The 144,179-nt window shown below is 36.7% G+C and overlaps 2 protein-coding genes and 1 pseudogene across 3 annotated transcripts; 2 read left to right on the top strand and 1 right to left on the bottom strand.

Annotated features, from left to right (window-relative positions):
• The first annotated feature begins 22,474 nt into the window (after positions 1 to 22,474).
• On the top strand, positions 22,475 to 23,675 carry LOC141511893 (5-aminolevulinate synthase, non-specific, mitochondrial pseudogene; annotated as a pseudogene).
• A 19,119-nt stretch (positions 23,676 to 42,794) lies between these two features.
• Positions 42,795 to 90,999, top strand: SHCBP1L (SHC binding and spindle associated 1 like). The gene is made up of 10 exons (XM_074222200.1): positions 42,795 to 43,402; positions 45,173 to 45,322; positions 55,242 to 55,456; positions 56,730 to 56,816; positions 57,250 to 57,468; positions 70,323 to 70,428; positions 81,867 to 82,020; positions 86,801 to 87,051; positions 88,614 to 88,736; positions 90,655 to 90,999. The coding sequence occupies exons 1-10, from the start codon at positions 42,986 to 42,988 to the stop codon at positions 90,904 to 90,906; spliced, it is 1,974 nt and encodes a 657-aa protein (XP_074078301.1). The 5' UTR covers positions 42,795 to 42,985; the 3' UTR covers positions 90,907 to 90,999.
• A 4,762-nt stretch (positions 91,000 to 95,761) lies between these two features.
• DHX9 (DExH-box helicase 9) lies at positions 95,762 to 139,356 on the bottom strand. 2 transcript variants are annotated; one of them, XM_074222198.1, is made up of 28 exons: positions 139,219 to 139,356; positions 137,449 to 137,580; positions 136,696 to 136,836; positions 135,318 to 135,420; positions 131,869 to 131,996; positions 131,102 to 131,250; positions 128,393 to 128,439; positions 123,710 to 123,846; positions 123,238 to 123,327; positions 122,973 to 123,134; positions 122,756 to 122,833; positions 122,227 to 122,418; positions 119,353 to 119,494; positions 118,015 to 118,097; positions 115,942 to 116,098; positions 113,321 to 113,421; positions 111,153 to 111,366; positions 110,870 to 110,964; positions 109,382 to 109,455; positions 108,823 to 108,975; positions 107,204 to 107,364; positions 106,914 to 107,025; positions 105,973 to 106,134; positions 105,719 to 105,846; positions 104,030 to 104,259; positions 103,794 to 103,909; positions 102,818 to 103,018; positions 95,769 to 100,474 (listed from the first exon to the last, which is right to left on the bottom strand). In XM_074222198.1, the coding sequence occupies exons 2-28, from the start codon at positions 137,557 to 137,559 to the stop codon at positions 100,168 to 100,170; spliced, it is 3,774 nt and encodes a 1,257-aa protein (XP_074078299.1). In that variant the 5' UTR covers positions 137,560 to 137,580; positions 139,219 to 139,356; the 3' UTR covers positions 95,769 to 100,167. The 2 variants fall into 2 exon arrangements, with proteins under 2 accessions (XP_074078300.1, XP_074078299.1); XM_074222199.1 differs by lacking the exons at positions 131,102 to 131,250; positions 131,869 to 131,996; positions 135,318 to 135,420; ... (1 more) ...; positions 137,449 to 137,580; positions 139,219 to 139,356 and adding an exon at positions 129,262 to 129,355 and having other exon boundaries at positions 95,762 to 100,474.
• Between the last annotated feature and the right edge of the window lie 4,823 nt (positions 139,357 to 144,179).

Raw genomic sequence — 144,179 nt, 5'->3', positions numbered from 1 at the left:
TTACCTAGCTGTGTGGCCTTGAGCAAGCCACTTAACCCCATTGCCTTGCAAAAACTTAAAAAAAAAGAAAGTGAGTAATCTGATATGTCATGCTGTAAAATAACAATCAGAACTAAAGGGGAAAAATGACAAAGGAAAAAAAATCATAAAGCAAGTTTTAAGAATTGAAAATAGGGTGGAGCCAAGATGGTGGTGAGAGCCAGAATTCCCAGAAACTCTTTCCCCCAAAACCTCAAAAAAGTTGTCAAATTAAGCTCTAGCCAAAATTTCAATGGGACCAGGGATGTTGGAAAGAGCCATAGCACAGCCATAGCACAGCAGTAGCACAGCCAGGCTGGAGCAAACCTGCTCCAGTCTTTGAGGAACAGTCCGCAGGGCACCTGGGTCCCAGGGGACACCTGAATCTTGGCAGGAGGGGTAGTTTCCAGACCTCCTGGCTCTGGGATCACAGGGGACAGCTTGAAGGGGCAATGAGAAAACTGTTGCACCAAAGTGAGTGTGGGTTGATGGCCTCAGAGCAGCCCTGTGATGAGAACCTACATTAGGAATCAGCGAGCCACCCAGCACTTCCAGAGCACCCAGCTCACAGATGGTAAGAGGTTTGGGGGAGATTGCGGAGGTCTCTATGCTCTCCCTTGAGCAGGTCTCTGCTATTTGCCCACACTCAGATCCAGGTTGCAGTCTGGGCCTCCATAATACCATAGCAGAGCAGGGACCCTCCTCACAGCTCCAGGGCAGAGGGCCTGTGGTTGTCCACATAGCAGAGCACAAGCAAGAGAGCAGTCAGAGACTCTCATAAGAACTTGGAGGAATTAAGCTTCCTGTGTAGTATCCAAAAAGTCCCCCAAAGTCTTGGAAGTGCAGTAAATCAGTCATAGACTAAGGAAATGAGCAAACAAAAAAAGAAGAATCTGATCATAGGAAATTAATTTGGTCTCATGGAGGATCAAAATACACACTCAAAAGATGACAGAGTAGAAGCTTTTGTATCCAAAGCCTCCCACAGAAATAGGAAATAGGCTTAGGCAATAGAAGAGATCAAAAAAGACTTTGAAAAACAAATAAGGGAAGTAGAGGAAAAATTGGAAAGAGAAATGAGAGTAATGCAGGTAAATCATGAAAACCAAGTCAGCAGTTTGGTGAAAGAAATACAAAAAAAAATGCTGAAGAAAATAACATAATTGAAAATCAGTTTAGGCCAAATGGAAAAAGCAACCCAAAAAGCAAATGAGGGGGAAGAATGCCTTAAAAAGCAGAATTGACCAGTTGGAAAAGGAGATAAAAAAAAAGGCCTTTCTGAAGAAAATAACTCCTTCAAATGTAGGAGCTAGAGGAGCTGATAACTTTGTGTGAAATCAAGAAACAATATAAGAAAATGTGAAATATCTCATTGGAAAAAACAACTTACCTAGAAACAGAACCAGTAGAGATAATGTAAAAATTATTGGGCTACCTGAAACTCATAACCAGGAAAAGAATCTAGGCTTCATTTTTCAAGAAATAATCCAGAAAAATTGCCCTGAGATCCTAGAAGCAAAGAATAAAATAGAAATTGAAGGAATCTACCAATCACCTCCGAATGGGATCCCAAAAGAAAAACTCTCAGGAATAATATATCCAAATTCCCAAACTCCAAAGTCAAAGGGAAAATACTTCAAGTTGCCAGAAAAAATTCAACTACCATGGCTATATAGTCAGGATTACACAGGATTTAGAAGCATCTAAAGGGCTCAAAGGGCTTGGAATGATGTTCTGGAAGGCAAAAGAGCTTGATTTACAACCAAGAATCAACTACCCAGCAAAACTGAATGTCCTTCTTCAGGGGAAAAGGTGGACTTTCAATGATACAGGGGACTTTCAAACTTTCCTATTGAAACAACCAAAGCTGAACTGAAAGTTTGATCTCCAAGTACAGGACTCAGATGAAGCATAAAGAGTGTGAACAAGAAGGACTAACTATGAGGAAATTAGTGATGTTTTCCTGCATGGGAAGAAGATACTGATAATGCATATGAATCTTCTCAATTATAAGAGCAGTTAGAAGAGCATTTATAAGGCATAGGCAGGAATTGAATATAATGGTATAATATAGTATAAAGATAGAGTTAATGGGTGATAAAGGAAATTCTGGGAGGAAAGGAAAGGAAAGGATGATTGGGCTGATATTTTACATAAGAGTCAAGAAAAAGCTCTTGCAATGGAACAGGGGAAGGCAAGGGGGAATGAGTGAACCTTCATTTCCATCTGAAATGACTCAGAGAGGAAATAACATATACACTTAATAAGGTATAGAAATCTATCTTACCCTAGAGAAAAATAAGAGGAAAGGGATGGGATAAGGATGATGGGTGATGGGAGGTGATAGAAGATGATAGAAGGTGATAGAAGAGAGGAAAGATTGTGGAAGAGGATACTCAGATACAACACACTTCTGAACAGAGAGGGGGTGAAAGGAGAGAGTGAATAGAATAAATGAGAGTGGAGAGGAACAGAATGGAAGGGAAATACAGCTAGTAAAAGCAACTGTGGGAAAAGACAATGAAACAACTTCTCTGGTGGACTTATGATAAAGAAAGCAACTCATCCTAGAGACAGAGATGATGGAATCTGAACACAGACTGAAGTACACTTTTTTCTCTCTCTCACTTTTCTTGAGTTTTCTCTATCTTTTGGGGGGAACGGGGTTTATATTTCCTTTCACAACAAGATTATTGTAACAATAATAATAATATAAAATAAATAAACCATAAAAAAAGAAATTAAAAAGAAGTGAAATAATATACTTTGGTCTATATTCAGACTCCACAGTTCTTTCTCTTGATGTGGATGGCATTTTCTATCACAAATCTCTTAGAATTGTCCTTAATTACTGAACTGCTGAGAGGAGTTAAGTCTATCATAATTGAACATAGTGCAATGTTGCTGTTAATGTGTACAATGTTCTCCTGCTTCTCCTCACTTCATCAACACTGTATTCCATCATATTCATATAATCCAATTTGTTTAGCCATTCCACAATTAATGGACATCTCCTCAATTTCCAATTCTTTGTCACTACAAAAAGAGCTGCTATATATATTTTTTAACATAAGAATCTTTTCCCCTTTTTGGATGTTTTTGGGATACAGACCTAGTAGTGGTATTTCTGGATCAAAGGGTATGTATAGTTTTATTGTCCTTTGAGCATAGTTACAAATTGTTCTCCAGAAAGGTTGGATCAGTTCACAACTTTACCAACAATGCATTAGGTGTCCCAGTTTTCCCACATCCCCTCCAACAGTGATAATTTTCCTTTTTTGTCATGTTAAACAAAAATATTGTTTTGATTATACTAAGACTCCAAACACTGTAGAGATGCCTGGAAGAGTTATGCAATCATCAAAGGAGATTGCTTTACTTATCCACACAGGAAAAACCAAGTGGATGAAGAATGTAGATTTCATCAAGAATGTGGGCAAACACCTGATAGAGCTTGCCCCACAATATGTACAACTGGCCTAGATAGTACAGATGAACAATGAACTGGGTTTAGCATCGTAAAGGATAAGGAAAACAGGCTGGATTGCTTTCAGGATATTGTAGCCAGATAGCACCAATGAAAATTTCTTCATGAATTGGCCCTAACTCCATCAATTATTCCATCTTCTCTCTCTCTCTCTCTCTCTCTCTCTCTCTATCTATCTATCTATCTTTCTCTCTGTCTCTCTGTCTCTCTGTCCCTCCATCTCTCTCTGTCTGTTTCCTGTCTTTCTCTCTCTCCAATGTCTCTGTCTATATCTCTCTTTGTCTCTGTTTCTGTCTCTTTGTGTCTTTGTCTCTCTCTAGTATGGGACTTTTAGAAGAACATGGACAGGAGTCCCAGATGGGCAGGAGATTTGAATCATCAGATTGAATTCCTATCAGACTCACCTAAATACTTAAAGTGTATTTGTAAGAATTTTCTTCCACTTCCAAAACTATGAGCTCCTTGAGAATAGAGGTTACTTCTTGTTTCCTGTTTGTATCCCCAGTTCCTAGTACAATGCCTAAATACATAGTAGGTACTTAATAAATTCTTATTATTTGATAAGAGGTAAAATTAGGATTTGAACCCAGACACCTTACCTTTTCAGCATTCTTTCCACTTTACTACACAATCACTTAATACATTACCCTCTAAAAGGGGAGATGGGGAGAAGTCACTAATAAAAATAGCAACATTTATATAGCACCTTTTTTTTACAGGTTTGAGAAGAATATTTTATACCAACTCTTCTTACCATGTAATCCTATTAAACACTCTTTTCTAATAGCAAATTGAAATTTGACTGTCCCTGGGAAGCATACTGGTGTGGGCTTACAAACAATTTACAAGCATAATCTCATTTGATCCTTATAACAACCCTTGGAGGCAGGTGCTATGATTATTCCCATTTTATAGATGAGGTAACTGAAACAAACAGAGGTTAAATACCTTGCCAAGTGTCATTCAGATAGTCAGTGTTAGAGGCCCTATTTGAACTCAATTCTTTCTGACTCCAGGCTCAGTGTTCTATCCTTTGGATCACCTGGTTGTGCCCAGCAGCACTTTTGAATACTTACATTTTGTTGATGTAATAGCATATCAAAATATGTGAACACTCCCTTTTGGTTATATTTTGATTACCCAACTTTAGTCTCTCCATCTCCCCTCAATTCTGGCCAAGTTAAGGTGAGCCCCTGGTAATTATGACACATTTCTAATAGCAAGAGGATTATTACTTACCAATCCTGCTTTTTCCTGAAAAACAAAAACAGATTTGTCACAAGAAGAATGATGGCCTTGCAATCAGGCGACCTAGATTCAAGCACTAGCTTTGCCATTTACTCATTCTTATGACCTTGGTTAAGTCATTTCACTTCTATAGGATTGAATTTCTTTGTTTGAAAACAAAGAGGCTTGACTATATGATCACAAAGGTTTCATCTAGTTTTAAATTTAGGACTCTGATCTACATCTAAGGCTTTTGAAAACAATAGTGATAAAACTTTGTTCTTTTTTTTTTCTTTACAGCAATCATGCACATTACCATATCTTAAAGATAGCAATTTCAGCAGTGTGGAAGGAAAGGAAAGCAGATTGCAAATAGTTTGGAAAGTGAGTAGGATGAGAGGAAGTAGAGGTAGCTGATTTATACTGTTTCATCAAGAAGTTTGGAGGTGAAAAGGAAATAAGATAGAGGCAGGATGATTTAAATTTTTTCTTAATATGAAAGACAAATCTATGTTTTGGACAGAGAGGAAAGAGCTAAGGGAGAGGGAGAGACAGAGACAGAAAAAGAGGAGAGAGAGAGAGAGAGACAGAGAGAGAGAGACGGAGAGACAGAGAGACAGAGATAGAGTGAAGATGGAATAATTGATGGAGTCAGGGACAAGGGGACCATTTTTGCAATCGCTAGGAATTTTCTGCCCTTTGAAAGTACATTGATTAACTATTTGGCTTTAATGGAATCATTAAATAAGATTATGAGGGATAATGGATAAGAAGAATGTAAAAGGTTTTAGATTTTTATTTTATACTATATAGATCTCATATTCTATAATAAATTACAAGTGGTTCAATGATTGTAATTTGTAATAAATCACTTTTAAATAAAAAGAAAATGGAATACTGTATCGTATATTGAAAACAAGGATAATTTTTTATGGGCATATGATCCTTGTATGAGCCTGCCTTGGTATATTATTTAATATCAGTTAACTAATAATATCTTACTAATATAAATTAATAAATTAATATCAATTAACTTTAACAAAATAATATTTACTGAGAAAATAGCACACTCAGTTAGGGCTCAGTAGCCAATTAACAATTAACAACTAATTGGACAGAAAATAGTCAATTAGAATATACCTGCAAGTTATGTAAAGTGCACGCGCACGTGTGTGTGTGTGTGTGTGTGTGTGTGTGTGTGTGTGTGTGTGTGTAGGAAGGAGAAAGAGAGGAAGAAAGCATGAAGAATAATAGGGAGGAAAATATACAATTAACTATCAAAACTGGGAATAGGATGAACTCACCCATAAAATAAAGGGTGATAACAAAACTGATTACAGAGCAGAATCAAATAATTTGTACTTAACATATATGTTTTTAAAATCAGAACATCCAATAATTAAAGGAAAAGCTAATTGAATTACAGGGAGCAATAGACAATAAACTATATTAATAGGACCTACAGGCCTAGACAAATTTAACCAAAAAAGAGATAGAAATAAGGGATTTGAATATAATGTTAGAAAATTTAAGGATTTTCTCATGGCACCTGCACAAAAATTAACCATCTATCAAGGCATTAAAACCTCACAAACAAATGCAGAAAAGCAGGAATATGACCACAATGTGATAAAAATTATATTCAATGAAGAGCCACTAAAAAAAATTAAAATAAATGGGAAACTTCATAAGAATCCTAAGTAATTAGTTGTTCAAAAAACAGTAAGACAACATACCAGAATTTGTGAAATGAGGCCAGAACAATTCTTGGGTGAAAGATATAACTATAAATATTTTCACTAATAAAAGAGAAAGAGGGGCAGCTAGGTAGCGTAGTGGATAAAGCACTGGCCTTGGAGTCAGGAGTACCTGGATTCAGATCCGGTCTCAGGCACTTAGTAATTGCCTAGCTGCGTGGCCTTGGGCAAGCCACTTAACCCCATTTGCCTTGCAAAAACCTAAAAAAAAAAAGAGAAAGAACAGAGCAATGAACTGGACATGCAACTAGAAAAAAACAATTGATAGTAATAAAGGAAATTGAGACAATAAGTATATGGTGCTTTGCAAACTTCAAAACATTCTAAAATGCCTATTTCATTATAATTATAATAGTTATTATTGCTATTGTAGCACCTTCTCTGAGATTACTCAAGTTGGAACTTTTGCCCCTCAGTTGGGGTCAACAGATTAATGGTTGCTACTCCCATCAATGCAGTCCTGAGGTTCACTTGATTTCTATTCCTGTTGGTTGTAAGTCTACACCAGTATGCTTCCCAGGGACAGTCAAATTTCAATTTGCTATTAGAAAAGAGTATTTACTAGGATTGCATGGTAAGAAGAGTTGGTATAAAATATTCTTCCTAAACCTGAGTGCATTCTTCCCTTGCATACCATGGTCTCTGAAGAAAGGAAGTTACAATGGTAATGAGAGACATGCAGAATCTATAGAGGTAACAGCTTCTTGTTACTATTTTAAGTCCATTTTTTGAGTCCATAACCAGCATTCTTTCTGGTACAAACAGTCACACATCTTGAAGCCGTTTCCTCTTGCATGGGTCTATCTTTCTATATCCATCTATATCTGTGTTTATCTATGTTTGTCCTCAGGATTCTTTGAATATATTGTCTGCTACTGGTCTGGAGTCTCTGGTGATGAGGCAGAGTTGAGCTCCAATTGCTCTGGATTCATTCCTCCTCCTCCTCTTCTCCCTCCCCCACTCCTACCTCAGATGTAAAGTTCTATCTCTTCAAAACCCTCCATCTCTAGAGTCCTTCCCACTTTTCCACTTTAAGCTGGACTGCTGAAATTCCTCCATTTTTTAAAGCCCCCAGAGTAGGTTTAATTATTTGGTTAACCATTCACATTTTTCTCCTTGACCAGATTAAGAAAGAGCTCATAGGGTTAAAACTTCTTTATGCATTTAAAATTTCATCATATTTGACCACACTTGGGCTTAATAGATTATAATTTCATTAATTGAGGTGGGATAAGGAACTCTACCCTTATATTACTTTTATTATTATTTCACCACTAACAAAATTAGAAATCCTTGAAGTATTAATGAATCAAAACATTTTAATAGTCATAAAGACTAGTTTCTACTTCTATGCCACATATGGATGGTACCAGTTGGCAATATCAGGTGAAAACAAAGGGGTTTTGATAAACCCACTGTGTAAAATTAGCTACCTAGAATGTCATCTTTGAGTTTCCTAATGTAGACTGTTACTTGAGTCCCTGGACTAACCCTTTATTCTTTTTTAAAATTTTTTTATTTATTAAGGCAATGGGGTTAAGTGACTTGCCTAAGGTCACACAGCTAGGTAATTATTAAGTGTCTCAGGTTGGATTGGTGCTCTATCCACTATGCCACCTACTTTCCCCCCAACCCTTTATTCTTTTTTTTTAATTTAAATTTATTTTTATTAAAGACATTATTTTAGTTTTACATTTTTCCCCCAGTCTTGCTTCCCTCCCCCCCCCCCAGAATGCACTCTGTCAGTCTTTACTTTGTTTCCATGTTGTACCTTGATCCAAATTGCGTGTGATGAGAGAGAAATCATATCCTTAAAGAGAAATCTAAGAGGTAACAAGATCAGACAATAAGCTATCTGGTTTTTTTTTCCTAAATTAAAGGGAATAGTCCTTGTACTTTGTTCAAACTCCACAGCTCCTGATCTGGATACAGATGGCACTCTCCTTTGCAGACAGCCAAAAATTGTTCCTGATTGTTGCACTGATGGAATGAGCAAGTCCTTCAAGGTTGAACATCACTCCCATGTTGCTGTTAGGGGGTATGGTGTTGTTCTGGTTCTGCTCATCTCACTCAGCATCAGTTCATGCAAATCCCTCCAAGCTTCCCTGAATTCCCATCCCTCCTGGTTTCTAATAGAACAATAGTGTTCCATGACATACACATACCACAGTTTGCTAAGCCATTCCCCAATTGAAGGACTTTTACTGGATTTCCAATTCTTTGCCACCACAAACAGGGCTGCTATAAATATTTTTGTACAAGTAATGTTTTTTACCCTTTTTCCTCATCTCTTCAGGGTATAGATCCAGTAGTGGTATTGCTGGGTCAAAGGGTATGTACATTTTTGTTGCCCTTTGGGCATAGATCCAAATAGCTCTCCAGAAGGGTTGGATGAGTTCACAGCTCCACCAATAGTGGAATAGTGTCCCAGATTTCCCACATCCCTTCCAACAATGATCATTATCCTTCCTGATCATACTGGCCAATCTGAGAGGTGTGAGGTGGTACCTCAGGGAAGCTTTAATTTGCATTTCTCTAATAATTAATGATTTAGAGCATTTTTTCATATGGCTATGGATTACTTTGATCTCCTCATCTGTAAATTGCCTTTGCATATCCTTTGACCACTTGTCAATTGGGGAATGGCTTTTTGTTTTAAAAATATGACTCAGTTCTCTGTATATTTTAGAAATGAGTCCTTTGTCAGAATCATTACCCAACCCTTTATTCTTGAAGTAATGGTTAAAGCTATGGTGATTCTGCTCATGGGGATTTTTGTATCATAGTGATATATGAAAATTTCCTCTTTCAAGTGGGGTGCACTGGCACAGCCCCTTCTACAAACACACATACCTTTCATGCCTCCATGCCACCAGGCTGTGTATGAGCTATCAATATAAGGAGTATATCTGATAATTACAGACAGACTCATGTCTACATTTACTTTGCCTTGTTCTGACCTGATTCATATACTTGTGAGCCTTCTAGAAAGATCCAGCATGGCATAATATACTAATTCTCAAACCATGAGAGTGGGAGGGAGTCTCCAATCATTTTTAAGAGTGTAAAAGTGTCCTGAGACTACAAGATTTGAGAATTACTGATATAATAGCAAGAACACAGGAATCAAAGTTGGAACACCCAGGTGCAAATCTCAGCTCTGCTATTTACTACCTATGTAACTATGCACCATTCATTTAATCTCTGAGTCTGTGTCCTCATCTGTAAAATGAGGATAATAATATTGAAAACAAAGAATAATATATGGACAAACTTTGTGTTGCATTAGATTATCCACAATATGAAAAGATCTAGAGGAAGGCATCAGTATGTTGAAACTTTATAGAGGATTTATGGAAAGACATGAAAAAGATTCTCACAAGATTGGAAGACATGGATAACTGCTATCTGTCCCAGAGGAGAAAGTATCTACTTTGATGAGTTCAAAGGCCCCTTGAATAAGGAAGCTTAACTCTGTTTTCCAAATCATCCTAGAAGTGATTAAGATAAAAGCTTAGAAAGGCTTTGAGCAAGCTAAGAAATTTGTAAGGGGTATACATTTTCCAAGTCCTCATTTTCTGATTTCCTTAAGAGTTCTGACAAATGAGTTTTGAGAAGAAAAGAGAAATCCTGGTCTAAACTCCAATCTAAAATTTCCTTCCAAGTTCTAAAACAAGGAGATGCTCTATACCCCAATACCTCTGGTGCAGTCGGAAAAAAGAGGAGTGAGATAAGAATGCAGAATCATCCTGGGACTACTCTGGGACCCCACTGGGAAAGCTGATAGGGCAACAGGGAGAAACCAAGGTAGGGCTAGGGTTTGGGATTTCCTGGGCATGACAATATAGCCTTAGTGATAAGGTTAAGTGGACTTTTTTCTTCCTTAATCCTCTCAGGGGCTCACTAAGAAAATTTACCCAATGGTTTCTTTTTTATCTTTCATTTTTATCATTTAAAAAGACAGGAAGGGACAAGGAGCAAAGAACTGGATCTGAACTAAACAGATCTTGTGACTTGTTACATGCTAATTGTTTCAATAAATCCCTGTGTTCATTAAGATTGAAGTATAAAATCCTATAAATTAGGGATCATAAAAGAGGAGGGAGGAAGAAGTCAAACACAACATGGGAATTCAGAGTGAAGACAAGCAGGGTTTCCTATTTGGGTAATTTCTAGGCATATTCCAAATCATAACTATGGGTCTCAATTGACTCAGGGAATAAGTCCAGTCACACAAGGGGTTTAGGAGAGAGCATAGATGTCTAACAAGCAAGCTATTCAAGGGATATCAGATTTCCAAGCAATATATTATATCCCTTCAGTCAATTATTTAATTAATCATGTGACAGTCTCCTGCATGAGGAGTGAGAAAAGTATGAATGGATACTGTTTAGGGGGGCACTATCATTATTATGCACATCTCTAGCACCCACCAACCATACTCAATTTTCACAGGAGTATTGGTATGATTCGTGATTATTAATGGCAGTCAGTTTGCTAAGTTACTCAGCTCATAAGAATGCTATGAATTGAGAAACCAATCTATCACAGGCCACTCTGAAACTAAACAACTTTTTGGGTTGTTTCTGTCTCCTCTGATATTCAGTGGAAAGGGATGCTCCAGGTGGTCTCCTTTAAGAAAGAGAACCTGGGTATAAAAGGATAGTGTGATTTCAGAGAAATTGCTACCAATCTTTTGTGAAGGTTCCTGTAGGGATTGATTAAGATTCTCCTGATAACCACCTAAAGAAAGTTTTCATCTCTTTTTCATCTCTCATTACTTAGTCCACAGAAACCATTTTTCATCATGGAGAACAATCCATCAAGTACTTGCAGGAAGGTCATCCTCTCACAGGTTACCCCATCCTTCTCTGAGCCCCAGACATGCATACTTATCCCTTAAGTGGCAGATAGAGAGAATCATATAATGTAAGAGAAGAATCTGCTACCAGAAGAACATTATACACATTGACAACAATGTGGGGTGATGATGATCAACCAAGGTGGAACTGTTCATTTTAGCAGCATGCTAATCAAAGACAATTTTAAAAGACTTGTGATGGAAAATACATTCATATCCAGAGAAGTAACTGTGGTGTTTGAATGAAGACCAAAATTTATTACCTTCAATTTTCAAAAGTTATCTTATGGATTATCTCTTTTTTTTCTCTCTAATGTTTTCTTTCTTCCATTTGGATCTGATTCTTTTCTCACATGTTCAATATCGACTTATGTTTAGGATGGTTTTAAATATAGAGCTTATTATCAGATTACTTTTTGTCAAGGGGAGAGGGGAAGGAAGGGAGGGAAGGAGAAAAATTGTAAAACTCAAAACCTTGGAAAAAAATGATTGGTAAAAACTACCATTGCATGTAGTTGGAAAAATAAACAAATAAAATTTTAAAAAAAAGAAAAGGATCTGCTAGTAGTTCAAACCACTTTTATAGGAAAATCATTTTGGAGAGGAGTAATCTCCTTGATCATTGTCTACACCATCTAAGAACTGAGTATATTTTTGGTATCTAAGAACCAAGAATATTTTCTAACTACTTTGTAGCTAAAATATCACCAGATGCTTAGGACTTTGTTTTTCAAATTCATTATCACCTAGAGTCCCCATGTGTCCAAATGGCATGCAGATGTACTATTGTAAAAAATTAAATTTGGATTCCCAATGAAATTGATCCCATCCAAAGGCAGGATCAATATTACAGAATTTAACCAGAATTATTAGAATTATTCTTCCAGTAGTATGTATGGGTTTTTCTTCCCTTTAAGAAGATAGAAGATAAACATTTATTTAGTACCAACTGTGGACCAGTCACTGTGTTAAGTGCTTTAAAATATTATGCCATTTAATCCTTAAAACAATTCTGATAGGTACTTTTATTACCTCCATTTTACAATTGAGGAAATAGAGGCAGACAGAGGTTAAGTAACTTCTCCAAGGTCACCTAACTTTATTAGTTATCTAATGCTGGATTTGAACTTAGATCTTTTTGATGCCAGTCCTGGTGCACCTCCACTTCACCTATCTGGAATGATATTCATGCTAGAGCTAGAGTAAGTCTCCTATGGATTCTTCTACATTTTATAACCATGTCCACACATCTCTGTGTGTGAAGTCTAATGAGCAGGGCTTGGAACTATACAAGAATTTTCAGTCAGCATAGCTTCTAGTGATTATGACTATGACTGTGTAGTAACCTATATGTAGTCATGTGAAGTAAATGTGTGGGTCAAGGTTGCAGTAGGCTCACTGCAACTCCTTACAACTTCCCTCTGCCCCTGAGCAACAGTACCATTGGATTTCATTGCATACCTGCCAACTTCTCTGGAGAATGATGCCAGTTTGATGGTACCAGAACCCTAGTTCTAAAATGACTACCTTCCTTTGTTGAGGTATCCAACCTCAATCAAAGGAAATATTGACCCTGAAGAACAGATGTTTTCCAGGTCTGTGGCTGCCCTTCTCATATGACCCTTGACTGGGATCCTTTACAAAGCTTATTCTTTTGGACTGCATTATTCACAAATCTTCAGGTAAAGATTTATCCTGCCTTTCTTTGCATGTCACTCCTAGTAAAGAAGTAACAAAGTAGACTGAACCTGGTTGGCTATTTATCTTGAGTTTGTCCTTCTATATCCTACTATGGAGTAGGGTTGAAAGAAAGGAAGCCAAAACCCAAAGGAGAGAGGGATTTTTTTTAACCAGCAAAGGCTGGGAAGAGGACAGACCCAATGTGAAAGATGTTTGTTATTTTTCATATATGTATGTATTTTCAGATCTTAAAGTCTTTCTTTTGAATCCAAGTGAGAAACAGAGTCAGAAAGAGACAAAGAAACAACAGACAGAGAAAGATAAAAAGAGCAAGAGGGCACGAGAGAGAAATGAGTTAAAAAGTGAGTATAGTGTGGGGACTGTGCAGTTTTCTCCAAAGGGCATCTCGAGTTTGCTGAAGTGTCTGATGTCTGCTGCTGCTGCTTCCAAGCCTTGGCTGGCAGTGGGGTCTTTTGGCTTTGGAGCATACACACACACACACACACACACACACACACACACAAACTCAAATATTCACATACACACACATGGCCCCCATTTCTCAAGGGCTCCACCCCACTTGGAGCTTACATTGTTAAAATAATTCAGTCCACTTAACCACCCCAAACACTCCCTTTTTTTAAAAAAAAATCAATTTAATTCAGCCAACATTTATTGAGCTGGAATAGAATCAGCTCCAGGTGCTTGTCCAAAAAATGACTGAAATTTTCCAGCTTATATGACATGAAGATGTTATCCCCCAGGAATTCAAGGACACCTCCATTATCCATCTCTATAAAGAAAAAGGAAATAGATTGTCCTATGGCAATCACAGGGGTATTTTTCTTTTAGTCATTGCTGGTAAAATTCTTGTCAGAGTCCTCCTCAATAGACTGATCCTTCACCTGGAAGTTGGTCACCTCCCTGAGAGCCAGTGTGACTTCAGAAGGGGTTGAGGAATAATTGATATGGTGTTTTCTGCCTGACAACTCCAGGAAAAATGACAGGAACAGAACAGAGGTCTGTATACAATGTTTATAGATCTGACCAAGGTCTTTTATACCATTAATGAGGGTTTATGAAAAATATTCAAAATTTGATTGCCTTGTAGAAGTTCATCAGTATTGTACATCAGTTTTAGCATGATGTTTTCAGCCATGTTATCAAACACTTTCACTGAGGATGATCATGGCCTCAAGGTCAGCTCTAGCACTGAAGGCAAATTCTTCAACTTGAAAAGGCTACAAGCCAAGACCAAAGTGGAGGGAGGGTTGGTGCATGATCTTCTGTTTGTAGATGACTGTATCCTCAATGCAACCCCTGAAGCTGAGATGCAGCAAAGATTCTCTGCTGTCTGTGGTAATTTTGATCTAATAATTAACAACAAGAAAACACAGGTGCTCCATCAGCCAGCACCACACCATCAATATGTGGAACATTGATTACCACAAATGGAGAAGTTTTGAGCACTATGGACAAGTTCACCTACCTTGGCCGTGTCCTTTCCAAGGAGATGCACATTGACAGTGAGGCTGACACCTGCATTGCCAGAGATAGCTCAGTATTTGGGAGGCTCTGAAAGAAAGTATGGGAAAGAAGAGGTATTAGACTGACTACCAAATTGAATGTCTACAGAGTTGTTGTGCTGATCTCATTGCTCTATGTCTGTGAAACCTGGACAGTCTACCAGGACCATGTCAGGAAAGTGAATCGCTTCCATTTAAATTGTCTTAGGAAGATTCTGAAGGTCACCTGGCAGGACAAGATCCCAGACACTGAGGTTCTTTCTCAAGTTAAACTGCCTAGCATTCCAACATGACTACAAAGAGTGCAACTATGATGGGCTGGACACGTTGTTAGAATGCCAGATGTATACTTGCCAAAAAACCATTTTATGGAGAACTCATCCAGGGCAAGCACTCACAGGGAGTCAGAAGAAGCAATACCAGGACACCCTGAAGGTCTCATTGAAGAACTGGGCTGGGCAGGTATAGGGATGCTCCATGATAACTTCTCTTATTCATTAAATGACTTGACTTTGAAAAAAAAAATACAACTTTTGACAGTCTTCCAGAAAAGTAAATCCATCAGAAATACCTCATTGGAGTGTTGTGAGCGAAGGTCTAGAGAGGTTGTGAAGCCACAGACAACCTTAAACCTGAGGTAGTTATTCTGGGGACCATGTGTATCCTGGGGACGGGGGGAAGGGTTTCTCTAAGTACTATAAATATTTTCTAGCTTTCAGAGTCTACTAGTTTTTCAAAAAAGGAAATATGATTAATTTGCCATATTTAAAAGGAAACAGGTTTGTTTTTACATACCCTTAAAGTTTAAAACTATTGTGGACACTTGTAGCAGAAAAACATTTAAAATATCATTTCCTTCCTTTAGTACCAATTTTATTTGTTACTATTCTACAAACATTTATTGGTAGGTTTCCTGATTGAGAGAATGATATAAACACTTTGCAAAAATCAGAGCACTATGTATATGTCAGCTATCTTTTTTTCAATTTGACTAAGAACTATTTTAATAATTCAGTATTTATAACAAGATCCTAATTAATCAAACAACTAAGCAAAATGTAAGGTAAAGCTCTAATCCTAAAATTTGATTCATTTCTACCATAATTAGACATAGGAGGAGGAAATAATGTGCTGTCTATAGTTAAAGGTTATCAAATAGTTGAAATACAAACAAAATGTTTCCTGTGTATCCTATCTTTGTTTGTCTGAATCTCTTTGACGTCACCTTTTTTTATCGACTTGTCATTATGATCTCCATTCTTCTTTTGATCTTGTTTCACATCATTGCATCTGTCTTTTCATAGTTCCTTGTATTCTTCATACTTAGCATTTTTATAGTACCATAATGTTCCATTATACTAAATGACTGCAATTTAACTTATTCAGCTGTAGTCAAAATCCACTGATATAAAAGTTATTTCAAAACCCTTTCTATTATGAATAAAGCAAGTTCTGAGTAGTTTTGTAATTATGCTCTTTCCCTTTCTTTTTAGTTTTTTTTTTTTGGCAAGGCAATGGGGTTAAGTGGCTTGCCCAAGGCCACACAGCTAGGTAACTATTAAGTGTCTGAGGCTGGATTTGAACTCAGGTACTCCTGACTCCAGGGCTGATGCTCTGTCTACTGCACCACCTAGCCACCCCTTCTTTCCCTTTTTAATAGTTCTTTCTTGTTTTTTTTGTTAGGTGTTTTTTTTTTGTTTGTTTGTTTTTTTAGGGGGTTTTTTGCAAGGCAAATGGAGTTAAGTGGCTTGCCCAAGGCCACACAGCTAGGTAATTATTAAGCGTCTGTGACCGGATTTGAACCCAGGTACTCCTGACTCCAGGGCCAGTGCTTTATCCACTATGCCACCTAGCCGCCCCTTAATAGTCTTTTCTTATCCATGTTGATATATTTATTTCACTAGGGTAAAGTTCCAGCAAAGGGATTGCTGAGTCAAAGGGTATTTATGACAACAATAACGATATAAATGATGAACCAAGTGTCTTTCCTCAGCCCCATTGACATTGATTTGATCATTTTCTGCCATACACAAATTTTTTGCCAATTTAATGGGGGAAAAGTGGTGTCTTAAAGTTTTCTTTATAGTTCTCTGACTAGCAGAGTATCTCTGATCATCTTTGGGAATATATATTGTGGAGGGAAAAGGTTTTTGAAAAATTAATTCTGGGTAGCTTTTGTTCAAAATATTTATTACATATATTTACCCAGTTTGTATCTTTTTATTTTATTCTGCCATTCAAAATCTTTTTATATTTGTATGTAAACATGAGAAAGTTCTTGTATATGTATCTTGTATGTACAAAGTTATTTGCCTGTTGTCTCTCCCATTAAAATGTAAATTCCTTGAGAGTAGGAACTTTTTTGTCTTTTTCTTAGTATTCTTACAATAACTGGCAACAACAAGGTATTTAATAAATGTTTGTTGATTGATTTTATGTGATGATAGACTAATGCATAAATAATTGATTTTTTTTTACTCCTTGTAAATGGTACTTCTCTATTTCTTACAATTGATTTTTGTGGTAGTTTAGAGCAACTTGGAAGATTTTTGTGAGTTTATCTTATTTTTATTTACTTTGCTAAAATAAATCACTTTGGTTTCTCTTTTTGAGTATATTTATTCTCTAGATAAATAATTATGTAATTTACAAATAAAATTTTATTTCTCAGATTTTATCCCTTAAATTAAAGGAGTATTTAATTCCTTTAACTTCTTTTTTCATGGAATTCTAGGAGGATGACAAATAGAGTATGATTGGAATAGATGGTATTGTAACTTTTAAATTTAGGAATCCTTTTAATGTTTCTCTGTTGGATATTACATTATCTTATGTAAATTCCATTTTATGAAATTGAAGACAGTTCCTATTAGTCTTATATGTTTAGTATATTTAACATGAATAAACATTTTTAATAAAAACTTTCTTTGCATCCAGTAATATGATATACTATTTTTTTTCTTTGGTTTATATGATTCATTATTTTAGTACATTCTCTGGGCTACTTTCCAAACTTGAACTCCAAATTAAAGAGTTGACTTAGCCAATGGATGACTTCTCTAGAGTTCAAAGTTTCTCTACTACTAAAATATAGCTCACAATTACCCACCAAAGAGGTAACCTTTAATGGTTGGTCAATAGTCACTTCCTGAAATGACATATTATGAATAATAGCTACGAAATTCCTCTACTCCCAAAACTTGAGCTATGCCCTCCCTCAATTGCACATAGTGCCTATAGGGAAAATGGAAACACACGTAAGATTGCAATGTTAGAGAGGTACAGTAAAATGAGTAAAATGAGGCCAAGGCAATGAATGCCTTCAATGTTGAAGGTCCCCATGTCCTTTCTCTTTTCTGGGTATTCATTGCTAAACTGCTTTAGTTATAACATTTCTACTAACTAAGTTGTGTTTCTTGGGTCTACTCCTCTTGACTCTGAACAGAAGAGTTAATTCTCTTGAATCCATAGTCAGAAAGGAGTCTCACTACTTGAAATTAGCCAGGAAGGCTGCTTCTCTCTGAGAACATGTTTCTCATAGAGAGTGTGTATCTCTGCTCCCTACAGGTTATGTTATGCATCAAACTCCAACTGATTAACTCTCAAAGTCACCCCTATTGGATGTAGTTGTCTTTTTTTAAATTTATTTTTTATTCTCACTTCGTACAAATGTTTTTTTTTACATTAATAAAATATACTTATTTACAAGTAAACAAAATACCCCTCCCCCCATGAATACAGATAGACTTGCTTGGGCAAAAAAGTAAAGGGGAGAGAAAAAAAATTAAAATTAATACAAATAATAGTAATAATTGTAGGTATGGCCAAGTGGTGCAATGGACAAAGCACCAGCCCTGGAGCCACGAGCACCCAAGTCCATATCCAGCATTGTAAACCCAATAATCACCCAGCCATGTGACATGTAAGCCACCCCCCCCACTGCCCTGCAAAAACCAAAAAGAAGAAAAAAAAAAGACCCAAAATAAAATAAAATAGTAATAATAGTAAGGGTGGCTGGGTGGCAGACAGAGCATTGGCCCTTGAGCCAGGAGCACCTGCGTCTGAATCCGGCCCCAGACACCCAAAGGTCACCCTGCTATGTGGCCCCAGGAAGGCCACTCAACCCCACTTGCCCTGCACCGTCCCCAAATAATAATAAAAAACGTGCTTCAGTCTTTGTTCCAACACCATCAACTCTGTCGTGAGTGGATCACATTCTTTATAAGTCCATCACAAAAGTTACTCCCATATTTTTCCAATGTTGCCATTGCTGGTCGCAACTCCCTCCTTTCTTATTTCTCCACTACCATGTACTATATTTTCTCTCTCCTTTCACTCTGACTCTGCTGTAGGGTCGCTGAGTGGCGCAGCAGACAGATCCCTGGTCCTAGGGCCAAGCAGCCCTGAGCCCCCATACCACCCCTTAGGCCCAGAATCCACCAGGCCCTATGGTCCTGGGCAGGCCATCCAATCCCAGCCCCTTACAAGAAGTAAAAAAGAAAATGTGTTATATCTGAACACTGTCCCTCCATGGTCCATCCTCTCCTCCTTTATTCACATCCCCACCTCTTCCCCCTGCTCCCCCCTCCTTCTAACTCCAGATGTCTATACCCCATTGAGTATATTTGCTGTTTCCTCTCCTAGCCATCTCTGATGAGAGCAAAGGTTCCCTCATTCCCCCTTGCCTCCCCCCTTCCATATCATTGCAGTAGCTCATTGTAATAAAAAAAATCTTATTATGTGAAATATCTTGGACTATTCCCCCTCTCCTTTTTCTTTCTCCCTTTCCATTTCCCTTTTTTTTCCTATTGACTCCACTTTTACACCATATTTTATCATCAAATTCAGCTTTCTCCTGTGCTACAAGTATAAAAGCTCCCTCTACCTGCTCTATTAACTGAGATGCTTCATATGAATATTATCAGTATCATTTTTCTATACATGCAGTTCATCCTCATTAAGTCCCTCATATTTCCCCCCTCTCCTCCAATCTCCATGCTTCACCTGAGTCCTGTATCTGAAGATCAAACATTCTGTTCAGCTCTGGCCATTCCGAAAGGAACCTTTGAAATTCCCCTGGTTCACTGAAAGTCCATCTTTTTCCCTGGAAGAGGATATTCAGCCTTGCTGGGTAGTTCGTTCTTGGCTGCATTCTAAACTCTTCTGCCTTCTGGTATATTGTATTCCAAGCCCTATGAGCTTCCAGTGTGGTTGCTGCTAAGTCCTGTGTGATCCTGACTGCAGCTCCACGATATTTGAACTGTGTCCTTCTGGCTGCTTGTAATATTTTCTCTTTGACTTGGGAGTTCTGGAACTTGGCTATAATATTCCTGGGGGTTGGTTTTTTGGGATCTCTTTCTCGAGGGATTGGTGGATTCTCTCCATTTCTATTTTGCCCTCTGCTTCTAGAATATCAGGGCAATTTTTCTGTAGTAATTCTTTGAAAATGATGTCAAGGCTCTTTTCCTGATCATGACTTTCAGGTATTCCAATAATTTTTCAAATTATCTTTCCTAAGTCTGTTTTCCATATCAGTTGTTTTTTCAATGAGATATTTCACATTTTCTTCTAATTTTTCATTTTTTTGGTTTTGAAGTATTGATTCCTGATTTCTGGTAAATTCATCAATCCCCCTGAATTCTATTCTTTGTCTGAAGGATTTGTTCTCCTCAGAGAGTTTTCTTATCTCTTTTTCCATCTGGCCAATTTTGCTTTTTAAAGCATTCTTCTCCTCAATAACTTTTTGAACTGTTTTATCCATTTGACCTAAGCTGGTTTTTAGCATGCTATTTTCTTCAGCATTTTTTTGGATTTCCTTGACTAAGCTGCTGACTTCATTTTCATGTTTTTCCTGCATCTCTCTCCTTTCTTTTCCCAGTTTTTCTTCCAACTCCCTCATTTGATTTTCAAAGTCTTTTTTGAGCTCTATCATAGCCTGAGCCCAATTTCTGTTTTTCTTGGAGTCTTTAGATGCAGGAGCTTGTGCTTCCTCATCTTCAGACTGAGTATTTTGATCCTTCTTGGGCTCATTTGCAAAATATTTCTCAATGGTCTTCCTCTTGTTTCTTTGCTTGCTCATTTTCCCAGCCTAAGCCTGTTTTTTGGGGTGCTTCCTGAGCTTTTGGGACACTCCCACAAGGGTCTCAGTGTGTGAGGCTCTGTCCTCCCTGCTGGTCTGTGAATGAACATAAGCGCCCCTCTCTGCCATGGGGCTGAGGTGGGGGGGGCCCTGTTGTTCTATGGGGGGGCCTAGACTGGGATCAGGATCTGAATGTGGCCAGAGCCCCAGAGTCCTGTTCCAGGGGCAGAGGACAGAGCTCTGCAGTCTCTCTCTTCACTCCCCTCCCTCAGTTCAATGGGCTCATGCCCTGGGGCTCCTGCTTACTGGCTCCACCTGCTTCTGTTTCTGGGTCTGGGCTGCCGAAAGATCAAGCTGCTCTCTGTGTGCCCTGAGGGCTGGGCTCCACATGTTCGCTCTGGCAGAGGTCCCCTGCTGTTCCCCCACTTCGTGCTGGTACTCCCCGGGGTGCAGCTCAGGAGACTCCCCCGCTGCTATGAGCCACGGCTCCCAGCGCCCTGGGGCTGCCTCCAGGAGGCTGAAGTTCTTTGGCTCTGGCAGGCCGCCCCTCTGACCCCGGGGAGCAGAGCCTTTCTGCGCTTTTCCAGGTTACCTTGAGTAGGAGAACTGCCTCACTGGGTCCCTTTATGGGTTCTGTCTCTCGAAAGTTTAGTTACAGTCCTTAGTTTATGAGTTTTTTATCAGAGAGCACCTAAGACTCGATCCCTTCATGTCACCATCTTGGCTCTGCCCCCCTCTGCAACAATGAACACTTTCTGTAGTTGTCTTTTACTGCAGCTCCAATATCTAACATTTTCCTTTCTTTTTATATTAGCCAATCTGATAAGTATGAAGTAGTATCCGAGATGTTTTCATCATTGCAATGTCATTTTGTAGCTCTTCTCATAGCAGGAAAAAGTCACATCCATCAGGGAATGAAAGAGATTGTCATTGGAGCCAGCATTGAAGATTGTGGCCAACCCCTTCTCCTCCTTTCCCCTCTCTTCCAGCTAGGCCAGTACCTAAAAGAGTTCAAAATAAAGAGAGAGAGGTCTTTTATATACAAACATTTATAGCTTTTTTGTGGTGGCAAAAAATCCGAATAAACCTAGAAACTAAGAGGAATAAGTTGTAGGATATGAATATGTTAGAGTTTGATTATGCTATAAGCTATAGGAAAATGAATGATTCCAAAAAAAAAAAGACATAGGATGTATCCTATGAAGTAAAATAGAGTGAAGTGAGTGGACCCAGAAGAATTTATCCTATAACATTGATATCAATAAAATGAACAGAATATTTTATACAATGACAAGACCATTAAAATAAATAACTTTGAACAGTGTAAGAAATCTGATCAACTCAATAACCATTTATGATTCCAGGATGAAGCATGATATGGACATGATGGATTTGGGGTACAGAATAAAATATTTAAATGTCTATACATGTATATGTACATATATTTATATTGTGTGTATGTCATTGAGGGAGTTTCTTTTGTATGACTGAGACATATTTGTTACAAGAAGTTTGTTTTATTTTTAAACCTAATTTAAATAAAATTTTAAATTCAATAAATGCTTGTTGACTGAGGCCAATGTTTGATGATACCCATTCCTGTCAAGAATACCCCAAATGGGGGCAGCTAGGTGGCACAGTGGATAGAGCACTGACCCTGGAATCAGGAGTACCTGAGTTCAAATCTGACCTTAGACACCTAATAATTACCTAGCTGTGTGGCCCTGGGCAAGCCACATAATCCCATTTGTGTTGCAAAAACCTGAAGAAAAAAAAGAATATCCCAAATGTTTCTCCAAAAGACCGGCAACACTACTCTTCTAGACATAGTACTGACCAAAAATGATGAAAGTTGTTTCTCAAGCATTGGTCTACTTCAGCAGCTCACTACTAGCAAGGAAAAGAAACACCTTCAGCCAATGAAAATGATAAAATTTTCAAAAGTAGTCTGGCAGACCACTAATGGATTCCAATTTCCTTATGAATATCCTTCTTAATAGCTCAGAAGGACCAAGGAACAGCAGTTTTCCATAAAGTTAGTTTAGAATTTCAAGCAGGAAATGCATCCTGTGAGGAAAGCAATTGCTCAAGTTCCAATTATCTTCAAGGTGATTAGTTTCAAGACTGGAAGAGACTAGAATGGCTTGTTAAAGAATTCTCAGGATTTGTTGCCAAATCAAAGCCCAGAAAGGGATCCCACATCCTTTAGGACAACTTGCCAAAAATCTGTTTCCATTTTCTAGTATGATGATTGTTCCTTTGAGAAAAAAAAATTGATGAAAAAAAAGATCAAATTTATTAAATGCTTAAAGCAGTGAATTAGAGGGCACCTATCTTCCCAATGTCAGATGACTACATGGGTTCTTGTTACTAAAAAAGCACATAGCTTTTTAGTCTATCATAGCAACTAGTACCCAAGGATGACTCATCACCCTTTAGTATGGGAGGGGGCAGTCACCAATACATTAAAACAACATGATGTTGAGAGAGGTAGGACTAAAATTAGCAAGTGTCATGTAGGTCTGGAATAAGAATTGGCCAGTCTTCTCAGGAAAGATGCAGCATAATTGTTTTCATCTTGCTTTGTTGCTGACAACTCCATTCTCTTCACTTTGACTAAGACGATGCCAGTCTGTGACATTTATTCTAATTCTGGGAACCATGCCTCCATGATCCAAGGAATTTGTAGCAAGATAAATATTTCATCATAATGATGTAAGCCATCTCAAAGAGTTGCTAAAGAAATCAGACCCATCAGTCCCCAAGGTCATTGCATTTGAAGCTATTCACTCCTTGGATGGAGCAATGTATCCATTTGTGTGGAAGAGATGTGAGATTTGACCTATGAATATTGGGCAATTATCTCTGTAGATGAAGTCCATGTTGTAGAATTCAGTATGTCAAGACCAGTAATCAGGATTGAGTCATCCACAAACTGAGCATCATTATTGCAGCATTTGGAAAAGCCTATGGTTGCATTGGCGGCTTTATTGTCGGCATAAGTCCTTTAATAAACACTAAATGGGCCTATGGCAGCTAGGATAATGGTCTAGGATAATGAATAGAGCACTGGGTTTAGAATCAGGAAGATTCATCTTCCTGAGTTCAAATCCAGTCTCAGACACTTCCCAACTGTGACACCCTGAGCAAGTCACTTAACTCTTGTTTACCTCTTTTTCCACATCTGTAAAATAAGCTGAAGAAGAAAATGTCAAACCACTTGCCAAGAAAACCCCAAATGGGATTATGAAGAGTTGAAGATATCTGAAATGGGACTATGGGACTATGTTGCTGGCTTTAGTTTTACAATTTTCCTTCCCATTCATGCTTTGGGTTGACTGGAGCTCTTCAATATGTCCAGATTTTAAAGAGTGTAGAAGGACAAGGCCTTCACCATCCATGTCAGCATAATGTCAAACACATGAGACAGATGCTAATAGACACAAACTTCCCTGTGGATCACTATCTCAGTCAAATCTTTCTATTTTGAGTTGAAGATGCAACTAAAGTGTAGAGATCTATGCTGAACTAATGAGGGAATATAATATTTACTGCTAAACAATTAATTGCCCCCACAGTTTCCCATAGTTCCTTTGTATTGCTTCATCTCCTCCTCATTGCCCTCAGATGAGGAGAAACTGCTGAATTCTTGCTAAGGCTGGACCTGAAGCCTCACTCCTTAGCAGTTTCTGTAGGATATCTTTACATTTTGAAGTCAGGAGTGAAATCTTCCTTTTTATTCGTTTGTTCTTCCCCCTAACTCCTACTTCACTAATTCTTAAATAACAAAACAAACAAAGCCCTTGATACATACACAAATAGTGTGGCCAAACAGATTCTCACATTGGTCATGTTTGTAAATATATTTCTCTGCATTTTAAGTTCATTACCTCTCTGGAGAAGGAAGTGGCAATCAGCTTCAGTATCTTTGCCAAGAAAACCTCAAATGGGGGGTCACGAAGAGTTGGACACAACTGGAATGACTGAACAACAACAAAACCTCTCTGGCAAGAGGTGAGTGTCATATTTCAGCTTCATTCTTTTGGACTTCATTCATTTCTCTTCATAATCATTTCATTGATCACACATCTAATCTTTTGAAGTTGTTTTTCTATATAATGTTGTTGTCCTTGTATATAACATTTCTTGTATTTCTTCTCATTTCACGCTACCTCAGTTCACAAAAATCTTTCTTATGAAATTGCATATTTTTTCATTCCATTATATTCACATCCTATATTTTGTTTAGGTATTCCACAACAGGAAGACAATACCCTGGCTTTCTGATTTTTGACTATCACAAAAAAGAGCTATTTTTGTACATGTAGATCACTTTCCTCTTTTTTTAAATTTCTTTGAGTTCTAGGCCTAGTAGAGGTATAACTGATTCAGAGTGTGGTTTTATTACAAATTGCTTTCCAGAATGCCTAGACAAATGGACTAATAGTGTACCGATGTGCATCTTTTCTCATAGCCCCTTTAACATTTGTCTTTTTTTTGCCTTTTGTTATCTTTGTTATCAATCTAATGGGTGTGAGGTAAAACTCCAGAGTTGCTTTAATTTGTATTTTTCTACTTATTAATGATTTGAATTTCTTCTTTTGAAAACAGCATTATCGTATTCTCTAATTATTTATCTATTGAAGAATGGTCCTTAGTTTTATATATTTGAATCTTCATTATATATCTTGGGCATATGCGCAGCTAGATGGTGCAGACAGGACCTGCACCAGAAATCAGAAGGATCTGAGTTCAAATTTGACTTCAGAAACTTGACACTTACTAGACCTTGGGCAGATAATTTAACCCAGATTGCCTCACATTCAGGACGCCCTCCTGACTCATATCTAGTCATTGGATCCAGATGACTCTGGAGAAGAAAGTGGGGCTGGTGATTTAAGCACAGCACTGCCTCACTCAAATCTAATTCATGTGCATATCATGGCATCACCTCCCTGATGTTATAATCTTCTTTGAGAACAAAAGACAAGTATCATCATATATCTTACATACAATATCTTTATCAGTTAAACTTGCTACAAAGCTTTTCCCCAGTTATCTGTTTCCCTTCAGATTTTAACTCCATTAGATTTGTTTTATAAAACGTTTTTAAATATAATAATCAAAATTGTCCATTTTATCTATCATTTGTTTAGCCATGAACTCTTAGGCTTCCCTTAAAATTCCTCTAATTTATTTATGATGCAACCCACTATATCTCAGATCTATATATATATATATATATATATATATATATATATATATATATATATATATATATATGTTCAGGTGGAGATTATTGTAGTATATGGTATGAGATATTGATCCAGACCTGATTTCTTCCAGATCTCTTCTCTCTTCTCTCCTTTCCTGCTGCCTACCAACATGTTCATTTCTTCCCCATTATTAAAATTTGACCCTTTCTTCTTTTTACTCTCCTACATGTCTCATCCATTTTCCAAAAATACTAGGAAAAAAATCCCAACAGTTTTGTCTCTAGATCCTTACCTCCTAATCACTACTTAGTCCTCTGTATTTATTCCACCTCAGATTTGAAAATGTGCACTCCAGGGTTACCAATGATTTCCAGCTTTTTTAAGTTTTTGCAAGGCAGTGGGGTTAAGTGGCTTGCCTAAGGCCACACAGCTAGGTGTGTCTGAGGTCAGATTTGAACTCTGGTACTCCTGACTCCAGGGCCCGTGATCTTTCCACTACACCACCTAGCTGCCCCACCAATGATTTCTTAATTAAATCAAGTTAAGAAGTTCCTATCAGACACTAGGGAGACTAAGAAAAGCAAAAATATCAGTCCCAGCTCTCAAGTTCACAATCTAATGGAGAAATAACATGTGACTCTTGGCACAGTTGACTCCTTTCTGCCTGGACACTCTCTCCTTCCAGCACTTTTCAGTCTCCTTTGCTACATCACTATCAATCACCTACTCATAAATCTTGTCCTAGGACCTTTCTCTTCTTTCCTCTTTCACTCATAGTCATGTAGTCAGCTTTGTTGTCAACCTCTACAACATATCTCATATCTCTTATTCTCTGATTTCACAAGGCTACCATCCTAGTTTAAATCCTCATCACCTCTCACCAGGACTATTAAATTATAATAGCCTCCTCATTGGTTCACTTGTTTCCAGTCTGTGTCTCCTTTCCCCAACCCATCCTCTACACAGCTGCCAAAACAGCCTTCCAACCCTGCAAGTCTGAGCCTCATCAATAATCTTAAGTGGCTCTCTACTTCTCCTAGGAAAAATTGCAAACTCTCTCTTTGATATTTTTCAACACTTTATTTTCTGGCTCCAGTCTACCTTAAAAGATTTATTTCAAAGCACATGACTTTCCACAACATCTTTTCCAACCAAACTTTCCTACTTATTGTTCCATAATTTTGACAATTTATTTCCTAACTCTTTGCCCTTTCATAGGCATATCTGCTTGCTACGGACTTTTTATCCACACCTCTTGATCATCAGTTTTCCTCAAAGTTCATCTCAGGCACCCTCTCCTTGGGATACCTTTCTCAATTTCCTTGATTGTCAGTTCTCCTTCCCTTCTCAAATAATCATATGCTATTCTATTTGTGTAAAGTAGTTGATGATCCCACCAACAGAAATGCAAGCTCCTTGAGGATAGGTCTGGTGTTGTTTTTTTTAATCTTTGTACACCCAGGTCCTAGAATAGTGTTTCACAAAAGTTTTGTTGTTCAAGTCGTGTCCCCATTTGGACTTTTCTTGGCAAAGATATTGGGATGATTTGCCATTTCAAAGAGGGTTAAGTAACTTGCCCAGAGTCTCAAAACTGGTGTTGAGGCTAGATTTGAACTCATTAAGATAAGCTTTCTGACTACAGAGCTAGCATTTTATCTGCTGCACCACCTTGCCCCCCAAAGAAGAACAAATTTATGGGACAGCTAGGTGGTGCAATGGATAAAGCACCAGCCCTGGAGTCAGGAGTACCTGGGTTCAAATCCGGTCTCAGACACTTAATAATTAGCTAGCTGTGTGGCCTTGGGCAAGCCACTTAATTCCATTTGCTTTGCAAAAAAAAACTAAAAAAAAAAAAAAAAGAACAAATTTAATAAATACTTGATGAATTAAGTTACTGCTTTTCTGGTTAATCAGGTTCAAATACCTGTTTTATAATTAGTTCTATAATTTTATTAGGGATTGATGTTAAATTCGTTAGTCTGTAGTTTCTAGAATCCACTTAATGTGATCTTGACCAAGTAGAGAAACAGTTCTCTACCCGAAATTTATTGAAGGCTGTCACAACTTTTGTGCTTTCTGTGTGAAAACGGGTAAGTTCCTAAAGTTCTCTGGGCTCTGCTTCCTCTTCTGTAAAATGGGATTTACAGTAGCACCTACCTCACAGGGTGGATAACAGAATCAAATGAGATGATGTATGTAAAATGGTTTGTAACCCTCTAACTGCTATATAAATGTCAGCCATTCTTATTAAAGCCCCAGCCCAAGGGCACCTGCCCTTTTTTGCTTTGATGCCTATGGAAAATGGAGGTAGCTTTGGTGCCTGATTCTGAAACTCTCTCATTATTATCCTTATTTAAAATTCCATTCGAACTTTCTAGCTTGACTACACAGCAATGTTCAGCCATGAGGAAATGAGTCAATCTTTTCTCTTGGCTCAGAGTTCACCTGAGCATGCACCAAGGTCCCTTTGTTTGGTTGGGTGGGTTCAGCTTTATGAATGAATAGCCCCTTTAACAACAAACAATTGGGTAGAGCTAAGCCCAGTGGAGAGGTGTTAATCTCCATTCAGGTAATTATTTCCAAAGAGTCCCTATTGAACTGAACTTGCCCGAATTTCTACTGTGTTCTGGAAAATTAAGAGGCTACAAAAGGTGTAACATTAAACTTCTCTTTAATTGGACAGATTTTTCCTGCCTGATGTGTTGTTGTTCTTGATGTGTGTATTAACCTCAAAATCACTATATTCTACAGAAAGATGAAGCAGAAGAATTCTTCTCACTTGTTCATTATTAATTTGGAGTTCAGAGATTGGATGATTCATTCTATTAGAGAGTTCAATTCCTATGATATCTTTCAATTAAAGAAGATATAACAGGAACAATAACTAAAGAGGTAGTTTACTATTAAAGTTCAACTTTATCTTACTCTCTGAAGCTATGTTTTAAACTCCTGATGTGTGACACTGGTGACCTGCAAATGTTTGCTGTCAAGAAGTTAAACATCATACTTTAGGAGCAGTTTATAACAATCTGTTCTGATTGCAGTTCCACTCCTCCCCACACCCATCCCCCTTTAAATTTTCGCTACCGAAACAACTCCAGCTTCACAAGGAAGTCAAAGCTGATCCCAAAGCACTTAAAAAACTGAAGGAAAACTTGAGTAATGGAAAAATAGCTCTATAGCTTTATTCTCTAAATGTAAACCTTGTTAGATACCAGTGATATCCTTTCCTTGATTTGTGTTAATGAGAGAAGAGGTTATCATAGTATTCCCTACAAAAATGGTGAAGAAGAGAACACAAACTGAATTCAATAGGGAAAATTTATCCAAGGCTTTAAAATTTGGGTCACTTGTTTGGTTTTGTTGGATTCTGGTTAGAGGGGGCTTTTGAAAGGTATCACTCTTTTTCCATCCATCTTTCCTGACTGTTTGACCAGAAGTGTACTCTACAAACAGAATTCCTGTTGAGGCTGCAGTGTTTTTAAGTATGCATGATTGGATACAACTTAAAAAATGTGGTTTGGAACCATGTTTGTGCCTTGGTCTGCAAGGATTCCATTCCAACAATTTTTATGTGTCTTGGCTCTCAACTAATTTACTATTCTCTAAAAGCCTCAGACTTCTTTAAAAGCATATTGTTATGTCTTGATTTAGTTTTGCTACCACTTGTATGCTGGGTATCTCATATGGGGAGGGACTATTCCCTCAAGCATATCTATCAGCTTTCAAGTAAAGGCAAGAGTTTACATCTGAGCAAAATACCTCAGACTCCTGAGATGGCAAGCCTCTCTGATGATGATAACCAGGCTTCCATCCGTATAGGGTTGTCCTAGTCTCCAAGTCTGACATAAGTGAACTTCCTAATTATCTCATCATGAGTTGTGCAATATGATAATATCATGCTTTGTCATATTTATAACTGGAATCATAGTATACTTTCAAGAAATTAATTCCCTTTTATGTAATAACATTTCCACACAAACTTCTGGGCCAAAATGCTGTGCTAGAACAGATTACACGAAAACAAGGTTGAGATAAACTAGGTGCAGATTAGTCATTCTACTGTGGATGCCATTTTGAAAAGGCCTATGTCATTTCATAATTATGAGTGTTCTCTCAGCAGCCTCTTGAAATGAACAGATACGTGATATATTTTTCCATTTAGAGAGTGTTACAGTGGAGAAACAACCAAGTCCTATTCTGATGCCTCATCTTGGTCTGAAGGTGACCCTGGTTTCCAATGGTTATTCCAGCAGAGCAAGAGCTAGAAAACCTCTGAGAGTGAGCTCTAAGGGGACTATGAATGTCTGTCATCTGAGGCTCAGTCTAGCTATGTTTGAAAATGCTTGTCACTATAGAGTTAGCCATGGGGCAAGGAAGTTTTGTTTTTCAACCACAAGAACTCATAGGATCTTAGAGTTGGAATCCCAGAGGACAGCTAGTTCGTGCAAACAAAAAATACTCTCCACGGTATCTGAACAACTGATAATCTAGCTTTCATACGAAGACCTCTGCTAAGGGGTAATCCTTCCTTTTGGTCCTTCCCACTCTCTCCCATTCCTTTCTATCTTTTCCCCTCTCTTTTCCTTTCTCTTCCTTTCCTTATTACCTCCCAGGCAATTTCTTTTGAGCAGCCTTAATTATTAGGAAGTTTTTCTTTATATAGTTCCTAAATCTACTGCTCTGCAATTTTAACTGTTTCTCACTCGAGAATCAAGCAGAACAGAATCATTCCTTTTTCTATATGATAACTTTTTTTATATGATAACTTTTAAAGTATTTAATGATAGCCAACTTGCATTCTCATCTCCAGGCTAAACATACAAGATACGGTCAATTAATCCTCAAACGGTATAAGTTCTAGGTCCTTCCCTACCATGGTCACTCTTCTCTAGACATTCTCTAGCTCATCATTGGCTTGCCTAAAATGTCCTGTCCAGAACTGAACAATGTAATGCAGTGGGAAAAAAAAATGTTAAATCCAGAGTTGGGAAAAAAAAATCTTAGGATTCAGACCCTAGCTCTTCCACTTATAACCCATGTGACTTTAGGCAAGTCACTTAACTTGTCAGGATCTCAGTTTCCTCCTTTGGAAAAGAAGATATGGCAGTGTCTAAGTACCTTTTTCATCTGTACATCTCTGAGTAATTCAATATTCCAAATTTGTTCCAGAGTCAAGGAGAGTGGGCCTTGGAGTCCTAGACATAATGACTCCCATAGTACTGACTGGGATCACATTAGCTTTGACTGGATTGGAATAAAATTGGTACCCTGTTGACTGGTATTGAACTTGCAGACCATTGAAACCCCCAAGATCTTTTTCAGAGAAAACTACACTTCCCTAATCTTATACTTATGAGGTTGATGCTTTGAACCAAATGTAAGACTATACTTTAGGGGCTGCTAGGTGGCGTAGTGGAGAAAGCACTGGCCCTGGAGTCAGGAGTATATGGATTCAAATCTGGTCTCAGACATTTAATAATTGCCTAGCTGTGTGGCCTTGGGCAAGCCACTTAACCCCATTTGCCTTACAAAAAAACCTAAAAAAAAAAAAGACTATACTTTGAACCCTACTAAATTCCATCATATCAGATGTATTCCAGACTGTTGAGATGAAAATAATAATAATTAATAATAATAATAATAATAGCTTTGAGATTTACAAAGCTTTTTGCAAATATTAACTCATTTGATCCTCACAACAATCTTGGGAGGTAGATGCTGTAATTATCTTCTACTTCTTATAAATTAAAAAACCAGGGCTCAGAGACCTTAAGTAATGTATTAAGGATTCACAGCTAAGCTAGTTCCTGAGGTAGAATTCAAATTCAGGTCTTCCTGATTCCAGGTCTTAACATAAATCCACTATGCCATTCTTAGCCAACTACCTGGCCCCTTTTCAGGATTTTGACTCTGTCACTAACTAACTGGATTTGTGTCACAATCAAATTTTATAATCATTCCATCTATGCCTTCATCTATATCATTTATGAAAATATTAAATGGCAAAGGATTAAGCCAAAATCCCTATGAAGTGCCACACTATAGCCCACCCACCAAGTTGATATGAAATTACTTCATGTTGAGTCTGATCATTTTGACAGTACTAAATTAGCTAATTTTATTGTTGTCTATCCCTTTTTTCTCCATCTTATCCAGAAGAATAGCATGAGAGGCTATGTCAGATGCTTTGTATTTTATCTAGGTAATGGACTGATGCAAAGTGAAATAATCAGAACCTTCATAATTTACTCAGAAATAGCAATACTGTAAAAAAAAAAGATCAATTGTGAAAATTTTAGTAAGACTGATCAATACAATGGCCCACTACATTTCCAAAGGACTCAGAATGAAAACTGCTCTCCACCTCCAGATAAAGAACTGATAGGATCAGAGTACAGATTATTTGCAAGCTGCCCTCTCTTTCTTCTTTTGAAAATTGGGACAGCATTTGTCCTCCTTTCTCATCCTCCATGACCTTTCAAAGGCCTTGGAGCAGTCACCATCTTTCAGTGTCCTGGAATGCTGGGCCTATTGATTTGAACTCATGGAGAGGGCCTAGGTGTTCTCTCATCCTCTATTTATTCTGAGTTTCAGGTTTTTATTTGCTATTTTTGTTTGTCCTTTTCAGGTCAAAGATCATTCTCCAAGATAGGGAAAACAGTAGGAAAAACAAGATTTGGGCATCTTTACTTATATCTGTTGTCAGTCAGTTATCATCATCCCACATAACCCAAATAGCTGTTCTATCTCTCTTTTGGATTTTCTTCTTTTTCCTAATATAGCTTTCAAAAAACCCTTTTGATTGTCTTTGGTGGTCCTTGTCAGTCTCATTATGAACTTCATAATGACTGGTTCTCTTAAAAGTTCATATTGTGGGGGGGGTTGCATCTTCTTTTCCCTTGTTTATTTCTTACATTTATTTTTTCCACATTTAAGGCAATAGATGAATTCCCTGTGAATCTCCATGATTCTCTTCATAGAGAATTCTCATTTTTGCTCTTCATTGCAATTTTTCTTCTTTATGTCTCCAGAACTTCATTTTGGAGAGATCTTTAATCCCTCCTGGGCTGATTTCCCCAGTAAGGTCATGGGATCCAATCTTTTCTTTCCCTAAACTTTTTGAAATGTGCTCTCATAAAAACTATGATGAATGTCAAATGACCCCTAAACATTTCTCTTTGTCCCTATCAGAGATTCTAAGATTCAGGAGATATTTGTCCCCAAGGTTCCCATAATTTTCTTCTTCAGTCGCTCCTTGCGGGTGAGAACCGGATCAAGAGAACAGTTCATTCAATAGTGCTATCATTAAGACAATCCAACTTCAAAGGGTGAAATCTAAATGAAATTCTGAATTTGGTCAGATATTCTTAGGAACAAACCATTTCAATCTGATACACTGAGAGGATTTATCTTTGTTAGGACTTCATTAGCAAGAAGTTTCACAATACCCTAGCTCTAATCACATTTAATTTGGCAGATTTTTGATACTCAAATCTTTTAAAACATGTAATCAGTCATAAACAATAGATACAGATAAAAGTTTACTAAAATTCAGACCAATGGGACAGCAGTGTTGCCATAGGAATGTACCTAAGAGTTCTGGTCTCATTCAGCATTCAACAAATATTTAAGTTCAGGAATGTAAAAATAGGAGATATTTGTAAAAGGGTTTTAAAGTTTGTAAAATCCTTTACATACTTTATCACAACAACCCTGTGAGTTAAGTACTAGGTATGATTTCCCTCATTTTGCATCTGAGAAACTGAGGTTCAGAGAACATTTGTGACTTGTCCATTTTCCCACAGCTAATGTGTCAGAGGTGAGATCTGCATGCAGGTCTTCCGGACTCAAGGGCCAGCAAGCAAATCTATCCAAGCACCAGGAACATAAACATGAATAAGCCCACAAGATAAACAAATCACTGTCTTTGAAATTTTTAAATCTGGTTGGGAAGATATGGAACAACATCTGTAAAAAGTAAAAAAAGACAAGAAGTCGCTTCCATACAAATTCCATTTAAAGGATTCACAGCTGGGAAGGAAAGGTGCCAGGAAACATTTTTTTAACTAGAAAGTCTTAGAAAGACTCCAATCAAATATGTTTGGCAACCACTTAACTGAGACATTGTTTTAATTAGCCTAAGTTATTGAGTTATTTTTATTTGATAAAAAAATAGATAGATTATAACAAAGTGTGTCAAAGGAGTCTCCACTTTGGGGAAATGATCAACAATTTCTCAACACAAATCACTCTTATAATAAAAAAACATTTTTAAGCCCTACTATTTGTAATTCATTTTACTAGGAGCTAGGGGATTCAAAGTCAAATTGAAAAACCAACATTTAATGTCGAGAGTCTTCCATTCTATTTGCAAGGAGCCTATAATTCTGGAAGATTAGTCAACAAACTCTGGCTGAAGGTCCAAATCCAGGCTATTGTCAGTTGTTGTATGATCTGCAATATAAGCATATTTTTTACATTTTTAAATACAACTTTATTTTAAAATGTAAAAACCATTCTTAAAGAAAGACCTAGAAAAACAAAGGAGAGCTAGATTGGCCGTTAAGTCATTGTTTGTTGATCCCTGTTTTAGAACATTGCTGAAGAAGATGCCATACTATTTTATATTTATAGATAACTTTTCATCTACAACTGCCTATATTCATTCAATTGAATTTTCCTACTATAAAGTATGACTTCTTTAAGACTATAATTTCTGCACTAGAATATTATATGATCATATATTATATATTAATATTAATATTAATAGACTAGACTCAGCCCTTGAACACAATAATCATATGGTTCTTTGGTTGATTAATAGTGATTGAAATGATGACTCTAGAATCTTCTCACTATCAATTATACTGATTTAGTCCATTGGTTACACTTCAAATTGGATCCAGAAATAAGGACAGCTGGAAAAGATATGGGGCCAGCTTTTTGACTAGATGATTTTTCATTATTCTTTTTCTGCTTTCTTGTCTGAGAAGTTAGATGGTAATTTCAGTGACTTTGATAAATGAGAAAGTAATAGCTAGAATGCTTCTAAAGAGTTCTAGATTTGAAGTCAAATGAACTTGGTTTGAGTGCCAGTCTGCCACTTGCTTCCTGTGTGATCTCAGGGCAAATCATTTAACTTCTCTGAAGTTCAGCTTCCTTATAATACAGTTATTGAACTAGATGTCCTCTAACTAGTTTTTAAAAAATCTGTAATATTATCTACTGTTTGTCAGACATTTTTATGAGACAAAGATAAGGTTCTCTTCCTCCTCCTAACTCCCATGTGTTTTCCTACTTCCCCTTCTCCTAACTCTCACCCTACCCCCATACTTTGGCTGCAAGTACAAGTTCCTCTTAATCACACCCTCCAAGATCAAAGACATAGATAGATAGATAGATAGATAGATAGATAGATAGATAGATAGATAGATAGATATAGATATATAGATATATATGGGAGCAATGTTTAAGTCAAACTATTTCTTATCTAAATTTTAGCCCATTTCCCTTTTTTCTCAGTCTTAGATATGTTAACCCCCCAGCAATATATCCAATGAGGAGAGATGGGTGAGTGGCTGCCTTGAACAGGTGCCTATTCACCTCAGGTCCCCCAGGGCCTGAGTACCTTTGGCTAACCCTTCATTGGCAGGAGGCCCAGAATCATCAGTAGAGTACTTCTGGATCTCTCAGCCAACAGTAATTGCTTAACTTTGTGAAACTTAAAGACTGCAATCAATGAGTTGACTTTTGAAGTAATGCTTATGGCTAAGATTTTGAAACATCTGAAATAAATCTTTTGCTGAAGATGAATTTTTAAGAAAGGTTTTGAGTTCTTGGTGTTAAGGAACAAATATACTTTTGATAAAAATTTGATTTAACTATACAAAGTATGTGAGTTTTATGGATTTTATGAATCAGTAACTCAATTAGCTTTCCAAAATCCCCAAATGGATAAGAATAAGTTGGCTCTCAAAATTCTCCATTGTTTCATTAGGATATGTAACAAGAATCATTACTGGCTACTTTTCAAAAGACAAAAAAATGATTGGTAAAATAAAAGAGAAATATAATGTCTATTACACATAGGTACTAGCAGATCTGAAGATACCTGTTACCAATTCCATGGGTAAGAGATCTGGTACTAGAAAGTTCTTCTGTACTCATTTGTAGATACCCTCACTTGCTGAGGGTACAGAATTAGCCTTGTTTAATAGTTTTGACATAGCTGGAAGAAATGTGTTCTTGGGGACGACTAAGTGGTGCAATGGATAGAGCACCAGCCCTGGAGTCAGGAGTACCTGAATTCAAATCTGACCTCAGACACTTAATAATTACCTAGTTGTGTGGCCTTGGGCAAGCCATTTAACCCCATTGCCTTGCAAAAACCTAAAAAAAAAGTGTGCTCTCTGAGCTGTGATTTAGACCTTATTGAGTCTTGTAATTGATTGTTCATATAGGGACAAATATCACATTGGCCAGGAGAGGAATGGTATAATTCTCCAATAACTTTGACATAAGGAACTAAAGAACTTGTTATTTCTATCATCTCTTCTTTCAGTGATTGGTCATGCCTGTGGATGAAGAAGGAGGATGTGAAGAAATGAACAGTTCACTACATGGATAAGATTAAAAATCATAACATATAGTTCTGGAAAATAGGCTCCTGATGAGGGACATAGAACCTTGCCAAAAGATTGAAAATAATAAGTTTTCAATAGAAGTGACTAGATAAAATAGAAAAGTAGATAGAGTTATGGAAGGAAACATGATTATTTAATACAATAAGAGTGGAAGAAGCATCTTATTCCAAGAAACTTGGAAACAACAGATGCTGTTTAGAACATAGGCAAGAATAGAATATACATCATATATCTAAGATTTGGTTCTCCAGAAGGTCCTTGCTACCTTGGGTTCTAGGGCCAACCTTGTGAGCTTGTACTCCTAACTCTAACCCCTATCATTATATTTCCCATTAATTATCAGCTAGTAGGCAGAATTAGTTCTTAGAAAAGGCATTTGCTAATATGGCACAATAAAAAATAGTGGTTATAAAATGTTTCCTCCACCCCCTCAATGCACCCAGCATCTTTGGGAAGAGTAAACTCAGACTTGGGGTTCACTGGTAATAAGGTACACATGTAGGATACATTTGTAACAAAAGCAGCTCACAACTCCTAGGACCTCCTTTTTTTGTAAAATCTTTATACAGCTCCTCCTGGGTTCAACATCTGTACTGTATTAGTTGTTTGCTGGGCTCCCACAGTCTATTCTTCTTAATAGCTCACCTCTCAATCACTGGAACTAGCCCAGTCAGCTTTCTTCTCTGCTGCAAGCCATCCCATTCCTTGGAGCTACTTCTTTTTTTCAAGTGACTGCTGTATTGTTAATCACATTCATCTAAAATATCTAACTATTGTTCCTTCAATTGTACATAAAACACTCTAAAACTGACAAAATTGAATAGTTGGATAGGCTGCCTTCTTCTGGAAAAGTCACTGCTAGACACTGTAATCCATGGGAAAGAGGAGAGAGGAATTTTCTCCTGTTCCCATCTTCCTATAGAAGTCTACTCTAAAATAAAAAAACATAAGAAAATCACACATTAATATTATCTATGTTCTATTGTATCCTTAAAAAAAGAAGTCTCCTCTACAAAGCTCTGTCAAATCCACACTTTTCAGGATTTAGCTTTTGAAAATCTGTAGGGATGTGGATAATTTCTTTTCTCAGAAAGTGATGCTGTGCCCTACCAATTCATTCAAGAGATTTGTCTGTATCTCATCAAGGCAGGGTCATGATTTTTGTTAGTTAAATGCCTTGTTACCACATTAAAAACCTTAACAAAACACTCAACTGAGTTGGAAAAGGGAATTACATTGTCCTACCCTTATATTAGGGTTCTAAAGCTCACATGTATCAGTTGACTTTGCAACACAGTTATTAACTTCTTAACTACTTTGCAGATATGGTGTCCAGAACCAAATACTATATTTCAGATTATAATTCTTCTCTGGGTATCACATTTTAGAAAAGACTAAAAAGCTGGAGAGTGCCCAGAGCATGGCAACAATTATGGCAAAGGACCTCTAGTTCTTGCCATGTGAGGATGGGTGGAAAGTACTAAGAATGTTTAACTTGTAAACATGATTGTACATGTGTAACCTTTATCAGATTACTCATTGGCATGGGGGAAGGGAAGGAAGTAGAAAAATGTGGACCTCAAAAGTTTTCAAAAATAAAAAACAAAATAAAATAACATTTAAAAAGAAATTTTAACTTGAAGAAAAAAATTAGTAGAGATAGAATAAAGGTTTTCAAGAATTTTAAGAGTTGTTTTGTAAAAAATAACAGTCTATAAACACTACAAAGTATCAGGCATGATGCTGAAGTGATGGGGATACAAAAAGAGGCAAAAGATAGTCTCTGACCTTAAAGAGTTCACAGTCTAAGGAGTGAGACAAATTGCAAACACATATGCATCCATAAGATACATTCAGAATAAATAGGGGAAAAATGAACAGAGAAAGGTTATTAGAATTAAGTGGGGTTGGAAAAGGCTTCTTTGGGTAGCTTAGATACGTGGTCAGGAGGACCTTAGTTCAAATCCAGCCTCAGACATTTGACACTTACTAGCTGTATTGACCTTGGACAAATTACTCATTCCCATTGCTTCACAAAAACAAAAAACAAAAGAAGATGGGCATTTTATTGGGGACTTAAAGGAAGCCAGGGATGACAATAAATAGAGATGAGGAAAGGGAATCTTTTAGGCAGAGGGGAGAGTCAGAGAAAATTCCCAGGGTTGACAGATGGAGCGACTTGTTTGCAGAACAGCCAGGAGGCCAGTGTCACTGGATCAAAGAGTACATGTTGGGGAGTAAGATAAGAAGACTGGAAAAGGTGAAGGGGGGGGTGGGGCGGGAGACAAGATGATGGAGGGCTTTGAATACCAGACAGAGGAATCTGCATCTGATCCTGGAGGCCATAGGGAGCCCAATGCTTAAGAGTGACTATCCTAGAGAATGTAAAAATAAACATAGAAGGAACTCAGATTCAGGTAAGAGATCCTTCAGAGTAAGATATTACTTCATCTAAGTCTGTGTTGAGAGAGAAATCTTATCCTTGAGGAGAAAAAAATTATTAGAGATAGCAAAATTGTGTGGTAAATAAGACACTTAAAAAATTTTAAGATAATAGACTTTGGTCTTTGTTTAAACTCCACAGTTCTCTCTGATGGTATTCTCCATCACAGATACTTTAAAATTGTTCCTGATTATTACATTGAAGAAATGAACAAATCCATTAAGGTTGATCATCACCCCCTTGTTAGGGGGTACAATGTTGTTCTGGTTCTGTTCATCTTGCTCAGCCTCAATTCATGCAAGTCTTTTCAGGCTCCTCTGAAATCCCATCCCTCTTAGTTTCTAATAGAACAATAGTGTTCCAAAACATACATATACCAATTGAAGGACACTGACTCAATTTCCAATTCTTTGCTATCACAAACAGGACTGCCATAAATATTTTTGTACAAGTGATGTTTTTATCTTTTTTTCCCATGATTACTACAGGGTATAGACCCATTAAGTGGTATTGCTGGATCAAAGGATATGCACATTTTTATTGCCCTTTGGACATAATTCCAGATTGTTCTCCAGAAAGGTTAAATCAGTTCACAGCTCTATCAACAATGTATTAGTGTCTTAGATTTTCCCACACCCCTTCCAACATTGAACATTATTCTTTCTGTTCATATTGGCCATTCTGATAGGTGTGAGATAGTACCTCAGAGACACTTTAATTTGCAGTTTTCTAATCAGTAATGATTTAGAGCAATTTTTCATATGATTATGGATTGCCTTGATTTTCTCATCTGTAAATTGCTTTTGCATATCCTTTGACCATTTGTCAATTGGGGAATGGCTTGGGTTTTTTTTTATAAATTTGACTCAGTTCTCTATATATTTTAGAAATGAGTCCTTTGTAAGGAATACTAGTTGTTGATGCTGAGCAAGATGAGCAGAACCAGAAAAACATTGTATACCCTAAAAGCAATATTGGGTTGCTGCTCAACCTTGACGGACTTGCTCATTCCATCAGTACAATAATCAGGGACAATTTAGGGCTATCTTTGAATACCATCTGTATCCAGAGAAAGAACTGTGGAGTTTGAACAAAGATCAAAGACTATTACCTTTAATTTAAAAAAAAACCTGTTATCTTATTATGTAATCTTGCTATCTCTTATACTGTATTTTTCTTCCTTAAGGATATTATTTGTCTCTCATCACATTCAATTTGGATCAATGTATACCATGGCAACAATGTAAAGACTGGCAAATTGCCTTCTGTGGGGGGGTTGGGGGGAGGGAAGCAAGATTAGGGGAAAAATTGTAAAATTCGAAATAAATAAAATCTTTAAAATGGAAAAAAAGAAATACTAGTTGTAAAAATTGTTTCCCTATTTACTACATCTTTTTTATCTTGTTTACAGTGGTTTTGTTTGTGCAAAAGCTTTTTAATTGAATATAATCAAAGTATCTAGTTTATCTTTAATGATATTCACCATTTCTTCCTTGGTCATAAACTGCTTCCCTTTCCACAGACCTGGATCTTGATCTCCTAGTTTGCTTATAATATTGGTTTTTTACATCTAAATCCTCTACCTATTTTGATCTTATCTTGGTATAGGGTATAAAATGTTGGTCTAATCCAAGCTTCTGCCATACTAACTTCCAATTTTCCCAACAGTTTTTATCCAAGAGAGAGGTTCTTATCCCAGAAGCTGGACTCTTTGGGTTTATCAAACAGCAGATCACTATAATCATTTCCTGCTGTCTCTTGCAAAACACTTTAGAGGAGGGACTGGGGGAAAGGAGAGAGAGAATAGGGTGGTGGTGGGGAACAGGATGGAGGGGAATACAAAGTTAGCAAAAGTAGGGGAAAATATTGAAACAAGTTTCTCTGATAAAGACCTTATTTCTCAATCTAGAGAACTGAGTCAATTTTATTTTTAAAAAAAGAGCCATTCCCCAATTGATGAATGATCAAGAAATATGAACGGTTTTCAGATGAGGTTATCAATGTAATCTATCTAAATCTTTTTTTAAAATGTCTTCACAAATGATAGGGAAATGCAAGTTGGAACAATTCTAGGGTGCTACTTTACATCTATTGGGATTGGCTAATAGGACAGAAGGAGAAAATGACAAATGTTGGAAGGGATATAGGGAAATTGAGATATTGATGCATTGTTGGAGGAGTTGGGAAGTAATTCAACAATTTTGTAGAGCTATTTGGAACTATGACCAAAGGACCATAAACCATGCCTACCCTTTGGCCTACAGGTGCTGATAGTTGAGATGAAATTCCAAAAGAGGTGAAATATGGGAAGAAAAGAACCTACATGTATAGGGATATTTATAGTAGCTCGTTTTTGGTGGTGAGGAGCTGGAAGTTGAGGGATGCTCATTGGTTGGGGAAAGGATGAACAAAATGTTGTATGTGACTAAGATGAAATGCTGTTCTGTTATGGGCATTGATGAATGGGATACTCTCAGAAAAAAACAAGAGCAGATGCAATAATAAATGTGCTGTATACAAAATAACAACATTACAGGATGATCTGCTGTGAATAACCTCCCTTTTCTCATCTATACTGTGATCCAAAAGAACTCTAAAGGACTTGTGATAATGCTATCCATCCTAAAGTCAGAGGTGATGGTGTCTGAATGCAGATTGAAGCATGCTTTTTTAAATTTTATTTTTCTTGAATGTTCTGGGGGGGGTGTTTCATGTTTACTTTTACAGCAAGACTGTTACAGTAATGTTTTTCATGGCTACATCTTTTTAACCTATATTAAGTAACTTGCTTTTTCAAAGAAGGGAAGTGTGGTGGGAGGACAGGAGAGAATTTGGAACTCAAGGTTTTGGAACTGAATGTTGAAACTTGTTTTTGCATGGGGCAGGGGGGAACCAAAAAAACCTCCGAAAAGATCTTTCTCACCACATCATCTATCTCAGACCTTTTGTCATATTGCTACCTCTCTACTGACCTCAGTTTCTGAGAGGAAAAGAAGGAAGAAGCCAAATGTTTGTGTCCAAGTTTGTTAATCTTGTAAAATCTCTCTTTGAGCTGTAATTCTATTGTTTTATCTCCATGACAGAAATAGTTGCCGGATCTTACCCAGATAGTATTTAACAATAAATATAGATGAGCTTGAATTATTCTGAATCCCAAACCAAGTCCACAAGATCACATGCTTGCAATTTGCATATTCTTATAGGTATATCTACATGTACACTTTCACAGATATAGATATTAAAATATATATAAATGCCCATACTCTTAGAGTATGGGGATAAACACGTGTCTATACACATGATGTATGGACAACATATCAATACACACGTATACATGTATACATACCTGGATACAGATAAGCCTCTACTCAGGTATGTAGATGCAGATGTGTAGGGACATACACATGGCCACATGGGCATACGCACAAAGACCTGCACCTGCGAGCTTCCACGCGGAGGACCCACTCTCCATCTGTGAGTTCCTGAAAGTCACTTAAGTAGAAGTCTATGCCCACGCCGCTGTGTTGCACGTGCAGGGGCTGCAGATGGCACACAGGTCTCTCTGCTCTTCGTGTTCATCCCTTCGGTGGTGTTGGACTCTTCATGATCCCCCCCCTTTTGGGGGGTCCTGAAGCGGAGGATTGACAGATGATGGGAACCTGCGCCCCTGGAGGGCCGTTCTTGGGCCGCAGGACAGATGCTTCCCGGGAGGACTTGGTGGCCCTTCCTCCCGAGCGCGTGTGGGGAGCTGGGGAGCCCGAGCTAGCTTAGGGGCGCGCAACATTGTTGCAGGCTTGGCACGCGCGGCCGAGGTCGTCCCTCTGTGCGTGCCCTTGAGCTTGGCTGCGTGGAGAAGGCTCCGGGGGCCGAGGCGCGTCGCCCCAGGGACGGAGCCCGGGGGGCCCCACGCGGCCGCCCCCCTTTGTCCGCGGTGCTGAGCGGCCGCTCGTTGCGGCCCGGCCGCGCGCCTCGTGTCCATTGGCCGGCCTTGGCCGGGCGGGAAAAGTGACTAACGGTTGCACCCCGAGGCCAGGCTGCCGGAGAGATGGCGTCGGGGCCCGACGGTACCGAGACGGGGGACTCGGCTGTGGGGATCAGCCCCGGGAGGCGCGGGGACAAGGCCGCCGTGGACGAGGCGGGCGCCAAAAGCAACGCGTCCCCGGTGCGGTCGGTAGTGGCCTCGCCGAGGCCGGTGAAGGGCAGAGCGGGCCGGGAGGCGGCCCGGCGGCGGCTGCAGCTCCTGCCCATGCCCCGGGCCGAGGGCCCGGGCGGAGGGGGCGAGGAGGAGGAGGAGGGGGAGGAAGAGGAGGAGGAGGAGGAAGAGGAGGGCCTGCTGTCGGTGCACGAGGAGGACGAGGAGGAGGCGCAGCCGCTGCCCCCGGTCTGCACGTCCCCCATGAGGGGCATGTGGCGGGACGAGAAGGTGGCGCTCTACTGCGACCAGGTGTTGCAGGGCTGCAAGGTGAGGCCGGGCCGGGGCGGCCCTGGCGGGGGGTGCCCCATCCTACGTCTGGGGAAACCGAGGCACGCCGGCGAGAGCCGAGTGCGGCAGGGGGCCATAGCGCTCCCGAGGGGTCCCCGGCTGAATGTTGAGGGGTGGCCGGGCAGGCTGGGCTGGGGCCCCCTGGGCCTGAGTCGGGAGCCCAGTGAAGGGAGGCCCCCCTGGCCCCTCACCCCGCCCCCCCCCCGGGATTCCTATAAGGATAAAACGGGGCCAAGGGCCGGCTGCTGTTACTGGTGTTTTTTCTTTAAACGTTTTTTGTCACGTCTTGGATTTGGAACTGCTTTCTCCCTCCTCCCCCACCAGAGCGGGCCGCGCCTCTCCCGCACGCGTGTGTGTCACGCTAGTCTGTCAGTTCTTTCTCCGGAGGTAGATCCCTATTCCTTCTCAGGGCCTTGGTCTTTAACTTGAGAATGTATAATACTCAGAATAACTTGGCATCCTCCGCGTCGTTCTTCGAACAATATTGCAGTTACCGCATGCAGGGTTCCCGTAGTTCTGCTCGTTTTACTCTTATTGTAATGGAGGAACTGATGGATTTTACTATTCCTATTGCCGTATAAATAAAGTTCTGTTACATTATTTTCCACAGATGTGGAAGTTTATGTTGACGAATAAAGGGCAGCCTTGCTTAGGGTTTTTTTCCTAATTAGCAGATCCCTAAAAGTTGAAGGCTTATGCCTCTGCCATTGTGGTTTTGCTACTTTAGAATTTTTATTTCATTTTTATAGATTAGAATGGAGATTGGACCTTTATTGTCATAAGTTCAATTTTGATTTGTGTGCAACAGGGCCAGAATTCTTGTTTTTGGAAAATTTAATTCTCAAATGATAAATATTTGTAGTGTATGTTTCTAGAAAATTACTTTGCCTGTTCTCATAGATGTTATATGTTGATTGTAGGTGGGAGCACCAGATAACATTTTTAAGATATTCTTTTTTTTTAATGAACCACATGCATTTGATACTGAGGTAAATCTAAATGATATTAAAACAAAATTGGGGTGGCTAGGTGGCATAGTGGATAGAGCACCAGCCAGTCAGGAGTACCTGAGTTCAAATCCAGGCTCAAACACTTAATAATTACCTAGCTATGTGGCCTTGGGCAAGCCACTTAACCCCATTTTCTTTGCAAAAAAAAAAGATAAGTAATTGGTAAAGCATCAGTATGTAAGTTATTATATCATTTTTACAATGACTTGTTTTCAAGTTTTAAAAAATTAAGTCAATTAATTTAATTAAATTACTTTCGAATTTAAGCCCATGGAAATCACATCAAAGCAAAATAATTTGGCTATTGATGTTTCCTTTTATAAAATGAAAGGACACTAGATTTTCATAGACTAAAAAATTTCTGCAAAGTTTTCTCAATATTAAACAATAGCTTGTTGCATAAATTAGGGTCAAAATATTTTTTACTTTGTGTTTATGTGTTTTTTTACTTCAAGAATTAAAATTACATTATTTTGCTTCTGGATAAATATATTCTAGTTCTGAGTGAAAGGCATATCTACAAAATACTATATTAATGCTTATACATTTCATTTCAGTTTGTTTTAATTCTAATGAAAAATGCTCAAGTGGTATTTTACTTTGATTTATTACATATTTCCTTTTTCTTTAAAAGGAGTGCCCCTTTCCACCTTCAATAATTGATATTTAAATGGAAATCAGCAAGAAAGTTTAGTCATAAATACCATGTTATTAATATTTCCCATTATGCTTGTGCTAGGCAGAGGATGCTGATGAAGCAATGAGCAAATATCTATCAGACAAATTAAAGATGAAAGACAAATGGCTTGGTGTCTGGAAGACAAATCCAGAATTATTCTTTATCAAATATGAAGAAGCTTCCATACCTTTTGTTGGAGTCCTTGTTGAGGTAAATTTTTTAATTTACTTTTTTAAAATAAAATTATCAGGTCCTTTTAATACTCTTAAGTAAAACTCATTGATTTGGACATTATTATTTTGATATTAGGGTTTGATAATAGAATTTACATAAGGTTTGGATGACATTACCTTTTCACAAAATTTTTTAACTTGTTGCTAAGCCTAAACTAATGTAAGTGAAACCTTACTTTGGAAAACAAACTATTAATAATATTTATTTAAGTGCTGCAATAATTTTTGATATTGCTCAGAAAGGATTTTCAAAATCAGAGAGGTAGAGGATAGATCGGTAAAAGAAATAAATGAGATGTAAGAAAATTTTAAAAAGAGAAAAAAAACAAAGGCCCCAAAATACTAAAGAAAACAACTTCTCTAAAAGTAAAATTGGCCATATGGAAAAAGGTACAAAAAAAGCTCATTGAAAAAAATAATTCTTTCAAAATTAGAATTGAGCAGGTTATTAACTCCAGGAGAAATCAAAAAACAATTTTTTTTAATCAAAAGAATGAAAACAATAGAAGAAAATATGAAATATCTCATTGGAAAAACAACTGGCCTGGAAAATAGATTGAGAAGAGAGAATTTTAAAATGATTAAACTACTTGAATGCCATGATTAAAAAAAAGCCATCTCATTTCAAGAAATTGTCAAGGAAAACTGCCCTGATAGCTTAGATCCAATGGATAAAACAGAAACAAAAGGAATCACCACCAATCACCTCCTGAAGGAGAAACCAAAATGAAAATTAATAGGAATATTTAGCCCAATTCCAGAGCTCCCAAGTCAAGAAGAAATATTGCAACCAACCAGAAACAATTCAAGTGTTGTGGAGCTAAAGTCAAGATTGCACAAGATTTATCAGCTTCTACATTAAAAGGATTGGAAAACACAAAATATTAGATATTCTAGAAGATATAGAAGCTAGAACTAGAATAACAAGAATCTACTCAGCAAAAATGACTATAATTTTTAAGGGAGAAGTGAATAATTAATGAAATAGGACTTTGAAGCATTTTTTTTGTATTTTTTCTTAATTTTAAGGCAGTGGGGTTAAGTGATTTGCCCAAGGTCACACAGCTAGGTACTTTGAAGTATTTTTGATGAAAAAAAAACAGAACTGAATAGAAAATCTGGCTTTCAAATACAAGACTCAAGGGCAGCATAAAAATCTAAACATGCTAGAGAAATCACAAGGGGGAGTCAATAAGGTTAAACTTTATATTCCTAGATGGAAAGATGATACTTTAAATTCCTAAGAACTTTACCATTATTAGGGTAGTAAGAAAGAGTACACATAGAGGGAACAAGTATGGATTGACTATAATGGGGGGAAAATAAGATTAATGGGAAGAAAGGGGGATGTACTGGGAGAAGGGAGAAGAAAAATGGGGGAAATTATCTTGCATGAAGATGGTAAGAAAGAACTTTTATAGTGGAAGGGAAATGGGGTGGTGGCAGGCAATGATTGAACTTTATAATTGGAAATGGTTCAAAGAAGAAACAATACCTACACTCAATTGAGTATAGAGATCTTATCTTACCCCATAAGGAAGTCGGAGGAAAGAGTATGGAGGCAAGGCATTAAAAGAAGGGAAAATGGATTAAGGGAAATTATCATCAGAAGCAAAACAGATTTTGAGGAGGGACAAGAAGAGAGAAGGATAAAAATGGAAAAATAGGATAGAGGAAAATATATAGTAATCATAACTCACCCATAAAACAGAACCAGATAGCAGAATGGATTAAAAAAAGAATCCAACAATATGCAGTTTACAAGTAATACACTTGAAACAGAGAGTCATACATAGAATAAAAATAAGGGATTGTCTATTATATTTAAGCTGAGGTAAAAAAAAAAGCAAGGGTAGCAATCATGATTTCAGAGAAAGCAAAATCAAAAATCGACCTAATTAAAAGAGATAAGCAGGAAAACTTAACATTTTGCTAAAAGGTGCCATATAGGATGAAATAATATCAGTATTAAACATGTACCAAATAGCATACCATCCAGATTCTTAAAGGAAAAATTAAATATTACATGAGGAAATAGGCAGTAAAACTATACCAGTTAGGGGGTCTCAACTTTCCTTTCTCAAACCTAAATATAAAAACCATAAAATAAGTTAAGAATATGGATAGACTTTTAGAAAGTTAGATGTAAAAGATTTCTGGAGAAAATTAAATGGGAATGGAAAGGAGTGTATATTTTTCTCTATGGTGAGTGGCATTTTCACAAAAATTGTCTGTGGAATAAGAAATAACCTTAAACCAAATGCATAAAAGCAGAAATATTAATGCATCCTTTTCTGACCATAATACATAAAAATTACATTCAATAAAGATCCATGGAAAAAGATTAAAATTAATTGTAAAAAATTGTAAAACTCAAAATAAAGTCTTTTTTAAAAAATTAATTGTAAACTACCTAATCCTAAAGAATGAGTAGATCAAGAAATAAATCATAGAAAGAATCAACAATTTCATTAAAGAGAATGACAATACTGAGACAGCATAACAAAATTTATGGGATATCGTCTAAACCTGGGCTGGCCAAGATGTGGCAAGCAGCTGCATGTGGCTCTCTGTGGAGCTCTCACTAAAATGGCAAATCAAAATATATTGTCTATTCTTTCAATAGAAACTTTTAAAAGTAAGGTTGGACAGCCCTGGTCTTAAGCAGTACTTAGGGGAAAATTTACATTTCATAACATTCACACCAGTAGAATAAAGAGTAGATCAATGAATTGGTCTAGAAAAAGAACAAATTAAAAACCCCTAATTCAGTACCAAATTGGAAATCCTGAAAATCAAAGGAGATTAATAAGATTAAAAGTAAGAAAACTAATGAATTAATAAATAAAACTAGGAGCTGGTTTTTATGAAACAAAACATGATAAACCATTGATTAATTCGATTTTGAAAAAGCAAATGAAAATGAAAAAAAAAATGAAATCAGGGTTAATGTACTACCTTTGATGATGAAACAAACAAATAAATAATGATCATTAGGAGCTACTTTTGCCTTGTTACCTGCCAATGAACCTAATAATCTAAGAGAAATGGATGAATATTCATAAAAATTTTAATTAAGATTAATAAAAAAGGAAATAGAATAATTTAATTGAACAAACTATTAATGAGCTCCCTAAGAAAAAACTCCCTGGATCCAGATAGATTTACAAGTCAATACTGCCAAACATTTAAAGAATAATTAATTTTGGGGGCAGAGCCAAGATGGTGAAAAGAATGGATCATGTCTTAGGTGCTCTCTCATAAAACTTATAAGCTAAGGACTCTTAACTAAATTTTCAAGAGACAGAACCCACAGAAGGACCCAGTGAGGCAGTTCTCCTACTCAAGGTAACCTGGAAAAGGGCAGAAAGGCTCTGCTCCCCGGGTCGGAGGGGTGGCCCGCCAGAGGGAAAGAACATCAGCCTCCCAGGGGCAGTCCCAGGATGCTGGGAGCCCCGGCTCACATCAGCGGGGGAGTTTCCTGAGCTATGCACCAGGGAGCACTGGGCACAAATTAGGGGAACAGTGGGGGACCTCTGCCCAAGGGAGCACGTGAAGCCCAGCCCTCAGGGCACACAGAGAGCAGGGTGGCCAGCACAGCCCAGTTCCAGGAAACAGAAGCAGGTGGAGCGGGTAAGCAGGAGCCCCCAGGGCATGAGCCCATTGAACCTAGGGAGGGGAGTGAAGACAGACTGCTGAGCTCTGCCCCTGGAACAGGACTCTGGGGCTCTGACCACATTCAGATCCTGATCGCAGTCTAGCCCCCCCCATAGAACAGCAGGGCCACCCCCCCCACCTCAGCCCCGTGGCAGAGGGGGGTGCATATGGTCATTCACAGACCAGGAGGGAGGAAAGAGCCTCACACACTGAGACCTTTGTGGGAGTGTCCCAAAAGCTCAGGAAGCACCCCAAAACCAGGCTCAGGCTGGGAAAATGGGCAAGCAGAGAAACAAGAGGAACACCATTGAGAAATATTTTGCCTGTGAGCCCAAGAAGGATCAAAATACTCAGTCTGAAGATGAGGAAGCACAAGCTCCTGCATCTAAAGACTTCAAGAAAAACAGAAATTGGGCTCAGGCTATGACAGAGCTCAAAAAAGACTTTGAAAATCAAATGAGGGAGTTAGAAGAAAAACTGGGAAAAGAAATGAGAGAGATGCAGGAAAAACATGAAAATGAAGTCAGCAGCCTAGTCAAGGAAATCCAAAAAAATGCTGAAGAAAATAGCATGCTAAAAACCAGCTTAGGTCAAATGGATAAAACAGTTCAAAAAGTTATTGAGGAGAATGCTTTAAAAAGCAAAATTGGCCAGATGGAAAAAGAGATAAGAAAACTCTCTGAGGACAACAAATCCTTTAGACAAAGAATAGAACTCCAGGAGATTGATGAATTTATGAGAAACCAGGATTCAATACTTCAAAACCAAAAAAATGAAAAATTAGAAGAAAATGTGAAATATCTCATTGAAAAAGCAACTGATGAAAAACGACTTAGAAAAGATAATTTAAAAATTATTGGAATACCTGAAAGTCATAATCAGGAAAAGAGCCTTGACATCATTTTGAAAAAATTACTACAGGAAAATTGCCCTGATATTCTAGAAGCAGAGGGCAAAATAGAAATGGAGAGAATCCACCGATCCCCCCAAGAAAGAGATCCCAAAAAACCAACCCCCAGGAATATTATAGCCAAATTCCAGAACTCCGAAGTCAAAGAGAAAATATTACAAGCAGCCAGAAGGACACAGTTCAAATGTCATGGAGCTGCAGTTAGGATCATATAGGACTTAGCAGCAACTACATTGGAAGCTTGTAGGGCTTGGAATAGAATATACCAGAAGGCAAAAGAGCTTAGAATGCAGCCAAGAATGAACTACCCAGCAAGGCTGAATGTCTTCTTCCAGGGAAAAAGATGGACTTTCAATGAACCAGGGGAATTTCAAATGTTCCTGTTGGAATGGCCAGAACTGAAGAAGCTTTGATCTTCAGATACAGGACTCAGGTGAAGCATGTAGATTGGAGGAGAGAGGGAAAATGAGGGACTTAATGATGATGAACTGCATGTATTCCTGCATAGAAAAATGACACTGATAATACTCATATGAAGCTTCTCAGTTAATAGAGCAGGTAGAGGGAGCTTTTATATTTGAAGCACAGGAGAAAGCTGAATTTGAAGATAAAATATGTTGTAAAAATGGAGTCAATAGAGGAAAGGGAAATGTAATGGGAGAAAGAAAAAAGAGAGGGGGAATAGGCCAAGATATGTCATGTAATAAGATTTTTCTTTATTACAATGAGTTATTGCAATGATATGGAAGGGGGGAAGGCAAGGGGGAATGAGGGAATCTTCGCTCTTATCAGAGGTGGCTAGGAGAGGAAACAGCATAGATACTCAATGGGGTACAGACATCTGGAGTAAGAAGCAGGTGATGGGGGAAGGGGAGGATGTGAGTGATGGAGGAGAGGATGGACCATGGGGGGAGAGTGGTCAGATATAATACATTTTCTCTTTTACTTCTTGCAAGGGGCTGGGATTGGATGGCCTGTCTGGGCCCACAAGGCCTGGTGGATGCTTGGCCTAAGGGGTGGTATGGGGGCTCAGGGCCTCTTGGCCCCAGGACCAGGGATCTGTCTGCTGGGCCACTCAGCTACCTTACAGCAGAGTCAGAGTGAAAGGAGAGAGAAAATATAATATATGGTAGTGGAGAAATACGAAAGGAGGGAGTTGAGATCAGCAATGGCAACAGTGGAAAAATATGGAAGAAACTTTTGTGATGGACTTATCATAAAGAATGTGATCCACCCGTGACAGAGTTGTTGGTGTTGGAACAAAGACTGAAGCACATTTTTTATTATTATTATTTTGGGGAGGGTGCAAGGCAAATGGGGTTGGGTGGCCTGCCTGGGGCCGCATAGCAGGGTGATCGTTGGGAGTCTAAGGCCAGATTTGGACACGGGTGCTCCTGGCTCAAGGGCCAATGTCTGTCTGCCACTCAGCCACCCCTACTATTATTACTATTTTATTTTATTTTGGGTCTTTTTTTTTCCTTTTTGTGGTTTTTGCAGGGCAGTGAGGTTCGGGTGGCTTGCATGCTACACGGCTGGGTGATTGTTGGGTGTACGGGGCCAGATGTGGGCTTGGGTGCTCATGGCTCCAGGGCTGGTGCTTCATCCATTGCACCACCTGGCCATACCTACAATTATTACTATCATTTTTCTTTCTCTCCCCTTTACTTTATCGCTCAAAAGAGTCTATATTTATGGGGGGAGGGGGTATTTCATTTACTCTTAAACAGGAATATTTTATTAACGTATAAAAAACATTATTTGTACAAAATGAGAATAAATATTAAATTAAAAATTAAAAAATAAATAATTATCATTAAAAAAGAATAATTAAGTTCTATAATAACATAAACCATTTAGAAAAATAGGCAAAGGTATCATATCAGATTTCTTTCATGGCACAAATACAGTACTGAGACCTAAAACAGGAAGAGCAAAAACAGTGTGATGGGATATTTTTGTGCTAACAGAAATGATGAGCAGATGATTTTTTATGAAATTTTATTTTTTTCACAATTCAATATAAAAATAAATTATTATAACATTCTTTTTTTATTTTGATTTTTTTGTTTGTTTGTTTTTTCAAGGCAATGGGATTAAGTGGCTTGCCCAAGGCCACACAGCTAGGTAATTAAGTGTCTGAGGCCGGATTTGAACCCAGGTACTCCTGACTCCAAGGCCAGTTGCTCCATTCACTGTGCCACCTAGCCGCCCCTTTTTTTAAATTTTGAGTTCGAAATTCTTTTCCTCCCATATCTTTAAGACAAGCAATTTGATACATCTTAAACATATGCAATCATTCAAAAATTTCCATGGTAGTCATGTTGTGAAAAAAAAACAGACAAAACCCACCAAAAAAATGAATAAAAGCACGTTTAGATCTACATTCAGACTCCATAGTTCTTTTTTCCTGGAGGTGGAAAGCATTTTTCATCATGAGTCCTTTGGAATTGTCTTGGGTCATTGTAGCATATAATATTACTACTTCTGGTATGCTCTGTTCTGTTTCTGCTCACTTCACTTTGTTCACTTAATCAAAGAAACTTGCTATAAAATTTTATTCCCAATTTTCTGCTTTCCTTTTGATCTTGGCTGCATTGATTTTGCTTGTTCAGTTAAATGTAGTTTTCTGTGATCTCTTTACTTTTAGCTTTAGAACTCCAATGGCACATTGTTTTTCAATTTCTAATAATCTGATATTATATATTATAATGATCCAGGTCTTTGACCATGATTGAACTATAATTTCTGTGAGGGCAGGGATTTCATTTCATTCTTATTTCTCACTCAGCACCTACATACCATCAATGTACAATAAACATGTATTGAATAAATGAATAAATAATAATAACCTTAAACAGATAGCATAAACTTTTTGAGCATCATTTGCCTGAACTGTGCACTTGAGGGGTGTGAAGTAGATGACCACAATTTAGCTAAGGAAAGATGATATAACAATTTATGAAGCCCTAGTCTGTCAATGTCCCTTAGAACTTTAGAAGAGCAGAGGCAGAGAAGTAGAGTGAGATGGGGAATAATGAACCACGGCAGCAAATTCAGCTTGAGTATGGTTGGAGTTATTGAGCATTTTTTAGTTTAAAATGAACAATTTTGACCCAGCAATAACACTACTAGGTCTATACCCTGAAGAGATGATGAAAAAGGGTAAAAACATTACTTGTACAAAAATATTTATAGCAGCCCTGTTTGTGGTGGCAAAGAATTGGAAATCAAGTAAATATCCTTCATTTGGGGAATGGCTTAGCAAACTGTGGTATATGTATGTCATGGAACACTATTGTTCTATTAGAAACCAGGAGGGACGGGATTTCAGGGAAGCCTGGAGGGATTTGCATGAACTGATGCTGAGTGAGATGAGCAGAACCAGAAAAACACTGTACCCCCTAACAGCAACATGGGAGTGATGTTCAACCTTGAAGGACTTGCTCATTCCATCAGTACAACAATCAGGAACAATTTTGGGCTGTCTGCAAAGGAGGGTGCCATCTGTATCCAGATAAGGAGCTGAGGAGTTTGAACAAAGTGCAAGAACTATTCCCTTTAATTTAGAAAAAAAGATATCTTGTTGTCTGATCTTGTTACCTCTTAGATTTCTCTTCTCTTCTTTAAGGATATGATTTCTCTCTCATCATACCCAATTTGGATCAAGGTACAACATGGAAACAAAGTAAAGACTGACAGAGTGCTTTCTGTGGGGGGGGGGAAGCAAGATTGGGGAGGAAAGTGTAAAACTCAAATAATATCTTTAATAAAAATAAATAAAAAAAATAAAATGAACAATTTACTTTTAAGTACACCATTTCAAAATGATGGTTATCTCAAGTGTAATTTTTCTTACATCTTACGATTAGAAAATGTTATTTTAAATTCAATAGAAAAATAATGTTCTCTATGCAAAATTTTTGTCATAGCCAATTTTGGGGAAACATTGTTCTTTAAATATAAACAATAATTGCTGGATCATATTATTTAGGATTAGATTAGAACTTTAGAGAACATTTAATCCAACTTGCATATTTTGCAAGCTGAGCCCCAGAATCACTAAGTGACTTCCTCTATATGTTAAGTCTGTGATATATGAATTTTTTCCCCTGCAGTTGAATTTTTTTACCTCAATTAAATAAATAACCAAAATATAAAACTAAATACTCAACTAAACTAAAATGTTAAACTAAAAAAAAGACACTGACAAGTATTTTTTCCTTTTTCATAAATTTGCTTTTTTCTGGATTTGTATTATGTACATTTTAGAAGCCTAAATAATACAGATAATAGAGGCATAATCTATTTGATAATAGTTAACATTTATGTAGCACATATGATGTGCCAGATACTCTCTGCTAATCTTTTTACTGTTATCAATTCATTTGATTCTTAGAACAATTAAGTGAGGTATGGTGCTATTATTCCCATTTTACAGATGGGAAAACTCATGCAGACAAGTTATAGCTAATAAGTGTTTGAGGATAGATTTAAAAACTAAGGGCCTCCAGATGCCGGACTCCTATGTCTCCCTGCTACTGCCTTTAATTGTTTATGCCAAAAGATAGTAGGGAATTATTACAGGAATCAGTTAATTCTATACAGTGTTAAAACTTGGAAGTTAGTCAAAAGATGTTATAGTTGAGTTTTATGAATACTATTGGAAAGGATATTGTTAATGATGTGTTAACAGTTATTTGTGAAACAACTTGCAGGAAAAAGGCAACGTGGGACTATGGAATAAGAAGTAGAGAATTTAAATCCTGGTCGTACCATCTTTACCTATGTGATATGACAAGTCACAGCCAGATAATTTCTAAGGGCATTTTTAGCTAATTATGGGTACAGAATGGCTGTATACAGATATTTCCTGCTCATGGAATTAATTTTGTATATTTGAAGTTAAAATTCTCTGCTACCTTAATATTACAGTTTAACTTGCTGCATATGGTCACATTTAAAATATTCAGTAAATGACTAGTTCTAACATCCCAAAAGTTATAATATTTTATTAAGTAAGAATAAACTTGTTACTCTAGAAATAATATTAAAAATATACAACCTATGCCCTCATGTACCTTTATGCTAATGCAATTTCTAAAGTACAAGCTGTAAGCTGAAAGTTTTTTTTTTAATGAAGTAGTCGACCCAGGATGAGAATTAAATAACTATTATATGAATTTGTTAAATCAGAAAACTTTAATTTTAAAAACTACATAATTGGGTCTCATGAAAAGGAAATACATTAGAAAAGGAAACAAAATCTTTATATATCTTATATAAATATAATATCTTTTATATTATATATATCTTCTAACACTTATTTTAGGTAACTTGTAAACCACGCCAAAGCTCGTCATCTTGTTTCAAAGTTACTGTATCTGTTGCTGAGCCCTTTTCATCTAATATTGCAAATATTCCAAGAGATTTGATTGATGAAACATTAGAAGAACTAGAACACAGTGTACCTCTATTGGAAGTTTATCCAGTTCAAGGGCAAGATGATGATATACATGATATTGCCCTGGCCTTGGAAGTTGTAAGGTATTAGTATTTTTCATTGGTTTTAACTTAGTCACATTCATTGTGCTGGTTATACTTGTAGCCTTTACCCATGGAAAGCTCTCAATAAATATTTTTTGGTTAAGTTCAACTTTGTTTTATTTTGAATTTTACAACTACCAATTATAAGTCATAATCACATTAGTCTTAAGTTTCTTTGGTCATTCATAGAATGATACTAAGTTCAATTCTTCTAGTGCCTATATAACTTCTACTATATTTGAAATTACCTTTTTCTTATTCTGGCAGTTATATGCATTGGCATAAGAGACTGCTCTGATTGGAGCTTGATTTTTTAAAGTCTAGGAAATAAGCAACAAAAATTCTGCCTATATTTAAATACACATTAAAAGATAATCAATATATGATTAGTAGCACCGATTATTCCTATTACCAATGATCTTGTTCCTTTTTCTCCTAGTAGAGCTCCTCATTTTCTCTTGGTCAAGATCCTTGCTTTATATGAGACAGTTTCACTCCTTGTCCCAAGACCTTTTATATGTTATTAAACTAATGGGCTTTCCTCTTGGTTTTTGTGTTTATTTCAATTACTCATTATTCTCTTACCTGTATCATCACATGATTAAAAGCTGAGGTTTTTCAGAGTTGCCAGTAGGGTATATGGATTAGTTTTCTTTAGTTGTTTTTCCCATTTCTTAATTTTTTCTTCTGGGAACAAAAACCAAAACATTATGTCAACTTTGGAACTTTTAAAAATAGCACTATTGTTATTTTTCCCTAAAGGAATCTGTAATAGTCTAAGGTAAAATAGAACTTCTCATTTTTAAGTCTCTCTCTCTCTGTTAGTCCCTTTGAGAACTATTTCAGAATGTTAGTTCTTGAGAAAAATTTTTGAATTTTCCAACCTGTGGATTATTCTTAAGATTATAATTTTTTGAAAATTTAACAAAAGATGAATATTAAACCTCAATACAAGCAACTAAATTTTTACTTTAGTTTACTTCATCCTCCTTAGGAATTTATTTTCCTTCACTTTTCCTCTTAGATGAACTAATTGGTATGTACTATTTTCTTCTACTAATGCTTTTTTCACTTTGCATTTTTTCATATATATATATATATATGTATATATATATTTCCAGATTTTATGTATATATACATATATCATATCTGTCCAAGTTAATTGCATTACAGTATTTGATGAAGTTAACGTACCACACAATTTATTTAACTGTTCCCTATATATTTAGACAATTAGTTTTACTATTATGAAGAAAATTTGGGTTTATCTTAGGTTTTTCTACGATTTCCTTTGGAGAGACTGGGATGATGAAGAAAGTTGTGAGAACTATACAGCCCTGATTGAAGAAAGAATTAATCTGTAAGTATATTTTGACAAATGATCTAGTGTAATAGTATCATGGTCATAAATGGATCCCTGAGGGCAGCACATCAAAATAGAAAATCACAAATTAGCATTATTTATGTTGTATATTTTTTTATTTTGCTAAAACTTTCCCAATTAATTTTTTTAATCTGCTATAGCCCTGTATTTGGGAATTTTGTGAGTTTTATACCTCTGATCTAATGGAAAAGTAGTGAATTTTTAGTCAAAAGACCTGGGTTTGAATCCCAACTCTGCCTACTCTGAGACTTCATAAACAAGTCACTTTTAACCAATCCTGGGCCTTGATTCGTCATCTGTAAAATTAAGATTTGACTGTATTATTAGCACTAAGTTCTCCTGTAACACTAAATTTTCTGATCCAAATAATATTTCAGAAGATAAATTCTATTATATTTATATTTCTTAGGTGGTGTGATATACAGGATGGTACAATTCCTGGTCCTATTGCACAGCGTTTTAAAAAAACACTGGAGAAGTACAAAAACAAGCGTGTAGAATTAATTGAATATCAAAGCAATATTAAAGAAGATCCATCTGCAGCAGAAGCTGTTGAGTGTTGGAAAAAATACTATGAGATTGTAATGCTATGTGGGTTGTTGAAGATGTGGGAAGATTTGCGCCTCAGGTAACCATCTACTTCATCTTAAACAGCAATACAATTTGGAGTGATGCTTAATTAAAAATAAGTTATCACAGACTTGAAAGCTAAAATCAAGTAAACTATTATATTTACAAGTACTCAAATTTTTTAAAAATTCCCTTCATGGGGCAGCTAGGTGGTGCAGTGGATAAAGTAATGGCTCTGGAGTCAGGAGGACCTGGGTTCAAATCCTATCTAAGACATAATGTTTACTTAGCTATAAGCTAAATGATCTTGGGCAAGTCACTTAACCCCATTTCCTTGCAAAATCCCCCCCAAATCCCTTCAACATGCACATAATCAGTTATTCCTCTATATCCCCATAATTTTTGTCCAATCATTCATTAAATTTTTTTTTTAAATTTAAGGCAGTGGGGTTAAGTGACTTGCCCAAGGTCACACAGCTAGGCAATTATTATTATGTGTCTCAGGTCATATTTGAACTCAAGTCCTCCTGACTCCAGGCCAGTGCTCTCTCTATCCATTGTGCCACCTAGCTTCTCCCCGTTCCTTCACTTCTTATATGTCTACATATTTTCCATCACTATGTCTACTGATCTTTTGCATTTTTTGTCTTTTTAAAGACATATTTTATGAATTTCCATATTGTATTCCACATTAATGCAATTAAGAATGACAGATAATCTTAGATTACTTTGATATGCTATCAGTTTTTTCAGCCATTCTTTAATTATTCAAGTCAACTAGCATTTGTTATTTATTGTGCTCTAGGTGAAAGGAGTGAGAAATTAATGCTTTTGAGGAAAGGAACCTGTCCATAGATAAGTAAATATAGAGTAACATATAAAAGTTATTTTAATAGGAGACTGAAAGGGGGCAATTTGGGAAATCAGGAGAGGTCTCTTGATGTCATTAGTTGAACTGAGTTTTAAAGTGACTTTGGCTCCCAAGAAGCAAGGTTGAGGAGAAAGAAAATTCCAGACATAGGGAACAGCCTATGCAGTGACAGACATTTAAAATTGTTTTCTTTAATAATTACATATTCTACCAGCTAGAGGGCTGGACTTGGAGGGCTGGCTCTTTGACTCTGGGCAAGTCCCTCAGCCATTTATTGCATTTTGCAATTCTCTTAAGACTATAAATTTCAGAGAAAATACCAGTCTGTATTAGAAGGAATTTCTTCATCTGGGAGTCCCTTGTAACATTGATTTCGCATAACCTTTGAACAGATGTATAGCTTTTGAAAAATGTTCCTTTAGTCAGCATTTCAGTGAATTTTTAAATACATTCCAGAACTTATTTTTTTAATTTATTTATTTTGAATTTTACAGTTTTTGCCCTAATGTCACTTCCCATCCCCACAGAAGGCAGTCTGTTAGTCTTTACATTTTTTCCATGGTATATATTGATCCAAATTGAATGTGATGACAGAGAAATCATATCCTTAAGGAAGAAAAATAAAGTATAAGAGATAGTAAGACTACATAATAAGATAACAGTTTTTTTTAAAATTAAAAGTAATAGTCTTTTGTTCAAACTTCACAATTCTTTCTCTGGATACAGATGACATTCACCATTGCAGACAGCCCCAAATTGTCCCTGGTTGTTGCACTGATGGAATGAGCAAGTCCATCAAGGTTGATCATCACCCCCATGTTGCTATTAGGGTATACAGTGTTTTTCTGGTTGTGCTCATCTCACTCAGCATCAGTTCAGGCTTCCAGGCTTCCCTGAATTCCCATCCCTCCAAAAGTCTTATTTTTCATATGAGAATTTATGCCTCTCACATTTAAGGTTATAAATATCAAAACTGATTTGCTGTTGTCATTTTTTCCTATGTTAATGTTGACCAGAGAAAATATTTGCTATTATATTTTCCTATAATCAATCAATAAACCTTTAAGTGTCAGACACCTTTCTAAGTGATAGGGATACAAATTAGAAAAAAAGAAAAGACATGGGGCTGAGCCAAGATGACAAGAACAGATCCTGTCTTAGGCGCTCTCTCATAAAACTTATAAAGGACTCTAACTAAATTTTTGAGAGACGGAACCCACAGAGGGACCCAATGAGGCAGTTCTCCTACTCAAGGTAACCTGGAAAAGAGCAGAAAGGCTCTGCTCCCCAGGGTCGGAGGGGCGGCCCACCAGAGGGGTGGCCCACCAGAGCGAAAGAACTTCAGCCTCCCCAAGGCAGCCACAGGGCGCTGGGAGTCGCGGCTCACAGCAGTGGGGGAGTCTCCTGAGCTATGCCCCAGGGAGCACCGGGCACAAATTGGGGGAACAGTGGGGGACCTCTGCCAGAGTGAGCACATGAAGCCCAGCCCCCAGGGCACACAGCTAGCAGCATGGCCACTGCATTCCAAATCCAGGAACATAAGCAGGCGGAGCCGGTAAGCAGGAGCCCCCAGGGCAGGAGCCAATTGGGGAGAGGAGTGAAGAGAGAGAGAGAGACTGCAGAGCTCTGCCCCTGGAACAGGACTCTGGGGCTCTGACCACATTCAGATCCTGATCGCAGTCTAGCCCCCCCCCCATAGAACAGCAGGGGCCCCCCCACCTCAGCCCTGTGGCAGAGGGGGGCGCTTATGGTCATTCACGGACCAGGAGGGAGGACAGAGCCTCACACACTGAGACCTTTGTGGGAGTGTCCCAAAAGCTCAGGAAGCACACCAAAACCAGGCTCAGGCTGGGAAAATGAGTAAGCAGAGAAACAAGAGGAAAACCATTGAGAAATATTTTGCATATGAGCCCAAGAAGGATCAAAATAGTCAGTCTGAAGATGAGGAAGTACAAGCAACTGTATCTAAAGACTCCAAGAAAAAACAGAAATTGGGCTCAGGCTATGATAGAGCTCAAAAAAGACTTTGAAAATCAAATGAGGGAGTTAGAAGAAAAACTGGGAAAAGAAATGAGAGAGATGCAGGAAAAACATGAAAATGAAGTCAGCAGCCTAGTCAAGGAAATCCAAAAAAATGCTGAAGAAAATAGCATGCTAAAAACCAGCTTAGGTCAAATGGATAAAACAGTTCAAAAAGTTATTGAGGAGAAGAATGCTTTAAAAAGCAAAATTGGCCAGATGGAAAAAGAGATAAGAAAACTCTCTGAGGACAACAAATCCTTTAGACAAAGAATAGAACTCCAGGAGATTAATGAATTTATGAGAAACCAGGATTCAATACTTCAAAACCAAAAAAATGAAAAATTAGAAGAAAATGTGAAACATCTTATTGAAAAAACAACTGATATGGAAAACAGACTTAGGAAAGATAATTTAAAAATGATTGGAATACCTGAAAGTCAGGATCAGGAAAAGAGCCTTGACATCATTTTCAAAGAATTACTACAGGAAAATTGCCCTGATATTCTAGAAGCAGAGGGCAAAATAGAAATGGAGAGAATCCACCAATCCCCCAGAGAAAGAGATCCCAAAAAACCAACCCCTAGGAATATTATAGCCAAATTCCAGAACTCCCAAGTCAAAGAGAAAATATTACAAGCAGCCAGAAGGACACAGTTCAAATATCGTGTAGCTGCAGTTAGGATCACACAGGACTTAGCAGCAACTAAAGTGGAAGCACGTAGGGCTTGGAATATAATATACCGGAAGGCAAAAGAGCTTAGAATGCAGCCAAGAACCAATTACCCAGCAAGGCTGAATGTCCTCTTCCAGGGAAAAAGATGGACTTTCAATGAACCAGGGGAATTTCAAATGTTCCTGTTGGAATGGCCAGAGCTGAACAGAAGGTTTGATCTTCAGATACAGGACTCAGGTGAAGCATAGAGATTGGAGGAGAGGGGGAAAATATGAGGGACTTGAGGATAAACAGCATGTATTCCTGCATAGAAAAATGACACTGATAATACTCATATGAACCTTCTCAGTTAATAGAGCAGGTAGAGGGAGCTTTTATAGTTGAAGCACAGGAGAAAGCTGAATTGGAAGATAAAATATGGTGTAAAAATGGAGTCAATAGAAAAAAGGGAAATGTAATGGGAGAAAGAAAAAGGAGAGGGGGAATAGGCCAAGATATTTCATATAATAAGATTTTTCTTCATCACGTGAACTATTGCAATGATTTGGAAGGGGGGGAAGGCAAGGGGGAATAAGGGAATCTTTGCTTTCATCAGAGGTGGCTAGGAGAGATAACAGCATATATACTCAATGGGGTCTAGGCATCTGGAGTAAGAAGGAGGGGGGAGCATGGGGAAGGGGGGGATGTGAGTGATGGAGGAGAGGATGGACCATGGGGGGAGAGTGGTCAGATATAACACATTTTTTCTTTTACTTCTTGCAAGGGGCTGAGATTGGATGGCCTGTCTGGGACCATAGGGCCAGGTAGATTCTGGGCCTAAGGGGTGGTATGGGGGCTCAGGGCCTCTTGGCCCCAGGGCCAGGTATCTGTCTGCTGCACCACTCACCTACCATACAGCAGAGTCAGAGTGAAAGGAGAGAGAAAATATAGTACATGGTGGTGGAGAAATACAAAAGGAGGGAGTTGCAATCAGCAATGGCAATGGTGGAAAAATATGGAAGTAACTTTTGTGATGGATTTATCATAAAGAATTTGATCCACCTGCAACAGAGTTGTTGGTGTTGGAACAAAGACTCAAACACATTTATTATTATTATTATTATTATTATTATTATTATTATTATTATTATTATTATTATTATTTTGGGGGGGGTGCAAGGCAAATGGGTCTGGGTGGCCTGCCTGGTGCAGCATAGCAGCAGGGTGATCGTTGGGTGTCTGAGGCTGGATTTGGACCCGGGTGCTCCTGGCTCAAGGGTCAATGCTCTGTCCACCACCTAGCCACCCCTACTATTATTACTATTTTATTTTATTTTGGTCTTTTTTTTCTTTTTTTGGTTTTTGCAGGGCAGTGTGGTTCGGGTGGCTTGCATGTCACACAGCTGGGTGATTGTTGGGTGTACGGGGCTTGATGTGGGCTCGGGTGCTCATGGCTCCAGGGCTGCTACTCCATCCATTGTGCCACCTGACCATACCTACAATTATTACTATTTTTTTAATTTTAATTTTTTTCTCTCCCTTTTACTTTATCACTCAAGTGAGTCTATATCTATGGAGGAGGGGGTATTTCATTTACTCTTAAACAAGAATATTTTATTAATGTAAAAAAAACATTATTTGTACAAAATGAGAATAAAGATTAAATAAAAAATGGAAAAAAGAAAAAAGAAAAAAGAAAAAAGAAAAAAAATATTAAGCCAAGAAGTAGAGAAATGAAGTGTTATTAGGTTGTATGAGGTTCAGAATTGAAAGAGAGGACCACTAAAGAATAACCTCAATTTTTCTCAAAAAATAAAAGAGAAAAAAGAAAGACAGGCCCTTACAATTTAATGAAGGAAAAGAATATAACAAAAGGAAGCTGAAAAGTGGAGCATGGTGAACAGGTGAGTCAAAGAAGTTCCAAAGTACTATTGCAACCAAGTGAGAGATGGGGAGAGATGCCAGTTATTCTGCTACAGCAAAACTGATAATTGAACCCATGTAAATTTCTGTCTATTTTTACACTGTTGATTCATTGGATAACAAGGTAGAAGGGACCTTAGAAGGCACCAACTCCAACCTCCTCATATTGCTCTGAGAACTTCATTGACTTGCCTAGGCTCACACAGCTAGTCAATATCTGAGGCAGGATTTGAACTTGAGTTTTCCTAATTGTTTGTTTGGTTTTTTCTTTTTAGTTTTTGCAAGACAAATGGGGTTAAGTGGCTTGCCCAAGGCCACACAGCTAGGTAATTATTAAGTGTGTCTGAAGTCATATTTGAACTCAGGTACTCCTGACTTCAGGGCTGGTGCTCTATCCCCTGCGCCACCTAGCTGCCCCCGAGTTTTCCTAATTCTTAATTCCATCTGCTATACTATTTAGCTGTGTGATTTTCTGAGGCTTGAAAAATAGACATCTTATACTGTATATAGTTTAACTCTTTATTCTTTTTTCATTAATGATAGTACAAATATTTTTAATCCCAAGTCAAATTTTTTTTAAAAAATGTATATAATGTACTCTTTGAGTATAGTTAATTTTGTTGAGTACTTGTCACTTGATTAATCTCAAAGACCTCAGTTTTCCAGGGAAATTGTTTCAGTTGTAGAGTTTTTTTGGATATGTTCTTTCAGATATTGTTGATTTTTGATTGACATTTTCCTTTTTGATCAAAGTTTTATTTCTATTTGGGGGATATGTGATTTTTTTTTCATCAAAAGTAGTATTGTGAAGATGTTTTTTACCAACTTTACTATTCTTCTTTGTGTTGTTGCTAAGATATATGAGATTACAAATTGATATGCTTTATTAAATAATTTCTTAATGCTTGAACAATTTCTTGTCTTTGTAATTTGAAACTTGATAATTATATGTCATGGAGTTTTGGATTTTGAATTTTACCATGGAAACTTTTACTTTTGGCATATTGCCTCTTCTTGACCACATTGAGAAATTGTCTACTGCCAAATATGGCTTTTTTTTCCCCTTCCCTTGTTTTCATTACCTATTGGATTCTCATTTAATCTAAGATTTGGTCTTGATCCCTCTTACAAGTTTTTTGGTTTATTCTGCCTTGTTATTAATGGATTTCATAGTGTTATGATCCATTCATTGATTTTTGCTTGATTTACATTTATTCAAAATTTGTTTGATGTTTCTTTGTGTAAGATATTTTAAAATTCCTTTATTTTTCCTCTTGAATTAAAATATTCATTCTTTATTGTGAAATTTATTTTGTCTTTTGCTTGGTATTTATATAACACTGATATTGTTTGAACTTGCATTTCCAAGGAAGTGTTGACCTTTGTTCTGTGATATTAAAGAATTTCCATATCTTGCTGGAAGTTTTTTAAATTTATTCCTTAACTTCAGAAGAAATCCCTTCTGCCCTTCCCTCATACATACATACATACATACATACATACATACATATATATATATATATGTGTATGTATATGTGTGTGTGTTTATTTGAATTTGGAAAGAGGGGATTAGTATACTGAACACTAAGATGGCCTCCACTTTTGCTCTACTAGATAAAGTAATATAGGAAAAGACATTTTGGCCCACATGCTGCTTATTTCATTCATCTATTTGTCTGTCTATTTTTCTATATACTTATCTAATATTTGTTTTTATAGTCCTTTATTTTTCCCTACATGTATATATCAAGACAATTTTTAGCATTTGTTTTTATGAAATTTTGAGTTCCAAATTTTTCCCCCTCTCCCCTCCTCTCTTTTTAAAACGATGGGCAATTTGATATAGGCTGTATATTTGCAATTATGTAAAACATATTTCCATATTAGTCCCAGTTATGAAAGAAGAAACATCAAAAAGAAGAAAATCACAAAAAAAATAAAGTGAAAAAATATATGCATTGGATCTGCATGCAGAGTCCATCAGTTCTTTATCTGGATGTGGATGTCATTTTCCATTATGAGTTCTTTGTACTTGTTTTAGATCATTATGTTTCTGAGAAAAGTTAAGTCATTCATAGTTGATCATCTCATAATGTTGCTTGATAAGATGGCACAATGTTTTCCTTATTTCACTTTGCATCACTTTGTATAAGCCTGCTCATCATTTCTTATTGCACAATAATACTCCATCACATTCAAATACCACAATTTTTTCAGTCATTCCCCAATTGATAGGCAACCCATTCAATTTTCAGTATCTTTGCCACTTCAAAAATGCTACAAATATTTTTTTTAAGTTCTTTTCCCTTTTTTTTAGATTTTGGCAAGGCAAATGGGGATAAGTGGCTTGCTCAAGGCCACACAGCTAGGTAATTATTAAGTGTCTGAGACCAGATTTGAACCCAGGTACTCCTGATTCCAGGACTGGTGCTTTATCCACTGCACCACTTAGCTTCCCCCTTCTTTTCCCTTTTTGATGATCTCTTTGGGAAACAGCTCTAGCAGTGATACTGTTGGATCAAATGGTCTGCACAGTTTGGTTGCATTTGGCCATAACTCCAAATTGCTTTCCAGAATGGTTGTATCAGCTTATAACTCTGCCAAAAGTACATCAGTGTCTCAGTTTTTCTACATCCTCTCCAACATTTATCATTTTTCTTTTTTGTCATATTAGCTATCCTGATAGGTGTGAGGTGGTACCCAGAGTTGCTTTTATTTACATTTCTCAAAAGTAATTTAGAGCATTTCTTCATTTACTATAGTTAACTTTGATTTCTTCATCTGAAAACAAATTTTTCATATTGTATATTTGAGAAATGAAATTTTACCAAAAACATTTGCTATAAAGATTGTTTCCCAACTTTCTGCTTTCCTGCTAATCTTGGTTGCAGTGGTTTTATTAGTGTAATTTTTTTAATTTAGTATAATCAAAGTCATCTATTTTACATACATAATGCTTTATATATTGTTTGGTCATGAATTCTTCTCTTCTCCATAGAGTTGACTCCTTACTTGCTAATTTACTTATGGTGTCACTCATTATGTCTAAATAATATACTCACTTTGATCTTTTACAATGTAAAATGTTGGTCTGTACTTAATTGTGCTCTATTGCTACTATTTCTTTTAGTCTTTTTTTTTTAGGTTTTTGCAAGGCAAACAGGGTTAAGTGGCTTGCCCAAGGCCACACAGCTAGGTAATTATTAAGTGTCTGAGGTTGGATTTGAACCCAGGTACTCCTGACTCCAGGGCCGGTGCTTTATCCACTATGCCACCTAGTCGCCCCTACTATTTCTTTTATCCATTTTTGTAGCCCCCATTCATTCCTTCCTCTACTCGCTCCTTTCTTGATTCACTTTTGTGAATCGTAGTTTTGTCTCTTCTTCATCTTTCTCTGATTTATGAAGAATGAGGGATGGGTAAGACCTGTGATCCATAACTTTCCTAGTTATGACTCCCTTTGTGCTTTTTGTTAAGGATTTAGCGTATTGGGGTGACTGGTTCCAGTCTTTCGGCTCTACTTGCCCCAAGCAGCAAGGAATGATGGTGACTTCAGGGTCTTTTGTTTCTATGAAGTTTTTTTTTTAATTGGTTTTTATTGGATTTGGGGGCAAGAGTAATCGAATTAGTATTTCTCAATTCTGTTTATTCTGCCATCTTCTCAGACATCACTTGAGTGTATATAGTCATTCTTTAGATATTAAAAGAAATATGTTGATAGAGTTAAAGATTGTAGCACCTTCATTAAGAGATGTCACAAAGTTCAAGTCTTAACATACTTCAGTCCAATTGCCAGGTTCTATCAATTTTATCACCACAATGTTTCTTCTCTCTTTACCTCTCTACTCTTGATTACAAAAAAACTGTAGTCAAGATCTCATCTATTCTTATGTGGACTGTTATAAAAGTCTTCTAATTGTTCTTGCCTTCATTCTTCTCCCTCTCCAATCCTTCCTTTAGACTACTGCTCAAGTATTCTGGCTTATCCACCTCTTTTATTATTCCATCATTACTCAAAAACCTATAGTAGTACCCCATTGCCTATCAAATAAAAGTATAAGTTTATAATAAAACTTCTAAGGTATTCAAAGTCTTCCATATTCTAAGTCCTTGTTCATACTGTTTCACATATTCTTTGTTCCAGATAAACTGGACTCTATTGTTCTTACTCTGCTCCCCCCCCCAATTTAGTTTTTTAATAAACAAAAGGCTTTTTCTCAAGTCTAGAATGAATTTCTGTCATCTCTCATCCCCGTTTCTTAAAGCTTCTTTCAAGATTTAAGTGTTGCCTTCTTCATAAAGTGTTCCCTGTCCTCTCCAGGATGAAATTAATTTTTCCTCCTTCCAGTCTTTCAAAATGCTTTTCCTGTACCTTTCTTTTGCACTTGGCACTTATCTCACCCTTATTTTTTTTAAACCATAGTTATTTGAGTACCTCTCTTTTCCCTGATTAGTTTTTAATTATAAACTTCTTTTTTTTTTTTTTTTTTTTTTTAGGTTTTTGGCAAGGCAAATGGGGTTGAGTGGCTTGCCCAAGGCCACACAGCTAGGTAATTATTAAGTGTCTGAGACTGGATTTGAACCCAGGTACTCCTGACTCCAACGCGGTGCTTTATCCACTCAGCCACCTAGCCGCCCAATTATAACTTCTTGAGAGCCTAATTAGTCTTAATTTTTTTTAAAAAAAATCCATATATTAAACACTTAAGGTTCTGTCAGGCTCTGGGAAACAAAAAACAAAAATTTTAGTCTGCCCTTTGTAGTTCTAATTTTGGGGTGGGAAAATAGTTTCAATCTATACACAAGCATGATACAAAGTAGAATGCAATGACAAAAAAAGGGCAAGATAAAACATTGTAAGAACCTGGGACAATAGAGGTCATTTTCCTTTGGGGGTTTCAGAGAGAATACTTGATGGAGGAGATGGTAACTGAGTAGAGCCTTGAAGTAAGTCTCTCCCCCCACCACCACCACATTTGTACCTTTATAAGAAGAGGGAGATGGGTGCAGGGCATCTTTTGGGACTTATTTTAGCCGTGTCACACACAGAAGAGGGTAACATAAGAACAGATAGAATGCAAAGCATCAATCTAATTTTCCTGGAACTTTTAATATGAAAGAGAAAAGAGATAAGGTCAGACCTCGCAGGTCAGAATATGACTGTTGAAGGACTTGAATGCCAGAATTTGGCATTTAAATATTTGGTGGACAGTGAGGGAGGGAGTCATAGAAGCTTTTTAGTAAAGCAGTGAAATCGATCTGTGAAGTGTATTAGGAAAAAATTACTTGGACAATAATGTGGCATGGCAGATGAGTTAGAAGGGAGCAGTAGTTCTAGTTAGGCTACGTCAGGAGTCTAGACAAGAATAAGAGCTTGAACTGGAGGATTGGGTAGGAATGTATCAGAACCATCTCAGCTATAGAGAACCAAAGTGTTAAATTTTCAGTGTGAACATCTATTTACACCTTGCAAAACAGGGGTTCAATTTATTTGTTTTATTGACTATTCAGAGTTAAGTATTGGCTTAAATATTAATAAAGCAGATTAAACTTTGAAAAGTGTTGTATATGGGGTGGCCAGATGGTGCAGTGGATAGAGCACCAGCCCTCGAGTCAGGAGTACCTGAGTTCAAATGTGAACTCACACTTAATAATTGCCTAGCTGTGTGGCCTTGGGCAAGCCACTTAACCCCATTTGCCTTGCAAAATCCTAAAACATAAATAAATAAAATAAAAAATAAAATTTTCATTTTGTCTTTTTCTTGTTTTTTTTCCTTTGTCCTGTTTCTTTTTCATGAAAATATGTTCTGATTGCACATATTTGACCAATTTAAAAATTTTGCCTTTTTAGGTAGGGGGAAGGAGAAGAAGGGAGAAAATTTGGAACTCAATTTTTAAAAAATGAATGTAAAAATTGTCTTTACACATAATTAGAAAAAATATTATTCAAAAACAGAAGAGCTGATAAATCTCATGTTCCACTTTCCTGCATGTCTTTTCCCTTCCCTCTTTATTGTTATAGGGATTTAGTTAGATATCAATTAATGTAGATGGCATATGAATGGTATGACTGCTTAGATTGGTCTCTGGCAGTAGTGTGTGAGTAAATGTTTCTCAGTTGTTTCTCAAAAGATATGTACATGACATTCTTTTAAATTAAACCTGCATTAACATTTTACCTATATTTTCTTAAATCTAAATTATCACAAAACAATAACTCAAACCCTGATTTGTACTGTTTATCTATTGCTAAAATCCTTGCACTGAAAATTTAACAATCATCTGTCACACCCCCAGGACTGTTTTGCTTTTTACTAGCAGTGAAATTAAATGCAATACTACTTCTAGTCTTTTGTCATAAAAAAGTTTTTTCCTAGTGTTTCATAAATGAATTTATATTCTAAACTAGGGTTACCCTTAACTGCTATTTTTCTACATGACAAGGCAATGAATATTGAGTGGCTAAGACAGTTTTTGGTCTCTTTCACTGATTTATTGTGATTACTTTATAGCACTCTTGGAAAAAATAGTTTAAATGAAGTTAATCAATATGTTTGTCTTTTGGAGGCAGTTAGGTGGTTTGGTGGATAGAGCACCAGCCCTGGAGTCAGGAAGATCTGAGTTCAAATCTAGTCTCAGAAACTTAGTTATTACCTATTTGTGTGACCTTGGGCAAGTCACTTAACCCCATTGACTTGCCAAAAAAATCTTTTCTCTAGTTTTTAAAAAGCATTTTAGGCATTTTTAAAGCATTTGAAGCTTGTTTGAAGAGGGGAGATGTAAACTGTTGCATTTCTACTCATCATCTTTTTTATTCTAATAATTTGATGCTGATTGTGACATTTGCTCTAGTTATGATCAGACTTCATTTAGATATCTGATTCTGAAATGAATTCCACACCAGCAACTAGTTATTTCCTATCTGTTTCAGATAGTCAGTTCCATGTTTTTATGTAGTTTGCTGCTTGTCAAGTAAGTTTAAAAATTACTTAAGTGGTTTTTATTTATTAACTTTTACACTCATACATATTTATAACTTGGATTTTCAAACTTGAGATAACTTTTGTTTCTGGAAATTCAACATGGGAGAATACTTAATTATTTTGTAAAAACTTTATTATAAATTTAATAGTCTCAAACTGCATACATATGGACTAAAACTATTGCATATTATTTTTATAAAGAAAATAAAAATAAAATAATATTCATAATCATTCATTTACTTTGTCTTCCCACTAACAGATGACTTTACCTTAGCAAACCCTTGGAACAAACAGTTATAAGACTGTGAGTTTGTGTGTGTGTGTGTGTGTGTGTGTGTGTGTGTAAATGTCTCATTCTTCTGTGATGCTGGATAACTAAGGTTCTACATGGTCTATTTCAAGTTCATTTAAAACATTTTACTTTATTTGTTTAAATAAACATCTGAATTTCTAAATTACAGAGTTCATGGACCTTTCTTCCCAAGAATCTTGAGGCGTAGGAAAGGAAAAAGAGAATTGGGAAAAACTATAACTCATATTGTAGCAAAAGTGATGACTACTGAAATGGTAAGAAATAGACTTTTGTTAATTCAAATTTAAACATTTAATTCAAATATTTAATAATTCTATTCAGTACCTCATCGCTATTGAATAGAATTATTGAATGTTTCTTTGCATGTGGTGCATACAATGCTAGGTTCTATTAAAAGAAAATTTGAGATTACCAATGCCTTTAGGAAATTTGAAATGTAATCTTGACAGGATCTAGACAAATGAAGTATTTCTTAATATATTTAATAGGAAGGTGAAATGGTAAGAAGAAATTCTAGGACTTTAGTCAGGTTGGGGATAAAATCACTACTTTTCCTGTAATTGATTGGGGGAAATTTCCTAGAAGAGTTTGGATATTGGGAATTTTGTGAATGATGGGAAGATCAGATCCCTTACCTGAATGAGGAGAGCATTTCAGTCAATACTATTTGAAAGAATACCCAAAAGTTGCATGATACTAAATTTGACCTAGGAAAAGTGGAGGACCTTCATAAAGGCAACAGAGGGAGACAAAGGGAAGTCATCTGAGGTAGAATAGTGAAAATGAAGGACAAATTTAGTAAGACGGTGCTGCTATCTTGGTCTTTACAGGGTGAGGTAATAGAGAAACCTGAGTACAAATTCAACCTCAGATACTTATTGGCTGTATGTCCCTAGGAAAGTGACTTTCATTTTGTCTCAGTTTCTTTGATATGTAAAATAGAATCCTAGTGGCATCTACCTACTAAGGTTGTTATGGAGATCAAATCAGATATTTGTAAAGTGTGGCATAGGGCCTGGCACTATTTATTCCCTTTTCCTTCCTTTCCCTTTTTTCCCCTTCTAAAATAAATCATCATGGGGTGGTTAGGTGGCACAGTGGATAGAGCACCGGCCTTGGAGTCAGGAGTACCTGAGTCCATCATTTCCTTCTCTCTCTATCTTAAGTTGTTTTAATTTTCATTTCTCTAATCAGTAATGATTTAGAACAGTTTTTCATATGACTATGTATAGCTTTAATTTCTTCATTGAAAAATTACCTATTCATAGCCTTTGACCATTTCTCCAGATCTTTTTTTTTTTTTAGGTTTTTGCTAGGCAATGGGGTTAAGTGGCTTGCCCAAGGCCACACAGCTAGGTCATTATTAAGTGTCTGAAACCGGATTTGAACCCAGGTACTCCTGACTCCAGAGCCGGTGCTTTATCCACTATGCCACCTAGCCACCCCAGGACCATTTCTCAATAGGAGAAATTTCTCATATTCTTGGCAAGGTTTTTATGTATATTTTGAGATGACACTTTTATGCAAGAAACTTTCTGCTTTTCTTCTAATCTTGGCTACATTGGTTTTATTTATACAAAATCTTTTCAATTTAACGTAATCAAAGTTATGTATTTTATAAACCCTCATAATGCTCTCTACCTATTGTTCATAAATTCTTCTCTTGTATAAGTCTAATAGGTAGTAATATGTTTAATATTCTAATTTACTTGTTTGCCCTTTGTTCTCAAAGAGGACCAATAACATTAGGAGGGTAAGGTTTTGACTTGCAAGTGATTTGGATTTAAGTGAGGCAGGGTTGTGTAGTCATCAGCCTCACTCTATTCTCCAGAGTCATTTGAATGGCAGGACAGAGGTCAAGAGGGTTGAATGTGACCCCAGATGCAGTGGAAGACCTTAGCCTTCTTATACTGAGGTCTTTCCCTTAGTTTGTCTGAGGTAACACCCACTGGGAAGTTAAAGTCTAGACAAGAATTGAGGAAAAGATGGCCTACTTTATATTCACAAAGGAATCAGGGTGGGGAAGTTTCTGACCAGAACAGAAAAAATTGTTATTTAAATTCAATCTGAGCCACCAAAACCAAGAGTGAGCCTCTAATTTTCTTTTTTTTAAATATTTTTATTTATTTAAGACAATGGGATTAAATGACTTGCCCAAAGCAATTAAATGTCTGAGGCTGGATTTGAACTCATGTCCTCCTGACTCCAGGGCTGGTGCTCTATCCACTGCACCACCAAGCTGTACCTCTAATTTCCTTAGGGGGAATCTTCCTTTATATTCTAGGCCATGTAACCATTTTGACCTTATCTTGATAAATGGGTATAAAATATTGAGCTATGCCCAATTTCTGCCAATTTCTTTTTTCTAGTTTTCCTAATTTAGCACAGTGAATTCTTATTCCATAAGCTTAAATATTTACATTTGTCAAACACAGTGCTACTCTAATCATTTATTATTATATATTATATGTCTACTCTGTTCCACTAATGCACCTATTGCTTAGCTAGTACCAGATAATTTTGGTTTTTGTATGTATAAGGTGATAATTGCCTTATAATACAATTTAAGGTTTGATACTGCTAAACCTCCTTTCCTTTTTTCTCATTAATTTCTTTGATATTCTTGACCTTTTATTCCTCCAAATTTTGAAAGAAATGCATTTCTATTTATGATTAATTTATTTTCCCATTACTGCAATAATCTTATAGTGAAAATAGACATAAGTTCTCCCCTCCCCCTAAAAAGATAAACCTCAAGAAAAATAAAGTGAGAAGAAAAAAAGTGTACTTTAGTTTATGTTCAGATACCATTGACTCTGTCTCTGGGATGGGTTATTTAAGTCCATCAGAGAAGTTGCCTCAATATTTTTTCTCACAATTGCTATTGTTAATTGTATTTCCCTCCATTATATTCCTCCTCACTCCCATTTATTCCATTCTCTCTCTCCTTTCACCCTGTCCCTTCTCAGAAGTGTTTTGTATCTGACTACCTTCTCCCACAATCTTCCCTCTTTTCTATCACTCCCCCCCCTTCTACTTTCTCCCATCCCTTTCCTCTGCTTTTTCCTCTAGGGCAAGATGGATTTCTGTCCAACTGAGTGTGTATGTTATTTCCTCTCTGAGTCACTTAGGATGAGAATGAAGGTTCACTCCTTACCTCCCCCCTTTTCCACTCCATTGCAAAAGCTTTTTCTTGACTTTTTTTACGTGAAATATCTTAGCCCATTCTAGCTCTTTTCTCCCAGTACATTCCTTTTTCATCCATTAACTCCATCTTTACTATATTATACCATTATATTCAGCTCCTTCCTATACATGTCTATATATGCTCCTTCCAATTGCTCTTATAAATGAGAAAGTTCATATGAGTTATCAGTATCTTCTTCCCATGCAGGAATACAAACAGTTCAATATCACTAAGTTCCTCTTAGTCCTTCTCATCCACCCTCTCTAAGCTTGACCAGAGTCCTGGACTTGGAGAACAAACTTTCTATTCAGCTCTGATTGTTTCAATAGATAAGTCTGAAAGTCCCCTGTTGCATTGAAAGTCTTTTTCCCTGATGGAGGATGTTCAGTTTTCTGGGTAGTTGATTCTTGACTGTAAATCAAGATCTTTTGCCTTCCAGAATATCATATTCCAGTCCCTATGAGCCCTTAATGTGGATGTAATACTGTGTAATCCTGACTGTAGCACCATGGTAGTTGAATTGTTTCTTTCTGGATGTTTTGACTTGAAGATTCTGGAATTTGGCTATAATATTCCTGGGAGGTTTTTTTTGTGGGGGAGGGTCATCTCTTTCTGGAAGTGATCAGTGAATTCCCTCAATATCTATTTTACCCTCTGCTTCTAGGATCTCAGGGCAACTTTGTTGGATTATTTCTTGAAATATAAAGCCTAGGCTTTTTTCCTGGTCATGACTTTCAGGTAGCCCAATAATTTTAAAATTATTTCTTCTGGATCTGTTTCCCAGGTCATTGTTTTTCCAATAAGATAAAGAAATGCATTTCTACTGGAATTTTTACTATAGAAATGAAAAACATCTTAAAATGTATAGAAATAAAATGTGTAGAATGTATAGAAATAAAAATATCATAAAACAAACTTCAGAACTAAGCAAAAAATGAGTGTTGAGTCAACCAGACAAATTCTAGGATAGATTTTTTTTTAACAATGATAATCAATACATCTGCTGGATCTTCATCCCTGAAGATGAAGTTGCTTCCATTATGTCATAAATCTAAAAACTTATTTTTTATGCAACTTGATGTTTTAAAGAATTAAAAATGAGTATAACACAGCAGGAAGAGCTAGAAAGAGAAATCCCATTCAAAGTAACTTCAAACAATATAAAATATCTGAGAGTCTATTTGCCAAGGCAGACTCAGAAACTTTTTGAAAACAATTATAAAACACTTCTCACACAAATTAAATCAGATTTAAATAACTGGGCAAACATCAACTGCTCATGGATAGGTCAAGCTAATATAATAAAAATGACAATCTACCAAAACTAAACTACTTGTTTAGTGCCCTACCTATCCAAATTCCAAAAAATTACATTAAGGAGTTACAAGAAGTTGTAAGTAAATTCATATGGAGAAATAAAAGTCCAGAATTTCCAAGGATTTAATGGAAAAAAGTGCAAAAGAAGGTGGCTTAGCCCTACCTGAACTAAAATTATACTATGAAGCATCAGTCATCAAAACTGTCTGGGATTGGCTAAGAAATAGAGTGGTGGACCAGTGGAATAGACTAGGTGCAAAAAGCAGGAGACGATTATAGTAATCTGCTATTTGATAAACCCAAAGAATCCAGTTTTGGGGATGAAAACTCTCTCTTCAATAAAAACTACTGGAAAATTGGAAATTACTATGGAATAAACTTAGATTAGACCAACACCTCACACCCTTTACCAAGATAAGATACAAATGGATACAGGATTTAGACATAAAAAACAATACTATAAGCAAACTAGAAGATCAAGGACTAGTCAGATCTATGGAAAGGGAAGCAGTTTATGACTAAGGAAGAGATAGAGAACATCACTAAAAATAAACTAGATGATTTCAGTTACATTAAATTAAAAAGCTTTTGCACAGACAAAGCCACTATAACTAAGATCAAAAGAAATGCAGTAAATTGGGAAACAATCTTTAAACCAATGTTTCTGACAAAGGACTCATTTCTAAAATATACAGAGAACTGAGTCAAATTTTTTTAAAAAAGGCATTCCCCGATTGACAAATGGTCAGAGGACATGCAAAGGCAATTTATAGATGAGGAGATCAAAGCAATCCATAGTCATATGAAGAATTTCTCTAAATCATTAATTATTAGAGAAATGCAAATTAAAGCATCTCTGAGGCACCACTTCATACCTCTCAGACTGGCCAATATGACCAGAAAGGACAATGATCAATGTTGGAAGTGATGTGGGAAATCTGGGACACTATTACACTGTTGGCGGAGCTGGGAACTCATCCAACCTTTCTGGAGAGAAATTTGGAACTATGGGCAACAAAAAATGTGCATGCCCTTTGTTTCAGCAATACCACTACTGGGTCTGAAGAGATGATGAAAAAGGGTAACAACATCACTTGTACAAAAATATTCATAGCAGCCCTGTTTGTGGTGGCAAAGAATTGGAAATCAAGTAAATGTCCTTCAATTGGGGAATGGCTTAGCAAACTGTGGTATATGTATGTCATGGAACACTATTGTTCTATGAGAAACCAGGAGGGATGGGAATTCAGGGAAGCTCAGAGGGATTTCCATGAACTGATGCTGAGTGAGATGAGCAGAATCAGAAAAACACTGTACACCCTAACAGCAACATGGGGGTAATGATCACCCTTGATGGACTCACTCATTTCATCAGTGCAACAATCAGGGACAATTTTGGACTGTCTGCAATGGAGAATACCATCTGTATCCAGAGAAAGAACTGTGGAGTTTGAACAAAGAGCAAGGACTATTATCTTTAATTTATTTTTTATTTAATATTTATTTATTCTCATTTTGTACAAATGTTTAAGAGTAAACAAAATACCCCCCCGCCCCCCAAAGAATAGACTTGCTTGAGTGATAAAGTAAAGGAGAGAAAAAAAATTAAAATTAAAAATAAAAAAATAATAGTAATAATTGTAGGTATGGCCAGGTGGCGCAGTGACAGAGCACCAACCCTGGAGCCAGGAGCACCTGAGCCCATATCTGGCCCCGAACACCAAACAATCACCCAGCTGTGTGACATGCAAGACACCCCAACCCCATTGCCCTGCATTAACTAAAAAAAAAAGAAGAAAAAGACCCAAAATGAAATAAAATAGTAAAAATAGTAGGGGCGGCTGGGTGGCGGACAGAGCACTGGCCCTTGAGCCAGGAATACCTGTATCCAAATCCGGCCTCAGACACCCAACAATCACCCTGCTATGCTGCCCCAGGCAGGCCACCCAATTGCCCTGCACCCCCACAAAATAATAATAATAATAAAAATGTACTTCAGTCTGTGTTCCAACACCACCAACTCTGTCGTGGGTGGATCACCTTCTGCCATTGCTGACGCAACTCCCTCCTTTCGTATTTCTCCACTACCATGCACTATATTTTCTGTCTCCTTTCACTCTGACTCTGCTGTAGGGTAGCTGACTGGTGCAGCAGACAGATCCCTGGTCCTGGGGCCAAGAGGCCCTGAGCCCCCATACCACGCCTTAGGCCCAGCATCCACCTGGCGCTATGGTCCCAAACAGGCCATCCAATCCCAGCCCCTTGAAAGAAGTAAAAAAGAAAATGCATTATATCTGACCACTCTCCCCCCCATGGTCCATCCTCTCCTCCATCACTCACATCCCCCCCTTCCCCCCTGTCCCCCCCTCCTTCTTACTCCAAATGTCTATACCCCATTGAGTATATATGCTGTTTCCTCTCCTAGCCACCTCTGCTGAGAGTGAAGTTTCCCTCATTCCCCCTTGCCTTCCCCCCTTCCATATCATTGCAATAACTCATTGTAATAAAGAAAAATCTTATTATATGACATATCTTGGCCTATTCCCCCTCTCCTTTTTCTTTCTCCCATTACATTTCCTTTTTTTCTATTGACTCTATTTTTACACCACATTTTATCTTAAAATTCAGCTTTATCCTGTACTTAATCTATAAAAGCTCCCTCTACCTGCTCTATTAACTGAGAAGGTTCATATGAGTATTATCAGTGTCATTTTTCTATGCAGGAATACATGCAGTTCATCCTCATTAAATCCCTCATATTTTCCCCTTCTCCTCCAATCTCCATGCTTCACCTGAGTCCTGTATTTGAAGATCAAACCTTCTGTTCAGCTCTGGCCATTCCAACAAGAACATTTGAAAGTCCCCTGGTTCATTGAAAGTCCATCTTTTTTCCCTGGAAGAGGACGTTCAGTTTTGGTTGATTCTCGGTTGCATTCTAAGCTCTTTTGCCTTCTGGTATATTATATTCCAAGCCCTATGAGCATTTAATGTAGTTGCTGCTAAGTCCTGTGAGATCCTGATTCCATCTCCATGATATTTGACTTGTGTCCTTCTGGCTGCTTGTAATATTTTCTCTTTGACTAGGGAGTTCTGAAACTTGGTTATAATATTCCTGGGGGTTGTTTTTTTTTGGATCTCTTTCTTGGGGAGATTTGTGGATTCTCTCCATTTCCATTTTGCCCTCTGCTTCTAGGATATCAGGGCAATTTTCTTGTAGTAATTCTTTGAAAATGATGTTAAGGCTCTTTTCCTGATCATGACTTTCAGGTATTCCAATAATTTTTAAATTATCTTTCCTGAATCTGTTTTCCAGATCAGTTGTTTTTTGTTTCATATTTTCTTCTAATTTTTCATTCTTTTGGTTTTTACATATTGAGTCCTGATTTCACGTAAAATCAGCAGTCTCCCTGAGTTCTATTCTTTGTCTGAAGGATTTGTTTTTCCTCAGAGAGCTTTCTTATCTCCCTTTCCATCTGGCCAATTTTGCTTTTTAAAGCATTCTTCCCCTCAATAACTTTTTGAACTGTTTTATCCATTTGACCTAAGCTGGTTTTTAGCATACTATTTTCTTCAGCATTTTTTTTGGATCTCCTTGACTAAGCTGCTGACTTCATTTTCATGTTCTTCCTGTATCTCTCTCATTTCTTTTCCCAATTCTTCTTTTATCTCCCTCAATGATTTTCAAAGTCTTTTTTGAGCTCTGTCATAGCCTAAGCCCAATTTCTGTTGCTCTTGGAGTCTTTTGATGCAGGAGCTTGGACTTCTCATCTTCAGACTGAGTATTCTGATCCTTCTTGGGATCACAGGCAAAGTATTTCTCAATGGTGTTCCTCTTCTTTCTCTGCTTACTCATTTTCCCAGCCTAAGCCTGGTTTTGGGGTGCTTCCTGAGCTTTTGGGACACTCCCACAAGGATCTCAGTGTGTGAGGCTCTGTACTCCCTCCTAGTCTGTGAATGACCATATGCACCCACCTCTGCCACGGGGCTGAGGTGGAGGGGCCCTGCTGTTCTATGGGGGACCTAGACTGCAATCAGGATTTGAATGTGGTCAGAACCCCAGAGTCCTGTTCAAGGGACAGAGCTTGGGCAGTCTCTCTCTGCTCCCTCCCTGGGCTCAGCCCACTCATGCCCTGGGGGCTCCTGCTTACTGGCTTCTTCTTCCGGTTTCTGGATCTGGGCTGCTGTGTGCCCTGAGGGTTGGGCTTCATATGCTTGCCCTGGCAGAGGTCCCCCCCCATCCCTGTCCCCCAAAGTTGTACTTGGTGCTCCCCTGGGCGTAAGTCAGGAAACTCCCCTGCTGCTGTGAGCCGGGGCTTCCAGTGCCCTGGGGCTGCCTCCGGGAGGCTGAAGTTCTTTTGCTCTGGCGGGCCACCCCTCCGGCGTGCCACCCTTCTGGTGGGCCTCCCTCCAACCCTGGGGAGCAGAGCCTTTCTGCTCTTTTCCAGGTTACCTTGAGTAGGAGAACTGCCTCACTGTGTCCCTCTGTGGGTTCTGTCTCTTGAAAATTTAGAGTCCTTCGTTTATAAATTTTATGAGAGAGCGCCCAAGAGACGATCATCTCTTGTCATCATCTTGGCTCCACCCCACCTATTACCTTTAATTTAGGGGAAAAAAACTTGATACCTTATTTCCTGATCTTGTTATCTCTTATACTTTATGTTTCTTCCTTAAGGATATGATTTCTCTCTCATCACATTCAATTTGGATCAATGTATACCATGGAAACAATGTAAAGACTGACAAATTGCCTTCTGTGGGGGGTGGGGGGAAGAAAGTAAGATTAGGGGAAAAATTGTAAAACTCAAAATCAATAAAATCTTTAAAAATTAAAAAAAGCAGAAAATCAGAAGCTCAAAGTTTAAAAAAAAAACCCAAAATGAATATCACATAGAAGGCAGTGGAATGGTTCATTTGGAAGAGCCTGTAATATATACCATGGAGAATTCTGAAGAATAAAAGTAAAAATTATATTAAATGTCAGACCATTAAAGATGGGCTGTCATATGTAAGAATGAGGGATAAGAGCTGGACAATCACAGTTCTTTCATGATGTGAGGCATGTATGACATACATTTTAGGTGAATTTACAAAAAGAACATGAATACAAATTGCATATGATGGGGATAAGTTGAATTCTGAATTAAAGGGATTGACTAAATTAATGTGATAAGTTTAATTTGAAAAATTATATCACTATTCGTAAGGGAAAGGGAAATGTCTTAGTAAATTACTAAATTATATTATTAATAATATACTTTAACAATTAGTAAAAAAAGACAAATGATCAAAATCGCAATTTGAATAGAAAAACTTGCTATTAAATAAACTGACATTCTTCATATTTGTGAAAGCAATTTGTTTGGCAAACCTTTTAAAATATCTATACATAAAATTATACCATGAAAGCCCTGAAAAATCCAAAGATAATTTTAAATTTCTGCAAATAATCCATCTTTATTCATCAAGTTACATGATTTTTAGATTCTCTGGTGACACAAATATATTCTCTGATTTCTGTTCATTTAGTTATTCCTCATATTATAGCAATGTGTTGTATGCTGTTTAATCTTATAGTTGGGGAAGAAGAATGGTTAAATTATTCATTTCTTATTCAGTCATCTTCTGTAGGCAACTCATTTTAATTCCCAAATTATAAGATAAAATATAAAATTATCTAAGAGCTAATTTCATAGGATAATATATTGTATTAAGGTATTTAAAGAGTTTGGAAAGTTTTAAAGTTAGAAAATTTATTTTATAGTTTGAAAAGAGGAACACTCAGTGTGATGTGGTAAACAATTTCAGCAGTTCTTCCCTTACCCTTTTTTATCCATTAAAATAATTAACTGATTCACTAAATAAATGAGTGGCCTCTGGAGTTCTTTCTAATAAATTGCTAAGGTAAAACCTTTGTTTTTTCCTCATTGTTTTTAGTCTCATTTTTTTGCATAAACAGTTATGGATTATCAAATGAATAAGTCAAGTGAAGTGAAGAAATGTTCATTCCATATGACTTTAAAATTATGATTAGCTTGTAAATGAGCTGGGACAATATTAAAGATAAAACGTATCTTGCACAATTTGATTTTAACCTAAAGTCCATTAATGTGGATTTCAGGCAATATGTGAACTTGGCCAGGGGAAAAAAGTTACATTTTGACTTCAGTATAATGGCTTTATTTTTGTAATGCTGAATATTTTATTTTTATGCTTTCTATCCAGTATGTTCTAAGTCTTTCCATGTTTTTCTGAAATCTGCTTGCTCATCAATTCTTATAGTATAAGAGTATTTCATCTCAGTCATATAGCACAACTTGTCCAGTCATTCCCCAATTTATGAGCATTCAGAGTTACTATAGTTTTGTATATGTGAGTTTTTTTCCTTTCTTATGATTTCTTTGGGATACAGATATATAGATGTAGCAGTGGTATTGCTCGATCAAAGGGTAGGCACAGTTTTATTGCCTTTTGGCTGTAGTTCCAGATTGTTTCCAGAAAGGTGGGATCAGTTCATAACTCCACCAACATTAGTGTCCCAGTTTTCCCACATCCTCCACCATTTAGAATTATTTTCCTTTTTTTGTCATATTAGCCAAACTGATATATATGAAGTGGCACCTTATAATTGTTCTAATTTTAATATAATTTTAAAAAAAGAATCCATGTTCTTCTATTTGGGACTTTAGCTTCCAAAAATCTTCTGTAATCCAGGATGCTAGTATAGTTACTGAAGTAGTTCTATATCCCCACTGGGGGGTGGGGGGGACGATACAAAGAGGCAAAAACTGTCCTTGCCCTCAAGGTAATCACTTTTTGATGAGAGAAATAACATGAAAAAAACTATGTAGAAATAAGATAATAAACTGGAGAAAATCAAGAGAGCAGAGACAACATTAAGAGCCATTTATGGGCCCTTCTAAGGATTTTAGCTAAGAAAGCAAAGAGATAGAAGGAAGAGGAAGAAAATAAGGAATAATCTGAAGTCAGAAAACTTGAGTTTGAAACTGAGCTCTGCCTGACTGCCTATTGATCTTGGGCCATTTACTACCATCTTATCACTTCATCATAAAGTGGAAGAATTAGACTGCATGATCTATTAAATTCCCTCCTTGTTCTAAATCCTGTAATTCTACTCAAGTTCATTAAGTAAATATATTAGAAGATCAGTATTTCTTTTTCTCTTTGCAGGTTAAAGACTTATCCTCAGATACACTTCTCCAACAACATGATGATTTAGATCTGGCTTTGGATAGCTGTTTCAGTGGTGACACAGTGGTCATTTTTCCAGGAGAATATCAAGCTACAAATCTTGCCTTATTGACTGATGACATTGTTATTAAAGGTTAGCCTAGTTCTTCTTTTTCTAGTTCTTGGTAGCAGGATAATTTTATATTGTAAAACTTATTATGAGTAATTCCATAGGTAGAAATGAGAAAATGTGTAAGTTCTACAAACATATTGTTGTGTCAGCTTTCATGTAGTTTCCCCCCCCAAAAAAAATTTGTTTTAAGAATTTAACTTTTTCTAGTGTGTCCATCTTTTTACTACAACATTAAGGATCTGTGATTTTCTTAGTGGGAGAATTCCCTCCATTGAGACTGCAGACCATCTCTAGCATCGTGCTTTCCATTGTGTTCACCAAGCTTGCTGCAGTGGAGAGTGAGAAGGTGTTGGAGGTGACTTCCAGTCCCTCATGTCTGGACAAAGCTGATTACTACCAGGCGGGGTTTGAACTCAAAATCCTCTATTGTTAATCCCATTTGATTAAAAAGAAAGCCCAATAACACAAATTCACATATAAAGAAAACATTTTTTAAATTGAAAGGAAAGGACCAATTTATTACTTCTTTTCATTTTATTTAGGTTCAGAACAGGTATTAGCTTACATGTATGTCTCTTCTTCTTTTGAATAGAGATGGACTTTTAGAATTGCCTGTGTATTTAAAAAAAGTTTTTTATCTAAATACAGATGTCACCAGATGTTCTTTTATAAAGGTTTACAGATCCCTTTCCTCTCAGCAATTGTGTACTTTTATAGACCCATGTTAGACAGGTCATCTGACTTGTCCACTATCATTCAAATACTAAGTGCCAAATTCAGTATAAAAATTCAGGTTTGCTGACTCAGAAGAGTGCAGTTTGAAGTTTGTTGTTGGCGTGATTTTTGTTTTTTTTGGATACAATTCTGTTGTTACAAATTAGTGTGAGTTAACATTTGCAACTTCTTTCAAGATACTTGGCTTTCCCTCAGGTCCACTTTTGCCCATACTAATTTTCTTTTTTAAAAATTTTATTTAAGGCAATGGGATTAAGTGACTTGCCCAAGTTCACGCAGCTAAGTAATTGTTTGGTGTCTAAGGTCACATTTGAACTCAGGTCCTTCTGATTTCAGTCCAGTACTCTATCCACTGCGCTACCTAGCTGTTCCCTCAGTACTAATTTTCATGGCTGTTTAGCTTTTCCTCTAGAACCAATTTGTATACTTGATTATAAATATTCATATCAGTATTATCTATTATGTGAAATACACTGTGCAGATGCCTAGATTTGCAAAGACAAAACAAAAAACTCTCAAATAGCATACATTCTATTAGGGGAATATAATTTTTATACAGGCATAGCTACATTAGCTTCAAAAATCACCTATAATCTTTGTGATCATAGACTTTAGGAATACTTATATGAGTAAATGTTTTAATAGACATTTCCTTTAAATTCTGCTTGAACACTCTTTTCCCCAACCTTCTTAACCCTACTATTAATATTCCATTTCAACTCTGCCCATCCTTTCCTCTCTGGTTTTTGGAATTCTCATTCCTTAGTGAACAAAATTTCCTTCATCCTGGAGGCCTCACACACCTTCCAGCTACATGTCTCACTGAGATTTGGCTCCTCCCAGAATTTTGTACACTGATCCATGCACCTCTGCTTTCATTTCTAGATTCTCCCCATCACTCAGCAACTTTTTTTCCTTTGAAGTCCACTCAATTTAACATTCCCAACACCCAATCTAAATTATAATGGCTGTTATGACTCCCTAGATAATTTTTTTTCAAGGAATATAGCACTAAGCTCACATCTTTCTCTTAACTCCTGCCCTTCCACTAGGAGACTTCAATATTCACACACACACACACACACACACACATATATATATTCATATATATATGTATATATATATACATATATATATATATATATATATTCCCCTTATATCCTATAACCTGTTGCTTCACTCCACATATAAGGAGTCACACAATGAGCTCATCATTACATACAAGTCTTCTACTTTTTTTCTTTTTTAGTTTGCCAGGCAATGAGGTTAAGTGGCTTGCCCAAGGCCACACAGGTAATTATTAAGTATCTGAGGCTGGATTTGAACTCAGGTATTCCTGACTCCAGGGCCGATGCTCTATCCACTGCACCACCTAGCCGCCCCAAGTCTTCTACATTTTAAATTAAAGTTTTGACATGTGACCTCTCATTCCACCAGTTATGCCTCATACCTCCTAAGCCTATTTTTCACCTCATTATCACCTCTAAATCCTATACTATTTAGTACTTGTTCAGGATGTTAACATGGTTTTTATTATCCTTTTCTAATCTCAATTCAGTTATTAGCCATTTCAGCTTTACATTCCTCTGCTCTCGAATTCCTGTCCTGTTGCTCATTTTTTTTCCAAACTTCAGATCTGGAGTACTCCTACCATTCACATTCTCTAGTTCAACTGTTGATGAGGTCATTCAGCCATGCTGACTGATACAAAGCCCTGTTATTCAGCTTTGAAAGACTTGAGAACTCAAATCAGTGCAATAAAAAATCATGTTTCCAGAGGAATGGACATGAAATTTGCTATCAACCTCCTAAATGAGAGATAAATGAGATGCATATTTTTGGACATGCCCAACACAGTAATTTATACTTCAATGGGTTTTTTAGTTTCTTGGTTGTTCAGTAGAGGGCTGGCAAGGTGGGGAGGAAGAGAAAACAAATGCTTGTTAATTTAAAAAATGTTATACAATTCAACTAGACCTTCACTGTAGCAGTCCTTTTATTTCACCTTAAATTATTATCTATCTCACTCCCTACAAAACTATTTTGAAATTTTTTGTACAATAAGCATATTATACCTCTCCTTTCTCCTCTTCTTTTCAAAGGACTTTACATCTTTATTGAAATAATTGAGACTCCCTGGCATTCCTGTTATCCTCTTCTCTTCACCTCAAAACACTTTGACAGTATCTTCTGTATCTTTTTTTTTTTTTTTTGCCATTCTCTGACAAAGAGGTGGTCCTGCCAGTGTCTATCTGCTGTTAATTTTGAGCTCAAAGACAGGGAACTGTCATACCTTTGTTGTATTCTCAGAGTCTAGCATAGGCCTGGCACACAGTTGTTGTCCTTTGTTCTCAAAAAACACCATGACATCAGAGGAGGTGATACCATGACATGATGGGAGGAAGGGGCAGGGGCTATGCTAAGTCATCAGCCTCACTTTCTCCTCCCAGAGTCATCTGGGACCAGTGGCCAGGTATGTATCAGGTCTAGAGATGGCCCTGGATGCCAGGGAAGCAGTGATTTGCCCAGGGTCACCTAGCTAGTAAAGTCTGAGGCTGGATTTGAACTCAGGTCCACTTGACTTCAGGGCTAGTGCTCTCATTCATTGCACCACTGAGCTACCTGGCATGCAGTAGTTGTTAATGCTTATTGATTTGTTGATCCAATTCCTACAGCAGATTGCAGCTTCATTCATCCCCTTTCTCTTCAGCCTGTTATTCAAATGTGCTCAAATCTATCTCATTCTTTTAAAAAAAAAATCTGTCCCCAAGATCCAGTCCCTGCCATCCCCTGGGTATGCTCTCTCTCTCCATATACATATAGTTTATGTTTGTATTATATGGTCCCTTTTTTTAGCTAAGCTCTTGGAAAAACTGCCTCCACTTCTCCCTCACTCCTTAACTTTGTAATCTGGCTTCTCTGCTCTCATGCAACTAAAATAATTATCTCTCAAGTTACCTGGCCTCTGAATTGCTAAATTTTATCTTTTCTCAAACTTTGCTACTTTCTACACTACTGACCACATTCTTCCTTATGGGCACTGTTTCTTATCTGGGGTTTCATGACTACTTTCTCAAGGTTCTCCTAGCTATCTGAACACTGCTCCGTTTTCCTCATTTCCCCTGATTCATACCACACTTGAGAGCAATGTAATTTGCCTTAGCAATGTGTGAGTCAGACTGGCTCCCTACTACCTCTTGGATAAAATAGGAACATTGGTTGCTCATGAAGTCCTTGACAGTCTTATCCCAACCTGCATTTTGGCCTCTGCTTCCCTTCCCACTCTTGGCACTCCTCTCCCGTCTCCCTGCCTTTGAGATTGCTCTCCCACATGTCTGAAATGCACCCCTTCCTCACTTCCCAACTAGAGCTGGACTGAATATGCAGCTCAGGCAACAGCTTCTTCACAAAAACTTCACGATTCCTTCCCTCATATGCTTGGTGCCCTCCCTTTGCAACTATCATGTATTTACTTTGCGAGTATTCATATTCAATATCCTGTATATTTACATATATCCTTGTTTCCCCCATTTAGAATATAAATTCTTTATAAAAAGGGTTTTTTCTTCCTTCTACCATAAAAACCTAACACATAGTAGGAATTTAATAAATGCCGTGTGATAACTTGCTTACAAGCCTTCCATGCCTTGGATAAGTAAGTAGCTGGGACCAAAAATATTACCTTGTGGCTCACTTTGTGGTGAGGAAATTCTCTGAATTGGGCTAGTCTTCATATGACAGTCTTTCCCTTGGTTCCCACCAGAGCTTGTACTGTGCTGGCATTAAGTTTCAAGGTATCAGTCATTTTCATGCCATAATAGAGTAGGACTTCAGGAGAACATTATAGTAGGCCTTAAGTCCATACTTAAGTTTGGAGCTTGTTTCTAGCATATCCTATAATTGAGAAAATAGATTTGAAAAAGTCAAATAGATTTTCCTTTAGCTGTTTATTAGAAATTTTGTTGTAAATATATGAAAAGGAAAATTTTTATTATTAAATGACTAAAAGGCTTTAAATCTATTTTTACTAGTATTAAGTAATTATATATTTTCTTTTATAAATCAGGAGTTGGAAAGAGAGAGGAGATTGTGATCACTTCAGAACCTTCTCGTGACAGTTTTGTAGTATCAAAAGCTGAAAATGTGAAACTAATGCATCTTACCTTGATACAACAAGGGACTGTTGATGGTATTGTGGTCGTGGAATCGGGTCACATGACTGTCGAGGACTGTGTATTGAAATGTGAAGGAACAGGAGTATGTGTTCTTACAGGAGCAGCTTTGACTATCACTGACAGTGAAATTACTGGAGCTCAGGTATTTAATTTAAATATCTCTACTGAGAAATATGTACTTCAAGCATGCTTAGTTGTCGGTTATTTGCACATAAAAACTACTTTGTTTTACTTAGTGTAAATTCAGAGTTCAAATTATTTTGTATATTTAAAAAAGTAATCAGAAACTAAATAAACTAATCAGAGATTCAAGATGGGTGGGGGGAAGATCATGTTCAAGATGAGAATCAGTTTTTGGAAGCAAGTATGACTGAAAAGGCACTTACAAAAGTAAAAAAGCTAAATGTGAATCAATATAAATTAATTTTTAAATACAACTTCACACTCAATACAGATATATATATATACATACATATGTAACTTGAAAAAATTTGCTATAGAACAATGGGTTAAACAGAACCTGAAAACTCAGAGGCAGTTCATTTGATAGCCAAAAATATTACTGACCTAGAGAGAAAAATTTTAAAGGAAATTTAAGTTTTGGGAAAGAAAAAATTTAGGAGTGATTTAAAATTTTTCATCAACTGTTAGAATGACGACCCACTTTTTTATTTTGGCCAGGAGTGGACTTGGATGTAAACAAGATAGTTGCCCCTCTCACATCATGGGGGGAGAGGGAAGGGAGGGGGGAAGGGCATATCTGTAAAATTATTTGGCCTTTATACTAAAGAAAAAGGTCGAAATTTTTGTCTTTTGAGATGTTTAGTTTTCTTATTGAAAAATCTGGGTTAAGTATTTGGTCATCTGCTGGCCTTTATGCGTTGTCTGTGGCTTCTGCAAAACTCCCCCCAAATTTCCACTTTATTTCTTTTGCCAACTTGCAAACTTGGGGAAAGCTGCGATGTGGAAGGAGAACTATAATTTCTTATTTTTGACCTTTCCCTCATATCAGAGAATACGTCTGAATTTTTTTTCTTTTAGTTTGCTAACCCAGATTTTACAATAAGATAATATAAAGTATTTGGTCCTAAGCTCTGTATCATCTGCTGGCCTTTGTATGTTGTCTGTGGCTTCTGCAAAACTCCCCCAAAATTTCTATTTAATTTCTTATGCCAAATTGCGATAAAAACATTAATGGGAACAGATGATATGGAAGGATAACTGTAATTTCTTAATAGAAACCAACATTGAATAGGAGACTTTTAGAATATCTTTTCCTTAAAATTTACATTTGTCAAAGGCAGGAAATTGGACAAGACCTTTACTACTCTCCCTTCTAGACTTATTTTCTTTGATTTTTTTTATTAATATTTTAGTTTTTCCAATTAATATTATAAAAATCTTTAAACATTTGCTCTTAAAATTTTGAGTGTCAAATTCTATCCTTTCCTCCTTCAAAACTCAAGCAATATGATGCATTCATGCAAAACAGGTTTTCATAGCTAGCTCATTCTCCAAGGAGATTTTTGTGAATTCTTTACTCATGTTTCTTCATGCCATTTCAGAATTTTGAACACCTATTAATGTTCTGTGAAGTCCCAGACCTATGTGAAAAAAAAGCCTTACTTCTTTAAAAAAGGAATTATAGTTTCATATTTCAAGTTTTTTCCTTATGCTTTTTGTTGGATTTGTTTTAATTTGCAGGGTGCTGGTGTTGAATTGTATCCTGGCAGCATAGCCATTTTGGAAAGAAATGAAATTCATCACTGCAATAATCTCAGAACTAATGACAATTCAAAAAGCACCTTAGGTGGAGTGAATATGAAGGTAATCAATCTCATTTTTTCTAGTTATCTTAAAGTTTTTACTAGGAAGAATTTATAAAATATTTATTTTAAGAATTCAGATGGTTAAAAAAAGATAATGGAACATCAGATTTATTTTACATAGCATCAAAAAGTAAGAGCTGGAAAGGATCTCAGAGACCATTTCAGTCCAATCTGTATCTCCAATGCAGACTATTACAATTTCCTAAACTTTGTGGTTGCCCACTCTCTTTGAAGACTTCTATGGAAGAATGAAATCTCCTGCCTTTCAAGATAGCCTGTTCCATTTTCCTTAGGAAGTTTTTCATGTAAATCAATTTTTCTCTTTGCAACTGCCACCTGTTATTTCTAGTTCTGGTGCCTGGAAACAAGTAGCACAAATCTAATTTCCTTGAAATATTTAGAGTTTTTGTTTCCCCTTTTGGTCTCCAAACTAAACAACCCAATTGCTTGTACTAATGAAGAAATAAATGAAAAACCATTTCTTACATGCCTATGTGGACACTGTAATAGATGTGAAATAGAAATAAAAAGTGAGGCAGTGTCCAATAGAATGTAAGCTCCTTGAAAGTAGATAATACATATATGTTAAGGGCATTGATGACCAGAAAAGGGAATTTTGGTCTGGGAAGTCATAAGGATGGCAAATTGATCCATATTCCTGTCCAAAAGACATGCCCTTTGCAGAAGCAGTTATTTGGTTTGATTATTGTGTCCATAGCAAGGGCTAATGGTCAGAATGGACAGTTTGTTGACAAGACATTCTGGTTTAGGATGCTTATACATATACTGGACTAGGTGAATTTGTACTCCTAGACAGCTTAGGGGGCAGCAATTGGCCCAGTGGATAGACACCAACCCTGGAGTCAGGAGGACCCGAGTTCAAAACAGCCTCAGACACTTAATGATTACTTAGTTGTGTGACCTTGGGCAAGTCACTCTTAACCGCATTGACTTAAAAAAAATTTTTTTTAATCAAGACAATTTATCCTGAAGGTATAAAAACATGACTTCTGGAGGTATTATTGGTTGGGTACACTTCCAGATAGGGTTAAAGGGAAGGGCAGTGGCAGGGCAGGACATTCATGGGATATTCATTCTCATTTGGTATCCGCTGATCTTTTCACCATCTTGATGAAAGAGGAGTCTTTTGGGCAAAATTCATCTTGTCTCTTTTTCCTAAAATGTAGTTTCTAAAACTTAACAAAGTTTTCCTCATGTGCCCATTCAGGAGTGTTTCCGCTTCTTTGTCCCTGAACAAAATGGACTGTCAGTAATTAATTAATGCCTATAGACTGTATTATTCTTAACACCCTTTTTCTTTTCCCCATTACCATCATCATTATAGAATATATATGTATAGAAGGTGGTTTAGAGTAACTACTCTGAACTGTCACAGGTAGTCAGAATTCTGGTAATAATTCAGCTTCCTAGCAGACTCAGACAAAGGGTCTACGTACTTGAAGATTTTCTAGTTTTTGGAAACTTCCAGGGTATCCTTTCTAGAACTACTTTTAAAAATCCAAGGTACAAATTTACCTGAACTCACCTGAAGGACTGTTACATAGAAGAATCCATCAAATAAGTCTGAATAAAATAATTACTAGTATTATTAGTTATTAATAATTATTAAAGTATAATTTCTGAGCACAATTACAATTTCTGTAGGAATGTGAATCTAGATAAACTTCAAAAAGACTAAGTCATTGATTTAATATATTTTATAGTATATCAGAGTATGGAAAAACAGTACTTGTTAATAAGCAAGAAAGCACTATTTCCAATTAATGTTTTTAAAGATAGTTATTTAATAAATTGCTTAGGATTGTATTAATATCATGCTAGTTTTGTCTTTATAATTCAAAAGGAAAAACATGAAACATCCTCTTAAAAATTAAACAATTTTAATCCCCCAACAGGTTCTTCCTGCCCCTAAATTGAAGATGAATAATAATCATATTTATAGTAACAATGGATATGGAGTAAGCATTCTACAGCCAACAGAACAGTTTTTTATTATAGCAGAAGGAACTCTTAACAAAGGAGCTGCTTCAGGAGATAAAAAAGATGATGATATGCTTTCCAAAGTAATGCAAAATCTGAATCTGGAAATGAATAATAATAAGATAGAAGCAAACTTAAAGGGGGATATCAGAATAGTCACAAGTTAAAGCATCAGGATTCATGTTGAAGATGCCATATATTTGAGATATTTAATAAATAGTTGCTGATTACCAAGGAAATGGTGGTTGTAATTAAATTGAGTTTGTTTAATTAAACTATGAAGATTTTTTTTATTAATGGTCTTGGAGGGAATGATTCATTTTAACAAATACTTTATACTTTTGCTTTGGATAGTTTAAAAATATTTTAATTATGGATAAATTTGAGTATCCTGTTCAAGAGATTTTTGATACAAAAAAGGTTTAATAGTAAAGAGCTTACACAGTAATTACCCAGATGGCAAACACATTTTGTGTGTGTGTGTGTGTATATATATATATATATACATATATATGTATATGCGTGTGTATATATAATATACACTACACCAAGTTCTTCTGAGAGGAAAAGAGCAGTAACCATGAGCAGCATCAGAAAAACATCTTTTAAGTTATATTTCAGTTTTCTTTAAAAGGAAATGGGGGGGGGCGGCAGTGGATAGAGCACTGGAGTCAGGAGTACCTGAGTTCAAATCCAGCCTCAGACTTAATAATTGCTTAGCTGTGTGGCAAAGCCACTTAACCCCATTGCCTTGCAAAAACTTAAAACTTGGAATCCTTAATCCATTTTTTTAAATAGGTAGATCGAGAGGGAGGAGATGGAATGTCAAAAAGGTGGGCTGGGGGGAAGTCGGCAAGTTTGACTGAACCATACAGTACATGAAGGAAAATAATTTGAAATTAATCAGCAAGCCAGATTGTTTACAGCTTTAAAATCAAAAAAGAGTTTGGATATAAAGTATTTTGAACAGAAGAGTGGCAAGGTTACATTTTTGCTTTAGAAATATCAATTTGAACTTTCAGAACATGTAAATAGAAAAATAAAATATCAGAAGAAAAAGCATTAGGGATAGGTGAAAAGGGCATACAATGAAATGAAAGTGGTATTAATAAATGGCAGTTGAGTATCCTGAGATTTTTATAAAGAAAAAGTATCAATTTGGCAACTGTGTGGAAGATGGATTGAAGAAGGGAAAGACTAGATTCAGGGAAACCAGATAGAAACTGTTGCAATCTGTGTGAAAAGAGCTAATGAGGACCTGAATAGGGTAGACATGGGTAGAGCGGCGAGAAGTAGCCACAAAGGAGTGATTAGCATCAATAAGCTGAAAGAAGATAACTGCTTGAGATTGTTTTCAGACTTAACAGAAACTTGGAGTGGAAGGCTTGGGAGATAAGTATGAGATTCAACTTGGATATGTTGAATTTGAGGTGCTGATGGGATGTTCAACATGGACCTCAGGAAGAGAGCTTACAGATTGGATTGTAAATAGATTGAGATTCATCTGTAAAGAAATCTCATCAGCAACTATCAGTTCATCTAAATGAGAATGAAGAGAAGGGGCTTTGCATGATTTGTGCATGATTTTAATGGGTAGGAGGATTAAAATCTAGTAAAGAAAACTGAGATGGAGAAAACATGGAGTAAGAAGGAGAATCAAGAAAGCAATGTCACAGAAGCAACATAGATATATTGGGGGAAAGTAGACATTGTTAGAAGCAGCAGTTAAATTGGGTAGAATGAGGGCTGAGGAAGGCTTGTTAAGAGGTTGTCAGTAGAAACTTTTCTCTCCAAGGTTCCTAAATTGGGAAATTAGAAAATACATTGTCATAGCTTGAGGAGTGATAGGTAAAGAAATGAAATACAGAGTACCTATGTATATTTTAGAATTCATTTGCCCCTTTCTTTGTATTTTTCTTCCAATTCCTTCCCTTCTGGCATTGCAGCTCAAGGATGCTGTACATTACCATCGAAAATTCGACTTAATAGATGACAGATTATAGCATGGGAAAAAAAGCCAGATCTCTGTATCCTGCTATTTTAGAATTTAGAGGAACACTAGAATTTTTAATCATAGATGACACCCTTTTACTTTTTTGTTCTTATTTTTAACCCAATGTTCTTTGTTTTTGTTCTTGTTTTTAGAGTACAATATGTGAAAATTTCCAATTTGAATCTAGCCAAGGGCAATAATTTTACCCATTAGGAGAATTTTAGTGCAGAAATGTCCAATATGCCCTTAATTCAAATTCCTAAATGTTTGAAAGTACAGAGCAAGACTCACCAAGTTCACATAGTAAGAGAAAAACTAAAATCATCATAAATAATCATTATAGATTTATTTATAACAGGATCTGTAATCATCTTGAAATCCAGAATGTCTTGGGGAAGACATAAATGGAAATCACTTATAAGGGATCATACCATTAGAAGGGTCCTTTACACATTTTGGATAAGGAAACTGAGGCCCCCAAATTGTAGAACTTGACCCAAGAATATAAAATATCTACTCAAACTCAGTAGGCTCTTCTAAAGAGTGTTTGACTTCACTCTTTAGCCAAATTATGATTCAGGTTTTAGAAAGTCCCGTACTTTAACAAGTCCAAATAAGGGTATGTATGAGAAACTTGGTGTGGATCTTAAAGGTGCCTGAATTTAACTGACTGAATTAGGTTTATTTATACAAATACAAATTTATACAAACACTGTAAAAAAAACCCAAATGATTACATCTTGAAAAAAAAATTTATCCAAGGACTTTATCTGTTCTTTTTAATATTTTTATTCATTTGGAATGCAGAAAGAGCAAAAATTAAAACCTTCATGTATACTGTACATCATCTAAAAATGATTCAATATAAACCATATCCATTTCATACTATTGACTTAAAATTTAACTAGTAATAGAACATATTGTTTTGAAGAGTACTTTGCTTTTCTTTGCTTCCAAGTTTTCTTCTCTTCTGTACCCTTTATATAATATCTTCTCTCGCCTTCACTATTCTGCCTTAGAGAAGGGCCACCATTAAACAGAGATATATGTATGTATATGTGGATAATATATATATATATATATATATATATATATATATATATATATATATATATATATATATATTTTATATGTAATAATATGCTATAGATACATCTCTGGATGTGGTTAGCACCTTTCCCTCAAAAGTCCTTTGTAGCTGATCTAAGTCAAAATAACTTTAAATTGTTCTTGGAATAATATTGCTGTTATTGTGTACAAATATTCTTGTTGCTGTGTTCATTTCACTTTTCATTTCATGCAAGTCTTTTCCATGTTTTTCTAAAATCACCTAACTCAACATTTCTTACCATCACAATCATATACAACATGTTTAGCCATTCCCCAATTGATGGGCATCTTAATTCAGCAGTGTCTGCCTGGTTGAAAGTCAACCAAGCCAAACTTCTTCCCCTGGATGTTGGGTCCTACTTTACCCTGACTTCTGTTTCTGCTATTCAGAGTTCATGTTATGATATTTTTTCTTGTTTGTGGGAGAACTTTTGAGAGCCAGGTAATTGCTTGCCCTTTTTCTCCAATGATTTTTAGAATAAAATTTGGTAATATTTAAACAAAAAATAATTACCTAATATTACCTTTTGTATCTGCAACCTGTTTCTTTAGTGCCTTTTGTTTGCTCACTGGGAACTGATACTCTGCTAGACATATGAAAATGATTGTAATTGCAATAACAAGTTTTAAAAAATTCACAGTAAAATATGATGGGTGCATTATGTATAAATTTATAAATATAAAAATTTTTATAAACATCTTATTCTCCCAAGAGATATGTAATCTCAATATCTAGATCTGATTAACAGTGGAAAAAAGTATTTACATAAAATTTGAGTAAAGACATACCAATATATTTCCATTTGCATAAATGAGGATAAATGACAAAACAAATATACTGTTAACTCTAAGTTAAAAAAAAATTCTTATATACTTTTAATTTGAATCCATGAACCTGTAAAAAAGACTTCAAAGTGGTAAATCAAAGTGATTGCTCTGAAAATTTTAAATGGTGAAAATATAATTTGATTAATGGAAATATAATGAATGAAACAATGAAAATATAAATTTTGAATTAATGAAAATATAAAAAGGTAGTGATGTTTTTAAAAACTTTATTCAGTAGGAAATACTGAATATTTTAAAGCTGCAAGTAGTAACAGTCTCACTATTTCTTACCTAGCTCAATGTTTAATAATTTGCAATGTTAACTTTTAGGATGTTTTGAAGAGGTTTAGCTTGAGAAATTCTGTAGGATAATTAGAAGGAACATTCAGATTCTATAAACCAGTTTTATATGATTTAGTTGCAGCAACACTGAGGTGAAAAGCAGAAAAGAACAGTGAACAACAATAAATATGAAATAGATGTGCTAGAGCAGAAATTATTTTGAAAAGTTCAGTTTTTGATTGGGAGTAACTAAGTTTTGTTTGCATTCATATTCTACCTAAAGTTAATAGTATTATAAAACAAGTTTATTTTTTAACCCAGAGAAATAACTTAAAAACCTTACCTCACACTCTGTGTGAATATATATATCTGATGGTAAACAAAGGAAGATAGTCTTGATTTACCGCCTGTAGGTTATCAGTATAAGGAGAGGACCATTGGAGAAAGGATTTACCACTTGGTTCCACCTGTTGCAGAAACAATAAAGGGATGGAGGAAAGTGTGAGGTTCTAATCTAGAAGGTCTGAGAACCAGAAGTGTCCAGCAAGCAGGAATAAAGTAAAGAGTTTATATATGAAGGTCAAAGTTTCAATATATTCATAGCACTTTTTGAGATATGAGAAAACTGCAAAGTAAATGCTCATGATTCAGGAGATAGCCAATTAAACTCTGGCTAGTATTAATATTAATGGAATGTAATATTAATATAACAATGCAAATATACACTAAAAAATTAAAGAATTAAGAGATTGTATGAACTGTATGTGGTTCAAAACCCCTTTATACAATTATTTCAACAATATTAATTAAAAGATGTCTAAAAGGAAGCTAATTTGGAACAGAAAATATTTCTCCAAGTGTATTCCCTGAAAAATATTTCTTGAAGCCCAACTTCAGGGTGCTTTCATCTCAACATAAATTAATGGGGCAAGATTTAGATAATAGATTTAAAATTGGAAGGGACTTAAGAAACTAGGTTTTTTTGTTTTTACCTAGCCACATGGCTAGGTAATTACTAAGTGTCTGAGGTCAGATTTAAACCCTGGTACTCCTGACTCCAAGGCCGGTGCTCTATTCACTGCGCCACCTAGCTGCCCAAGAAACTAGTTTTTAAACACGTTTTAGGTGTGAGGCCCATGGGTGATCCAGACAATGTGGGTGCTTGCCATGATACTAGCATACTATTCTTGAGAGTTAACGAATGCTTTTGTTTCATTTTCCTAGCCATCATCAGCTCTGCTGCAGAAACAGCCTCCTGTTTTCTTCTTTCCTCAGTACGTTGGGTATTTTCCTTTCCCTCAACCCCTGGTCCCCTCTGCTGTATCATTTTTTGTTTGTAGGCTGGTGCACTTGCCATGATTATTTCCTAGGCTGTATCTCTAGCATTATTAATGAAGCCAATGGGCAAATGTTTAATAGAGGTATTACTGTACTAATGATTTCTTGGTTAAAATTATAAGTAAGATTTACATACCCAGTACTTGAAATGGTTGCTTTTCAGCTTCCTACAAATTTAGAAATTTATATACCTTAAGTAATGTTTTTTCCAAAGATAATACAAATGTCATTTTCAATGCACTGTTCTAATCCTTATCCACTAATCTAACATGCCATTCTTCTCATGAAATGGTGTGCATCCATGAAGGCAACTTTTGACAAAAACTTAACAGGGAATGTAGTATTTTTGGGAGGCAATTTTCTACAGTGAATATTTCTAGAATTTCATCATCCTATATGTTTATGTAATAAAAGTAACCAATATAAAATGTTGATTTTAAAATCAACACTTCACCTAGAAAAGTATACTTCAAAATGTCTCTTAAATCAGACAAAATCCTTCTAGTCTTATGAGAGATAATTATTCAACTAAAGTACTGCTATCAGATAAATATTTCCTATTGAAGTCTGTCAACATGTAATTGTCAATTTATCAGCAAACATTTACTCGAAAACTCCTGTGACCCCTTGTCAAGCTCCATACTCCCATCAGTGGCTCCAGGTATCTGGTTGCTCCCTATCGTCCTGCCCCTCAGGCTGCAGTGCTCTCCTTCTACCCTGAATCCATTTCCATCTTCTCTTGGAAGCCTCTTCCCTGCTTCCTCTCAATAATGCTGTTTTGCCTCTTACATCGTTTAGTGTGTTTGGTCTCTTATCTGCACATTGTCTCCTCCATCATGCCTGGCACACAGCAGGCACTTAATAACCAACAAGGATAGTGAGGAGAGGGTAAGACTTAAGTGGCATTTTAGAGTTCACGAAGCTGGAAGTACCTTGAGAGGTGTGTGTGGGGGGCAAGGAGTGGAGGGTGATGGAGATGGAAAGTATGGTGGAAAAGATCACATGTAATGAGTAAGCTGAACTGGAGTCAGGGGAGAAGTCTCCCTCTTCTACCTTTACCAGTGAGGTGGGGGTCAGAGAGCTGCAAAGGCAGCTCAGGGACACCTGAGAGCCAGTCTGCTGTCTGGAGCAGGTATTTCAAAGAGCACAGAGGAAGGTATTTGCTTCCAGAGTTTAGGTTGCTAGGATCAGGAATAAAGGATCCTGCATAGGGGACAATTCAACAAACATTAACTGCCTATGATACACAGAACAGAAACCTTTCCTTGGAAGAATTTACAATTTAGTGCATTAAGACAACACACAAAAGGAAGCTGCGAAGTGTGGGTGAGGGAGCCCTTAGGGTGTACTCCATGGCGGGAGCAGGAAACAAAACAGTTGCAGATGAATTCAAATTACCAGGTACTTTAGACTAGGTTTCTAAATCACTGGGATGGGGAGGAGTGTGTAGCCAGAGGGGCTTTGATTAATTACCAGGAACCTAGAGGAAGATTTTCATTTTCTGCAAGGGTTTGGCTTTAGGGTGGAGTTCTCAGGCTTAATAGTTCAAATTTATTATACCAGAGCCAAAAGGAATTCCCTTTAATGGTAAGGTTCTCAATGTGCTATTTTCAAATCACAATTACTTTTTTTAACTGAAATCCATGCTGAGACTGGTTCAACCATTTAAACAAAAATGGATGAAAAATGCACACTGCTTGAGAGATCACTTATTTAATTTGCCCACTGGCATATTTGGAAAATTACATTTTCAATGATCATATGCCAAATAGCTGATGTAGCAAAAGTCCATCTGATGTGTCAAGAGGATCATGATATTGCCATCCTAAAATACAGATGAATTCTGATACTTCCCTAGATAAACTGCAGGCAGCACATCCTTCAATCTTCTAAATACTTATTTCCTTATTTGCAAACAGGATAAAATATATCTACTTGGGTTACAAAAACCCAACAAATTAGTTATTGACAAACTTATCTCACATATAAAAATAACCCAAATGACAACAGGAAGATGCATTAATAGGATTGGCATACTGCTGCTGATTTCAGTTCAAAATGTGTAAAATATCAAAAGTATTGATCAAGTTAAAAAGGAAAGTGGTTAGGAAAGTAAATTCACTAAGTAGTGGTATCGTCATACTGGTAGTCTCAAGATAAAAGATCTAAATTTTGGGCTTCTAGCATATTGGACAAAAATCCTCCATGAACTAGAGAAAGAGACAAGAATCACTGCTGATGAAGTGGTAGGGAAGTTGCAACCCAGCAGTATAAAATAACAACCTAAGCTTTCAATAATCCTTTAAAAGGAGAAACAAACGAGCAATTATTGAGCCTTTAGAACTTACTAAAATTTCTAAATTAAAAGCCTACAAAAACTTTTTTCTAATTCTTAGCAGCCTCATTAAGGTTTAACTTCATTGCAAAGAATAAGCAGTATTGTCCAGAATTTGATTTACTCAAGGGATCTGGCTTCTACTTTCAGCAACAGCTCCTATGGAAGGGAGCTTCTCTTTGGGCAAGAGATTCTCTGCCAAGCTGATCTTCTAAAATTGAACCCAGGTTGATGGTAGGCAAGCTGCTGCTTTGGAAAATCTTTTCACTGCCATACTGGACTCTCCAGAGCACCTGGGTATATGCTAGGTGGCTCAGTGCTATCACTAGTGGCCAATCTGGCTCAGGAGACCCATCAGCCAGTCTAACAAAACTAGTATTGGGTCTTCTACATCATCAGCAGTAGTAGCAGCTCCCTACATCTCCCTCCCAGCTTCTGAATTAAAATTAGCTTCAGATTTCTCACTTAAAATTTCTCAAACTATCTAAATCAGCAACTTTGTCCTCGACATTTCAAACTAACAAAAATTTAAAACTCTCCATAAACTTGCCCCCACCCACCAAATGACTGGCTTTCTTGCTCTTTTATCTCCTGGCTGTGATCATGGTTCAAGGGTTATCCCTCGTGCCTGAAGCTCCCTGATGCCCCGCTTGGTGATTACCTCCAGTTTATCCTGTTGATGCCATCTGTACGTGGTTCTTTGAATGTTGTCTCCTTTGGCTCCTTGAGAATAGGGAGCTGTCTTGCTTTTCTATCCCCAATGCTTAGCACAGAGCCTTAACAAATGCTTGTTGACTTGACCTAACCTGGGGGAGGCTGAGAATTTTTTTTAAGAATTTAAAGGATATGTTTAAATATGCATTTAAAAACATTCTGATAAGGGATCAATAATCTTCACTTGACTGCAGTCAAGTTAGTCTCTTGGAGGTGTTAAATGTATTATGCACTGGCTTGTAATATACTAGAAATATATTTCAAGGATATTCATGCAAATTCCCAGGCAACTGTCCTTTGTGCTCCAAAAACAAGCTAAAAACCACAACAGTGCTTACCTCTAATGTTCAAAAGATGCTTTGAAACAACTTTTCTTCCAGTCTGAACTAGATGAATTCTAATAGTTTAACTGGTAGAATAAAATTACTATTCCCCAAAGACTTGTAAACATAATTTAATATGTAAAAAGCAATGATTAAACACATGACTTAGGTTCAGTGTAATATTTTATTTTCCATAGTATTAAACTAAAGCCAAGAAAATATCACATTAATTTCAAAAAACAAAACTTACTTTATTAAGAACAAAATAATACAAACTGTGGTACTCTGTAATAGGAGATCATCAATATTTTACATAATAAACAAAATCACCAATATACCTACATACTTAGTTTTCTTTAAACTACATTGAACAACACAGTGAGTGGAAAATAGATTTTAGCCTTAATGGCAGCAAACAAATCTCTTGAAAAAATGTAACATGCATATTTTAGTACTGACTACTTGGGAGATGAAGAGAGAGCACTGAAAGCAGTTGATTATTTCCTCAAAAGCCACCTCCAAAACCCATCCCATAACCACCTCTGTTTCCTCCTCGAGGGAATCCTCCAGACCCTCTATATCCTCCTCCACCCATTCCTCCACCATAACCTCCTCCAGAGCCTCTATAACCACCTGAGCCTCTGTATCCTCCACTACCATATCCTCCTTGGTATGAATTAGAGCCCCCACCATATCCTCTCCCACCATATCCTCCACCTTGATAGCCAGAACCTCGCTGACCACTTCGACCTCTGAATCCCCCTCCATTGTCATATCTAGCCATTTTGGGTGGGCGAGGACCATCTCCATACCTAAGAAAGGAAAACACAATTTTAACAATGTGGAGATATAAATATAGGATCCAATATGGTCAAACTAATTCAATTGGTGATCAAACTTTAAAAAAAAAATACCAACAAGGCAAAAATTACTATTAGAACTAAAATGTATTTGTTATTTTTTCTTCAGTTCATTGAAATATTCGGTTTATTGAAACTTACTAGTGTGTTATTTATCCCTGCATTACTGGAAAACAATATGTATAGGGAAATAACAGGGGTTTGGGGGGGCTGGAAAAAAGCCAAATAAACATAAGTATTCAATCTTGTTACTCATTATGGAGGAGAGGTTGTATAGTAACCATATCATCCAGAGGACTTTTTAAAAAATTAGACTTGAGTATATAGGTATACATAGAGGAAGGGGCCAGTGGAAAAGAGATTAAAAATTCAAAAATGAAGAATAACTGCATGCTGGACCAAGAAACAATGACTAGTCTTTCTGTAATTGGTTACTTTTAAAAATGCTTTTAAATGTGAAATTTTAAGCGAATTCTATTATTTTCTCAATAGAAATTGGAATCAATATCTAAAAGTTAGCAATAAAGCTACAATTCAAATACGCCTTTGAAGCTTGCCTATTAGAAGAAGTACCAAGGATCACATACTATACACTTAAAATTGACATTTCATTAAAATCACCTGTTCAATGCTACAAAAATATTAACACTAACTAGCAGCTATTTAATTTAACAATTTCTAAATGGATTCCTATAAAGTCATCTGAATGGATGTAATGATGAGATATATTAAGGTTTTCAGTTAAGACAACAGAGGGCCATGCAATCATCCCCAAATCTCCATCTTCAAAGCATTTTTAAGCATCATCACTTCTCACCACACACACTCCTCAAGCAAGACATTTTTACAATTCATTCGGGTTACCTGTGTCCTAAATCCCATTTCTTTTCTCCTCAATTGTCTACAAACACATTTTAGTCTCCAATACTAAAAAATTCTTCCCCTTATCCCTCAGAATGCTCCAGCCATTGTCCCATATTTTGTTCTTGTCACTGTTTCCCACATCTCAAAACTCAATCCCTCCTAGGCCCCGACTCTAACTTGGGCCTCTAACTTGGGCCTCATCCACTCGACAGAAACTTTTCTTTAAAAAGGCACCAATGACCTTCAGTAAGCAAATTCAATGACTTTAAAACTAGTTCTCATTTTCACTGATGCCTCTACCACCCTCTGCTCCCCCTTCTACTTCTTTAGCTTTAGAGACAACATTCTTCCAAGTTTTAATCATACATCTCCTCTATCATCTGCTTCCAGACTTCTAGTGGATGGTTCAATTCAGGGTGATCACTTAGCACTCTCTCCTTTGGCCATCTGACTCACCCACACCAGTTTCAACCATCTACAATAACTCCACATATATTCTGAATCCTGACCTTGATATAGCCAAGTTCATCCTTCCCTCCAACCTGTTGTTATGTGACTTTTATGATTCTAATTATAACACCATCTAATTTTATTCTATGATCACACACCTTGAAGGCAGGTGATCTTTGATTTCTCATTTTACTACAAATAACTTATTATTTTGGTCAATTCCACCTCCCCAAATCATGTGACATTCATATCCTGCTTATATTCTTTGTCATTTACCTAGACTATAATAATCACCTCTTAACAATTAAATTATTCTGCCTCCTTCCTAATCCTTCGTTCATACTTCTTGCACCAATTGGATTGTGTTCCTGAAAACACTTTATCTTAATAATCAATTTAGCTCATCTGGGTCTCAATTGTCTTCAGGGGTAGATGACAGGATGATAAGTAGCAAAATTAGATGATTTTAACAAATGGCATATTAAGAACATTTGTCACTTTTTTTTTACACTCACAGATGTTAACATTTTCCTTTGGATGAAGTTTATTTGATAAGAGCTTGTTATTCAAACTATATAAACAATAGATGACATCATTATATAATGATGTATTGCTCATATATGTATAACATGATGTAATGTTCATATATATGAAACAAAGAATTGCAAAAATTTCCAACTACATAAAAATGCTTCAACTCACTATTAATAAAAATGTTCATCAAAAGTACCCTCAGATCCTACAATTTGGTAAAGATGACAAAAATAGAAATAGATAATGTTGCAGGGATACGACACTTATATAGATTCTTGGTTTAGCTGTTACATGACGTATTTGGAAAACAATTTAAAGCTATGCAAATAAAGTGATTAAAATATCCTAGTTGAACCAGAGACTCAGTTCCTATCCCCAAAAAGAAGCCACTTGTGACTCTAATTTGATACTTGCCAATCTTAAAAGAGAAAAAACATGAAAACTTACCGTGCATTGCCAATCATGAGACTAATGCCAGCAGCTGAAGGCCTGGAGATTTGTCGAATCATGTTTAGCATGCGCTCATTAGAGGGATCCAAATTGCTGATTATTTCAGGCTCTTTAGTTACTTCAACAACCAAAGCCTCCATGGCTGCTCGAAGGGCAGTAATGCAAGCAGCAGCCTCATGGGACATCTGCAGTCGGATCCTGAATCAAGAGATGTGATGAACATTTAAAATACTGTATATATGAAAAAAAGCCCCTCTAGATTTCTACTCCCCCACATTATTCTAAATAGCCAAGAGTTATACTAAGACTTTTGGCTGACCCTTTATTAGTGCTTAAGAATATGTGTGTATGGAGCAGCTAGGTGATGCAGTGGATAGAGCACCAGTCCTGGAGTCAGGAGTACCTGAGTTCAAATCCGGTCTCAGAAACTTGATAATTACCTAGCTGTGTGGCCTTGGGCAAGCCACTTAACCCGATTTGCCTTGCAAAAAAAAAAAAGTGTGTGCATGTTCCCCTACCAATAAAGAAAAATGTTTGGATCTTGGGCCCACTATTTTGTTGGGGAAACAGGGTAAGGAGATCATATTTTATCATTTTTCAAGGCCATGCACTTTCATGAAATTATAGAACTTAGGGAATACCAAAGTTCCAATTATTAATGAATGACAGCCACACATCTACTTTTCCTTCTTAGAAGGGGAGTGGGGGGGCTAAAGGCAAGCACAATGTGTTTCAATCACTTCCATCTCTAAAAAAAGTTATACTTTGAATTATTACCACTGAAAAAAGTCTATTATCAAACTTGTGCTATTTAGTAATCTCAGTAAAGATAGCATTCTGAAACAATTTATCAACCCAGTAAATTGTGAATTTTGATTCAGACCAACGTTAGTGGCTTTCTTCAATCAAATCTAAGGAGCCCTCTTATCGGCCCTAAACTACAAAACTTTCATACAGTCTTGAAATCTCATACCAGTCATCAACCAACACAATCTCCCCATCTGATTGGACCTTCTTAGAAGCAAACAGAAGTAGCTGTAGAGGGGTCACTAAGGTCATGCCTTTGGCAGAGATGGCTCGAGTACGGATCTGTAGATGGAGAAGGAAAACAGTTTTGAGCAGAATTGCTAAGTAATTAATTCAACATGCAAGAAAATAATTAAACCAAATGAAGTCTGTTAACATTAGAAAATGCTTTTTTTTTTTTACCTTTTCTCCAAATACAAAGAAAGGAGATGGGTACTTCATGTCTTGGCTGCTAAAGGGGCAGTTAACAGAAGACTTGTGGATGAGTGCATTTCGCCCCTCAGTGGTTAGAATTTTCCTCTTCTCCTTATGGTAGCAGACATTAGGGTAAACACCAAAGGCCAGAAGGGAAATGACAACATCCAAATTGTTATCTGGTCCAGTGTTATTAAATACTTGTGTCATCAGACATTCTGCAGAAAAGATAAAGGGGGGGGGGATGGATCAGAAAGTTGTATACTTTGTCATCTTATGCTGATATTCAAGGTATATGAGAAACTGTGGACAATGTTTAATGATGTTATTTAGACAAGTTTCTTTAGGACAACACCTTGAATTGCAGACTAATTTACAATGAAAGTCTTAGAGAAAAGAAAACAAATGCTTATTAGTCTTTAAAAGTTTTAAAAAACTGTTAAATGATATAATTAATCATTAATTTAAAATGTCTCTGAGATTCTTAGGGCACATGAAATAATATATATGTCTAGTATAGCACCTAGAACCCTAAAGGCACTCAACGAGTGCTGGCTCCCTTTCCTTTTCTTATATGTCAGCTGGCAAAATAATCCTTTCCATTTTCAGAACAAGGGCCAAATCTGTACAAAGAAAAGCTCAGTTAAAGGGCAGGAGAAATAAAGTAGATTTAAATTTAAGAGCAGATGGTTCTGTATTGATTGTACCTATCTTAGACTGGATGACTATGATAACCCTGATTCTGAAAAGCAATCATGAAAAATCCAAGAAAGTTAGCTAGTGCTTAAAAGAGTTCCTGACTATGACCTAATATCTTCTTCAAATCTGTAGTATTTTCCCACTTGCTTTCCCCCTATTCAAATAAGATAGTTTCCTTTCTATTAAGCAATGTTAGTACTAAGTATCTTTTCAAAACAAAGCTCTTTTAAAACAACCTAAGTATATTTTTTGAAATAAATCAATGGAGGTAGATATTTTTTCAAACAAAACAAACTAAGGGGGAAAGGGTCTCAATCTCACTAGCCAGCAATGATCTTACTTTCATTAAATAGCTCATAGAACTGTGATTTCACTTTTGAATAATTCACAATTTGAATTGAATAATAATTTATTGTTAAACTGTAAATTTCACAGAGCCTTTTTATTTTTATCTTAGACATAGTGGGATCACAGAATCATACAGTAACTCTTCACTGTATGTTCACTTTGAAGTTAAGAGTATAAGAGCTCAGATATAAATCAATCACTTTGGTGGTGGGCTGTGTGTATCATTTTGGCAACATAAATTATTATAATACTATATACTACTACTAAATGCCAAATGCATATTTTAAGCTATTTAAAATTTAATGAAAGCATCAGAATTTCAATAAGTCTAAAAACTTGACAGAGGACAACTCTAAAATTTTTCTTGATCACCACTGGAAAAAAATGAATTAAAGTCTTTGCATCTAAGTGTCTGAATGTCATAGCCTATGTTCTGCAAAAAAAGATAAGACTATTGCAATTATTGCAGTGGTCTTTCAATGCTTACTTTCACTTTGTCAGGGGCACAGGACTGAACACTGTGCGTTCAGAACAGTTCTGAGAAGCAACCAAGCCTGAAGGCACAGAGGGCACTGTTAAATTATACACATAATCACCCGAATATTTACATTAGCAATTTATAAGTCTTACCTTCTGGGAATCCAGAATTAACCAGAATTTCTTTGAGCTGAACTTTTGCTTCCCAAGTCATTCTGAGTGTGGCCATATTGAGTCTTTTGTGTTCACAAAAGCGGATCTCTGCTTCTTCTCCACCCATTCTAAAAGGGGAGAAACACCCAGTAGGATGTAAAAATGAAACATTATTAAGTTCCCACAACAGAAGTTCTAAAGACACTCCTCTAAAAAAAACCCCCTCCAAACATGATCTCCTTTGATTAACACACCTGGCATCGTCCCAAGCCTGGAACACTGATAAAAGAGCCACATGATCTGAAAATCTGTTTCCAGCAAAATTGCGGTGGACGTAACCCAAGCGCTTGCCTTCACTGATAAAAGGCTCTGGGAAGCAAGTGGCAGCAGAGATGGTACACACAGCATCCCCCACACTAAAACGAAACAGAGAGAACTGGTTGGGAGCCTTGTCAGCTGCCATAAGAGGTCAACAATGGCAATAGGGTATTACTGACTAAAGCTCTCCTTTATCATTTTTCTCCTTAATCAAAATGATCTACCAGAACACCCAATTTGACTTCCTTTTAATACATGTAATTTCTGAATGACACCTCTACAATTCATTTTCCACTGCGTTGCCTTTTCTCCAAGGTCTTTGGAAACTCAGAGAAAACTTTATGAATCTACAATATCCCATCAGCCTTGGAACCTTCCATTTAAGGAAGAAAGCTCAGGGCAGATCCTTATTTTGCAACAGGCTACACTGCTTCTTGGCTAATTATGCCTTCTCCGTCATACCCTCCCCTTGATCTTCTGCATACTGTCCTGCCTAATTAGCTGTATATTCCCTAAGGGCAGACTTTATATCCCCAGCACTGAACACAGTACAGAGAAAATAGTACATATTTTTCTGAAATATCTAGTACACTTATTTTTCATGGTATATAGGTCTACTGTCTCCAACTCAAATAATTCAGCTCCAATTGCAGACATTCATTTTTTTTTCCCACTTACTGATTAGCTTAAAGAAAACTCTCAAACCTATCACTACAACCTACTTATGGATATGATATGGCCTTATTTGTCCATATAGGCCATGAAACTCCTATTGCTCCTCACCAACTCCTGCCCTCTCCAACATCACTTCACCACCATCTTCTAAATTGTCCTCTATTTTCCATTTAATTAACAGTGAGAAAATAGAAATACTTACTAAAAAATACAACCCATTATCATCATCTTGCCAAGACGGGGTTCAATGGGCAGTTTAGCCAGGATTCGTCCAAGAGGCGTTAACTCATCATTAGAATCTAATGCATCAAGCTCTGTAGGGATGATATTTTTGTCAGCAGGAATATAATGAAGCAAACTGTTTAATGAAGCAAGATAGAAACTACTAGGTAGGTCACACAGAGAAATGAGTGTCCTGCAAATTTATCATTAATACTTTTCAAAGTTATTAGCTATATGAAACTACAAATTAACAAGCACAAATCCTAATACCTCTAAGGGTGTGCTCTGCTTCAATCACAGCATCCAAAGGCGGTGGTTCAATTGCTTTAGCCAGGAACTGACCAATTCCTCCTAGACGAAGCAGTTTGATACTCAAAGCAATTTCATGCAGTGGTGTTCGGAACATTTCAGGGGTCATATGGGTTTCAAGTCTAGGAGAAAGCCAAAAATTAACCATAAGCTTTTATAACTATACGAGATCAACATTTTGGGTGCAAGGGCCCTCTTGCTACTTAAAATTAAATGTTTCTCCCACCGCTTTACAGGTAAACCCATGTGTGTAATAATGACCAATACAACCTAAGTGAAATGATTGTGTGTAATAGTGACCAATACAACCTAAGTGAAATTCACTCACTGATGCACTCACTAGCTTTTCCAAATGAGATTCTCATTCAAGAATCAACAGACCTTCCAAGAACTCTCTAATTACAATACCAGAAAGCTACAGAAAAGGGATGAAGAAGCAGAAAGGGTTATTTTTCAAGCTTCGCTGGTGAAATATCATGGGGTTCTGGAGATATCTTTGGGCTTAAAGGCAATAGATAAATAGTGAGTTTCCTAACTTAGCCTTCTGAACTTTTTTGGACATCTCCAGTACCACTCCCACTCTAAATTATTAAGATACTCTTTATTTTGTTTTTTGCAAGGCAATGGGGTTAAATAACTTGCCCAAGGTCACACAGCTAGGCAATTATTAAGAATCTGAGGCCGGACTTGAACTCTCATACTCCTGACTCCAGGGCTAGTGCTCTATCCACTGTGCCACTTAGCTGGCCCATTAAGATACTCTTAAAAAATTGGCTGGAAAGGTGATTTTTCAAAACAATTCCTAAAAAACTGCTGACATTTTAACTGATTCTGATAACTGAAAACCCTAAATTATCTTAAAACTTCAAAACTGAGACTTTATCACTATGTTTACTACTAGGAAACCTGTAGTCCTTTTGTCATGTTTTAATATACTTATGAGTTGCTATAGCAACAAAATTATTTAAGAAAAAAATTTATAATTACATTGTAGCACATAACTAAAAACAAAGTTGGTAGATAAATATAATGAACACATATATAGAATGCCTTAAGAAATGATAAACAGTAAAAATAAATTGATACAAAGGAAAACAAGGTACATAATATCTTTAAGTGGAAAATACAACAACAATCAGAATTGCAGCTAGGTAGCACAGTGTATCGATAGAGTGCGGGTCCTGAAGTCAAATCCAGTCTCAGACACAAATTGTGTGACCCTGGATGTTTACCTCAGTTTCCTTTTTGGGGGGATAACATGAAGATAATTGCAACTGCTTCCCAGGGAAATAACAAAATACTGTTAAATCAGTATAAGTCGAGCTAGAACTTACATAAATGCCCTTTGTGCAGCAGTAGTTTAGTTTACAACATACTTTTACATCACTCATTTGAGATTTCTCGTGAAGATTACTTTTCAATTGTCTCACTTATCATTCATCATATTAGATGTTCATTTTCCTTTTTTTAAGTGTCATCGTATTTTTAAGGAGTTCTTTTATATCCCAGGAAAAACATCAAATGTTCAGGCATTAAAATAAATTAGAATCCTCCTTTCTAATCATAAGACATAGCTTTACCTATCATAACGAGCTCTGCTGCAGAGATGAAAACAGAAGCCAGGTCGGACGCGACCAGCTCGTCCCTTCCGTTGTTCAAGATTTGTTCTGGATGCCCATACTGTAGCATAGTTGGTCATATTATTGTGAGCAGTGAACAGTTTCACTTTCTGCCTAAAGATGAGAAATAACCGGGAGTTGGAAATTCTAGTTTTAAGAACATTACCACATTATTTGTGATCATCTGAGGTGACTTCCAAATAACCACAACTATACAGAATGCCTATTTTTTGTGATTTCTTAAAAATCCAAGATAGAATTAGAAATTAAGCCTCTACCCATTTCCTATGTAAGTGTAGAGTAAAGCCAATAGAGATAGACATTTTTATATACCCACACTGTTCAGGGACAAACCAGGAATCATAAGGGAAACCTGTTGGTCAAAGACTTAGGATCATGCAATAGCAATTCAACTAAGTATGAAAAACTGTCAAGTACCACTAATTTCGAAGATTAGTGATCTGTATTCTAAATATATAATTTATTGTTTGTAGGCAAAATCAGTACATTGGGAACTCACTTGCAGGAGTCAACAACATAAACGACATCATTAATGGTAATGCTGGTTTCAGCAATATTTGTAGACAAAATAACCTGTGAAGAAAAAGAATTAGATGTATTTTAATTCAACAAACCTACCAATTGCGTATTACTTGGTTGGTTGTTTATGCATATTAAGGTCCTTGAAAAGGTTTTATTTTATTAGAATAAACAATAATGGAATATAAAACATTCAGTGCAATGGGGAAAATAAATCCAAAGTAATCTAGACATTCAGTTGTGGGAGAGCAGGAAAAGTTTTACAGGAAAAAAATGGCATCTGATCTGAGCCTCAAGGAAAAGAATTCTGAAAAAGATGAAATACATTCCCAGCATAGAGGAAAAGCCTTCAAAAATATAGGAAAGTTGAAAGTACCAATCTGAGTTTGGTAAACAATAAATAATACAATCTGACTGATTATATATTTAGATAAGGCTTTATTATTTTCATTCTCACATCCAGCCTTGGGAGTAGGTGCTAGAATCACCATTTTATAGAGATTGCAACTGAGGCCAAAAGAAGGGAAGTGATCACCTAAAGCCAGCAAGTATTTGAAGCTAAATGAGAGCACAGGTCTCTTTCCATTGCATTGCTTGGAATACCTCACAGATTGCTGCCTGACAAATACTGTCTCACAATCTTGAGTAGAACAAAATATGAAAGGGCTTCAAAAGGAGTTGATCATGAGAGTGGAGGCTCTTCTATTTGAGGTTTATGGATTTTTCCATGTTAACCTCTAGTTAGTTAATAGTTAGAGCCCCCAAAGGAAACTCTGTTAGAGGACTGCTTTGTTATCTATTCAGATTATGTGTGTATAACTTTACATGTTTTCCTCCCATTTAATGAGATAATATAAGCTCATCAGGGGAAGGGACCAATTTGATTTTTCTTTTTTTATTCCTAATATCCAGCCAAATGTGGGACCCACAGGAAAGGCTCAATAAATATCTGAATTAAGCTTGAGTATTATTTTTGCCACATTATACATATCCGCTATGTAATATTGCCAATAGGACTATTTTGATGGTTACATGAACAATTAGCAGAGAAAGTTAAAATGGGATCATACCCAAAGTCTTTAATAGAAGTCTGAAGGAGGCTAGTGACACTGTAAAGGAGATCGATTGAAGGATACTATGCAAGCAAAATTCCCAGCACATGTCAACTGAACAGAGGTCAGAGGGCAAATGTACTGAGAAGAGAAAGTTAATTAAAAAAATATAGTTTAAAAATTTATTGCCTATTTATGGGGATAAGAGTAGATTGCTCTCTTGAAAACAAAAAAGAACACTGAAAATGCTTTGCTACTTACACTGGGCAAAACCCTGTGCTAGAACAGTCTATATAATTAATATATATATATATATATATATATAATATATATACATATATACATATATATATATATTACATAAGTCTATAATCACCACTAACTGCACACTGTCAATGTTACTATTTGATTTCTACCTTTGTTACTCCAGTTAATACTGGATCAAACACTTTTCGCTGCTCCTCTCTAGGAATCTGAGAATGCAGGGGCAGAATCCGATAGCGGTGGCTTCCTAAAATACAAATAGGGGATATCAAGTTGAAACAAAGAACTTTATTTACATTTCCTCTTCCACTACCTACATTTTCACACACAGAACATCCATCTACAATTCCAATGTCTTTCCCCATGCTATATGGAACATAGGCACACATATACTTTACTATCGTGAGCTAAGTGAAAAAATTAGGACAGTCATACCAAAATGGGGATTCATTTCTAAATGCTTCTGCATAGTATATATCAAATTCCAGCCAGGAAGAAAAACCAACACTGCTCCAGGAACATTAAGTGTCTCAATGTACTTCAGAAGTGCCTCGATAAGTTCAAATGGAGTTTCCTTCTCATTCATTTGTGCCATGCAACGCTTTGTTTCTGGACCATATTCATCACTGCAGATTAAGTTACAGTTTGCCTGAAAGACAGATTTTTTCCCCCAAAATTAAAATTCAATACAGGGTCCCTTTTCTAGATCTAGCAGCTATTTTGAAAAAACAAAATCTAGCTATTGAGTTTCACTCATTTGATTACAGTCATTACCTTTTTTTTCAATTTAAGACTTTCATTTTTAAGGATGCTTAGATCTTTTCAGTCTTTCAAACCTGGGCTAGGTTGAAGGACTATGATCTAAACACTTCCTATGAGGAATATTTATAATCAGTTCTCTTTAGCTAACCTCGTTTTTCTGGAAGCTATGACTTCCTTCCACCAAATGAAATATATTCCTGTTTTTGAGGGGTTTTTTCATGAATCACTTATTTCTCTAATATTTATAATGATGACTTACTAGCTATTGTCCTACATTCTTTCCTTTTTTGGATGGCTGTCTACAATTAGTATTTTCCTCGAAGTGTTTCTAGTCAAGCTAGAGACTTCATTATCATTCAATTAAAATTTATTCCTCCAAGTTTTGCCTCTTATTAAACTTAACTAATGACTTTCCCTAATTCTCATCCTATTTGACCTCCCTGCAGCCTTTGACACTGCCCATTATCCTCTTTTCTTCAGGTTTTACTGAAACTATTCCCTCTTGTTTTTTACTTCTGTCTGACCATTCCTAATTTCCTATAAGGATATTCATTTAGACTATGCAAGTTGCAGATATAACCCAAGTCTCTGGCCCTAATCTTAAATTTTTCTTTGTATTATTTCCCTTGGTGATCTCATCAGTTCCCATGAGTCCAATTATTTATATGGAGAGAATTCTCAGATTTATCCAGTCCTAACCTTTCACAACCTCTAGTCCAAATCTAATTTGTTGCCCCTTTCTGTCACTTTATTTGTAACATCTCTTTCCACCCACATAGACATCACCCTGGTTCAAGTCCTTATTACCTTACCCCTAATGCTTCTGCTCTCCCTGTCTCAAATATCTTCTCATTCCAGTTTATCACCTACTCAGCAACCAAAGTAAATTTCAAGTAACCATGATATTCCTTTACTCAAATAAACTACAATTGCTCCATATTTGCTCCAAGATTAAATTTAAAATCCTATTTAAGAAAAGGATTTATAGTAGCAAAAAAATGGAAATTGAGGGGATGCTTAGCAATTGAGGAATGGATGCGTAAGTTGTGGTAAATACTATTTGTGCTGTAAGAAATGACCAGGTGGTAATTTCAGGAAAATATAGCAAGACCTATATGAACTGATGAAAAATTAAGTGTGAAGAACTTGAGAATTTTTTGTCATTATTGTACACAGTAATAGCAATGATGTAAAGTAGATTAACTGTGAAAGAACTAAGACAATGCCAAAGGATTCATGCATGATGAAAAAAATACCATCTACTTCCAGAGAAAATTGATAAACTCTAATGCAAAATGATGATAAACATATATTTTTTTCTTGCTTTATTTTTTGGAATTTGGCTGATATGAAACTATGTTTTTCACCATGTCACAAACACAATTGATGATATATTGTTTGCCTTCTCAATGAGAGGGGAGGGTAGGAGAGAATATAGAACTCAAAATTTAAAAAGAATGTTATATATAAATAATGAATTGAAAGGAAAAAAAATCCTACTTAGCTTTTAGAGACTGATCCCTACCTAACTCTGCAGTTTTCTGACATCTTACGTTCTCCTCCCTTACTCCAAGGATCCAGTAACATTGGGTTGTTTGCTGCTCTAAAAATTAAAAACTAAGAGAAACTTGAGACTTGTATGAACTGATGAGATAAAAATGAGTGGAAGAACCAAGAAAACAATTCTGAAAGAATTTTGAGCTTCTAAATTGACAAAAACTGTTTTAAGTGCTTAGTTGCTACATAGGCTTTTCTTTTTTTGGGGGGGAAGATTATAATTAAATAAAAAAACACGATGTATGTGTTTATGAAATCTAAAGAGCATCACAAAATCCACCTACATCATCTTCATCACCGCCATCATCATCTTTATCCTTTTTCTTCTTGTCCTTTGGTGGAGGAATGAACTGGGTCATCTGAATACAGTCTTCCAGAAAATACTCTGAAGGAGCAATTACAGTGTAAAATGACCAATCACTTTTCAAAATGAAACTGGTGTAAGGAATAATCACTTAGTAATTTATCTTATTGAAAGTTTCTTCAATGCCCTGCAATCTTACTTCTATGTTCCTAAATCCATTTAAATTGGTTCCATGTCAGACAACTTAATGATTACCTTCTAGTTTTCATCTTCCTGGACAACATAAATGTTTATTTGATCCTACTGACCATTCTAAGTAAAAAGGATTAAAAAAATGAAAATCTAAGCTGCTAAAATTTAAAATTTCACCAAGACTTTTGGAATACTCTTGTTGTATTAAGCAGAAAGATCTATAATAACCAACCCTCACCAGAAATATCTTTCAACTAACACCATGTCTTTCATTCAATGGAACACACTCAAAAGATAGCAAATTGTTAACTAGAGAAATCCTCAGGGGCGGCTAGGTGGCGCAGTGAATGGAACACTGGCCTTGGGAGTCAATAGTAGCTGGGTTCAAATCCGACCCCAGACACTTAATTACCTAGCCGTGTGGCCTTGGGCAAGCCACTTAACCCCATTGCCTTGAAAAAAAAAATAATCTAAAAAAAAAAAAGAAATCCTCAGCAGTTATTCATTATTTATGACTTCAAGAGCCTTTGCCTGGTTTTCTAGGGGGAAACAGTTCTAAATAGCAATTCTTATATCAGTCGGTTGAAATATTCCTAGAATTTAATTGCCAGTTTGCTGGATCTGGTATTTATGAATGGTTTTCAAATATACTTATGTAGTCCTAACCTATCTCCTGAATTCCTCCTATCTTACCTCTTCAACTGCCTATTTATTGGACATCTCATATCCAAAAGGTAATTCATTATCTTTTCTCTCTCCCCTTTCCAAACTTTACTAGCTTTGAAGAGACCATCAAATTCCTCATTTACCCGGGTTCACAACCTAAGCATGCCATTCTTAACTCCTCCCTCTTTCTCATCCCTTTCCTTGAACCATTTGGTTATCAATTCCTGTCAATTCTACCTTTATCTTTGTAACATCTCTCATACACAAAAATCTTCAGGATGGAGTCAGCCCCAAGAAGTTTCAAGAATTTACAAGTTAAATTTTCAGTGACAACATTTATACTTTGGAAATCAGCAAATGTCAAAAGGGCTAGACTTATTTTGATGGTCTGGACTTATGACAGAAAAACAAATTAAACTTAAAAGTATGTCATGTACACATTTTGCCCAGGAGGGCTGATTATAAACAGCACATCCCTCTATAAAAGTTCATTCTCCACTAGGGTGCAGGTCTCCATCAACTCATGTGTAGAAATATTGAAATAGCTTTCTGATTGATCCATCCCTTCTTACACCATTTCCTCCAACTTCACTATGACATAGGCTTCCATGTTATTGCTCATCAACTAAATTTTTTTTAGGTTTTTGCAAGGCAATGTGGTTAAGTCCTCTCTTAAGACTACTCTAGTTCCAGGTTTCCTCACCCCGCCCCCCAGCCACACCTCAAAAGTATGGGCACCCAGAGTGACTGAAGGGGACAGCCCTGGCTCCCCCCACCTTCAGCAGGTACAAGCACAAGGTCTGTACAATAACCCTGCAAGTCCTCGTTATAAAGCTAAGGTGACGCTCCTGTTACCTTTGAAAATGAAACAGCATCAACTCAAGTTAATCAACGACATGACGGCTTCAGATACTGTGCCGAAAAAGACTTCAATGCAATTCACCTGTTTTCTTCTTGCTGAACCATGCTTGACTCTCACAGATAAGGCTGAGGCACACAGCGCAGTGCCTTGGTCCAGGGAGACAAAGCTAGTACAGCTAGATTTGAACTCAAGAAGTGGAGTCTTGAAACTTTAAACTTAGCACTTCATCCACTCTGCCACCCTCTACCCATCTCCTTAGGTATGCTGGATATTAATTTGCAGTCAATAATGTGGGTCACAAAAAGAAAGCTCTTTTTAATTATTCATTTATGACGAATAATAAATTTAATTGGTTGTATCCATTTTTTTAAAAGGAGAAACTGAAGTTATATGTTCACCAATTTGCTCAAAGTGTTTCTGAGACATTAGATCCCACGTATGCCTCAGCTGTTTCACAAGGAGAAGTCTTCTGCAAACACTGGGACTACATCTTGCAATGCTCTGCCAACTCTTAACAACTATAATTCAGAGCTATTGCTCTCCAGACTTCAATGTTTACTACTAGAAGGCAGCAATGTTTCAGTGGACAGAGCAGCAAAGACTGCAGTCAGGAAGACTTCCTTTCCTGAATTCAAAACTGACCTCAAACAGTAATTTTCTGACCCTAGGCAAGTCATTTAACTCTGTTTGCCTAAAGTTCCTCATCTATAAAATGAGCTAGAAGAAATGAAAACTCCAATGTCTCTGCCAAAAAAAACCTCAATTGGGTTCATGAGAGTTGTATAAGAATCAAAAATTTACATCACTATAATGAATTTTTAAAAATACTTCATCAAAAAAAGAAAAAAAAGAATCACCATATTTTCAATTTAGTAGCTCACCTTGAACAGGATAAGTTCGTCCAAATACCTCAATGATAGGACAGTTGAAGAAATATTCACAGAACATGCTGGTATCAATGGTAGCTGACATGAGGACAATGCGCACTTCTGGATAAGCCTGTACCACATCCCTTAATACCACCAAAAGAAAGTCAGTCTGCAGAAATTGTGGAGAAAGATGGGAAAAAAGAACATGTTAATAATTTTAATACCAAAGAGTATTTAGCTAAACTACTTACTTAAATCCTAGTATTCCTTTCACTGGATATATGCATAGTCATGAAAAAACTTTTAAGATATGACAATGGGGGCAGCTAGGTGGCACAGTGGACAGAGCACCAGCCCTGGAGTCAGGAGTACCTGAGTTCAAGTCCAGCCTCAGACACTTAATAATTACCTAGCTGTGTGGCCTGGGGCAAACCACTTAACCCCATTGCCTTGCAAAAACTAAAAAGATATGAAAACGAATTAAAAACAATTTTTGGTGTCATGCAGGAGTGATGTGTAACAAAGCAATGTGGCAATATACTTCATCTCTGGTCAAAAGTATTTTTAAGGCAGGCCAATTCTGCTACAATGTGGGAGCATAAGATCAATGTATTATGACATGTCTCCATAAAAATGATTGAGCAGCTTTCTTTAGAAGAATAACAAAATGATAGTTAAATCAAACAAATACATAAGTCGGGACACACCAAATATATTTATGGAGAGAAACATTTGAGTTTTTGTTTGGCACAAAATTTTTGGAAGATATTTATAATGGCAGCCATCAAATTGTTAGGGCCAAAGACAATACTGAAATGCTCAGCCCATCACTTTTAAGAAGTCTTTCAAAATGTGGGCCTTTAAAAAATCTGAGGAAAGGTTAAGAATCCCCTGAATTAAGTAAACAGATGACTGAGTGGAGGAAGAGTAATTGTGACACAATTATGAAGAAAATATATATTATAAATGTCATATTTCATGTGGATAAAACACACTATTCACCATTGATTTTTCTGCATAATCTATTAGGATTATGCAAAAACTCTGAAATAATTGAGACCTGTGTAACAATGTCCTCCTGGTCATACTTTCTGTGAAATTTTTTGCCAAATAAATTAATTACCTAGCTGTGTGGCCTTGGGCAAGCCAATTAACCCCATTGCCTTGCAAAAAACAAAAAGAATCATAAAGGTCTGGGTTCAAATTCCTCTTTTGATATATAACTGGGTGAATCTAAAAGCAATTCATTTACTCTCTATGCCTCAAAGAAATCACCAGGATTTCTAAGTAAGGAATGAACTGCTATGAAAAGAGTTCCTATACTTGAAAAAATCTCAGATTCTCTGGGCATGATTATAATCTGCTTGATGTCAATAACTATGACACCTGAGAATTATTTAAAAATCAAACTCATCCTCAAAAAATGAAGACTTGTCACCGATGAATTATTATTCAAAAGAATCATTATTAGAAGAGATAAAATCAATGAAATTTTAAGACTAGTTCAATTTGGGAATTTGCTTTACTTGACTATGTGTATCTGTTACAAGAATCTTTTCCCCCTAAATTTTAGTAAGAAAGGAAAGGAGAAAATAATGTTTGTTATAAAACATGACACAGACAATCTAAAAATATTCCAATAATGCCACTGGAACGACTAATATACTTTCTAAAGGACACAATTTTGAAAGAGGCAATAATCATCAAAAGATTTAAAAAATAAACTCATTTCTTCATAGTTAATACTTTATAAAATTTATATAGATGTAAAAATGAATAGAACCTAATAAAAAATCCTTTTTTCAACTGTAGAAAATTTTTTTAAATAACCAGAAAACCTTCAATGATCAAATTCTATCTGTCTGAAAAATGTTCTATTACTTTATGAAATATAGGTAGTGAAAAAGAGTAAAGGCTATTTGTACAATAGATCAGCCAATATATAAAGGGATGAAATCTTTTAAGTGAATAAACATGCATTTTTAGAAAATAAGGAAATTTCTACCATAGCTTCTCCATTTAATAAAATATCCTTATTCTCTTTGATAAAGTTGAAGATGAATAAAAAGCCTCAAAGTTACTTACATTAATGTCTCTTTCATGGATTTCATCTACAATTACATGACTGATTCCACGAATGCCTGCTTCTAATTTCCTCAGTAGTACTCCTTGAAATAAAAAATCAGAATAAACTAAAATGAAATGTCATTGGTTGGTGTTTAAAAGCATACCAATATTAGATCAACCATATATATATTCAATCCTTGACACTAAAAAACAACCTAGTTGAGTGATTCTAGGCAAGTCTATTAACCTGAATATCTGTTTCTTCAAATTTAAAAACAGGGACAATGACATCACTTAACTGATAAGGTTACTTTAGGAAATCAAATAAGGTAACATGCAGTCTGTAGTAAAAGCCCCATAAAATGCTATTTTTGTTATTATTATTAGATAACATAAATATTTAAGGAAAATTAATTATGTAATGACAGCTCCAAATTCTATGGTTAAACCAAAATTATGAACATGTTAAGTGGGCAAAAAGCACAAAAATTTGAGTGACTGGAAAATAGTGGTAAAGCCTGAAGTGAAAGATGAGTTTAAATTTTTATTTTCTCCTAATTTATGAAAAAATTTCAGTAAGTTTATTATATGACTACTAGGAAAGAAATCATTTAACAGAACAAGTTGGAAACATCTTAGAAGCCACTTATATAAGCTGAGAAAGAATGCCCACTACAACATATCAGACAAGTATGATTTGGCCAAAGCTTTGCACATAGACCCCAAATTAGTCATAACCTCAAGTCAGTCTATCTCACTGTTAGCTCAAAATGACAAGTCATCTGAATAATATATTTTTTATTCCCATATGAATTCAGGGCTATTTAAATTACTATTTCCAACATCCTTTAAAACTGCAGAGTCTGAGATTTTAGAGTCTGAAGCATTGGTTTAACCCAGCCCTGCCACTTATTCACTCCCTTGTGCAGCCTTAGACAAGCAACACTTCACCTGAACCTCAGTTTTCTCATTTGTAAAGTGAAAGAACAATATGTGAAAGGGAGTGCAGCTCTTGGACTAGGAAATGACCAGTTAGGGTCACACCAAGCCTGACACTCATGTGGTAAATAAACCCTGTGGAGGAGTGAAGTTGCTTAAGGAGAGAATAATAGGTCCAAGACAATCAGAAATAGAACCGTACAAAAGATTAATGAAGGGTTTTAAAATGTGCAGCCTGAGTGAGCCAGTCTCAAAAAAAATGAAGGGAATAGACTAGATGATACATAAGCTAAGGGCTAAGGTCCCTTTCATCTCCAGTTTATCCTTCTAGGACATTGTTATCCTTAACTCCTAGGTACACACTTCAATTTAACTATAAGGAAACAAAAAGACAAAGGCTCTGATGCCATTACAGACCTACAGTACAGAACATAATACTGGCATGAGGCCGGGGAAGCACGGACTCAAATCGTACACTATAGCCACAGCTTTTCCCAGGTTCTTCTCCTCTTTCATAAGATACTCGTTCTGCCACAGAAACTGCACTGATTCTCCTGGGCTGAAGAGAGAAAAAGTAAAATGAAAATTAACTCATGCAATCACTTTGCTTCAACTGCTAAGTATTTCAGTACTATTAAAATGTTTTACACGATACATTAAAGAAAAAATACAGGACAAGAGAAAAACCTCTATGATGTAAAGACATTTAAAAATCTAGTTTAGCATTAATCAAGGCACCACCCTTCATGTTACAAGGAATTCTTTTGTACTAGAAATCCCAGTGATTATGCCAAGCAAATAATTCTCAGTATATCATAATTTACCATTAAATTTATGAGGGGAATAAATATGAAATGCAGGAATTGAGAACTGAGCTTTAGAGAATTTTTGAGTGGCCCCAAGGTGGCCTAACTAAGAAAGGACAATCAAAATATGTGACTCATTCAAAACAAAATCACGGTTAATATTATGGAAGGATAGGATGGAAGGACCTTTTCTGTTACTGGCAATTTCTGCCTACTAAGAATACTGAGCTTTTAAATAATTTCTCTGAGATGACAAAGTGTTTTCTTTCTGGTATAAAATCTCCAATTGTGTCTGACTTAGAAAAGTTTTCCAGATATAATGCCAAAAAAAATGGAGAAACCAGCATCAATGAAGCATTTAAAAGTATCTTCAGAAGAGAACAAATTCAGAGGGGATAACAGACTTTAATGTCATTTTTAAAAAAAAGTAATACAGGCAGCTCTAGGTGGTGCAGCAGATAGAGCACCAGCCCTGGAATCAGGAGTACCTGAGTTCAAATCCGGCCTCAGACACTTAATAATTGCCTAGCTGTGTGGCCTTGGGCAAGTCACTTAACCCCACTGCCGAGCCAAAAAAAAAAGTAATAGACATTTGTCTATTACTATTAAAATCCTTTGTTTGGTGTATACAGAAATTTCTGTCAAATCCAGAAATTCCAAGTCAAATTCAAAAATGTTTCCCCTTCAAGACCTACATCTCACTTGACTTTTACTTTTTTTTACTTTTTTTTTAGTTTTTGCAAGGCTTGCCCACGGCCGCACAGCTAGGCAATTATTAAGTGTCTGAGGCCGGATTTGAACTCAGGGACTCCTAAATTCAGGGCCACTGCTCTATCCACTGCACAACCTAGCCACCCTTCACTTGACTTTCATAAATGAATCATTGACCTTTCAAAACCTAATACTGCGGTAATAATCTCTGTACTTATACTACTTTAAATGACATTCGAAATCATTTCTTAATTCTATGTACTGGGAAGGACAGTGGCTATCTGGAGCTACTTAGAATGACTAGGATGGTGAAGTATATGGATAACACATCATATGAGCAATGGATGAAAGAACTGAGGAATGTTTCTTCTGTAAAAAAGGCAAGTGTTTTTTCATCACTTGTACAAAAATATTCATAGCAGCCCTGTTTGTGGTGGCAAAGAATTGGAAATCAAGTAAATGTCCTTCAATTGGGACTTAGCAAACTGTGGTATATGTATGTCATGGAACACTATTGTTCTATTAGAACCCAGGAGGGATGGGAATTCAGGGAAGTCTGGAAGGATTTGCATGAACTGATGCTGGAAGAGATGAGCAGAACCAGAAAAACACTATACACCCTAACAGCAATGTGGGGGCAATGATCAACCTTGATGAAATTGCTCATTCCATCAGTGCAACAATCAGGGACAATTTGGGGTTCTCTGTATCCAGAAAAAGAACTGTGGAGTTTGAACAAAGACCAAGGCCTACAACCTTTAATTTAAAAAAAAAAACACCCAACTTATATCTTATTGTCTGATCTTGCTATCTCTTATACTTTGTTTCTTCCTTAAGGATATTATTTCTCTCTCATCACATTCAATTTGGATCCATGTATATCATTGGAAACAATGTGAAGATTCTGCCTTCTGTGGGGGGTGGGGGTGGGTGGGAAGTAAAATCAGGGGGAAAAAATTATAAAACTCAAAATAAATAAAATATTTCTAATCATCAAATATTAATTTATTTCATAGCTGCAATGATCAAAAGTAGAATTAGTGGATAAAACATACAAATTCCAAATGAATGTCAGAATCACCCAAACTAAAATGGGTTTATCTCCTTACTGGAAATGCCACAAAAGGAAGAGTGATTCCTGGTCATCATTAACTTTCTCAAGTTATTTGTCCAAACATAATATAAACTTGGAGAAGAAAATTCTCCTCCTTAAATAGTCTTTGTGTATTGAATGGCTAAGAAAAGCGTTTTGAATTGAAAAGAAATGAGTCCCTCAAGGGTCAACAATTTCAGTCTGATAAAAGTGATGATTATTTCATCACTTTTTAACAGTCTAGGGATCTTTCCCCTTTGACTTTGGCCTTATTTACACCTCCTTTGTTAACCATTAGGATACATAAATTCTTTGGGCAAGTCTTCTCTTATTTAACTAGGTACTCTCAGTTACTAATTCAATATCCTGATTAGAAGACACTTAACATTCATAGAACATTTAATCAAAATTAGCAATATACTCTGAAAGGGTTAGTAGTAGTACTACTAATGTGTAAGTGATTAGCATGACAATGAACCACACTGCAAGAGACTTCTGTATTTAGAAGTGCTGGCAATGGAGGAAAAGGAAATACATCCTTTTTCTATATTCAGACAAGATCCAGGGTCTATTTGCAGAAAATGAACTCTATACATTTAAAGATGAGCAAACATGATAAAGACTCTCCCCTAATATATAATTAGATTTTGATGCTCAGAAATGCCACTTGGCTTACCTTACCTGAGTAACTACGATGTTACACTCAGCAGCACGGTTGTTTTGAATACATTCATCCAGAATATACTGAGGAACCTGGGTAGTTTTACCACATCCAGTAGCACCACGAATAATGACAACTGAATTTTGATGGATTGCTCTCAAGATTTCATTCTCAAACTTCTTAACAGGCAGCATCTCCCTCTCCTGTAGGATCTAAAGGGGAAACAAAGAGGTAGGTCTAAATAATCCTTTACTGTTGTTTTTAAACCAACACATGGATGTTCAATTCTGATTCTCTCTTAATGGCTGGTACCCAAAATAAATAAGAGCATTCAATCCAAGGAATAACATTTCACTAATAAATGGTTTGTTCTATACTGTTAAAGAAAGACCTTATCATCTGGTCCTGTTGGTTAAACTCCCAGAAAAGGGAAGAATAACTTCTGGGATACCCTATAAAAAAAAGCATTATATACTACTTTGTCTGTCTGTCTCTCTATAAATATATATAAGGAAATTCTAAAACAACACATTATCCAAAAACACTTACTGCCTGTAAATCATGATCCTGTTCCAGTTGGTACATGAGTTCATTCTTCAGGTCCATGCTTATTTGCTCAGGAGTGGCCTGGATAATAATAATATAATAAAGGCAATGGTCACAAATAGTAATCAATAACTTTATTGGAGCCTTTTACAAAATTCTAGATTTAAGTTCCAGTGAAACCCAAGGCCTTCTATAAAGTTCCCAAAGATGTTGTACTCACATAAGCCAAAGGGCCTTCATCAATGTTGCTACTGGTCCACGGATTCCAGTTAGACTGAGGAGGTGACCAAGGAACAACACCAACTTGGTTCTGTCGCTGTGCTGGTTCAAAGGTGGCTAGTTTGCCAATATTGAGTACAACTGGAAAATTAGGATCTTCAGGCTATGGGTTCAGAAAAATAAAAATCATCATATTTTGTTTACAGTGGCTCTCACCTGACAAAGTGTTTATGTATTAAGTAAAATACAAAAGAACTCATACTTACAGGGGGCTGGATTTCTAGACATAATTCCTGAACAACATTTTGCAATTGATGTTCTAAGTCTTGAGATAGGTTAACTGCATAAGGTTCCACCTGTAAAAATGAATTAGTTACAATGAAAACCAAGGCTCACAGAAGATACATGATATATTTAAAATAACTAATTTATTCAACAAATATTTATATTCCAAATCATCCCCTATTTTAAAGAAGTGTTTGTTAATATTCTTGTGACAATCGGTACAGCTAATTTTTATAAATGGGGAAATGAAAGTCCAAAGATGTTAAGTGACTGACTTAAAAGTCACAAAGTTAGTAAACAGCAGAGCCAGGATTTGAATTTGGGTTCCAAGTATAAACACAACTTTCAACTGCACCACATTTTTGCATCAAGATGTTCTTATTATGAACATGGAGGGAGATGGAATGAAGATATTTATAGAAAACCCCATCTTCTCTTTTCGACATTACTCACCGTCTCTCCTTCCTTCTTTTTAGTCAGTCCAGAGTAAGCTTCAACCACCCCAAGATGGTAGAGCTGCCTGACAAGAGACAATGCACAAGACTGTGCTGCCAGCTTTTTATTCGAACCATGTTCACGTGCAAAAATCCCTGTAATATAATAGCATGGTTATAAGATCCATAAAATAAAGATATTGTTCCTGGGGCAGTGGGTTTCTTTACAAGTAACTAAGACCTACTATGTTTAGAAGCCCCATTTAGACACTATTACCAAGCACATGGCACAGGAGAAATTCCCCTTTCTAATTAGTTTACCAAAACTTAGCTAATTCCTCAAAATAGTACTCCCTGAGAATAAAATATGGTTTATCTAAGTAACCTGCGTCCCTTGTTCAAATCACTAGTATGACAACATAAAGCATTAAAAAAAAATAAGACTACAAACATAAGATCAGATCAGTTCAATTAACCCTGGTAATCAATAGGATGATAGATATCGAAACAAGGAGTGCTACTGCTTAATTGATTCTATTTTTTCAAGTCACAAAAGATTTATATAAACACTCTTCAAAAGCCATTCTGATGTTCTATTCTATCAGGAAATTCTTCTGTTTAGCTAATTTAAATATAAGCTCTTAATTTAAAAAACCAAAGGTTTGATGGAAGCCTCTAAAGATCACAAAGTCAAACTCCCTCAGAATAGGGAGATGAGGGAAAAAAGGCTTGGAGAGAGTAAAAGACTTACAGTCATACTGCTCATTATTAGAACACAGACCACTTGACTCCCAATCCAGTACTCTTTTCATTTACAACTCACATTCATCTAAATGCTTTAAGATTTACAAGAGAATTTCTTCATAATAACCTAATGGGACAGCGAGCACAAGTATGTCTAGATTACAGGTAAACCTGAGGCTCAAAGAAATTAAATCATTTGTCCATGGTCACAAAACTAGGACATGTGATAACTGCATTTCTTGATATCAGTCTATTTAGTTAGCTTAAGTACAATAAGCATATCTGTAATCTCCATTTTCAAGCAAACTTATCTAGTGTCTGTTCAAAAGGTCTGAATTCTCATTTTTTTCTTTACTTTAATGACTTTCCTGAAGGTTAAATTATGTCATACCAGCATCAACTGGAAAAGACAACTAGAAATGTGATGGTTCATCTCAAAAGGGCACAACGCAGGCACTTAGGATACAGGGTCCACTCATATCCGATCTCAGCATCTTATTTATCTTATACTTTCCCCAAATAGCTAACTCAGGCATTTTTCATCTGCCTATCCAGTTTCTCTTTTTGCAAGGCAATGGCATTAGATGACTTGCTCAGGGTCACACAGTTAGGTAATTAATAAATGTTGGAGATCAAACTTGGAACTCAGGTCCTCCTGACTCCAGGGCCAGTATTCTATCCATTGCACCACCTAGCTTCCACTCCCATCTGCCAATATCGTTAAATCTTTATCCTAACTTTTAAGAAATGAATTAAGACTTAGAAAGAATTCAGTTCAATCCTGATTCCACACATGAAGATCTATGGAGATCAAACACTCATCTTCCAAGGCCCTAGGTTATTAGTGGCAGAAACAATCTTGAGACTAGAAGCTAGGTTTGTGTGGTTTAATTTTTCTTTTCCTTGAACCACATGTGGCTTCTCTATGATCGTATATGGAACCAATTTATTCAACTCCATTTGAAATACCAATGCCAAGTGCTATGAAACTTAATGTCACCCGAAAACTTAATGAGTATCCTTTTTCTTTTATCAGGTTGAAGTAAAAATCTGTTTGGGGCAATAAACATAATTCAGAGAGTATTTTGTTTAAAAGTACTTATGGATTTGGGAAGAAAAATTGTTAGTTATACGGAAAAGGAATTAAACTGCCACAGCAGGTTTAAATGCCAAAAGGAAAAAATCCAAAGAGGAAAGTATACCAATAACAAAAAGCATGTCAACTTTAAAAAAAAAAAAAAAGGGAAAAACGTCTTAGGTTTTTTTTCTTTAAAAGTCACTGCAGGGGCAGCTAGGTTGTGCAGTGGATAAAGCACCAGCCATGAATTCAGGAGTACCTGAGTTCAAATCCAGCTTCAAACACTTAATAATTACCTGTGTGGCCTTGAGCAAGCCACTTAACCCCATTTGCCTTGCAAAGAAAACCTAAAAAGAAAAAGTCACTGCACTGGGGCAGGTAGGTGGCTCAATGGATAAAGTACAAGTCCTGGAGTCAGGAGGACCTGAGTTGAAATCCAGCCTCAGACACTTAATAAGTACCTAGCTGTCTGGCCTTGGGCAATTCACTTATAACCCCACTGCCTTGGGAAAAAAACCAAAAACCAAAACCGAAGTCTCTATATTACTACAGGTGGAACTGTGAATTGATTCAATCACAATTTATAGCTATTCCCAAAGGCAATAAAAACTTCCTATCTTTGATCCAGAAATACCTTTATTGAATCCAACAAGATCATTCAAAAAAGGGAAGGGGATCCACATGTACAAAAATATTTATAGCAGTTCTTTTTTGTTAGTGGCAAAGGATTCGAAACTGATGTGGGATATAAAAGTATTGGAACGGTATTGTTCTATAAGAAATGATGAGCAAGTAAATTTTAGAAAAACTTAGAAACAACATGAACTGATGTCCAATGAAGTGAGCAGAACCAGAACATTGTATACAGTAACATCAATATTACATGATGATCAATTATGACAGACTTGGCTCCTCTTAACAATACAGTGATCAAAAACATTTCTATCATACTTCAAAATGCCATCCATATCCAGAGAAAGAACTATGAAGTCTGAATATGGACCAAAGCATACTATTTTCGCTTTTTTAAATTTGTTTTTTTTTTCCCCTTTCTCAGAGTTTCACCCCCTTTTCTTCTGATGCTTCTTCCAGAACTTAACTAATGTGGAAATATGTTTAAATGTATAATCTATCAGATTACTTGCTGCCTTGGAAATGGGAGAGGTAAAGGAGACAAGGTGAAAAACATGGAACTCAAAATCTTACAAAAATTGAATGCTGAAAACTATCTTTACATGTAGTGAAAAAAATACCTCAAACAAAAAAAAAAACTTAAAATTTTCCAAAGTGGTTAAGCATACTCACTCCTGCTTCAGTTTCAATATCCAACAAAGGACAAAACTAATAAACTTTTTAGAGAAGTCAATTTTCAGAACTTGATCACCTTAATGCACTGAACTTACTTTAATTCAACAATGTTTTCCAATACAGAACACTAATGAACTGCCAAATTTTCCCATTTTTACTGTTTTTTTAACCTTGTAAAAAGATCGTTAAAATTGTTTCATTAAAAAAAAAAGTCCCTGAACTAACATGAACAACCATAAAAATAAACAGCTAATTTCTGCCCTGAGGGCAACATGGACAAAACTGGAAGGATAAAGGGAATGAGACCCTTAATGGAAATTCTTATGATTACCAAATCCCCAAAACACGATGTGCCCAAGAAAAGTCTAATCATAAGTATCAGATCAGTGCCCTAAAAACTTCAACTCTCCAAGAGCAGAGGGAATAGGAGCTTTTAGTATTGTCCAGTTGTTTTACAAATTCAGACTTGCATTTAGTACAATCTGATGTCTTATTTCTTTAAAAGCCATTTTTATTTTTTTAGTTTTTACAAGGCAAACGGGGTTAAGTGGCTTGCCCAAGGCCATACAGCTAGGTAATTATTAAATGTCTGAGGCCAGATTTGAACTCAGGTACTCCTGACTCCAGGGCTGGTGCTCTATCCACTATGCCACCTAGCTGCCCCTAAAAGCCATTTTTATCCATCATTCTTAATATTTGCTATCAGTACTGGCAACCTTCAGTTTATCCATTCAGCCTAATGCAACTGTAGTCAATCAGGAGTTAAGTTTTATCGAGGTAGTTGTCTTTCCAAGAGCTTGCTGGCCAAGGTCCTGTCACTTGATTCCTTTATTTGGTCAGTTCATAAAGAGTAAATTATCTCAAATTATAGAAACTCTTAGTTGACATAAGTAACAATGGACTTTTTCCATTTATACCAATTCCACTCAAAAATTTTGCCCCCTTTCCTTTGCTATTTAGAGAATGTTTTGCACCACATAGTAATCTCATCAATTCTTTTCTGTATTCAAATGATTCAATCTGCCTAAACAATCAATTAACAGAATGATTTACTAAGTATGCCCTCAAATTTTTCCTTTGACACTGGCAGATTATTACATAGGAAAATCTGGAACCCTGTCATCACTCTTCCACTGCCCTGATATACATGAATGATATACTCATGGCTGTTTTAAGACACAATGAGATTCTGCTACATCTTTGAATTTCCCTATTAAATATACTAGTACAGTAATAGTAGTCAACTAACTAGTTGATGATAATAAAGGTCAAAGAAGTTTCTTAATGAAGCAGTTAAGTGCCAAGTTGAAATCAGTAGAATTGAATTTGAACCCTACCTAACATGACTCAGGTTTTGTGATCACAGACAAGTCTCTAAACTTCTGAGCCTCAACTTCCTCATCAGTAAGGATAGTTAAAACTTGCATTACCTAGCTTACAGAGTTTTTTTTGCAAGTATCAAATGAAATAATCTATGTCAAGTAGTATTGTAAACCTTACAGCATATATGAATGCCAGCTATTATGAACTGTTAGTACCACTGTAAAAGAGCAGAGGAATAGAAGCACTTACTTCTGCCCAGCTGCTTGACATAAATGGTCATTTCTGCAATAAAGCTCCTGTAACAACACATACACAAACAAGGTTAGTGATTCCACTGCTAGGAAAGACTGAACCCAGGGTTCCCCAAACAGCCAGGCTTTCCAACTGCTTAGGCAAATCTTGGCAAAACCCCACTGTAAACAAATTTACTCCTGTTCAACCCTAGAACAAATTATGTGCATTAGCCTCAAATAATACAACACAGTACGAGACAACTGCAGTCTATATGAAGAGCCAATTGTTCTTGAAAAGAAATAATGTGGGTTTTGGTTCTATGTTTATTTACTCCAATCCCAAAGAAAAGAGTGACAGGCTTCAGCGCAAAATGAGCTTTCCACATGGTCTGGGGACTAAGAAATAAAAACAGGCTGACAGTTCTTCTGCTAATGTAGACTGTGGTTCTTTCAACAAGATTCCTCTGTATGATACAGCCTACTATTGACTGTAGCAGTGACCTGTTTAGAGACAAAACACATACTCGAACACGCGCACACACACCCACACAGAGGCTGCACATCAGTGGCTCCAAGAGAGACACGATTCTGGGATCTGCCTGCAGTTGGAAGTAGCCCTTGATATCACACAAAGCACCAGTAATTTTCCACTAATTTAGTGTCCTGGAGAATAAAAATAAAAACCAATTTCTAGAAACTATATCTGAACTAGCTAAGGAATGCCAGGGCATCAATCCAGGGTTTAAATAAGATGCCCTCTGAAAACTTTTCTGGCACTTTTCCTACTCAGGTGGGACCTAGCCTTGACGTTGTGCTGTGAATAAAACAGGTTTTGTGAGGCTTTAAAACCGATGTTACTCCTTCCTGTACCACTTGTGAACTGACCTTCAGGCACAGCGGCTTCATGGGTCAAAGGCCACTGGCTCTCAGGGGCACAACATCCACCCTTTCATTAATGACACCGATGCCAGTATGTTTCTCAGCCAGGCTTATAGTCAGCACTCAATCTCATTCTCCTCCACCTAGGGGGAACAGCGACACCAGAAATCAGTTTACAATAGTCTCCCATGTGATTGCTTAGTACGGCCTAAGCAGCAGCACATGTGTGATTAACACAGACCTCTGGTGTTGCTGTCTGCTATGCTTTTTGTATAGGACATGAAGAGTCATGCCCATGATTGTTAGTGGATCCCCCAAATAGTTTATGTCTCCCATTTGCTGCCTCTAATTCTTAAATTCACAATCTTTGTATCAGAAGTCACTCATAAATTATGTAACCACCTTTACAATTATGAGCTTTCAGTCACACTTGAATATCTTTTTATATCTATCAAGTGCTAAGCTCCTTCAGTTTTGATGCGAAATAAATTTTCTTTCTCCTTTTCAGAGAAGAAACAAGCCATCAAGAATGAAGATTCACTTCTTTCTTATACACACCTATTTCAACACTGTTTTTAATCTTCTGATACCAGAAAGAAAAAATTTTGAAATTTCTTAGGATTAACAAAACAGTTGGGGGGAGCCATGCTTTCAACATAGCATTTTGACACATTTTATTCAGAAATTTTATTAAATTTTTCTTTAGGGTTGCTGTATGCATCCCAGGAAGTCATACCCCACAAATTTAATTTCCCTTGCCTTTTTCAAGGAAAATCTTTCAATGTACAAATTTGAAAAATTTGAAAGACAGCCAGATATTATTGGATATGCCAGAGTGTATTTTCATCATAACCTCCCCATTTTCCACAATATGCTGCTCCCCACAAAGAGTCTAATCCATACGAGCCTTCCTGGGAGTAATAATTAATACACCCTGGAATGCTCTCTGGAAGAACAGCAAGCAGGCTGAGAAACATACTGTCACCACCACAACCACCTCCCCCTTACATTAGCCATTATAACAATGCTGCCACACAAAGGAGGCCTAGAAGTATAGATGATTTTAAACATAACCTTAACCACAAGGCTTCACCAAATCTAGCTTATATAGTTACAAATCTGATAATCAGCAATAGATTTTTGAAAAGCATTCAATGTCATTATCAAGACTACTAAAGGAGATGCCTCTAAAATCCTCATGAAAACAGCCCAGCAACTAACAGATAGACAAAACCATAAAGCCCCTACATATGCCAATTAAACACACATGCAAAAACAAGGCTTTCCTTAATCACCTTTCAAACAAGGCTCTCAGTTTCAACAGGGATCTTTAAGAGGAATAGCCACTTTGAAAGTGGAAAATATCGAAGTGCCATTTGGTTGCACATTCAAATGCAATCTAACCTATGTTTGGGAACCTAAGAAGTTAAAAGAAAAAAAGCAATGGAAATACCACTTTAAAGGTCACCTCTGACCATCTAAAATGGCCAAGCTGTGATGAGGGTCAGTGGAAACCAACAAATACAGGCATTATCTTTTTAAGTCAGCCAGGACCAAACCATTCAGATCCACCAACAGCACCTTGAAGGTCTGACATCACAGACAGCATTTCTGCTGCGAAATGGACTTCCATCACATCTAAAGTCATGTTTTCTGAATGCCGACATGACAACTTGAACATTAGAGACCAAAGGAAATTCTTATACTAAGTAAAATATCTTTTCAAATGACACCTTTGCTGATCCAGGAACCAAACCAGTCAACGTATACACAATGACTTCAACAATACTATCCCCTAAACTTGATCCTAACTTACTATAAAAGGAAAAGAGCGAAACAAGCAAACCTGTTGTGATCAGGACCCACTTGGGTGTATTTATATTCTCCCTGGACCTTCTCTTTTTGGAAAAATTGGTTCAGTCGAGCCTTTGCATTTTCCAAGGTCCAGTTTCCATGAAGACCAGCATTTAAGTCCACTTCTTCTGATTCCAGAGTCTAAGGATTAAGACCATTATTGTAATTATACATGGCCCTTGTTGGTAGCTGTGTTATTAAAGTTTATATTCAAAATTCTAATAGTCTTTTATAGTCAAACTCAAAGTTTATGACATTCTTGAAGGTATACAAGTTTCAATCTGGTTCTAATACACTACTACTGTTATACATATATACCTAGCAAAAATTTTTTAAAAACAATCACAAAAATGAAGCTTTTCTACATTTTAGTTTATCAATTAGACAATAATGCCTTCAAGGATACTTGTTTAGATTAGTAAAGTACTTAAGTTTTTAAAAAGCTATTTTTTAAAATAGCTAGAACTATTACTGCCTATTAGCAGATTATATATTTACTAACTTTTCTTGGATATCTTCAGTTTCCTAAAGCACTTTGTAGGATTTATCAACCAAGGTATAACCTGGTTGATCTGCAATGCTAATGAGAATATCAATGAAACCAGCAACCTTTTGTGTTTATTTCTGGTTGAAAGCATTTAAGATTCCTCAAATTGCCACTTATAAAAATATCCTATTAATTTAGCTACAATTGCTCTTAAAAAATTTAAAAAGTCTCAATTATACTTCTAGACATGGAAATCGCAGAAGCAGGCTCACCGCTTGTGCTTCTTGCTCCTCCTTTCTGGAATAGTAATCTTTTAAGTTGGCTCCACGATCCCATGTGCCACCAGGACCAGTACCAGGACCATAACCAGAGCTTCCAAGTCCAGAACCTGGGGCACCATCTACAAAGAAAGAAAATGATTCTTTCAGATAGTGAAAACATGGATAGTTTTTTAAATTATTGTATTAATTATCTAGGGGAAAAATGCAATCAGGTGTTTCAAAGAGAAAATTAGATAGTAAAGAAATCAACAGATTTCTAATCTCTTCATATATTTAGAGGATAGGAAAAGTGAAAGAAAAGGCAAGGTAGAGGGTCACTGAACCTTTGGAACTCTGCAAGAGATTCTTCCCAAAGAGAGTAGAGAAGAATATTTTGAGAAGTAGCAGTTCTTAGGTTCCCAGGAAATTAAAATGCAGGTTCACAGGTAGCCTCAAAACTGTCTTTAAAGAAAGCTCAGTGGCAAGGGATGATCCCTGCTAGGGGGAAACATTTAAGAAATCATGTCAATGTGAAAAACAAAAACACCCAAATATACTATCTTCTTGGGACAAGTTATGAAGGGTAGTATAGGGCCTCCTTTTAAACTGTCACAATTACCTAATTGTAGGGAAACCAAAGGGAATCATACTACAAAAAACTAGAAAGCACTGAAGGGAAAAAATGAAACACTTTAAGCACCAAGGACTTGCTTTCATCACTGCAGTCAATTAAAGTAGGAGTTTCAATAGCTCAAGATGAGGTATCAAGAGAGGAGCCGGAAAAAATTGTACCTGGAAATGGAATTTGGGTTTGTTGTCTGTGAATTGAGATATAAGATTGTTGCCAAGAATGAAAAAACACCTGAGCAAGGGCCAGAAGAAAGACATTTTTCTGGAGTATATTGGCAATCTAATCAAGAGGCCTTCAAAATGGAAAGGCAAAGAAGAAAATTACCCACACCAAGACAGATACCACTGAGTAGCAGATATAACAAAAGGAAAAAAGAGTACCAGCAGAAAAAAGCAGTAATCCACAAGTGATTATAATTAGAGGGGAAGATGTAAGCCCCAAAGTCCTAACTCCAATAAGAATCTGGTAACAACCTGCATACAAACAAGCAATAAACAACTTGAGATAACTTCAAGGAAGTAAATTTGACATCCCAAGGACACTGAAACTTTTAAATGTTTAGATTTATAAACTAGGAAATGGGTACAGCTTATTGAAAAGACAGAAATTCAAGGTGACAGAGTAGCTCAAGAACCATCTTGATAAAATTCAGGAGCCAAAGGGGAGATACTTGAAGACAGTTCTAAGTTTATTCCTTAAGTCTTCATAAATGTGAGACCAGTAGTCACAAAATTATTGTAAATTATTAAAGATCCAGAAGGAATCCGGTGTTATGAACAATCTCCGAAGGGAATTTATAGAAGAATAGGAAAAAGAATTTTCATCCTACATAATTCTTTTTCCAAAGCCATGCTGATAAGCTCATAGATTCAAAATATAATCATTTCAGGAGTAAAATCAGCATTTATCAAGTGCCTATTAAGTGCTAAACACTTGCAGTTTGCTGGGGGGATATAAAGAAAAGTCAAAAAACAACCCCCGTGATCCTTGTGAGGGTGGAGATAACACATAAATAAGCAAATACCAAATGAAATAAATCGAAGTTAACAATAGAAGGGAAGGTGTTAGTACCTGAGATGGGAGAATGGAGGGAAGCAGCAAGGAGATCAAGGTAAGTTCTACACAGCCTGCATAAGATGGGTTTGAATCTGGAAGTCAGAAATTCTAAAATGTGTTGGTGGTTAGGGTCTCACAGCAAGGTTCGAGAAATAAACAAGAACAGGGGGCATGGCAAGAAAAGTTTGTGGGAAAAAACGGCCTGAAAGTTTTAGTGAATTTAAGGCTCAATGAATCAATAGGAAACCAAAAAGCTTAAAGCAATTTTAGGATGCATGAGAGGCACTGTATTCAGAATCTCAGTACAGTCCACATCAGACAGGTTCATCACTGAGAACAGGACTGACCCATAGAAAGCAATCAAAATTTAAGATGTCATGAATTATGAAAGAACAAAGACAAACTTGGGAACATGTCAAGAGAATGACTGAGATGATAATAATAGAACTGGAGACTCATGTTAATAAGAAAAACTTTTAAAATCAATATATCAATCAACATTTAGTAAGCATCTACTATGTGCCAGTCATTGTACTTAGCTCTGTGGGTTAAAAAAAAAGAAGAGGCAAAACACAATTCCTGCCAGCAAGGAACTCACAATCTACTGGGGGAAGACAACAAATAAATCTATATAAATAGAAGTTCTATTCAGGATAAATAGTAGAATGTATTAAAATTAAAGGTGGTTGTAAAATATGAAATTTTAAATGAGACTTGAAGTCAGTAGGCAAAAATAAAAAGGAATAATATTGTAGGCATGGGGAAGGAGTCGAAAAAAAAAATAATTCCAGGAGCTAAGGGAAGGATTGCCTTGTTCATGAAACAGCAAAGAAGCCAGTGCCACTGACTGAAGGGGATGTGTTGAGGAGTATGGTTTAAAGGCTGGAAAAGGAGGAAGGGTCAAGTTCGGAGGGGCTTTATGTATCAGAAGATTTTGTTTGCTTTGGGGATTGGAGGGTGGGGCAATAAGGAAATACTGATGTTTACTGAGTATGGAAGTACCATGGTTGGACCTTCACTGTAGGAAAATCAGTTTGATGGCTGAATGGAGGATGGACTAGAAAGAACCTTGAGGCAGGCAGAGCCATTATCAGACTGCTGCAGTGCTCTAAGTTTAAGATGACAAATGTCTTTCCCAGGGTACAAGGGTCAAAGAAGAGGTAGGCTGTATCTAAGAGATGTTATAAAGGTGACAGTAGTGATAGGTGTTGGCACCAGATTGGATGTGGAATTGAGAAGTGAAGAGTCAAGGATGACATCCAGGCTGCAAGCTTGAGGAACTGGAAGGATGAAGTTGTCCCACATAGCACAAGGAAGGTAGGAGATAAGTTTAAGAGGGGGAAAGATTGAGTTTAAGATGTCTCCTGAACATCCAATTCAAGCTATCTTGGAGATTTGAGATTAGAAGTTAGCAGAAAGATTGGAACAGGATACATACATTGAGAGCATACAGAAGGTAACTTAATGCATGGGAGCTAATAATAACATTAGCATTATAAAACAATTAAGACCTCCCCAAAAGTGGATTACTTTATTTTGGAAGGGTGTTTCCATCTAATGAGAGTTCCAGTTCATATTTAAACTGGACTAATTGACCTTTAAGGTCTTCCCACCTCATTCACCGAAAGTACTACTGTCAGGCACCATCTTACAGAAAATTCTAATTCACTTCTTAAACCCTAATTGTCACAGCCTACCTATTCTCTTTCTTAAGTAATAGAGACATTGAGAATAAGGGAGGATACATACAGATACAAAGGTTTATGACCCTTACCTGCTTGGAGTGCCAGATGAGGAGGAAGAGGGCCTCCCAAAGTAGTTGGTAAATTTCCACCACCACCCTCTGAGTCAGTTGTATCAGTAACTGGGGGTGCTATCTGCAGAAAAGAAAGCTATGAATTTAAGTGCTTCTAATTTTATATAAAAATAGCAAATCCATGCTTAGCAGATCCTTATGATTAATCTTTATGACAAATTTAAAATTCTTCTAGTTATTATGTACAGTATCTTGAAGACTAACATTCTAAATATGTCTGCTTCCTTCAATTTGGTTATTAGCAACTGCTACAAAATAAAGGAGAGGTCAGCTGAGATAATCTATTGTATTAAGAAGCAACTTCTTTAAAGTATCACTTTAATGTAATAGAAATGTAAAAGAAAATACAAGAAAGAGGAAAAAAAATTTAGGAGAATATTACAATAACTAGTCCAGGCAAGTGAAGTTAAGGGTCAGAAGTAGGGGCGGCTAGGTAGCGCAGTGGATAAAGCACCCGCCCTGAGTCAGGAGTACCTGAGTTCAAATCCAAGCTCAGACACTTAATAATTACCTAGCTACATGGCCTTGGGCAAGCCACTTAACCCCATTTGCCTTGCAAAAACTTAAAAAAAACACTAAAAAAAGAATAAAGGAACACTGGGGCAGCTAGGTGGCAGTGGATAAGAGCACTGGCCTTGGAGTCAGGTGGACTTGATTTCAAATGCGACCTCAGACACTTAATAATTACCTAGCCATATGGCCTTGGGCAAGCCACTTAACCCCATTGCCTTGCAAAAAAAAAACTTAAAAAAAAAATAAAGGAACACTATTAGGAAATACTGAATAGGTAGAATCTAATTTGGGGATGAAGAGAGAAAAAGTGAAGCAATTTCTACTCTGAGTGACTGGAAGGATAGTGGTGTCACATAGGAAAACAAGCTTGTAAGGGGATTGGGTTTGGGAGAATGATAACTATTAATAAAGTTGTATAGGTGATATGTAAGAAACTATCAGCAAAGGAAATAAGTTTACAAAAAAGAAACAAATATTTACCCCCAACCATGTTAATATTTGTATAGAAGTACAAAAAAATCCAAAATAGCAAAAAAAAAGGGATTCATTTTTGTTAATAAAAATACCTAATTCTTTTATTTTTTTAAATTGGAGCTCTTAATGTATAAAAAATGAGAAATTCACAAATTTCCTCAAGAAAACAAAGCAAATAAAGATTAAAGCAGAATAAAACTCAAAACTTTTGAAACCTTATTCATGGCTCTGCTGCTGTTTGTAGCAATGCTAACGTATCTTGAAGGGAAATTGTACATGCTTGAAAATAGACAAAATTAATATTCTAGAGTTTCCCCATATAATTAGGCTGGGATAATCTTATACTTACTCCAATAGCTGGAACTTCCTCACTCTTAACTTCATTCACTCGAACTAAGTAGTTAACAAAGTCTCTGGCAGCATTGCTCTGAGCATCTTTCTTATTGGTGGAATTGCCCATACCAGTATAATTAAAACCTTCCACTCGAACCTGAAACAGAAAAAAAAATACATTACTTCAAGAGCTAAATTTTTGCTGAACATCAGCAAAAATTAAATAGCTCTCGACAAAGTATGTCTCTATAAATGCTTGACAAATAAATAGAATCACTTATGAAATGACCAAATATTACTTTAGATCCTCTGTTCTCATATAAGAGAACATTCAATATCAAAATTTGGGTAATTCAATGAAAGAAAACTTTGTATGTATCTTACAAAGCAAGCACTTTGTATATGGTACATGGTACATCAGAAGTGCTCCAAGTTTCAAAGTAATTAACAGAACAAGCTAGCAAATAGATGATAGACTTGCACTTTCATTAGTCTCAATTTCCTTATTCTGCCCTATTGATATGGACCAAGGCAGTTTCCTGCCAATATTAAAAATATGTCTAAGCTGGTATTCCCAACAGTATCAAATTAAGAGAACTTCTCATGAACACAGTTCAGCAAGTAATGTCACAGACACACATACCTTACCCTCTAACCTCACTTCCTAGCTATAGTTCTCATGACTGTTTGGAAAGACTGATTTCCCTTCTTTGAGCATAAACCTTGTTTTTTATAGATCATGCAAGTCAGAATCATATTCTTTTAGTACCTCACACATGAATTTCTGTCTGTTCTTGTTCCCCACTGCTCTTATTTCATAGGTTGGGGTCATTTTTCTTTTCCCGCACCAGGCATATAGGAAATTTTTGACATCTCCCATGATGTAAGTGTCTTGTTAAACCTTTGAGAAAGAAAATGTCAACAATGTAAATAAATTCAAATTACCAGCAAAATGCACATCACTAACATACACAAAGGAAGAGAATAGGTACCTTAACACACAAATAAAAACTTGGGAAACTAAAAAAAGTACATAGAACATTTTGTATACTCCAGCTGTGTGCTTTCATTCCGACAAGATTTAGGCTAAAGTCTTCGTACAAATTTAATAATTTAATATATTTAAGTCATCAAGTGCATGAACTTCAGATTCAGTCAACTATAAAGAACTGTCATCCAGTGTAACACTAGAAGTCATATCCCTTTCACACTCCTGAACCATCAGAAACTTATTTATTGGTTTTTTGCAAGGCAAATGGGGTTAAAGTGGCTTATGCAAGACCACACAGCTAGCTAATTATTAAGTATCTGAGTCCGCATTTGAACTCAGGTACTCCTGACTCCAGGGCAAGTGCTCTATCCACTGCGCCACCTAGCTGCCCTAGAAACATATTTACTGAAAACTTTTAAGTATACATATGGGGAATCAAAATACAACATTTTGTATTATGAATAGAGGTAGAACTGTCATTTGCGAATTCTATATTAAAAGACACTGGATCTAATTTTCTCTCTGTCTGAGAGGCCCTGGGTAAAAAAATCACTAAACTCTAAGGGAAGGGAAGGCACACTACTAGATGTTCATCTAGAAATCCCTTACCAGCTCTATGACCCATTTGTGAATTCACAATAGTTTAAGAGGTTTTCTTCTGGGGAAATGATGTTTTCATAGTGGCCACCATTATAAGAGACACAATGGTTTCTTACATGTCAAAAAACTGGCCCCACAACAAAGCTACCTGAAGATGCTGAGAAATAGGCCTTTCTTAAGTTCCTGGTAGAGAAAATGTTCACCATGGTCTTCCAACTATCATTTTAGCTGCAAAAACAGTGGAAATCAGGGCTTTTGCCACAAAAATCAATAAAGAGTTTGACCAAAGTGTGTGTGTGGTTCACTGTAAAACTAAACCTAACCTACTACTGATCTCACCATTCAAAAGCGACATGTAGTTTAAGTGGATCAATATTTAAATAGAAAAACGGAGGTGTGGTAAAGTTGACAGTAGCCACAGCTACCAGTTTGTTACGGGGACTAGGAACTGATGGAAAAGAACAGGAGACCTGGTAGCCTAATAAAAGGTTAAAAACATTCAAGTCAGAGTTTTTATTTAGGAGAAAGAGTAGGCGGAATAGATAACTGATTCCCAAAACACCAACTTGAGGTAGTAAAAAGGTTACTGAATTGGGTGAGCCTAATAAAAGGTTAAAAACGCTCAAGTAAGAGTTTTTATTTAGGAGAAAGAGTAGGCGGCATAAATAACTGATTCCCAAAACGCAGGCCCGCTCCTCTTGACACCAACACGAGGCAGTAAAAAGGTTATTGACCTGGGTGAGCTAAGTCTGCCACGCGCGCATGCGCGGAGTCACGAGAACGCGCAGGCACAGCAACATCCGGGACTCTGCAAAGGCTACCCCACCCCCACCCCTCCTCAGCGCTTAGCGACAAAGCGGTAACTGCAGAGGAGCAAAAAAATAACAAGTCACCGCCCACTCGTCCCCCCCCCCACGTCGGAGGGCGGGAGCGATTCCCTCTTTTTACCGTTTTTTCTCCCCGTGTCCCCAAATGCTGCTCTTCCCGAAGTCGCGCGTGGCTCGGTTCCTTCAGGGAGGCCGCACAGACACACACAGCCACCCGCGCGCAGCCCGTCGCGAAATGGCTCCTACCGCAGCGGAAGACCGGAAGCGGAAAGAAGCCTCGCGCGTGCGCTTAAGTGGTGTGGGGGCGGGTACCGCGCCCGAAGACGCCAGAGGGGCGGGGGTGGGGGGAGCGCCTCGGGAGGACGGAGCCAATGGGAAGGGCGAGCCGCGCGGGGGGCGGGGCTGGCGTGCGCTAGAGCCCGTTACTCCTCCGGAGGCGGGGCCGGTGTCGGTTTGTGGCCGCGCCCGGGGGGGGGGGGGGCGGGGGGGGCCTGGCTTCCGGGCCTGGATCCCGCTGCGCGGCGCGTGGCGTGCGGAGCGAGGCCCGGACTCCCCGCGGAGGGAGGGAGCGACGCGGCCCGGGAAGGCGAATCCGCGCGTGACCCGGGCCGCCCGGGCTCGCCCCGAGGCGGAAGTTCCGGAAAAAAGTAACCGGAAAGAGCAGCCCCGGAAGGGAGGCGGGAGGGAAACTGAGGCCTGTTGGAAGCCGAGGCGGAGAGCAGCTGCGGGGCACGGGGGGCGCAGCCTCATGGTAGCGGTTCTCCCTCCAGCTGCCCAGTACTTCCGCCGATCAGATCCGGTTGCGATGTTACAATTTTGAAAACAATGTATTCGCTTCTATAAAAAAGTTTTCACAATAAAAATCTAAAAATACATTCGTCGTCAAGCTTATTTAGGTTAAAGGGATGGTGAAAAGTTAAAGAAGTTCACATCTGTCCCTGGATATCAGGGTGGGAACCCCGGGTATTCGGGGATTTCATAGGATTGCTTTGGTGGGGTTAGCCCCCAATTTTGGAACCTTGTTGTCTTAGGCGCCTGAGAATTTAAGTGATAGTCTGTGTCTGAGTATTGGAATACTGTATATTAACAGAGGTACTTTGTTATAAGGGATGGCTTCTTATGTATCGGGGAATATAAGTAACATAAAAACAAAGTATCAGTGAAATTTTATTTTAAAAATATTGTCGGGGGAGTGGATAGAGCACCGGCCCTGGAGTCAGGAGGACCTGGTTTCAAATTCGGTCTCAGACACTTAATAATGACCTAGCTGTGTGGCCTTGGGCAAGCCACTTAACCCCATTTGCCTTGCAAAAACTAAAAAAAAAAAGAAAAAAATGTCTAAACAATGTTTTTATATATGAAAAAATTAAAGATTTTAAAGATTTTAAATGCCTATGAACTGATCTATTTGGTTAGAACTGTTTGGCCACCAAAGAACAGAACTAGGAGCAATGGCTACACATGTGTAGCTTATATTGAATTGCTTGCCTTCTCAATAGGGGTGGGAAGTGGGGTGAGGAAGAAGGAAGAGAATTTGGAACTCAGTTTTAAAAGCAAGTGTTAAAAGTAGTTTTTACATGTAACTGGGGGAAAATAAAATACTAAATAAACTTTAAAAAGGAAATATAGTTACAACCATCTAAAAATGAAATGAATTGCTAGGAAGATTCCCTCCCTTTCAGAACTCTTCAAACAAGGAGGAGTCAAATAAAGGGATTAGAACAAAGGTTCTTAACTTTTTTTTTCTTTTGGTCAGGGCCCTCCTTAGCACACTGGTGGGGCCTTTGTGCCCCTGTCAGAATAATGTCTTTATATGCATAAAATACATAAGATTACAATTAAAACCAATTATATTGAAATACTGTTGCAGTGAAAAATAAAAGGTCACAGACCCCAGTTTGACTCCAACCTTACTGAAGATCTCTATAGTTCCAGCTACATGGTCAAACAGAAAAGGCTTCTCCACATGGTTAATAGATGAGTATCAGTTCCTTGATGTCAAGGAATGGTCAAGTTTCTCCAAAGCATTTCCATTACAAGTCATGATGTCACTATGTGAATATTTCAGTCATCTTACATAATCTATTTTTGCAAACCTTAAAAGCATTCTATAAATGCTGTTGTTTGTCCTTTCTTGAAGAAGACCATGATATCAGAGAGGTGATGCTACATCATGCATATGATTTGGATTTGAATGAGGGGGTGCTGTACAGTCACCATCCTCACTTTTTCCTCCAGAGCCATCTGGACCCAGTGGCCAGATATGAATTGAGATGACTGGAGATGACCCTGGATGTGAGGCAGTTCAGGTTAAGTGACTTAAGCTTACACAAGTAGTGTTAAGTATCTGAGGCTGGATTTGAACTCAAGTCCTCCTGACTACAGGACCTGTGCTCTATTCACTGGGCCATCTAGCAGCACCTATGTTACATACATATATATATATATATATATATATATGTATATATATGTTAGCTATTAATAATAATACAGAATATCATGATTGAGAAAGATGCAAATCAAGTATCAAATGAGGTTGAAGAAGGAAGACCAGACATTTCTTCTGATCCCTAAAACCTCTTTAACCACTCTAAAATAGAAATTGTGCACCAAAGATAAAGCAACTTCAGCTGTTCCCATGTTCTAGAATCCAAAAGGTTAAAAAAACCACTATGAAATGATGCCTACCCTGAGTTCACCCAGCATCCTTCAATGCTGCTGCCATTAAGGCTATACCAGAAAACCCAAGGACCAAACACACAGACTTGCAACAAAACCTGACCCCACACTCTGGTCCCCTCTTCCCTTTTTCCAATGTTTTGGAGATCCTGACTCCAGACTATATAAGTTTGTTTGGGCTGTGACAGATACCAGGATAAGGGGAGCCCTTAAGAAGCAGAAGCCTGTTGGGGGCAGCTAGGTGGCACAGTGGATAGAGCACCAGCCCTGGAGTCAGGAGGACCTCAGTTCAAATGTGACCTCAGACACTTAATAATTACTTAGTTGTGTGGCCTTGTGTGATCTTGGGCAAGTCACTTAACCTCATTTTCTTACAAAAATTAAAAAAAAAAAGAAATAAACCTGTTTGGCGGCCTGAGAGCCAGTGCCATAGCAGATAATCTTGTACCACAGGACAAAAAAAGCTCTGACCTGCTAGTTTCAGATCAAAAACTGCGTAACAGGAAGAAAGGGGCAGGACACTGAAATAGTAAATTATGTGTGTGTGAAGGGACTCTGTGGCATTCCATAAGGGGAAAGAGCTCAGCAGCCAGCTGTGTCCATTCCTGCCAACCCAAAGGTAACTAGAGGCAGAGACCTAATTTGATGAATCATGAATTACACAGTGCAGAAGAGGGCTGAGGCACTTTGAAATCCAGCTCCAAAGAAAACCACCACTGGAGGGGACAGAGTCAAAGAGTAAGTAATAGAGGATAATAAGAATAAAAAAACTGAAATGATCCTAGGAAGAAAAAACTCATGTTCATGAACTGATAAATCAACAAGGAAAACATTAACAAGAGAAGGAAACATGATTTTTAGAGTAAATTAGGTTTCAGGCTTCTGAACTGATGAACAAATACTAATAAAACAAAGGAAAATGATACAATACTTAATGAAATAATTTGTGGCATATAAAGAGAACATGGAATCAAAATACACTGTTCCTAAGTAAGTGGTTAAAGAGAAATGAGAATTCAAGCAAAATTTATGACTTGCAAAATAAGAATTGGAAAATTGACATCTGTGATGTTAAATACCATACAAAAAACCAAGAAAAATAGATTGGAAATGCAAATAAACAGAAGTGAAGGACAATCTACAAAAAAGAAAAGCAAAAAACAATTACATTAAAAGAAAATATATTCATTATTATTCAAGAAAAAATATACTAATATACTAAACTTGAAGACAGGCCATATAGAGACAACCTAAAAAAAGAACATAAATCTCCCAGAAGAACACAATAGGGCAAAAAAATTCATTATGATAATTCAGGCAATAATAAAAGAAAACTACTTGGACCTTCTGATCATAGAAAATGAAATATCAATTGAAACATTTCACAAATTGGTCACCTCTAGAAAAAAAAGTTCAAGGCTACAAACTCCAAGATACATTGTAGTTAAATCAGAATCAAGTTCTGCAAATGATCAGGAGAAAGATCTTCAAATTTAAAGGAAAAGAAATTTGCATAACACAAGGATATTCTATACTTACTAGGAGGGAATGGGATAGTGAGTTCTGAAGAATAATGGAGTTCAGGATACAAACTACAATGACCTACACTATAAATATTAGCTTAAGCATAAATAGAAAAAGATGAAACATTCAATAATAAGAGCTATTTGAAATATTCTTCAAATACCAAATCTGAAGAGATTATTTGCCTCTCAAATACTCCAAACAACAGATATGCAGAGGAATAAATAAAAGCAGAGGGCAAGAAATAGTAACAGTGATAGCAGAAATATATCACTTTTTGTTTTTTGTTTTTTGTTTTATAAATTTTATTAGTAAAATGGAATTGGGTTGATTTTATTAAAGATATTATTTAAGTTTTACAATTTTCCCCCAATCTTACTTCCCTCCCCCCACCCCACAGAAAGCAATCTGTCAGTCTTTACTTTGTTTCCATGTTGTACATTGATCGAAACTGAGTGTGATGAGAGAGAAATCATATCCTTAAGGAAGAGACAAAAAGTCTAAGAGATAACAAGATCAGACAATAAGATATGTTTTCTTTTCTAAATTAAAGGGAATAGTCCTCGAACTTTGTTCAAACTCCAGGGTTCTTTGTCTGGATACAGATGGTATTCTCCATTGACAGCCCAAAATGTTCCCAATTGTTGCACTGATGGAATGAGCGAGTCTCTCAGGGTTGAACATCACCCCCATGTTGCTGTTAGGTTGTACAGTGTTTTTCTGGTTCTGCTCATCTCACTCAACATCAGTTCATGCAAATCCCTCCAGGCTTCCCTGAAATCCTGTCCCTCCTGGTTTCTAACAAAACAGAAGTGTTCCATGACATACATATACCACAGTTTGTTAAGCCATTCCCCAATTGAAGGACATTTACTTGAT

This window comes from Macrotis lagotis, chromosome 2 (assembly GCF_037893015.1).
Source record: "Macrotis lagotis isolate mMagLag1 chromosome 2, bilby.v1.9.chrom.fasta, whole genome shotgun sequence".
NCBI lineage: Eukaryota > Metazoa > Chordata > Mammalia > Peramelemorphia > Peramelidae > Macrotis > Macrotis lagotis.
This window is presented reverse-complemented; position numbering and strand designations above follow the sequence as displayed.

Excerpts from the sequence above, each read along its gene's own strand:
- SHCBP1L (XM_074222200.1), top strand. The coding sequence starts at position 42,986 with ATGGCGTCGGGGCCCGACGGTACCGAGACGGGGGACTCGGCTGTGGGG. Across the intron at positions 45,323-55,241 it reads TTGTTGGAGTCCTTGTTGAG|GTAACTTGTAAACCACGCCA; the intron begins GTAAATTTTTTA and ends CACTTATTTTAG. Across the intron at positions 87,052-88,613 it reads GTGAAATTACTGGAGCTCAG|GGTGCTGGTGTTGAATTGTA; the intron begins GTATTTAATTTA and ends TTTAATTTGCAG.
- DHX9 (XM_074222198.1), bottom strand. The coding sequence starts at position 137,559 with ATGGGAGATGTCAAAAATTTCCTATATGCCTGGTGCGGGAAAAGAAAA. Across the intron at positions 111,367-113,320 it reads ATGGCGGTGATGAAGATGAT|GCAAACTGTAACTTAATCTG; the intron begins GTAGGTGGATTT and ends TCTGTCTTTCAG. Across the intron at positions 107,365-108,822 it reads AGCAGAGCTCGTTATGATAG|ACTTGAAACCCATATGACCC; the intron begins GTAAAGCTATGT and ends GCTTTCTCCTAG.